This window comes from Chamaea fasciata, unplaced genomic scaffold (assembly GCF_029207755.1).
Source record: "Chamaea fasciata isolate MVZ Bird 193981 ecotype frontalis unplaced genomic scaffold, bChaFas1.0.hap1 SCAF_1, whole genome shotgun sequence".
In the NCBI taxonomy this organism is placed as follows: Eukaryota; Metazoa; Chordata; class Aves; order Passeriformes; family Sylviidae; genus Chamaea; species Chamaea fasciata.
The window spans coordinates 116,891,358-117,035,536 of NW_027094086.1; the positions used below are offsets into that span (position 1 = coordinate 116,891,358).

The 144,179-nt window shown below is 39.5% G+C and overlaps 1 protein-coding gene across 5 annotated transcripts; it reads left to right on the plus strand.

Annotated features, from left to right (window-relative positions):
• Nucleotides 1-8,962: 8,962 nt before the first annotated feature.
• SATB1 (SATB homeobox 1) lies at nt 8,963-101,436 on the plus strand. 5 transcript variants are annotated; one of them, XM_066194751.1, is made up of 13 exons: nt 26,852-28,110; nt 28,203-28,272; nt 30,968-31,203; nt 34,937-35,113; nt 35,911-36,037; nt 36,766-36,889; nt 54,731-54,842; nt 57,165-57,619; nt 65,926-66,138; nt 74,451-74,606; nt 96,408-96,611; nt 97,110-97,205; nt 99,718-101,436. In XM_066194751.1, exons 3-13 carry the CDS (start codon nt 30,993-30,995, stop codon nt 100,198-100,200), a joined length of 2,358 nt encoding a protein of 785 aa, XP_066050848.1. In that variant the 5' UTR covers nt 26,852-28,110; nt 28,203-28,272; nt 30,968-30,992; the 3' UTR covers nt 100,201-101,436. The 5 variants fall into 5 exon arrangements, with proteins under 5 accessions (XP_066050857.1, XP_066050848.1, XP_066050841.1 ...); XM_066194760.1 differs by lacking the exons at nt 26,852-28,110; nt 28,203-28,272 and adding an exon at nt 8,963-9,211; XM_066194744.1 differs by having other exon boundaries at nt 26,852-28,272.
• The last annotated feature ends 42,743 nt before the right edge of the window (nt 101,437-144,179 follow it).

The following is a 144,179-nucleotide window of genomic DNA, read 5'->3' on the forward strand; positions in this document are numbered from 1 at the left end:
AGGAAGCCATACACCTAATGCCAGTTAAGAAAACTATTTGTTTAGCAATGGCTACAGCACAATTATAGAACATGGAGTAAGAAAACCTGAATTTCAGCCACCTGAAGCAGTATTAGAAGATCATGTCTCCTTTTGCTGATTTCACATTCAGTACTTATGATAGGCTTTGCACAACACTGCTTTCCCTCGTATCAACCAAGACTTATGTTGATACTGGTGTAACACAAGATTTTATCCCTTCATATTCAACAAAGAAAATTATACTACATCACAAATGTAGTTTCCTAATTTGAAGTTTCTGAAAGAATATACAATACTGAGGGGTTTGTGGGTTTTTTTAAACATGCTGCGCAACGCAAGATGGCAAGTCCCTGACAGTGCAGTGAAGACTGACCACTATAATCACGGCAAACACAAGCCTTTGTTCTAGGACAGAAACTTCAAAGTATTAAAAGAAACACATCTACTGGATCTTCTTTTGTCTTACTGAGTCATCATAGTCAACCTAAAAAGGAGTAAGCAACCCTGCAATTCAGAAATGCTCTACATGGACTACATTTTTAGAGGGTGTAAATACTTTAGAATATATCAATGTATATGAACAAATTAGGGTAAAAAGGTGTGTTCCAGAGGCTTCTGAATGTGTGCACACTATTAAAATCTGTCTGAGATCTGTTTGGCGAAAGCAACAATTATATTTCTTATTAAAGAATATGCAATTACAGCCCTCTTAGCACTTCCTGCTTCCTTCAACAATGAAGACCTGTCTGCACTGCAGATTATAAAGTCCTCCACTGTTTCACTGGATCACCAGACTAAACAGGCCAAGCCACTTTCACAGCAATTTATTCCACATTTCCTCTTTTGGGACAACTTCTATTATAATAAAACTGGGCCTAGCTGGAGATTTACAGGACTGTCACCGCAGGAGAGTTAGCCCTGTAAAATGGCATAGAATGCTGTTTAAATTTAAACACCAAAAACTTTTGACAAGTCCTTGGGATATTTGATCTCATATCTATTATCTTTGAATTCTTCATCAGACATTGAAAAATATGATCTTCAGACTTCTCACGCTTCCACAAAAGTTACCATGGCCATAGAGCTGGTGCAAATGCTTTATATAGTAAACTATTATTTTAGTTCACAGTATTTGTCTGTCATCAGAAAAACCAGAAAGTCTACAGTTCAGATTTCTCAGGATCATAAATGGTTTGATTAAACTGCAGATGTTAATTAAGACCCAAATCTGTATCTTCATGCATAGCCAGAATAACCAGCTTGTTAGCTAGGGAAAGCCCAAGATATTTAGAATATTCCATATTGTAGGATGTAGATCATAAGTGGAAGGGTTCCAGGACAGCTTTGTAACCTACTCTTCAGTTGTATCAAGCAGGTTTGGGGAAGGAAACACAGATGGGGCAGACTGTCTGAACTGTGCCCATACATCCTATATGTGGCAAAAGCAGTCAGTTATGCCATGGCAGAGGAAATCCATGCAATGGACTGCTGACAAGTAGTTACCTTTTTTTTGGAGAAATATATTGTCCCCTGATTTTGGAAGTTTTCAAATAGGTAAAATGAAATTATTTTTAAAGAAGAAATAAGCATCTTTAAATATTATTACACTTTTCCTAGAAAAGGCAAAAATCTTAGTGTATTTCCATTTTAATTTAGATAAATTCCATAATAATTCCAATTCTAACCTTGCATCCCACAGGACTCAAAACAAATATGAGTGTCTAGCCATGTTAGCCATTAGAGCTTCTAATGGGAAACACTTACAGTGAGAATTTTCATTATAAGTAATATGCAATCCAACAGTTTCCTGTACTGTCCTCTGTGATGCAAAATAAAAATGGACCAGAAACTGTACCGAGAGAACACTTCCCAGCAGATACCAACTATTGCTGTTAATATGAAATAAACTGTTATGAATAATTAGATACAGATTTATTTAGTTTATGGCCTAATCCTATAAAGGATCCTGGTGCTCCAACACTGAATTTTTTGTCCCATGGTTCTCTAGCAGGTATCCAGAATCATGTTTTGAAAGCATGACTTTCCTGCAGCGTACCAGGAGAGACACCTCGGTGGCCTGGAAAACAGCCAGCACAGCGTGTCTTGACCTTAACATAAGACAACTGCAGTTAACTAGGGGAAAAATGAGGTTTGTCCCAAATCTACAGTCGTGCCTCCTTCTAAAGCCAAGGCTCTTACCTGAGGGTTATCTCTAAAGACAGGGCTCTACCCAGGGCTGTCTGAGAGATGCCTCCATCCACTCAATATCTACACCCTCATTCTTTTTATGAAAATAGGTTCCTGTGATGTTTCCTTCAAAACTTATGTTTTATTAAAACATAGCTGGAGGAGAAGCTGGCTTCCCATCTCCCTCTATGTAAGAGCTCTGTGATTAGAGCACTAATGCAATCATGGGATTCATCTCTGCTGCCCTGAAAGGCCCCAATTTACAACTTCGCTCACCCCAGGGAGGACTCTGACCACCAGGCTGATGGTTATTCTAGAAGAGGCAGTCTCGACCCTTCTGCTGAAACAGTGCCCTTGAGCACAAACGAATTCAGGATTCCTTAGATCATAATCTTATGTTTAGTTTATTCCCAGGGCTGGGGCACACACTGAGTTTTCTCGAGATTATTTTTGTCTTCACTATGTTAAACTGTTGTGAAATACATACAACATCCCCCTAAAAAAATTAAAAACAAAAACAAAAATAAGAATAATCATAAAAATAGTCCTGGGAATAAGTCCCATTACTACCACAGCGACCCTGCTGCATTTTGTCAAGAATGCAGTCATGTCAGGGAGTCTGGGCAAATTTCACGAGTAACCAGGGGGGCAAGATGACCAAGACTCTTGAGCAGAAGAATATTGCAGGTCTAGAGGACTTGAGTGGGCATGAACAGTCCTGAATGGCCACTTAGGGGTCCCAGGTGGAAAAGGAACTAACTCTAAGGCAAACCTAGTGTTTTGAGGTTTAGGCAACTTCTTAGAAGAGGTTTTGTGAATCACAGATGTTTGTTCACATGTTTAAATTCCACCCGATTCCCACATTTCAACCCATCCAGATCCTCTTATTGACCAAAACACAAGTATTGACAGAGACATCTTTGTGCTCACCAAAATATCTTTTTATTTAGGAAAAAACCAGCAGCAGTCACTGAAGATCATCAACATTGAAAGCATTGAGTGGTTACCTTCACAGCATAATGCCTGTCATAGCTCATCTGATGATTATTCAAAGTCTGGTGCACCTACGGGAATCATACTGCCAGGCTTAGGGCTTGACACTAAAACTGCCCTGTCTGTCCACAGGAAGAATTATGCTAAATCCTCTTTTTGCTTCACAATATTCCTGAGGTGAAAATATAATTTTGCAGAAGTAAAATGTTTATTTTGACATTGTGACTGATGTCTTCTACTCTGTGACAAGAAACATTCATAAAAGGCCTCACTAACTAGGACTGTAAACTCCAGACCAAAGACATGTTTCTCTGAAACTTTCTTATTCTGGGCACATTCTGTTTAGGTCCTTATAAAATCTCTACATTTCTAGAAAACAAGTGTACTTTTATCACTAAACTGCAGAGTAGTGAGGCGTTTACATTATCCCCTATAGCAGGAAAAGCCTTTTCACTGGACTTACCAAGAATACATGAAAAGAAGCTAAATTTCCGCTGTTTCTTCTGGGTTTGTAAACCTGTTTACTAAGATGTAGTGGCACACCTTGTAACTCCTAGTTAGCTATTCAAAATTGCAACATGACTACAAGTTAAATATAATTTGTGAAATATATGCCATATTTGATAAAAAATGCATGTAGTCAGAATCATATGATGATTCAATTTGCATAGATGTAAAACCGGAATTTATTATACACAACCTATATTCATAAAAGTAGACAGTCACCTGGTTTCTCTTCACTGGTTTAATCTGGCAGTCCCTCACTAGAGGCAACAGAAGTTCTAAAAGCAGCCAAGACAAACCAGACACCAAGTGGAAGGAGAAAAGGACAGACAATGTGCAGGAAAAGTGGTTCACACAAATATTAATATATCTCCTTCAATCCTTTTAAAAAATGATACTTTTAGACTGATGGAAGTTGGAGATGGCAGCCAGGCAAAACAGAAGTGAGTCTGACATCAGTGATGCACCTGCAAAAAGTTGATCTTCTTTTCCAAAAAGCGAAGTTTGACGAGGAAATCTACAGGACGCACTTAACTTTTTTAGTTAATCCAAAGATCTCCTGTAACAGAGATGTGGAGCAGAAAGTAGTTGCCATCTTGGAGAGAGGCCGAATGGACTGACGTACTGGGTAGCGTAAGGGCCTGGAATCATGGGCCTTCACTGTATGATTGGAGAGAACTTAAGCCAGTCTGGAGACAGATGAATATGTTATTATTGACATGATGCCCACTTCAGTATACAAATTTTCAGAACAGACATTCAAGTAGCAAGGTGATACAGGCCTGAGCTCGAGAGATTGGTGTCTAAACAATGAAGAGTAGAATAACCAAGAGACTGCAGAAATGCACTGAGGGTACATTCAGAAAAAGACATCTGACTATCTCCCACTAAGCCACTAGCAAGATGAAACATCAGAAAAGGTACAGCTGACAATGGCCACTTGCATTTAAAATATGCACAGAAGGCTACTTCAGCATGGTTGTATCTGTTGACTACCATTTTCATCTACAACAGACAACATTTATAACTGGTTGGAACACAGTTAGTCAAACCAAGTCTTAACATTTCATCAAGCTGCTGAGACATCTATGTGTGGACCATGCCAATATGCAGGTTTCTTTGCTATGTTTCACAAATAATAACATATAAATAGTTTTCAAAACGTAGGCTGGAATTTTTGTATGTTAAGACGGAAAAAAGACCCAAATGTTATTTTCAGTTTCTGATGTGCTCAGCTTAAGCAAACCATGATGAAAGCAAGCAACTAAAAAGAATGCTAGGTGGCATGTAGTGGTTTTCACTGATACAGCATTATCCACACACTAAAGGCTGGAAATAAACCATACTTGATAATGTACCTATTACTTGAGAATGATGTAAGTATCTGAGCACTACTGAGAGTTCTGTTGCTCATCTGTAATTTCAGGCAGAATATGGTCTTCTCTGTCAACCATGGGTCAACATAACTCTCAAGTAGGCACATGTTCCTGCAGCATAATGAACATTTCATTTCAAGCCCCAGGTAATACCAGATACAGAAAAAGACCCACAAATGTATGTACTTGGTTCCTGGATACATGTGGATGCTTTTAACCCCACTCTACTCCTCGCTGAACTTCACTTTCCACCCCTCTATATTCATGTCTAAACATAAAGGTATTTACATGTCTGAAAGGCACTGGAAAGCAACTGTGATATTTCCCAGAGGATTTTAAAGCTCTTCTCACACAAAAGAAACACATCATTATGTCACAGTAGCACTTCAATAAGGGGCACCTCAGGAAGGGCCTCTGACATGGTTATGATTAGCAGATTTATCACCTTCACTACTTCACTTGTAAAAGAAAGACTGGAACAGAAATATTTTCAGTCAGTGTCATCCTTCCCTGGAATCAGTTATGTCTGTAGGCCTTATAGAATGTGCCATCAATAAGATCATCTTTGGATAAATGTACTTTTATGCACTGTTAGAAGTACCTAAAACTGATGGGTCTTTGAAATCGTGTATCTGTTGTTCCTTGGCAGGTTCTAAATCCACAAATTCATGAGTGGCTTATTGTGATTCATATGCCACTTTCATTTTTGGCAGGTAATGCTAATGGTATTGGAGAATGACTATTTGAATGAGATCTGCACCCACTTCCCTCAAATCAGGACTCTAAAAATGCTCAGAAAGTAGCTGTCAGCATAAAAAAAAAAATTAAAAAGAATGCAAATACTTATTTTGTACAGGGTTTCAACTGCACAATTCCAGGCATCGGGGATGAGCAGGATGAACAGGACTTTCTATAGTTCCTGTAGAAGGCTGGGCAAGCAAACATCTAGGGTGGGACACTGAGGAAGAGGAAATATTTACGTGTCAGTAACAGGAAAGTTATATTGTACACCTGATTTTTAGGCATGCCATCTGTGCTCAGTCATACCATATAGCTTTGATGACATGCCACAGCTAAAGGGCAGGCAATATATGCCTTGCTTCGGTGACATGAATGACACAACTTGGTAAAACTCGCTGCTTAATGATATAAATCAACTCTCAAACACGGTATATGGTTGTCCCATATGTTTTTCAGTGTTTAGACACATACTAGGTTTTTTCATAGTGAAAGCACTAAAGGAGCATTATGGAGAAAACCAATGCGCACTAGGTAAGAAAGAGCACCTTATCTATACTAATGCTGGACTTCCCATCATATTTTGTTGGCTTGTAACAATACCATAACATTCAGCTAATATTGTTTACAGTAGCCTAATAACAAGCAATTCTACTCCCATTACTGCTCACAGTCTGATATTAAATATTTGTTTCCAAAGTAAACTGCCTGATGTAGTTGAAAAGTATTGCCACACTTTTATTTTTAAAGCTGGATAAACCGTATCTTTTAAAAACAAAATGTGACCTTAAAAAAAAAAAAGTGTGTGTATTTTGACTAATACACAAAGTTGATGAAAAATAAGGTTTACGTTACGTTTCTATTTTAAGGAAGGATTTTCCATAGTGCACTTGAGGATCTTTAAGAAGGAGCTTGGTCTGAATTCAGTTCCAGTTCTGGATCTGGTCTTAAATCCATGTGTACCCTCAGGCAAATGTGTTAATTCTCCTGTTTCAGTTTCCCTGCCTTTAAAGTGGGGATAACGTGACTAACCCAAATAGCTTAGCTGCAATTTGTAGCAATGAGTAACTTGATTATTAGATTTCTGAGACATGAAACATGATTATTATTAGGGCTTACTGACCAGCCAGTCAGAAATGTGATACAAATAAAGGATATTGTCTTTGACAATAGAAGGATGTAGGTTAGTCAGTCAGTCAGTCAGAATAGCTCTGCAAGGAGGCAATTCTAGGGAGTGGAGAGTTGGACCTATAAAAGTGAGAATGTCCCCTTTGTACTGATTTCCTATTTATTACCCCATGGTATGAAAAGACCATAAAAAGCTAAGTCCTCTCTGAGAAATGAATAGGTCCAAAGCACTACAACATATCAGTTGCAGGAAAATAAATTTTTATCTGTGTAAGTGAGCTCAATGTTATTTTCTAGTGGAAATGTCAGAATTGATTAAAGACCTAGCATTTCTATTTAAAATGAGAGAGTAGGGGATGATACATTTTAAACAGAGAAAAAGTCAGAGGACTGATAACATGGAGATAAAGGGGTGAATTAATTTCTGGTGTTGTTGCAGTAATTTAGTACTGAACATATTGAGTCCAAATTTGCACCACTGTACCTAGTATAAATAGTAGTGCCTTTTAATAACTGTGACAAAAATACTCTCCCCACTGGCAAGGTCAGTATTATTAATTGCTATTCCTATTATTAACCTTTGGGCTTGTGTATCCTCCATGGATTAATGATTATTCAATAACTGAGCTACAAGGTTAACTTACTAATAGCAATTAATAGAAGGACATACTGCTGGCTAACTAGGAAAAGCAATGACATATCAACTTCTTGGCCTTGCTCTGTTTCATGCAAAGGTGCCAATGGGAATTGTATCTGTCAGTTCCCAGAGCTGAAAGAGAAAATCTGCCACAAAGTTGAGACAAATAAAAAACGGAGACTGGGCTGACATCCGGGGTCCCCTCTCCCATCGGTCTCCTAGGGAATAAGACACAGCCTCAGCTTTCAGGGAAACCTGCGCTCGCTCATTGCCAGGGTCATTCTCCGGGAACTCCACTTCCAAATCCTGCATCAGCGAAGCGGGGAAAGAAAGAAGGTCTTAAAACAAAAAAGGAGACAAAAGTACTTCGCCTAGGAGAAGTTTCACGAATAAAGGCAATTCTCGAACAGCGTTACGGAGGAGCACGTGGTGCCAGGTGAAACATCAGGCAGAAGCCAACAGAGTGATGCGCGGCGGGACTCGGCCCCGCTCCCGGCCCGACGGGGCAGCGGAGATGCCGGCGGGCAGAGGCCTCCGGGGGCTGCCTGCCCGCACCCGGGCATCCCCAGCCCGCGGAGGCCGCCAGCGCGGTATCGGAGCTTCTCTCCCTCGGTCACCTCAAATCGCGGGTGGCCGTGAGGCGCTGCCTGCACGAAAGGGGCTGCCGCCGGGGCTCTGAGAGTAGCGGCGGCGGGCGGCCAGAGGACGCGGGGACAGCTGTGGAAATAAAGGAGCGAGGGAAGGATGGAGAGAAGGAGGAAGAGGGGGGCGGGGGCGCGGTGCCCGGGGAAGGCAATGCGGGGACGGTGGAAGGTTTCGACCCGAGTTGCGGGGGGAAGGGGGACACGGCAGGCATGGACACACGCACACCACCATCCCCCGGCACTTCCACCAAGTCAGCCCCGCCGCCCCGCGGGGCCGGGAGCCGCCGGAGGGAAGGAGCCGCCGCGCACACACACACACAGACACACGCCACCGCTGCGCTCCAGCCGCCGCTCGGTTCTCCCCCCTCCCACCGCCGCCGCGCAGGCAGGAGGCAGCGGGCGCGGAGCCGAGCGGGCGGCACAGGGCTCCGAGTCCCTCTGCCCCGGTCGGACCGGCCTTCTGCGGCCGTGCTGCCCCGACGGCACCGCCGCCCCCTCCCCGGGGGCAGCGCGTACCTCCCCGCCTGGAGGGGCCGTGCGAGGCAGCGGGCGGGGGGAGCGCGGGCACACACACGCACACACACTCACACACATATACACACACACACGCAGGCACACCCGCACAGACACACGCAGGCAGAGGCAGGGCTGCCCCACGCCGGTACCTTGCTGCCCTGGTGTTTTCCGTCCGGGCTCCTCCTTGCTGAGGCAGCTCGGGAGCGGAGCCGAGCGGGCGGGTGCGTGTGCGTGTGTGTGTGTGCGTGCGTGCATGCGTGTGCCTCTGTGTGTGTGTGTGTGTGTGTGTGTGCGAGAGCGACCGAGCGAGAGAGACTCTCCCCCCTCCCCCTCCTCCTCCTCGCTCTCCTTCCTTTAAACGCCCACTCCTGATGGGTGAAAAGACAACTTGAACTTCAGTGCAATTAACTTCGCCGGCGCCTCGGAAGCCGGAGGTGTCGCCGGCCTCGCCCGCCGCGCTCCCATGAGTGAGTCGGTCCCGCTCCTTCGGCGTCTCTCCTCGGGGACGTGGGGGACGGGGGGGAACAGAGCCGTGCCGGGGGCACCCGCCGCGGCGATTTACCGAGGCCGGCCGTGCCGGCCCGGGAGGGCGGGCGGGAGGGAGGCGCGAGGCGGGTGGCTGCGCTCGGCGCTGCCGCTGCCGGAGCCTCCCGGCCGGCACGGGCTCACACCTGCCGCCGCGCCGCTGCCGGTCGCCGGCCCCGCTCCGCTCCGCTCCCTTGCCCGTTGTCGCCTCACCCGCCGCCGGCACCGGGAGGAGCGGGGGGAGGTGGGGGTGGGGGCAGAGGGAAAAAACCCCAGAAGTTTGGCAAAGTTCTTAGGCAGCCCTGCGCGCCTCCCGGCAGCGGCGGGCGCGGGGCAGCGGCGCCCCCGACGGCGCGGGACGAAGCGGCGGGGCCGGGGGGTCGCGGGCCGCGGGTGGGGGGTCGCGGGGTGGCGCTTCCGCGGAGCGCGGGGGCTGCGCGGGCGGCCGGGCGGCGGCGGCTGGCCCAGCCGGGGGCGCGCCCGTGGCGATGGGTGGCACGTCCCCCCCGCCCGCCCGCCCGCGGCACGACCCGGCGCTGCCGCTGTCAGGGGGAGCGGTGCCAGGAGCTCGTCTGTGTGCTCCGGGATTTTATTTTTTGATTTTTCCGCTCCGTCTCCGAACCCGCCACCCGAGGTTTTGCTAAATCCTCGCCCCTTTGTCGCCGTCGCCGCCGGCTGCCGGGGGGAGCGCTCCTGGCAGGCACCTGCCCGACCCGGAGTTTCCCTCTGCCAGTCTCCAGCTTTTGCTGACTGCGGGAGAAACTTCGCTACAATCTAAGTTTTCTGAAACACTTTGCACTCCTGAGCTGAAATGAGTTTAAACTGAGGAAAGCTCTCCGCTGGTTTTAGTCCGTGCAAATAAGCGCAGCTCTTCTGCGAAAATAATTCACAAATTCAGATGCAGAGACTTCCAGGGCGTGTGATCTGGAGGTGCCCTTTCATTCTAGTCCGTGCTGCTTGGGTGGGAGTTAGCAGCGGCCCCTTATTTCTACTTTATATTATTTTGGTACAGTGCATTCATATATTTGTCTGCTGTAGTCTGCTGGCAAACATTAGCATTCAAGCTTACATTTTTGACAAATGTGCAGACAGGAATAGCATGAATAGGCATCTTAAATATTAACAACCTAAGCATCTGTTGTGAAACAAATTTAATATATTTACTCTGTTTTTCTCACATTGTTAGGAAAGGTTACAATAAGTGTAAAATTTCAGCTGTAGTTAGCACAAGGAATGCTTGGATATTTCACTATCTCTTCAAGCATTTAACACAATCACCAGATAGAAATGTGTCAAATCAGGCGCACTATTCAAAAACAACTTGAAACTGTTAAGCGTAGAGTGTATAGGCATGAATATAGCATGTTCTCTGCAATTTCTATATTCCAATTACTCTTCAGCACTATTTGTAGAATTTGAGAATGCTCTTTCCAGTCCCGTACTCGTGTATGCTCTTTAATATGTTTATACATACACACACTCAATTTCTAATTCACTTTCTATTTGAGATTGTTATTGGTATTACCTTGCTTTTCAACTCGAAGCAATGGTTTTGCAAGGAAATGTGAAATAACAGAGTAGGTAAAAGAATGAGCAGGCAGAAAATGCAACGTGTTCACATATAGGCATGTGTCGGAACAGATAGTGCACACATATAATAAGGCAACAGAAGAGAAATTAAAATCCTTGGCTAGTATGCTATGTATGCCCACTCTTCAGTACAGCTAGTGGAAAAGAAACAACGGACTCCAAGGAATTCCTCTGTCCCTGTAATAAAACTGTTCAGAGTAGAACAAGAGCACAGAAAAGCGAAGCCTCCAAAAAGGCTGTAGAGTTATTTCAGGAATCAGTGCATTCCTTCACTTTTTCCCACAAGTTCAAGTATGTAATAAATAAGTCCTTTGTATGCAAAATAGTTTACTGGAAAAAAAAATATTTAAATGAAATGCTTTTTGTGCATGAATTTTGAAAAACTGGCCATTTCCTTTTATATTCTTTGTTCTCGATACTTTAAATAGCAAAGTAACTCTCGCAGTTTCCCCTCTCATGCTATTTCAGCGGCTCATGTGAATCCTAACCTGCTGCTGTGCTCCCAAGAAAGCAGTGTGAAGCAGAGTCGATCTGCAACTCACTGATGGGACGCAGTGCTTGGGCAGTATCAGAAGCAGAGAGAGGCTGCCAGGCCAGTCCCAGGTTGCGCAGGAGCAGGTCACCTCTTTGGTTTGCAGTGTAGGCCCAGCAGGTCAGCGGATAAGCACCTGCCCTCTGTGGCTGCGCTTCCCAGCCCTGCCTGCAGCCCTGCCAGCATCCCACGAGCACCAACCACCACGTTCAGCCCTGCTGGGGACGTGGGCACATCCACTCCTGCAGCACTAAAACCTCTTTAGAGAGGTTTCTCCCGCATTACAGGTTTGGGATAGAGAGGGGTTTGCATGTGTGCAACTGCCATTTAGAAGATAATCAGTCTGGGGAAGTCTGGTGTTCTTCTTAAAAAAAAAAAAAAAAGACCAACAAAAAACCCCACCAAATCTTTTAAATGTATCAACTACTTGATCTTTCAAAGTACTGTCACCTTTTTATTGTCGCCTATTGTTTTAAATCTAAGTATTGTCAGAGGAATTTGAGGTAATTCCTTAGGTTTCCAGCTGTATTTGAAAAAAAATTAAGGAGATTACTTTATTAATAAAATAGTTTGTAATATATAGAAAAATACATTAAAGTACATTTCTGAATTAAAACTGGAGGAAATACGACTTCTGAAATGTTTTAGTCATATTTCTAGGAACTATGGTATTTTAACATAGACTCTAGTGAAGCATTTTATTGCCTTCTTGTATATAACTGCCATTTCTCTCTCTAGATATATTTAATATATATCCAGTGAAGCCACAAACTTTCCTTCTACAACAGTTTAAACACATCTGGAACATTTTACTTTCTTATAATTTATGTTAATAGATGTAGAGTGTATATACAATCTTCTCAGACATCATTGCTTTTTCCAAAGGGGAATTTTTTTACTTTCAGTAAGGGAATATATTTATAAGAACAAAATAACTCAAAGTATAGGCAATTCTATATATCATTTTATTTTCTGCTATATTAGGTTGATTATATAAAGCTTTCATTTAGAGCGATGGGATGATGAAATTACAGAGGAGTGATTGGCTTTTGTTTTTTCAAATGGTTCAAGTTGAGGGCTGCAAAAATGAATGTTTTTGGTAAAGTTCTTTTGAGTGCATAAGATTTTTCATAGAATTCTGACAAAATAATTTAATAGAAAAGCCACAAGTCTCTTAGCCAGGTAAAATGGAAGTTCTGTTTTTGCCGTTATAGGCATCAGGCTTCAGTAATCTGCTCCTCTTGTGGAATGAACACTTTCTACTTAAAGCTATCATGCACCTACTGTTTATTTACGCTGCATTAAACTGACAGCACGGCAATCAGAGGAAAAAATATGACTTACTTTCCTGAAGTAAACACCAGTTTATAGGTTAGTGCCTGTATTTATATTCCTGTCGCCACTAAATAATGGCTGTCTCCATTTTAATATCTACCTGTGGTGTTACCCAGGGCAGCTGGCTCTTCCTTGTTGAAAACAAGGGAAAAAGGAGGGGGGGGGGGGGGGGGGAGGAAGAGAAGAAAGTTTTGTTATCATTCCACTCTAAGACGAACTTAATAGAACAGTGATTCGGTATTCCTTTCTGTGGCAAGCCGAAGCCAGTTTTAAAGACATAGTATTCAGTTTTACTTGGTGTAATTGAATTGCATCTCAAACAGGGAAAACAGAATTCCTTAACAGTATTTGTCTATCCAAGACACTGAAATTGTATATTCAGGCAATGGCAGATTAAGGGCAGAAGCATTTTATTAATAACTGAAAGCACATATGTGTGTGTGATGAAAAATGTTCTGCAAATCTGTCACTATGCAATCAAGTGCATTTTTTAAACTTTAGTTGTCACAAAGTTGCTACTGATTCTAAAAAAAAAAAAAAAAAAAGAAGAAAAAGAAAGAAGTAAAACAGTTTGACGGTTAAAGAGTAACTTACAGTTCTTACTGCCTGTTATACGGAAATTTTGCAACTTTATAAAGTCGGTGTCAGAAAGCCCTGTTGATGTTACTTTTAATCTTGGAGTAACGAGTCCAAGTAGCCAGCATTTGAACTGAAGATAACTGCAGTCAGAATAACCCGCAGTTTGCAAAAAAGCTTCTCTAAATTTTCTGTTGAAGGATTCCATTAATAACTTCTACCTGAGAGGTTCATTTCTTCCTCAGATTCTGAAATATTATACTTAACACTAAGTTGACTTGTTGGTCAGTTCCCTTAGCTGTGGTATCATGACCTCTCATCAGCCCTGACCACAACTTGTAACTGTTACTTCCAAGAGGATATACTATGATGTTCCTTTCAAAAATGCTGGTGGTTTCCAACATTTGCCATTCTGTGGCATCTAAGTTTACCACAGTTATCACCAACGCTTCATTACATAATAGGTATCCATTCTATTGCTTTGCAAATGTCAGCTTTAATGGTTTCTGCATAGCATTGCTCTCAGTTATTCTCATTGCTCTCATTGTTTTAAGTCTTGGTAGAGATTAATTTTAAGGAGACGTGCCAGCACTGATCTTGTGCATATGTTCTGATCTGGTCCTTGTGCCCTCTACCAATTGTAATCTACTCTTAATCTGTTTTATCTGGTGCAGTGTACTAGGAATGGCGTAGTAATAGTAGAGTACAGTAGTAGAGTGTAGTAACATACCTCAGGCACCATCTGAATTCTAAATATTTCCTTTTAAACTTGCTGAGCCTGACTTTGCTCCCATGCACACTAGTGTGTCACTGCAGAGCTTAGTTTTCACTGTTCCTGTAGAGGATCAGCGTTAGGTGTTCAGATTGGCTAAGGGACGCACTAACACTTAGTATTTGTGCCAAGGTCCACCTTTAGCTATTTATTTAAAACACCCAGGCACAGCAATCTCTTTGGAGATTGATTCCCCTGTGAAACACTGTGCATTTATGTTTGCTGGGATTTGGACTGTAAGGCTTGTTTTCACCAGAGTGCAGGCTAGCTGCTGTCCCTGAGCTGCTGTAAAGCATTGCTGGTGACACCTCTGCACAGCTGTAGGTTCACAAGAGTTAGCTCTCGCTACCTTGTGCTGCGTTGTTGTGAACTGCAGGTTAGAGAGGCAGAGGAGCCTGCTGGCCTGCAGACGGGCCTCGGTCACCCCAGCTGCACCTCGGTGCAGAACATCAGGATGGGCCACGTCTGTCAGCTGCGTTGGCCTTACATAACTTCCAGTGACTATCTGCTCTATCTCTTTCCCGTGGCGCATTATGACATGATATGACCTGAGGAGATGAGGGAGGTGCTTTAAACCTCAAGTGCATCTCGTCTTCCCAGGATCCTGCTCTGACAGGATTTATTTGGCCAGCAGCAATCATTTGTGGGTCGTTACACTTGCTGCTCACTAGACGAATTGGTGATGCACTCAGACCACCTATGCTTGGAGGACTGTCTTGTAATCTTTTCTGGTGTCTGGACTCCTGGTTCTGGTTTCAGCCCTGAAAAAAAAGTGTGTACTTTTGGGTTAACAACTGTCCATGCCATGTTTGCCATCGTTGATGCTGTAACCCTGATTTTGAAAATGCTCTGCACATAACTTCATATGAAGGAAAAGGAAGCTGCAGCACACTATCCTTTTATAAATGCAGCCTTAATATGCTCCTGGTTTATTTACCCAGCTATAAAATTAGTAATATACGTGTTTCATAGAACACTGAAGGATTAAGTAATTCTTTATATTTGTAAATCAGTCCTAAAGTGGAAAACACTTTCAGCAGAAGTGCCGAGAATTGCTGCTCTGAACTCAAACCCACATGCAAAGGTATGAGAAAGGTATTTCCTTTTCAGTAAATGCACTTAGAATATGTGTCTGGTCATAATAGCCAGGTAATTAAAAACATTTTCAATGAAAAGGAGTAAAGTTCTAAATATCATACACACCCTATATTCCTACTTCTATAACATAAAATAAAAGACAGAAAAGAGAGGAGGGAAAAGAGAGTGGGAGAGAGCATGTGTGCATGCAGGCTCTCAGAAGGACCAAAGACAAAAAATGGAGAGGAATTCCAGACTGAGTTCTAAAATGTTTATAATCAAAGATTAAATTAATATGTTTGTGGAGAGCAGTATTAGAAAGATTTTAAATCATTAGTGCTTTTCATCATAGGTGGGCTTCCTTGATAAATGTAAGAAGTCTCAAGAATAATTAAAGGCATCTTAAAACTTAAAAATGACAGTTTTAGCTTCTAAGGATTCATTGTAATGTAATAATACTGTATGCTTTTTAGTGTTACTTCTGCACTAGACATTTAATTACAGTCTTTGTGAGACATGTTATCTGTATAGTAACCAGTGCATAAAAAAGAATGATATTTACTTTTAATACAAGCTCTTGCTTGCCAGCTTTCTTTTTAAGATTATAGATTAAGATCTCCAATCCAGAATGTTCATGACTTCAATGAAAACAACTTAATTTGACACAACTTTGGGGAGGAATGGAGCATTTATTGCAATAGTACTGCTTCTCTTGTCACACTTTTTGCAATAATACTTGAACTGCTGTTTAGCAGTGGGGGTTTTTTTTTTTGGTGCAAAGGTCTAAACTCAGCGTCTCTTTTCTTGTTCAAAGGGTAGATTTTAGAATATCAAATGAAAAAGCATGTTTAATTTTTATATTGAGAAGTAGGATGAAAAAAAACTTCTAGGAACAATGTGGTAGGTTTTTCACCTAGGCAGGTGCAGTTTGGAACTTGCTTTTGCTATGTCAGATACTGACTATTGTCTAAAACATATACTGGATAATATCAATTTATGAGGTTCATAACTAAGTCCACCCATTGCTGTCGAAAAGTGAGTACATTTGCAAAAAGGTGCATAAAATTGGCTTTTCTTTTGATACGATTCCAGATTCCCCTAATTGTGAAAAGTGCTTCTCGACATAGTGAACTTCCCACAGTTCCCAGATTCCACGCTGCCGTCATTGCAGATTGAGGCACAAGGGAAACCGCATCCAACTGTTTTGAAGCAGAGCTTTTCAGTCAATAATATGTATCATACATCTTCTTTCAGGTCTTGTTCCTTATTTCTTATCTCACAGTCCTGTGCAGGAACGCTATGATACATGTTTTGGCCCCCTAGTTTCAGTATGCTTTGTAAGAAAATCTCACAGTAAAGTCAATCAGTCAAAATCAATCTCTGTCCCACTGACTGTGTTTTATTGACTCTCTTTTTTGTTTTTTCTTCACTTGACTCATTGAATACTACAATAATCTTTGCCATTCCTGATGAATTTTGTTATGATCTTTTCAACACAATTTTATAGCATGCTTGCATTTGAAACTTGTGGTTCCACTACTTTGGGCTGTGAGCTCTACAAGTTAACCGACTTCTGCATTGCCGCTTAAAACGACAATTAGGATACTCATAGGTGTAGTTACTGTTTTCTAAGCATTCCAGAAGAATTTTATGGATACCATGCAAGAGAATTGAACCAGCAGAATTTCTTTATATGTTTGGCAGGATGACAGATATGCCGTAAGAAGCATTATACTGTCTGATAAATTGCATTACCAAGCACTATTTCATATAGGTTCTGTCTCTTTAAAAATGCAGTCTCCTCTATTTGCCCTATTAATTGTTGATATGTTGCCATCCACGAGACAAAAATTAGAGCTGTAATTAAATAATCATGTGATGCTCCTTAGTGCCAGTGAGAGCAAACTCATTTTTCCAGGCCCTGATGGTCACTGATTATTGTATTACTACTGGCTTGCTTTATTTTTTTTTAATGGCTCTATATTGCTGGGTTACCTAACCACTGCCCTTCTTTTCAAAATTAAAGGAATTGAAGAACATTAAGTCACTTAATTGGCCAGTAGTCTATGGGGATACAAAGTAGTCATACCTTCTCTGCTTTTTGGTCACTCAATTGGTTCTACTGGGAGAACTACATCAGTGGTGTGGTTGCGTGCCATTTAATTTACACTGGTGTTTTGGCTGGGATGGATGCATATAGGGAATGCCAGGAGAATTACAAAAGGAGCAGGGTATTAAAATTCAGAAATGATTAAAATTGAAATAAAAGGATGCTGCTGCTTTGCCAGTACTCTGGCAGTCATAATGACACATAGAGATTAGTTTCCACCTTCATCTTTTCCTTCTTTCTCATTTCCTCTTGTTTATTGTTGACACATTTTCCTTATGTCTCTGCTTCTCAGTGCTTTTTTTAACTGTTATATATTCCTACTTTTTCTCTTTCCTTAAGCATGGAGAAGCTTACTTAACCTTATTATAACAATAACAGAATAGGTTATTAATATTTAATATGCACATGATTAAAATTTCTCTCTTAAACATAGGTCAGCTCTATTATTAACTGACATGTTATTTTTCATTAAAAAATTTTTATTCTGCCCTTACGGTTTCTCAAACACCCTTTACTTTGGTGGTGATTTAACACATAATGTTTAGAAAACTGTGTTAGGCTAGTGAAAAAAAAGAACTTACCAGTCATGGATAATCAATTATGCATGAATTCAGATATAACAGATGGAAACTGGTGAGTTAAAGTTTCTCTTTAGCTTCGTGATTTTTTTTGTTTTGTTTTTGTGACACCTGTCTCTTATGTATAGATAAACATCTAACATAGCATACTGCTTTTCATGCATCTTTGTGTTTTTTGCTTTTTGGGTTTGGGGTTTTTTGTTTCTTTTTGGTTTTGTTGGTGTGGCATAAACTTATTTTCCCCTGTTTATAACTTACTATTTTTAATTCGTTTGTCTGTGAGCATTTCTATATTGCTGGCCTTTTCTAGGACTGAAGTGTCCTCCGATGAAGCAAGCATTTAATCTTCTAATAAACTACACAATGTAATTTGACCTTAAAATTGTGTCAGCACGATATTTTAAATTATAGGATTTCATTTTTGCCTTCAGCTGCCCATGGACTACAGTGTTATGACATTAAAGCAACAGGGTAGACTGCGGCTGGGCATATGCATTCATATATGCATATACGCACATTCTTGTGATTGTGATACTTGTACAGGCGTTCCCTGCAAAGGCATTAATTAAATTTCTTTCAGTCATTTGACAATGAAGTAGATTGCTTTACTGCTTTTTATTAAAAAGTTCAGTATAGACTGTGCACAATGCTTCTTTTGGTCATGGAAAGATTTTTACAGAACTAAATCAAGCAAAAAAGACAGTAACTCTTTGCGATATGCCCACAGCAATGACCACTTGGTATTAAGTAAATGAAGATCTAAAAATGTTTTCTTTTTCTTTTTTATACAAAAGTATCTAAAAGAGTTTTAAGCATGGGCTTAGATGTTTTCTAAGATGTGTTTCTGTGTAGTTCATTCATGGCAGCGTATTGAGCGATTCTTGTATTTCAAGGTGTCCTGTGTTTGAAAAATATAGGGGTAAGTTGATTTGGACATTATTTTTCTATGTCTACAATAATATAGAGCACTTCTTCACCTCCCCGCCCCCCCCCCCCCCCCCCCGCTTTGGAAGTGGCACGCTTGCAGATGTGGTGCACAGAGGCTTTCCATCTATATACCTATAAAGGAAAAATTAGTTGAGAGAATGCATTGCATCTTTCACGAGCAGATTATTCCAATACTTCTCATGAGCATTTTACTAATATTTGGGAGGGAAATATCTAATGCAGGAAGGGGTTTATAGTGCAACCTGTCAGAAGCAAATTACAAAGAAGAGATCTTTCCCCTCAAATTTTTGTATTTAATGAGGGAACTAACTTTTACATACCTGTTAAGGCATTTCCTTCAAGTGCTTTTATGAGTATAAACTACTATCATGAATTTTAACTTAATTTTGCCCTAAAAATACTGTATTCTAGTGGATTTCCAACTACTGCGCTCCATCTCAGTTTGTCTTCCTTGTAGTGACTTAGTAGGAAATCTAGAAACATAGTTGCTTTAAGCAAATAAATACATCAAATAGTTCAATACATTTTTTAAAATTTCTTTCTTTTTTTTTTTTCCTGAAATCAGAACAAGTGTTTTTAACATTATGGGGTGCTTGGAGTAACATTTTGAAGTTATTTGGGTTTGCTTTATGTTGTTTGTATTAAACTTAGCATACTCTGGCACGTGTATAAATGACCTTTATCTTAGTGATACTGCATAGCCTAAACCTTTTTTAGTTAGCGCCTCGTAATATTGACAGGTATCTTGTTCCTTAAAAGAGCTGTCAATATTAACAGTTAATTGCTCCTGAAAAGAACTGAAAAACTCACTCATTTCATCTTTGTTACAGTGGAATCAACGGAGTTTGAGTTTGGAAAGAGCCCTAGAAGAAAATGCTAATTTGGCCAAAACCACCAACTTTCAATTTGTTTTACACCAAAACCACATATTTTGCATGTATTTTATGTACAATGAATATTGACTCCTGTCAAGTTTGGCCATAATTAGATGCACAGTTTTACTTAAAAGGTTTTGAACTTTAGAAAAAGTGTAGCAGAACCTGTGCAGAGTTCTGAGTTAATAATGAAACTGGAAACAGGACATTTCATGTGGTTTTGTGTTTCATAATGAAAGTTTGACATAGTTCAATTTATCAATCAGTTCTAACCATTTCCTTCAATTTAAAACTCTTCCATATTTTCAATTTGTGTCAGTAGATTTTTATTTGTACTATCAGGTCTATGACAGAGATAATTCTCCTGTTGATGAAGAAGTCTTATGTAAGAATTCACTGCGGTTTGAGCTCAACAACACGAACATCTAAGCGCTAGATAATAACACTTGAATAATCCTCTGTAGGGCTAAGTGCAATGGTTCAGATGTTTACTACCGTAATGCACAGCTTTACTTGGGCTGTGTGAAACTCATCCTTACCCAGAATTGTTGGATCAAATTTCTGTATTTGTAAGAACATACAAACTGGGGTAGAAGCACAGTGGTTGGAAGTGAGGGAAAATGAGTCACAAAGTGGAAAAAAATGCAGAACCAGTCAAAAAATTGCAAACAACATTGAAAACCACTTTGGAGATAACTTGGTGTAACTTTCCTTTTAACAAGTAAAAATAACAGCAACTATGGTTTTCTATGTCCAGGGATCACGATTTACATACTGTTAAATTAATAGAGCTTCTATTCAGACACATCCCTAAAATAACCACTTATCAACTGACTCTTTTAGGTAACAAATATATGCTCATCTCATGCCTAGGAGTTACCTAGCGCTGTGATGACAAGGACTTTAACAGGAACCACTCTTTTTTCATCTCTCAGTGTCCCACATTAGGCATCTTCACATGAAAGACCTAAAAATTATACCTCTGGAGAGAAAGATGTGAAATTAATGACCTGCTGAACATATATTTATGACATGGGAAACTTGGCTGATCCTAAGATGCCAACTTTCCTCCTTTCTTCCAGCTGCCTAATTGCATAAAATATTATTATATAAAGCTCCATTGCATTTTTTTTATTTGCTCTTTTTTGTGGAAGTAGTTGGCTGTAGTTGCCACATGGAAATTACAAGCATGACTCATCAAGGTCCTAGTCTAGTGTTAAGGATAGAAGAGAATATGGTCTTCAAAATGCTTTTTTTTTAAGTTGAAGCTTTTTATTTGTAGTGGTTCTGAAGTCCACGGTCATAAAACACACTGGCTCATATTAAATAGCATATAGATAGTGTTTGTGGGAGTTGATGTCCTACTGTAGATAGCAAAAAGTGAACTCAAGTTTGTCAACATAGCAGGCAAGAGATTGTGCAACTACAGAGTAAGATTTATGTGATTAATCATTAATATTGATTGCTGTGATCTTTTATGGGAAAGTGGGCACCTCTCTATTACGATTTTAAGCAGCTAAGATTTCTTGTGGCAACCAGGGGTGAAAGACTCACTGTTCTCATTAGCACTCTAGTTCACCCTTCTCTACATCATGCCAAACAGATTTGTTGGATTTTGCTCCACAATTTTCTTCCAGTATTTTGCCTCTCCATGACTCACCAAGGGGTAAACTGAAATAACTGTTGGGGCCACATCTGCAGAAGTATGTATTTACTTCAGTTCTTCACAAGCATCTTCGTCAAAATAGACATATAGCTATGAAATGACTTGCACAAAATGGTGCAGTAGTTTGATTAAAAGTAACTTGTTTTATCCAAAATCACATTTTGCATATTCTTATTCAACTCCATTTTAAAAAAAAGATTCCGTGATTGAAGTACATTGCAGATAATATTTGCAGGAGTAAACGAGCCTCGTCACAGAGGCAATCAATAGGGAGATGTCTGTTTGTATATGATTTTACATATCTGCAAGCTAGCTGAGACATCCAGCTAAAAAATGCTGCACCATGGGACACTGTGTAGATATCTGATACTTCCCAGGGGCCTTGGGGTCTGTAAACTAATGAATGCACTACATGTAGCCATATATGTAGGTTTTTCACCTCTGACGAATATGGTAGGGATAATTTACTTTACTTAATAACGAATTAAGTGCAGTTCAATACAGCTGACTATCGTAAGTTAAATATTCATTTTACGTAACTGTTTCAGGACATGGTGTGTGAGAGAACACAAACGAGCAGAAATTGCTCATGCAAAATGTGAGAGGGGACGACAGCTTGTGTGCGATGCCTTTCAGTGCTATGAATTTCATTTCATAGCACTTTTGCTTTTTGACAGGCATCCTATCCAGGCTGGGGCAGGTTGCAGTCAAAAAAATCTAGGTTGGTATGTAACTTTTGAGTTCAGCGTGGGGGATGTCGCAGAATGCTGTGATTCACATTGGTGTGCATTGGATTCTTGGGTCGTATGTAAATTGCGATTGCTGCAGTCAGGTTGGTTGAAGCATTTGAGCGGTGTCAGGCAACTACTGTTGTTCAGGGCAAAGCAAAGGGGAAGTTAGTCTGAGGAGACTGAAAAACAACTTCAGTCCGAGGCGCAAAACTTGTAGGGCTGTGGGACTGCATTGGCACAACAGCAGTGATGTGTTGAGGTTCGCACAGGTAGACGTGGGAAAGGACTGGGGGTGCATCCTTCCCCTTCACCCACACTTCTGTCTAACCCACATGGCAAGTAGGCACAAGCCCTCAGGGCGTCACCCACCTTCCGGCCACAGATGTTTACCTTCAGGAAGCCATGGAATGGTACTGCCATTGCCTTGCTGTCCAGCAGTCACCACTACCCATAGATGTGCACCCATCACACCTTGCAGTGAGGGAAATGCATTTAAGTCCCCACTGAAGAGAATTTCCCAGCAGTCCTACTGCAGCTGCACAGCTCTGCATCACCTCCAGCATGGGATGAGCTTACAGGTTGCCCAAGGGGCGGCAGCATTGTCAGAAGTACATATGTGTAAAAGCCAATCAGCCTGATCTCCCCAAAGAAATCTGATAAAAGAGAATACACAGCCATGCTGGTTTTGCTCTGCTGCCAGGTCATTTCTGTTTGCATTGCACAAGAGCCAAGCCTCAGGATTTGGGCCCGTATTTCCTAATTTATTTTGAACAAGAAAATACTGGAATAGAGACCTTAGGAGGCACTGAGGCAGCATGCCACACTGGAGAATTTGTTTTGCTTTGCAGCTACTGAGACTGCTGCTCGAGAGTTAATTCACCATGGGGTTGAAAATATGCAGCCCAACTTTTTAAATATTTGTGTTATTTCAACATAAGCTAGGGCAAAATGCATTTATATATAATAAAAACAGTGCAACAACTTTATTAAGGATTAATCACCTTTATTAAGCATATATATGCCTGCTGTATGTTGACTAGAAGCTATGAAAAATGTGATGTTACTATTGCCGCATGTTTAAATGATTGCCTGCATATGTATCCATGACAATATCTATTCATCTTCTGCTCTTTATATATGTTTTTATTATAAATATCTTTATTCTAGCTGAACATTTTAATATCAAAGTTGACACAGTGAAGTGCAAATTGGAATAGGTCAAATGAAAATCAGATATCTGTAGCTAGAATTATTTCCAAGTAGTTGGGTATTGATAAGAGATATCTGATTGTTGTCTATCTGTCAAGACATAGCAGCCTTCAGTAATTCGTGCTTTCTAGTCAAAGCAAGGGTTCCACGCTCAGCTTTCCAAGTCTGTAGTAAATACTTTACCAGGCGTAAGTGCTGTATGGGAATTAGATTAATCCATGTGGTAGGGAGTTTATAAGGTTTAGCACATATATGCAATTTCAAGAAGGGAGTTCTTTTCCATAATCATTTGTCTCAAGCATAGAAAGCATATGCATAATTATATAATTAACAGAATATTTTTTTGTCTGAGTTTGGTTAGTGTGCGTAATAATATCATTATTAGGCCTTCTGTGCTCCTGTATTATCAGATTGTTATCTCCCTGCTCCTGTAATTCACCATCTCTGCTTTTTAGATTAATCACTTTGTTTTAATCCAAACATTTTGTTTTGGTGGTTTTGTTTGGGTTTTTTTTTTGTTTTGTTTGTTTTGGGGAGGGGTGTTGGGGTTTTTTGGGGGTTTTGGGGGGGTTTCTTTGGGTTTTTTTTTTCTTGGGTTTTTTTTTTTTTTTTTTACCATGAACAGAATGATTTGTGAACACCAAAGCAAAAGTTATTTTAGAAGATGTTAATCTTTTGTTATTTTTATTTGTTTTAGTTACTGTCATATTTGGTAATCATTTCTATAAGGTGGTATTTTAGTCCCCAATCTTGTTCCATATCATATTTGCTCTATTCTAATCAGCTCTGCATCTCTTAAATTATCTTCAATGTCCTTTTTCTCCATCATGCTGCAGGCAGCATACTGCCAGCTGAAACTCTCACATCCTTTATGATTTTTTTCTTTAGTGGCCAGTCTTGCTTACTGCTGAAGTTTAAGCTTATAGTATCAGGCTTTTCTGAAAAGGTTGAAAAAATAATACATTGATATTTTCCATTCTGCCCACAAAGTTTGAATTCAACTTGTCAACACAGTTTTCCTCCAAGTATTCAAACATATTGAGGGAAAAAAATCTTTTTAAGAGGGACTGATTGATACTCTGTATTGTTGAAAAAAGATTGGTTTCTAAACAAACAACCCACTAGCCAGTTACCCCTTGATCATATGTTACGGAAGATGTCATCAACATTTTCCCTTGTTTTTCTTAGTGAAACATGTTTCTTCGGTTTGGGGTTTTGGTTTTTATTTTTCCTTTTCAGCAGTCTCAGTAATGATCTTAGTAACCCTTTTCAAGACACACAACACAGGTACAACTTTTCATGTTTCATATATATGCCACCTCCACTTGCTCTGCTTTGAATAATAGTATTATGTAACAGTGTATTCATTTTCCAGCCTTGCCTTTCTTTGCTTCTGAGATTATAATCTATTTTATGCACTGCAGAATATGATAAATATTTCATGCATTTCGCCCTATTACCATTTTCTTTTTCCTGCGTGTCCTATATGCTCTTTGTGCTTATTTTAGTAAACATCAATGTGATTCTTTACCTTGTCTTAATGTATTCCTCTTCTTTAATAATAAGTAATATATGCCTACTGCAAGATTTTCTCTTTATAGATTTAATGATTTGCCCTGTGTTCAGAAGCCATGCTATTTTGTGGATTACAGGACTGGTTTTAGCCTTCTCACTCACCTACTTTTGCTGCTGCCTCATGTTTGTATTGTTTTTGTTGTTGTTCTGTCATCGGTTGTTTTAAAGTTGCTGCCCTAAACATTTTGGTTATATACCAGTCTATGCAACTAAAATATACCTGTCTATGCAGTAATTCATGTTTTCTTTGGTCGATGATGCAACTTTCCCTTTAGACACAGTCTATTCAAACACTGTGCATTTTATCAATAAAGAAGTTTAATTTTTCTCTTATCTCGCAGCTTGTACAAACTTGTTGCTTTCAAGTTTGGCTAGTTGGGTTACTTTCTTCCAAGGGCATGATGGGAAAAAGCCACGTCTGTCTCGCAGTTACTTATTTTGTCAATACTTTACCACCTTTTAGCTTTCACCTTTCAGGGGTGGATTTCGGTCCCGCGCTGCGGACTCGACACAGGGACAGTTCTGTGGCGTGGGCATGTGGCATCTCGCCGTCCCGAGCCCGGAGCGATGTATCGCTCTCAGCCACGGTGTGTTGCAGCTTGCTCTGGCCGCGGAGCCCACCGGAGCCGCGGTGGATGATGCCCTCCGCGGAACGGGGCCGGTTTCACCCAGCCTCGGCTGCCTTTCAGAACCGTGGCCGGTGCTTTTCTTTCACCCCTGTCGGTATCGACGGCGAGGAGAGGGAAGGAGAAACTTCTTTCCCCCACGTGGGCCGCTGGCTCCCCGGCGCGGCCCCCCGGCGCGCCCCCACCTGCGGGGCCGCCGCCGCCGCCGCCGCCGTGCACCTGCCCGGCACGGCCCGAGCAGGCTCCGCGCCGAGGGGCGGGGGCTGCGCTAGCGCGGCGCACCCGGCAGCGCCGGCAGGATATTGTTCAGCCTTCATCCCCGCCCCTCTTCCTCCTCCTTCTCCTCCTGCTGCTGGTGCCGCTGCTGTGCCCCCGTGCTCGTCCCCCCCCGGCTCGCCCCCTCCGCCGCAGGCCCCATCTGCCGGGGAGGGCGCGCCGTGGCGCGGAGCGGGGCGGCGCGGAGCGGGCATTGTGCGCGGCGCAGGCAGGGCCGCCTCACCCGCACCCAGCGAGCTGCAAATTCGTGCGCGCCCGGAAGCCGCACGCCCTCTTCCCCCGGCCCCCCCGCTCACCTACCGCCGGCGGCGGCCGCCCTCCCCCCCGGCCCGGCCCGGCCCGGCCCGGCTCGGCGCCCCCCCTCCCCGCTCCTCGCTGCGGTCCCACTTTGCCACCGCACTTCTGCCGACCCCCCTCCCCCTTCCCCGGCCTCCCCTCCCCCACGCCTCTCTCCTTCACCACCACCACCACCACCACCTCCTCCTCCTCATCCTCCTCCTCCTCTGCCACTTTCTCTCTCTCTCCCAGGACGCGTCGGATGATCCGGGGCCGCTGGGGAAGGGCTCCGGGCAGCAGCAGGGAGGCTGCGTCCTCCTCCCGTCTCTGGCTGTAAAAAAAAAAAAAAAAAAAAAAAAAAAAAAAAAAAAAAAGCCGGTGGCCTCGGTGTTATTTTGTATTAAAATGAGGAGGAGGAAGAAGAAGCAGCGGCAGCAGCGGCAGCGAGCGGTAGCGGAGAGGAGGCTGTGAGCAGGGGACGGCGGCGGCAGCAGCAGGAGGAGGAGGAGTAGTGATGAGTCAACTAATAATTTAATGGGGACAGAAACAGAGAGGGAGAGAGAGAGAGGAGGGGGGGGGGAAGAGCAGAGCGAGGCAGCTCCGTCCGGGGACACACACACATATCCATGTAACATCCAGCAACAACCACCAAACCGGCCTAAATAACAACCATACCCAGCCAGCCAGGGGAAACGAGAATTAAAAAAAAAAAAAAAAAAAAAAAAAAAAAAGAAAGAAAGAAAGAAAAAAAGACAAAATACAAAGCCTACCATTATTATTCTTTTTCAATTGGTACTGGGGGTTTTTTTTGCTGGCTTGGTTTTTGTTGTTGTTGGCTTTTTGCAACCTTTCTATTTTATATTTTTTACCCCTTCGTGCGTGTAACTCTTCTCGGAGTTCCCAGATTTTCTTCTTTTTTCTTTGCAGAAGCAGAACCAGTTTTTTGTTGTTGGTTTTCTTTTTTTTTTTTTTCCTTTTTTTTTTTTTTTTTTCCTAAGAGGATCGGGGTTTTTTAAATTATAATTTCTCCCGGTGTTGGACTCGGAGGGAGTGAAACCTCGTCACTTTTTTGTAGTGGTGGTGGTGTGCCTTGTTGTGTGTTTCCTTCCTCCCCTCTGTTCTTTTTCTCTTTCCCCTCCTCTCGCTCCCTTTCTCCCCCCCCTCACTCGCACAACAGCCCCCGGTAAATGAGAGGAGACAGGTCCTCTCTGCCTTTTTTTTTTCTCTCTTTTTTTTTTTTTTTTTCCTCTCCCCGGACCGCAAAGGCGAGATTAAAAGTGGCATTTTAGTGCCTTTTCCTGCAATTTTCTCTCCGCTTTTTTTTTTTTTTTTTTTCTTTTTATCTCCAGTAGCGATCTCTGGGGCTGAGGTTTCCGCAGAAAGTTTGGGGGCTGTTACGGTGTATATTTTTGCGGAGGGGGAGGGGAGCGGGCTCCTTCTGTGTGTGCTGCTCCTCTGGGTGCCTATTGGAGAATAATAGTGTAAGTGACAACCTAGAAGTAGACTTTCTGCTCTTCACACTGGATAGCAAAGCTGCCTTTTTTTTTTTCTTTGCTTTTTTTTTTTTTTAATAACCCCTTTCTCACTTGATCCTTCATGCATTGGTTTTATTTTTGAAAGGATAGCTAGACTTAAATCACCCTCCACCTTAATTTAAACCTGCTACTTTAAAAAAAATGTTATTATATTATTTCCTCGTTTTGAGCGTTACACTTGTCTGATCAATTTGATCTGCAGCTCTGTCTTGCGTTGCTAAACCTCGAAAACTGGCTCTCTCAAAAGATATTTAATCTGTATTTTTTTGTCCATTGCCATTTTTGCTCATGGCTACTCTGTTTCTCGGTATCTGTTTTTGCCCCTCCCCGCCTAGAGGAAAATAGCAACAAGAAAAAAAAAGAAAAAAAGAGAATATTAGGGGAAGTAGTCCTCAGGTCTGCTGCCCCCCCCCCCCCCCTCCGCCCCCCCCCCCCCCTTCAGAAACGGGGGGACCTAAAAACATCAGTCTTGAACTTCTTCCTCTTCAAGAGCTCGGGCTGCAAAGGAAACCTCCTTTGTTTTTGTTATTTATATGCTGTCAAGTTTTGAAGTGGTGAGTTTCGGGTCGGTTTTGCTAATTTCACTCAGAAAACTGCAGTGTTTCTGTTTCTAGATAAGTACTTTGCTTCTTTGTCTCTTTAAAAGGTCACAGGGAAAGCTTGGCCTGGATTGTGAGAGCCATATGGAACGGATAAGTGCGGAGCCTCTCTCAAATGTGATTATGGGTTTTTATGGGGGAGGGAGGGAAGAGGAGGGGAAAGGCATGGGGAGGGGGCTGATTCAGGAGGAGAGAAAGAAATAATATAATACCGGCAGCGTTACATCGCGACAAAAGGAGATACGGCACCGACTCTCATTCAGAAATTGCGCGGTGTGCCTGTACGTGTACGCTGGCTCCGGGAAACTGTGCCTTGAAATTGTGCTCTTCTCTCACTGATCTGTGATGAAAACTTGTAGTTGTGAAAGATGCCTAAATGCGAAACCCGGGGAAACTCCTGGCCTGGAACCGGCGGAGATGATAGGTCTTTCCTGCCACCCTCTCCCAGGGCAGGCCATGCTGGTTGTTGCTCATCACTATTCCAAACTGAGGTTTCAGTGAACTTTAGCCTTGGGCATGGAGTTTAAATGAGTAAATTAGGTGTTTTATGTGCATGTAATTTTGCTTTGTGACATAAAGCTTTTTACAAGATGACTAAGCGGTGAAAGGATGCCGATGGGTGGGTATTCTCAGGCCAAGCGAAAATGACCCATTTGGTGTTTTGGTTGCAGTCAGTGTATTAACTAAGTGGCGATCTATCACTTTTATTCACTGTACATGATGTAGTGCGATTCTGACTCATGATGACTAGATACTTTTCGTAGCAAAGAACCTTCGTGCCTTAGAGTACTTCTGAAGTTGCCAAAAGTGAGGAGGAATTTCTTGTTCGAAGCTTTTTTGTGTGTGTTTTCTTTTTCTCTTCCTCCCCCCACACCCCTTTTTTTTTCTTTTTTTTTCTTTTTTTTTGTTAATCCTCTTTTTCTTGAGATAGACCCGTATTAGAATAGCAACCCTATGTATGATATGTTGGAATTGTTAGAAACATCAGAAGATGTTAACAGTTTGAGTCTGTAATTCTTTGCTTAGGTTACACCTAGCACAGTTTAAAAAATTCTTTTTGAAAAGTGGCTAAAATAGGGATGCTTTCTGTTAATGAGACGCATGACCTAAAACAGATGGGATAAAGATCAATGGTGATCCTTAGCCTGTCACCTAACAGCATACCAAAAAAAAAAAAAAAAAAGATTGTCTGAACTTCATCTATTTGGTTGCATTCTTGAGGTTGCTTGTAAAGGTTAGAATTAATACATTGCCTCTTTCTTCACCATATCGGAAAAAAAACCAGGGTGATGTTCAAACAGGAAAAAAATTGTCCACAAAATTATCATTGGCATGTGTACTAGTGACATAGAAGTGTATATATATAAAGATTCCAAGATATTTAGGCTCTAATAACTTTGTTATGAAATGTGCAGAAAATGTATTGAATTACTAGGCAACTGAAAGAAAGTAGCAATTATCCGATTCACACCAGTCTTTCTAAATATGACTTCCCCAGTATTAGTATTTGTACTTGCTAATGTAAATACTAGTTCAAAGATTAATGTCTGTTGACCTGTCCTTAGTGATTACAATATTTATATATCTATATATAACGTAATTGTCTGTGTAGTTATACCTTTCCCTGTCAGGGAAGGGTAGGTAAAATACCTAACAATCACAACAGTATTGATTAGTGAAATCATAACCAGAAAGATGCCTTTGCTCTCAGCAGTGTTTTTTAATATAGTTGGCAAAACAGGTTCTGATGAGTGGCAAAAATCCTTAAAACTTACTCTGTTATGTTGTAGGCTTGGGAGATTTTTAGTGATTTAACTGTAATTGTTATTCATGGACAGAGGTTTCAAAAGTTTATAAAAAGAGAAGTACAAGCATGCTAATATATACCTTTTCTTAATTTGCTATTGAAATTCTGGTTTTTTGGTTTCAAATAGCTGTGTCAGCATCACCCAGGTTTTGGAGTTTTTTATATTTAAGGGCATCAAAAGTACTGTAGAAATTGTGGAGGATTTTTCCCCAGCTTTATATTTGGTGAGAAACTATTCAATTATTTATCTTAATTGAATAAACTACTCTGTTTAACACCTGAAGCTTAATATCTGAAAAATTGCATATTTTGAACCTTGCAAAAGTTGATAAACTCTGTATAATATTGGAAAGAAACTCAAAAGCAACCATCTCCTGCCACTGCTTTCTGAAGTTAAATGTCAAATTCTTTTCTAACTTTTATTTTTAAGGGGGAGAGGAATTGTAAGTGGTCAATAGTCTACATCTTTAATAAATCTGTTGCTCCTTCAACTAAAGTTTTAACAATCTCTGTATTGTTGCTCATCCATTTTATAATCAAATAGATCAAGAAATTTTTCATTAGAATCTCTCTCTCTCCACAATAAAAACATCCGCGATTAATATTAAACCTTTCTGTGACATTTGTAACAATAGCTGTATTGGAGCACACACCTTGACATCATCATCACTTATATGAGTTTTAGACTCCCTCAGTTTTAGTAGAATATCTCCAAAGATTGTTTTTTTATATTTTTTTTTCTAAGAGGTACTCTGGTTGGCTTTTAAAAAACCATTCCACTAGGTTATGATACAATCTGCTGTAAACTGGGGCATGAGGTAGTTTTTGAAGAATAAGTTTGTTTCTTTTAAAAAGGCATTTATTTCTAGTTAAAATAGTTATCTATTCTTCTTTATGAGTTTATGATACATATGTATCTGTCTCTGTACATGTGCAGGCTGTGTACGTATACATATGCGCACACGTGTACAACATATATTTTTTTTTTTTTTTGAATCATGGCAGGTGATCTTTAGAGGCGGGACTGAGTATGGATCATTTGAACGAGGCAACTCAGGGGAAAGAACATTCAGAAATGTCTAACAATGTAAGCGATCCGAAGGGTCCACCAGCCAAAATTGCGCGCTTGGAACAGAATGGGAGCCCATTAGGAAGAGGAAGACTTGGAAGTACAGGAACTAAAATGCAAGGAGTGCCTTTAAAACACTCTGGACACCTGATGAAAACTAATATTAGAAAAGGTAATACTTTTGATAATTCTGCATTAGAGAAATATGATTTATAATATTCGGGGGGAAGCATACTTTTGCAGACTACTTCATTTATATTTCAGGATTAAAATCTCCATTCTAAAATACTATATATTCCCAATTCTGATATAAATCACATTTGGGAAATCTAAGGTTCATTCTTGGGTGGAGCATCTTGGTATTCAGGGTGGAGTCTGATTTTTGTTAAGGTAAAGGCTAGCTGCTCTTATTAAAGCAAATTTTTACATTGAAATTGAAGTAATTTGTTGCATTAATTCTTTGCGTAAGCGCTGGGCTAAGAAACGCAAAAATATGTAAGAGTAAATACTGAACCCCCAAAACAAATTCTTGCCTTTCCTCCTAATGATGGTCCTAAGATTGGAAGGGCAGCAGTATTTCCATAGCAGTTGCAAGTTGGTTTAAAGGAGAGAGTGTAAATCTTTAGGTATCACATTGGAAAAGTCATTTATGATGTCAATCTTCGCAGTTTATTTTCTTAAGTACAATTCATTATTGAACAATGAACAACTTGGGTGTCATATTTTTCAGTGGCTGGTTTGCTGTAATTAGACATTTACACAAGGAAAAGGCACATTTAGAATCATTGATGTTTGTATATGGATGGCTTTTGTTTGCATAGAAAATACTTTTAATGGACAATAATAGACAAATTTTACTTACCAAAATTTGTAAGTCTTTTTGACCATGTCCTGCAGGCTTGCTAATTTAAATCAAAATATGCAGCCTCTGCTTTTCCTGGTATAATCAGTTATGTTTATAATCTAGATTTTTCTTGTATTTGCTAAGCAAAGTGCAAAATGCAACCAAGACTATTAAACGCACAAAGTTAGAAGGCAGAGGAATTTCATTGTGTCTGATGCATAACATTTATCGTACAATCATTTATTTTTTCCTCGGTTTGGCGAAAACAAAGAATATATTGATCCTGAAATGAACAGACACAGCAGTCCGTATTGTTAGATCTTTATCTATTAAAAATGGAAAAACAGCACTTCAGCAAATTCTTTGGCCTCTGCTCATGATTACCCTATTTATTGATTGTTTGCCAAGAATGTATGCATCTTAAGAAAGCCAGGGTAAGAGCATTAAAAATATAATTTATTACGGCTTTTCAAGCAGAGTGCATTAACATTGTACAGTGAAGCAGTGGGGCTGTATAAAAAGGACTTTCTGACGCCTGCAAACATATAAGTTCCATAAATTCCTAAATAGGAGATTTCAGCTGTCTCTGGTATTATGTGATATTTGCACAGCAAACTTTAATGCCAGGACAGTTTTAGACAAGGATTCTACAGACTTCACTGCTCCTTATGGCAGACGTGCTGTTTACACAGACTCGTAAACCTTCAGCAAAAGCTCTAACACTGCCTTCAGGTTTAAATCATGCTGTATTTTTAGCAGGGAGCACTGACCAATGCTCTCCCCTTTAATACTAGAAGGTTATGAAGTTGCTGCACTTGGAGGTCTTGCCAAGTTCTAGCAGGAGTGATCAGCCAGCTGAGGTTGCGCTCTCCTGTATAACATTTTTCACGTTAACAGAAGGACACTAGTGACAGTTTGCTAAAAGATTTAGTGGCTTGATTTGTAGTCAGATGATACCTGTGTCGCACTACCGGGATCTACCTCTGTTAATCTATGCTCTGCCTCAAAATTTGGCCAGGAGGCTCTCCTGTGTTGTTTAAAGTACCACATTTCCCAAAATGCTGCTACTGAGGAAACCATGTACCTGGTAAAAATGGGTGCTGATAAGCAGCAAAGTACCTGTGTATTGTGTCTGATCATAGCTTAATTTGTAGGAGCTGATAAGGGGAAAAACAAATATGCTTCAGCTGCTTTTGGATGTATCTTCACTGTTTGTTAGACTGATGCTTTGCTTACACTTTATCTTCAGGAATTGCTGGTGAAACTACTTAAGAATTTTGAGCCCTTGCTCTGAGTCAGATGGTAGTAGGTGAAACATCAATTGTGAGAGCCTGGAAGGGAGAAAAAACCCCAAAAACCAAACCACCACCTTTTTGCAGATGAATTGTGTGTTTCCACAGCTTATTTAAAACCAGTGAAGTAAAATACTGCTTTGCATGTACTGCTTTTGCTTTGGTCTTCTCTCCCTTTCTGGCCAGTCTCACTCAGATAGCAAAAAAAAAAAAAAAAAAAGCTCCTTCCTGCACTACATAAATATTGGCAAGCTTTTGCTCTTGTCTTTCAGTCTTTCATGCTGAGCCCATTGGGCAAACTGGAGTGAGTTTGTGAGCTATTCCTTGCAAGCCTGAAGGGGTTTGTTTGCCAGAGATTGGCTCTCCAGTGAACAGATGTAGTTTAAATATACGTGCTTAAGAGGTATCTTTTTTATCATGATTTCTTACTATACGTTAGAGCACAAATCAACAGACGTGGTCTTACTCTGTTGTCAAGAATAAAGCTTCCTTTTAGACTACAGCATGTCTGGTGCACTCTAGCAGGTTAGGAGGTTTCCGTAAGTCTAGAGGGCAGTGGTTATAGAGGCATTAACATTGTAGGACTAATTGGAGTTCCTGGGTGCCCTGTTAAAATAACCCTTGTCATCATTTATGCTAAAGATGATACCCCTCTGGCAGGCTGCCATAAGACAGTTCTGTACATCTCCTTTTAACCCTTCTGCTTTCTGTCATTAAGAGATCCTAACCTGTGCTGTTGGAGACAGCACAACAGGATTGGAGCTTAAAACAACGGGTCATTGTGTCATGCTTGTCCATCTGGGAGGCTGGGAGGAATTTTTATAAAATCCTGGAATCTGATTGCTGGGAGAGACTTTATCCCTAAAACAGCTTGGGTCATTTGTTACTTCTCTCTCTGTCATCAAAAGGAAGGAAAAAAAATAAAATCAAATAATTTTTTTAATAAAAGGCAAAAGCAAAGAAAAAGGGTTATTTGCTTATATTCTGTGCAGTGTATGGAAGAGTTTGCCATATGATGCTACAAAACTGGAAATTAGTAATTAACTTTCAGGCATGCCAAAATAGTGTTGTGGGATATAAAGTGTGGGAGACAACAACAACAGCAAGAACAACAAAAATAAGCCTGAACTGCAGGTACACTTCTTAAAGCGGCATTGAAATCATGATTTGTTCCTTAAAGATGCAAGTGAAAGTAGTGCTCAAGTGCACTCAGTGAATGAAGTACGAATTAGTGTTAACTTTTGCCTTGTTTCCTTGTGTACTCTTTTCAGAGTGAATATATAACACACAAGGTGATTTGTTGTTGATGTTGAAAGCAATTAGATATTTTTGGCAGGACTAAGAAAGTTTTAATGTTAACAAAAAATTATGTGGCTGGTACTAAAATGGCTTACAGTGAAGACATCTGCAGTATGTATTTAGGTTCTCATGCTGCCTGCTACTCACAACAAATCAGGCAGGACAGAGAGAATCAACTTCTCTTCAGTCAACCTTGTTATTTCTATAGAAGGTAATTCTTTAAATCTGTGTCTGATCAAGGGAGATAAATTTGCATTTCTGCCTTTCAGGGAGATGTATGTTTTGTAGAACTTTCTCTTTTTTGGGGAGGGTGAGGGGAAAGGACTCGGGGAATATGTTGATCAAATATTTGTGATGATTCTTGATGCCTCCTCTGCCTGTTCGTACAGGTTTTATTTACATAACTCTGTATAGACCCACCTACTCTACTATAACTCAAGTTTAATATGTTAAATTTATTTTTTTAATAGGAAGTATGCTTCCAGTTTTCTGTGTAGTGGAACATTATGAAAATGCGATTGAGTACGATTCTAAGGAGGAGCATGCAGAATTTGTGTTGGTGAGGAAGGATATGCTTTTCAACCAGCTGATTGAAATGGCATTGCTATCTCTTGGATATTCTCACAGCTCTGCTGCTCAAGCAAAAGGTAAATAAGATTATGAAATTGTACAATGAATTGTGTTTGTTTGTGGGGTCTTGGGGGAGGGGCAGGATTTCTTTCAGGAATGTAATGCAGGTTTTACTTCTTAAACTTCTTGCAGATTCTGCGTCCGTATTTTTTTTCCTTGTGTTTTTATTTAGTTAGTGCACATTGTGCTTGTGGGGAATGTGGAGGTAAATTCTTTTTTTTCTTTTTTTTTTTTTAAGAAGAAAAAAGACTTCAACTGAATCATTAGTATGCTTATTGACCTTAATAATCTGCTCCACTGAGGATCCACAAGGAAGTGTAAAGCATATTTGAGCAGATGGACTGTTGAGAGTCAACTTGCATTTATGACTGAATATCCAGCTCTGATTCTTTTATTTTGTTCCTGATGGTTTTATAGACTGCAAAGTAATTTTTTTTTGTATTCAATTCTTGCACTGAAAAATCCTTTCTAATTTATTAAGAGGAATGCTAACTATTATATCATGTCCTATTGAATTCAGGGGAACTTAGGAAAATATACTTCTATACATATTTAAAAAATCTCTACTGTAATGCATTTGTGTAATTTCATAATATAGATAAGGCCTATCCTTGGTGGTGTGTGGGTGGGGGGTTTTGGAAAGGGGGGATGTTCTTTTGTTTTGCTGGATTTAAGAGGTTAGAAACAAATGTGGTGATCTTGTTAAAATCAGGCATTTCTTTTGCTCCTAGGAATTAGGTAAATCACTTTTTTTCAATTTTTTTCTACCCTTCTTGCCCACTGCCCCTCCCCTCTGAAAATTACAATCCTGCAGGGCTTATCCAGGTCGGGAAGTGGAATCCAGTTCCACTCTCCTATGTGACAGATGCCCCTGATGCTACAGTAGCAGACATGCTGCAAGATGTGTATCATGTGGTCACACTGAAAATCCAGTTACACAGGTAAGTCATATACCAGTTCTGGGAGGTGAACTGTTACTTGTCTGCCCTTAACTGTTAATATTGCTTGCACTTAATTCCCACTACTGCTTTGTGCTCAAAGTACCAAAGCTTGCCTAAATTCCTTTTTAGTTACTCTAATTCGCCTTTAACTTACAGTATGCTATTGCAGAAAACTTTTATAGCTTTGATACATAGATTTTCTTTGGATATCTCATTAAAACTATATTGCATTTTAGTCAATTAAATGATGCATTACAAGAAGGCATTTTACATAAAGTTTACTTAAGAGAAAAATATTTTTGCATATCATGAACAGTACCATCTGTGTGCATTTTGTAAAAGAATGACTTGCTCACACTTATTGTTTCTGTCTAGGTTCTTAAATTTCATGGCAACAAAAAAGAAAAAATGGTTTATATATTAATGCTTTTCATGATCAGTCGTGAGAAAGCATTACACCTTAAATTGTTTTACCAAGCGCATCAGAGCAGGAAGGTAGAAGTAACATGAAAAAATAGTCGCCACATGCAGCTGATGTATAATTCATGCATCAATACAGCAGATGTGTTGTATAAAGTAATTAACTAATCGGAACAATCAGGAGACCGAGAGCAATCTCCAGATGCATCTGCTTGATGCGCAAAATGAAATCTGTCTGTCTTAAAGGAATGTTCTGCAGCAGGATGCAATCTTGTAATAATCCCTTTTCTAATCTGTGTTTCAAATAGTTGCCCTAAACTAGAAGACTTGCCTCCTGAACAATGGTCTCACACAACAGTAAGAAATGCTCTGAAGGACTTACTGAAGGATATGAACCAGAGTTCATTGGCCAAGGAATGTCCCCTTTCGCAGGTACTTAGCATAACATGTAATAAATAATAAAGCACTATAGGCAACACTGATGTGAGATTTGAGATTTCTACAGACTGCAGCAAGTAGTACCGGTGGAGAGGATCTGCCAAAAATGCAAATGCATTTGACCACTTCATGATCTTTATAAATATGCCTGATTCATTTTGAACATAGTCTTAGAGCGTTTCCCATGGGGAGTTGTGAAAGGTTGTTTACACCACACTAAAATCATCTCACAGCAAACTGGATTTTAACTGGTTTTTGTCTGCAGTCTTTGAACTGCTTTGATGCAACTACTTTTTTCAAGCACATGTGTTCAAGATGTTAAAAGGCTCTTTACTTACTGCTGTCAAAAGTACTATTGAATCTGAATGCTTGTTAGATAACCTACAGTAGTTTTAAATGCTAATTCATAAACTGAGACAGTCTTTGGCATGCTATATGAGAAGGAAATAAAGAATAAAGCTCTTTGGGTGATATGTTGTTGTTGCAAAGAACCAAAGGAAAATCAGTCATTTATTAATTCTAATCAAAATATACCTAAACAAAAATGAAACCTCAATTTATGCATCGCTAAATATTGAACCGATGCATTCCTCAAGCCTTAGTCGTATTGTTCTATTTTTGCCATTCTTTTTGTTCTTCTCTTGTCAAATTACTGCAAAAGCACAACTCATTTTTCTGTGCAGTATGGTGTCCAATGATGCTGTAGTGGGAACACAGTATTTTTTTTACCTTTTAAATTTTAAAATGTATTTCATTGTGGCGCAGTGGAGACGAATTCAGTATACAAATAAATGATACTAGTTGTGGCAGGGAGGTAAAAAGAGAAATTAAGGAAGTGAAGCTATTTTTATGGGGATTTTATTTCTCTTGCTTAGAATACTGGAGTCTTTGTCTCTGAAAGACTTCAGTTAATCTACAGGAGACTACTCTCCCCCTCTGTCTAATTTTCGTGAAGAGATTAGCAGACTTGTTTCCCATCACTTTTTTTTCCCCTACGGTTAGATTGTTTTCAGTGATGTGGCTCCAATATAGGAAGTTTTGAAGTGGAAATAATCAAAATTATCTTCACTGGTTGCAAACCATTCCAGTAATATGTCTACAAAGTTATCTTGTATGTACCTACTGTAAAAGCATGTGAGCTTTTGCATTGCTGGCTTATGGAGGCTGCAGATAACTCAGGATTTTTCTCCATTTTAATCTAATAGTACTACTTTTTACTTGATACTGATGGAAAGCAAATAATTTCTATTGAGATGGAATATCTCATTTCTATTTGGACATTGTGTTTCATAAAGGAGTTTCTGTCTATATGTATATATAAGGCAGAAAAAAGCTTTTAGAAGGAATGCTTTACTAAAGAAAATATAGTGGTACTAGAGACAATTCAATAATTCCATTCTTCTGAAAAACATTCTTTCAAACTATACTGAATTTTTATGTAATAACTTTAATGGATAAAAAACCATCTTGCTTAACAGCAGCACTTCAAGTTAATGCTTGAGATGACTAAAACTCCAAACTACAGAGCTCTGATTTGGGACTGTTTGTTTACTGGTTTTTATTCCTTTATTTGTAAAAGAATATACTTAAAGCCATGAGCTTCCTTCTGTTGTTAAAAGTGTGCTTATTACTTTTGCCATCTCTATCAGTGCTGCCATAGTTGGTTTGCAAGAATTTAAACAGCTTCTGCTTATCTTTTTCCTTTAAAAACTAAATTGTATTAAGCTTAAAGTACATTTATTTATTCTTAACTTTTGGAAAAACAAGCTTTTACAGTAGTTGATCTAGAACCCATCAGTCAAAGTCTTCCTTTTTCCCTCTGTGAGCTTGAGGGAAGATGAGTTGATCTGACAGTGTCCTTTTCACATGAGTAAATTGATCTGAATACTTCCTGAATTTGCCTTACTTCTAACTCCTGGTACATCATTCGTATGGAAAGGGCCCTGATTTAAGAGTTCCAGTGTTTTATTTAAGGTATTAAAGTTTTTGAATTGCCCTGCCATGGCATGGTCCTGCAGCAGAGGTGAAAAGAGCAAGGCAGAGGTCAGGAGACAGTGTTTCCTCAGGGGATCCGTCAAAGTGCCAGCATAGGAGATTCTTCTGAGAGCAGAGAAGGGCTCTCTCCTGGTATGTTCTTCCATGGGTATAGGTAGTGCCATGTAAAGTGCTTCATCATAAATGCAAACTAATGCGGTGACACTGTACCATAACTTATTAACACTGTTATGGATATAATTTATTAACCACAGAAAAATGACTCAAAGTGGAAATGAGAGTAGTTATTGTTTTCTGTCACTGTCATTAGCAATACTCTGTTTTGTGTCGGTATGGAAGGACTTGCTTTAAAGTAATTAAGCCGCTGTGCTCCATGCGTGGCATCTCTGAAGCCCCATTTTCGCTTAGAGTTTACTGTATTTTCTGAAGCAATCTTGCATTTTGTATATTAAAAAATTGCTCATATTCATTCAGAGTACTGACATTCTATGTCCTGAAAAAACCTGAAAACAAGCAAGGCAACTATTTTATAGTGCAGATATACTTAATAACTTGAAAATATGTGAACAAAACTTTGAAAACCAGACTGTTTCAATTACGGAGTCTTGAAAACTTAACGGCATTATTTGCGTAAAGGTACAAACTCTTCATGCCTTTCTTGATAAAATCCCACTGTGACTCTTGCTCTTATTAGGAGAGCTGAATACATGGTCCTTTTTGAAGCCGCTGTAATTGTCACTCTGTGACTGTGTAGCCACCCCTGAAGGTCAGTTTTATTGCTCAGTATATGAGCCCCCATCATGGGGAATCCCTGTCAACATGACTTGGAGTGCTTAGGACAGACCAGAGCAAACGCACGCCTCTGAATTGCTGTGGAATTGCAAACAGCCGTTCAGACATTTAGCCTCAAATTTTTGGTATCAGGCAGTCAAGGTAAAAGGACACTTCAAATTTTGCATGGAAAACCCAAACCTGTTCTGAATTAGGCGCTAAAGTGCGTATTTTTATGCTTTACATCAGGTTTGCAGATTTTATTGCTAGAGACTGGCAGCATGTGCAGATGCCGACTGAAAGACTTTTTGCGTTTGATACGCACAGCTTGCTTCATTTCTATTTCCTCTCCAGACCTCTTTTGATGGGGAAGGTAACTTGGAATTTAATCTAGGACTCAATTTTGGGCCATCTTGTGCATTCCATTAAATTGGTCTATCTCACGAGTGGCCTAGATCTCATTTCCCTCCTGTTTTGGCTCTTCAGTCTCCAAAGGGTTGTAAAGAAATTGTTCTACCATCAATTCTTATTTCCAAACCTTTGCACAGAAGCTCTACTCTGCTTCAGTCTTCTGGGATCTGCTCTAAAGTGATCAGGCAGGCAGGCAGCTCTGTTGCATTTACTTATTTAATGTTAGTCCTTCAATGTTTCGCCTTAGTCTTAGCATTTTCATACTTCAGTTTCACAGTTTTACTCTGTTTTGATTTTTGCAGAAGTTTCTTGTTACTTCTACAGTTAATAACTGAAATATTTCAGGCTGTATTTATTCTGATATCAATAAGGTGTTTTTTCCTCTTTTGCTCCTATTGAATTACTGCATCTTTCTCTGTTTCTCTGTGTATTTATATATATATATATAAGTATGATATATCTATATCTATAGTTCAATCAACTTTTGTGAGGAAGAGGAGGAGAGCAACATGGGGTATTGGTCTAAGGAAAGGACAGGAAATCCTTTTGATAATTCTGGAACAAACTCACTGTGTGCTTTTGAACATTTAGATGTATCCCTTATCTTGAGTTCCTGTAACCTTTTCCATGAAAAGACGATAACAAGTCACCTACCAAATGAAGAGATTGTAGAGATTAATTCGTATCTGGGCACTGCTTTAAAAATATGGCAGTGATCAAATGACATTGACTTTTCTGCTGGTATTATCTTGCCTGTTTTTTTTCTAAAAAAAATAGTCTAAATGATTGTTCTTAGTATTCACTAACAGGCACTATCAAAGCACTGCCAAAGCACTTCTGAAGCAAGGTATTCTTTTTCTTACCCTATAGTATCCTGAAATGTGAAGGTATTTGGTTGGGGGTGTTTTCCCCTCCATTTTGCTTATCCATTGAGACTGTTTATATCTAGTCTGACTCTCAGGACAACCACCAGTCAGTGCATTATAGATGAGAAATTCCAGGGCTGATATATAGTAGAATCTCAATGGCCTTTTGTTCAATATTTTGTAGGGGACATGCAGTATTTCAAAAAATATATCCAGAGGCTGTGATACTTGGGGACATAGTAATTTATGGACTATTTTAAAATTTTTGAAAGATATTTGTGTGTTCCCCCCTTCCCCCGCCTATAATATCATTTACATAATTTTGCTCTTGGTGATGAGGGAATAGCGTTATTTCAGTCAGAGGGATGGATATGTGCTTGCATTCCATGGAACGTATGCATACACAGTACAAGTGCTGGTACGATACCCAAGTCTGCATAGTTTTACACTTGTGATAAATATAACTATCCTGACAGTGTTCTTAACAAGCTTTCACGCTATAGTGAAGGATTCTCTTCATCTGACATGGGCATGGTATAGATCATATACTTTCCTTTCTGTTCAGATATCCTGCCCTGAATTTCATGCTGTTTTGTTCAGACTTTATATGATCTGGTGGAGACAACAGACAGAAAGCTTTCTTGGAACATCAGTGTTTCTCAATTCACCTGATGTGAAGGCACTTGGCCATCATAGCAAATAGGCAGCTCAATAGAAATCTTCTCACATTTCCACACCGCTGTTCTGATCCACCCTTCCAAAATCCTAACCAAAATGTTGTGTTTGTTAAAATTAAAATTTCTGTACCTGTAGATAATCAAGGAATGAGCTATTAAGGGTTGCCAAAATACATACTTTTTATGAGCAGTTTTTGATTTATGCTTTACTAAACCAAAAGGTGCTTTTTGCCCCCTCCCCTTTCAATTTTACCTGCCTAGACCTGAGATCAAGTCCTTGGATTTCTCTGTTGCTTGTAAGTCTCTTCTGTCTTCCTCCCCTCCCCCAATAATTAATAACCTGAGTAAGGAATGCAACTCTTTTTTCTGCTTTAGAAGTTACTGTACTTTAGATTTTAAAGATGTCATTAATTATTTCGGGGAAGTAAATCCTTGAGGGCCTGGGCTCAGCTTTTGGCAGGCAGGGCTTTTCAACCCACCCCCCCAGTTGCTCAAGAGTGTTCACTATGATGTCTCTTCAAGCTGACACGGTATCTGGATTTTTAAAACATTTCCAATTAACTATTAAAATTTGTGCCTATAATTTTTAGTCATCCAGATAGAATGGGTAGTGCAGAGCCTGTTGCTGACGGGATGAGCAAGATGTATGTAATAGGTGTTTCAGTAGAGCTGCGTGAGGACATTCACAGGGTACTCAACCTTTCAATCGATTTGTTTGATCATTGATTTATGTTCTTTAGATGCACCTAAACATTTTGTGTTAAAGGTACACCAGTCTATCTGCAACTCTTTTATCTGCATAACACCCTATTGAAGGTGAAAATATATAGCTATTTTTTTCTGCCTCTTCATTAGAATTAAGTATTATAAGGATGTAAAATCACTTACCAAAACAGTTACAAGGCCTGAAGTAATTGTAGGAGGAGGGGGGAAACATGCTTTATTCTTCAAATAAATGCAGTATCTGACTTCAGGGGTGTCTCTAAGGTGTCAGCATGTCCCTTGGTATCTGTGCTGTAATGCAGTCTTCTGTTTCTGCTTCTGAAAAGTGGAGGAGCCCAAGAGAGAAATGATGCTACTGTTGAGGGTTTTTTTGTTTTAGTTTGGTTTTTTGGTGGGGGGGGGGGGGTATTTTTGTTTTTCTTTGGTTGGTTTGTTTGTTTGTTTCTTGTTGTTTGATTTTTTAATTTTGTTTTTACGTTCCTGAAGTCAGGAGTTATAAGCAACTGTCCTCCAGCAGGCTCTCTCATGAAAAATACAAAATTAATGCATTTTTGGGCCTGTCATCCCACTTTGAGTACTGACCATTTTTGATTGTATCTCAGCAATTTTGAGAACTGTGTCATGTGAATGATTATCTGCATCATATGGACTTCAAGTTTTAGGGAAGTTACAGAATGAAAAAGGAACACAGCATGTTTTCATTTAATACTTTTTCCTCCTAAAGCACGCATGTGTTGTAGAGCTGAGCCCTACTTGACTTCTGTTTTCACTCATTGCTCCTGAGAATGGTATGTAGAATAACTTGCATTTAAAGTATTTGTAGTGATGTTCTTCTTTTTGTAGATACATATATACACATAACCATGCTTTTTTTTTTTCTTCTGGGTACATTTAGTGGGTTAAGAGGCAGTCAAGTAATGCACTTCTACAGAATTTTGTTTTCATTTGTATTCGTTCATGTTTCTTGCATACCTCTTAACACAGTCACGTCCAAGTGTAAACCCTGATTCATTTCTTTTCTCCATAACTTTATTGGAGAGTTAACAAACCACTTCTCCAGTGTTCTTTAAAGCAAGATAGCAAATAAATCTTCTTTTTTAAATTTTTTTTTCTTCTTATTGGCAAATTCTTGGCTATGGAGTACTGCACAAGTATCAACAACATGAGAGATCCTTTAACATAACATGAGAGAGCCTTTAGTCGCTTTGCTCCCTAGCTTTGGAACTCATTGCCAATTGAAGTAAGGAAAGCTTGGCTGTTGGGACTTTTAAATCTAGACTTAAAAGTTATTTGTTCTGTTTAGCATTTTTAAAATGATTCTATTAGGAATTGTATGTGCTTCAGTTTTAATTTTAACTCATAATGATTGTAAAGCACCCTGGGATGCTTGCATGAAGGGCGCTACAGAAACCCAAGATTGTATTGTACTGTGTTGTAATGTATTGTATTATTACATGGTACTGGAGTTGGACCACAGACAATTCATATAGAAAGCATTTGAATACTTAGCTAAAGATAAGGAGTGTGTGTGTGGGGGTACTGTCTTTTCTTGCTTCTTTCCCCCCTTTTCTGTCAGTTATTTTATTAAACTAAATTAACATGGCAGTTATTCCCTAAGAAATGCCAGCATAATTTACTGCTGCAAAGGGGCTCAAAATGTAAACCAGATGATAAACTAAAAATAAAAAAGTCCACATTAAGATTTAATTGCACTTCCCTTTCTATATTACGTTCTTATGTAAAATACATTACAAAACACTACATTCTTTATCACTTCCTTCACTTTTAACTGAATTTCATTAACAATAAAGAAAAATATTGTCTCTATTTTCAGTAATGTCACTTGACAGTTAATCCCTTAACTTGATGTACATGTCTTTAAGATTTTTTTTTTTTTTTTTTTTTTTTTTAATAAAGAACACGATAGCGCTGACTGGAGCCAAGTATTGCACAATCATGTGATTTGCAAGTTTCCCAGCTCACAGCTTTGCCAGTGCAGGTCAATTCACACCTGCCACACTTATGCCATTCTGGTCCTCATGTTGCTTTTCCTCAGTGATTGTCAGAGGTAGAGAGAGTTGTGCATGCGGCTCTTTCCTTCCCCCCTCCCTCCCCACTCCAAATGTGTGGTAAACCTTGTGCATTGGAAGTGCCTCCTCAGGAATTAAATGGAGTTTAATTTCTGTCCATTAGAAAGCTGCTATCCACATCGCCAATTAAGCCTTCTATTTAAAGGGTGAGGAGATACGTATGTCTACATCTTAATCACTGCTGTGACTGGTTTGCAGAGACCTTCTCTGACTGGTGCAGTTATTACTAGCAGTGGTGGGAGGCGCAGGGATCAGCGTGGTTATAAAACCTACCCAAAAGCTGAGCAAATTCTGTAGGTGCTGCAGCGTCACTGTCAGCAGATTTGAAGCTGAGGTACATCTGTGTTAGGGGACGCAGGGGTGTAGGCATAAAGATGCACCAGGGGAAAATTCCTTGAATTGGTAATAATTTTTACCTGGCAGGAGCAAAAGCAAACACAACCCACTTGTTAAAAGGCAATGCTCAGAGACATGCAACTCTCACCTTGTCAGACCGGACTCATTGCATGTCTTCACTATAATCATAACTTAGAAGAAGAGATGAGTTTCTCAGACTGAGCAAAACTCTGAAAGCTTGCTCCTCCACCATCACCACTTTTTTTTTTTAATTAGTAATTACTAACTTCTTCCTTTTTTATATCCAAGAACCATAGTAGGAGAACCCTAAGGCGAGGGTGAGCTTTGTCTCTCTTTCCTTGGACACTTCCTTAAGAGCAGTGCAAATGATAGCAGATTCTGCTGGTCCTTTGCAGCAGTGATCAGAGGACAGGTTTTTCAGGACAGTAGCAACCTCAGATGTGTCTCAGTCGAAGCTGTGGAATAAATTGCTCAAAAGGAAAAAGTTCTGCTCCCCAGAGGTGGGGAAGGATGAAATGTTCTCCTCGTATACACCTGTCTCATTTATTTTTAATTTGTTTGTTAAGTACGAAGATTTCCTACACTCAGAACTGCAGTTCTTCTCTAAGCTTGCACCAGAAGAGGGGAAAGTGTGCCTGGCTGTGCTTCTGTTCCAAGGGATTTGATAATTTACAGTAAACTGTCAGGGAGAAGGATGGGTTTTGTGATGATGAAAAACTGAGATACACGCGAAGAGCATTGGTATCAATGGCATTTCTAGAGCCAGAGAGAAGATTTCAGCTCCATAAGTTTACCTAGGGTGTTTGTATTTGAATCAGTGTATTGGCACTTTCTCAGAATTTTAAGGGTTGTATGTGTATTCGTATATTTACATATATTTATTACAGTAGAATTCCAGCAAAATATATGTGGCAGCTTGCACATCCCTGAGCACCTAAAGGTGTGTTCCTTACTCTGCACTTCTTGTGAGGATCTTTGTGTGCTAAGTGTAATTCAGCTGATTTTTTTTTTAAATTTATATATTTTAATGCAATGACTACTCAAGAAAAATTTAGTAAATAGAACACTAAAGTGCACATACATATATTCCTCATGGAAAGCTAGCTAGAACATTTCTCTTTTGAGATACCTTCATCAAATCTTGGATCTTTTTATGAATTCTTCAGAGCATTTATACTTTTCACAAATTCTTACTAATGAAAGATAGCGACATAGAGGCAACACTAGTACCTTGGCTAACACAGCTGGTTACAATGTCATCTTTACAATATTATAGCAAAATTTTTTGTATCAAAATTTTTTGTATCAAGTTTTTTGTAGCAAAAGTTAAGAACCCATAGCGAGTTTCATACTATAAATTACTTTTCTCTGGACAAATTTTTTATGTTTTTCTCAGTACAGAAAGAAGTGTGTTCATGTGCTTTTAGCAGCACGTCCATCGTAGAATTTGGGTCTATATGATTAAGAACTATCGTGTGTACATGTGGTTCATAAAGAGGCATGTGACCTGAAACAGTAAAACTGAGACTTAACCATTTAAACAAAAGATAGATAAGGGATGTTACATTTGGCACTAGAGGGGGATTTAAGAAAGCAATCGGAGGCATGAGAAATGCACTCACTAGGAGCAGAAATCAATAAAGTTCAAAAAGCTAGTCATACATTTAAAAACAGAAAGAAAAGAGGTACATAAAAGGTACATTTAGAGGTTACTGAAAGAGATTACAATGGATGTGGTGAGAGATCCAGCACAAGAAGTCTTTGGATAAATACTTGATGATTTCTCTAGCTCAGCCATTGGTAACTTGGCTGAACTCAGAAATTGCTAGATGAAATTCTAGGGTCTCATTTTCTGTAGGTTCCAGAATGAGTGCTAAAAATGGTCTCTCTTGACTTTAAAAATCTGCAAAAACTTATGTAGAAAATGGAAAAAAGATCAAAGGAAAGGCTTATCCTTAACACCAAAAGAAATTCAGCAAGACAACTGTTAGTGCTACTGAGTCTGATGACTTCTTGTCTGGACATTGTGCCTTAGGGCTCAACTTCATGCCAGACATCTGATGCTTTGCTTAGCAGAACAGTGGAATCCGAGAAAAGACTTGCTGAAAATCATGTCCTATTTCCCAGCAAGGAAATCTTCCTTAACGTGGTGGGTAATATTAAGTAAAAACTGAAATGAAAATGAACATTGTGGCTGGGTGAAAATAGAGCAATTATCAACATCTCTATCAGGAGAATGTATATACACTGCAGTTTTGTAGAATATTTTGCCGTACACAAAGCTGACTTTAACACATTAATAGGTCTTAAATATCTTGTATTACATAAAATGTTTGCATTAGGTTAGTGTTTGAAAGCACGTTCATTAGGACAAGCATCCCAGATAGGAAACAAGGCAGAAGCACTCTGACCTGGCTGGAGAAGTGTGATTGGAAAGAAAAGCAATCCACCAGAGAGGAATGCTGAAGGTGTCATATTTTCACCAAACCAGTCTGTGAGATCTCCAAGACCCCACCTACCTCTTTATTCCCGTACAAGAAATGCTGGTTTATATCTTGGACTATTCAGATTGTCCTCTTGGTTTCTAGTTTCCCCTAGTCCCATTCATTATGTCCTAAGAGGAGGTGACTGCAGGTGCACAGACTTCATAGCCTAGTGTAGGAACAGCAGCCTTCTAGTGAGAGGCTGAGGTTGTCGCCACATGGAACTGGTTAGGAGGGATGGATCTTACCCTGGTGTAGCTTAATTCTGGTTCTGTGGACCTAAAGTCCAGCCCAGCTGGGAGCATGGCTTCTGGGTTTGTCTTCATCCAGCAGAAATTCTGCCTGTACACCCCAAAGTAATGTTGTGGTGGGCACCAGTGGGGAGAGCAGAAAACATGCATCCCCAGCTCAAGCTGAAAGAGAAGTTTAAAGCAATCTATTCATTTTGTAACAGTTCTTTTAAATGGATTCCTGGCTGAAATGGATAGCACATTTCTTACCCATGGAACTCTCAAATTTCAGAACTCTGCTGGCAAAGGCACTTGCATAATCAAAACCTTAGGGTGTAATAACTCATCCCTCAATTTCATTTTCATTCTGTGAAGTAAACCAAGAATTAACTTATTAAATACTGGCTATTTTGCATTCTATATTTTATCTGAGTTGTTTTTGGAAAGGGTTTAGCCAGGACTTTTACTACTAAGTATCTGCCATTTACAAATCATGTGCAGTAAAATCAGGATTCTTTAAAAGATTTGTGTTGGACATCTGACAATGAAGACAAAAATGCGTTATGTCTCCTTATCTTTTATAGGTTGAGGTTGTGACTTCATTTTCTTTCTTTTTTTTTTATTTTTTTTTTAGTCTAAGGCACTGTGCCATGAAGCTTGTAAAGCAGTTATGAAGTTCTTCAAATTTGAATTAACATTTCCCACCTACCTATCTTTCTCTCTTTTAAGCTTTTAACCTTTGTAGATATAAGAGTAGTATCTTGGGAAACAGCTTTTTATTTGAGCTTTATTTATATCCCATCAGTGGGAGATGCTCGGAAAACATTGGGAGAATGCTGCTCTGTCATGCAGCAACTGGGAATTTACATTACAGAATGGTAAAAATAGTGCAAGGATCAGTTCCTTCAGATGCTGAATCCTCATTTCTGATTTTCAAAATCTTCCCATGTGTGGGTATATTTCTATCCATATATAAATATATGTGTATATATGTATATATAATTTGGGTTCTTTTGATTTTATATCTTCCCTCATTATACCAATGTAGCTCTATGTTTACATTAATGCATACATTTATAATACTTAAAGACAACATAAGACAGAAAAGGGGGAGGAGATAATTTCAGTTTTTCAAGGATAGGAGAAAGGAGGAAAGGCATACTAATGTATTGGAAAAAAAAGCTTGTGCCATCAGTGTATATCTGCCTTTTATTCAGTTTTAACTTATATGACCAGCATTTGTCATGCAGATCCTTATTCTCCTGATCCTGGCAACTGTATGGAGGTCAGATAGCCATCCAAGTGCAATGCCAAAGGCACAAACAAAAGTTTTTTTTCTTCTCTGTCCATCTGTGGGTTTTTCCCTGATCCTACATGTTTATAGGGCATATGACAACAAATTCCGTTGCATTATTTGCTATAGTTCAAGATAACGGACTGAGGAATTTAACATAATTCTTTGTACACAGTTAAACTGTCAGTGTCAGGACTTCTTGCCCTAAAAACAACTAGTGGCTGGATATATTTGGTCTACTTTTATTCAGAATGGCCGATGATATTTCTCTGCCATGCCAGAACACTAGGAACGGCATTTTGCCCTGGTTGGGTTTTTGCAGTACATGGGCTGGCACAGGCTCAGGCAGGCTAAAATCTTTTGATTTGGGGATAATCTTGTGTTATCTGGTTGGGGCTTGAATGTTCCCTTCTCATTTGAAAAATGTTAACGTGGAGCTTCCTGAGAAATAAGCACTCGTAAGAATTCGGCTTCTGTTAGAACTGAAGCTTGCTATTTCCACGCAAACAAAAGCCACTGATAGTGGCTAGAATAGGGGAAACAAAGTTCCTCTGTCCTTTATGAAAAGATCCCCCCCCTCCATCTGCCCCCAAATCTTTAAGTTCTGTTCTGCAACTTTATCACTTATTCAAACTCGGTCTAGGGACAAAGGCTTATAGCTTTTCTCTTTTACTTTTTTTTAAAAAGCCACGTTAAGTTTGCAGCATTGGAACATGCTTCCCTGCTGGTGTCTAGGGATGTAAAGCAGAGGATTTATGGGAGACAAAATAGAATAAAGCCTTAAAAGTTTGGCTTTAAAAAATGGAGCCAGTGGTTTGACAGATTGTTCAGTAAATGTTCATTTTATTGAGAATTATAAAAAAGGTGCTTAACGCCTCTGTACCATTAATATAATACATTAAAAGGGTACTGTCAAGATTAGTGTTTCAGCTCTGAAAATTGACTGTGGGCTTTATGGGCAGCACTGTTCATACTCTGCTTGTAAGATGAGGTATCTTCTACTTATCACTTCACAAAACCATTATGTTGTTACAAGGCTTTATACTGAAAAACTTGATAAATAGTAAAACGTAAATAAAATCTCATTTGAAAAGTGAGAGGATAGTTGCTGCCTGTCTTATAGCCAGATTTAGCAGATGCGGGTTTGAATGTAAAACAGTTGTGAAAATAGCCGGTGTCAAAGTAGTGCAAAATTAAACTTGTGGGGTGTTCTGTTTTCAGTGTCTGTCATTGTTGAAGTACTCCATTTCAAAAGCATGCATTCCTTTCTACAGAAAAAAATCAGATTCCTTAGTTGAAATTAATTAGCATTCAGAAACCAGATAGCATGTTTTTGGGTATTCATGAGATCTCTGTTTGAAAAAATGTTTTTAACTTGTAGAAATGTGTTGCAACACACAGATGGGAAGAAAAGAAAAAAAAAAATCTCTTTAGCAAGCACTGTGTGTAAAAGGAATATTACATTTTGCACGCTCCTGATTACCCTGTGTAAACAGTTTTTGACATCTGTCTTTATAGTTTTCGAGGAGAGGAAGACTTTGTTAAAAGAACCATTTTTATACAGCAGTCACCATTTCAGTCTTGCTTTACCTGTATTATGAAAGCAGATGGTCTGCATGTCTTTTGAATATTTATAACTATCAAAAACAATCTCTTGCTATTCACCCTTAGGCTTATGAGATGTCAGGACTGTTCTGGTTGAAAAAAAATCATCTTGGGTGTTTACAGAAAGGGGATTACATTAAGCTGAAATGACTATACATTTTCCAGTTTAATATTTGTCCATCAGCTGTTTAATCGTATTTAGATAATTGTGTAAATAAGTTGTTGCAGCCCTTGCCCCTTCCACTGAGCAGGCTTGAAGCTTTAAGCACCAATGAATGAGTTGCAAAAAAGCTCAGAGGTTTTTTTTTTTTCTAGTTAAACAACCTGGAAGGCCTAAATAAGTTTTGGTTACAGTGCTTCTTTTGAGAAAAATGTTTAATTTACAAAGGAATCCCTGATATCTAATTCAGCCGAGTTGTTCTAGGAAGCTGCTCTGTCTGTTACTCTCTGCTAAGTCTGTTAGCATGTATTTGCTCTGTGTAAATACTGCAGCCCAAGTACTCCTTCATGAGGCATGAAAACAACCTTATTCTGCCCATATAAAAATAATTTTAAGGTTATTTAGGGGAAGTTTTGGGACTGTGGGGGTTAAAAGCTTTTTTGACTGGAAGCTGAGCAATCACTGATAACAGATTTTGCTGTGGTTGGTTGATTTGGCAGAAAAGCATGAACAGTTTTGGTTTAGATGATTGAATTAACCTGATTAACATTGTTTTTGTTGTTTTGCAAAAAGGACAACAGTATACTTTTAGCGATGATCGAGCAACACTTCACCTGGTTGAAGAGCAGTGTTAGAGGCAGTGACTCAGAAATGCCTCCCTTGAAGCACCTGCAGCAGTGGCTGCAGCAACGAGCCGGCATGAAAGGCTCGGGTCCTTCCCATATCTTGCAGGATGCACCTTGCGTTAGATTCTGGCACAAAACAAAAGGTGTCTGATGCTACCATTTTATTGGGTTTTGTTTGATGGGCATATGAAACGATTCCTGCTTGAGATTTATGATATTTCCCCAGGGAGTTCCCCAACTTCTTTGAGAATAAGATGGTGTCTGGTATTTAATCTCTGGTATTTAATCTTCCAGAGAAAATGGGATTTGGTTCAATCTACGCTGGGTGAACCTCAGCTGAACCTCAGAACAAATTCTACCCCTACCTTCACACAGTTGTTGGATGCCTAATTATAATTAACTTATTTGGCTAAAAAAAGAGCACTTGGGCTGCAGCAGATGGTATCATTCCAGAATAGTGGGATTTCTGTGAAGGTGGCACCATTTCAGATGAGATCTCCCGATTCTCAGATGACTGCAAGTGATGTGGTTGGGGGGAGGGAGATATGGGAGAGGGGAAAGAGGGAAATTCGAGATCTTGAAGGCTCACAACTTACTTTCATGGATAAACTGCAAGTTAAGATTGCATATCTGTGACCAGTTTTTGCGTTCTCTCAATTTTCTTTGCAACATGTGAAAAAGAAATCGAATCAGAGTGATGTATGTGATGCATTTGAATATTTGTATGATATATTTATATTTGTCATCCTTGTATGTGGAAGGCATCTGCCTCTGTGCCTCACAGATAAGGATATGTACAGTAGTACCAGGATATGATATGCTTCAAATACAATAATAATTTTGATTTTGATTATTGATAATTCAAGGCATGGGAAACTCCTCAAGTGTAATGACCCAGGTAATATGAAAAGCATCAATATGCCTTCAGTCTAGATGGTGAATCTCTGAAGGCCACTAACTCATGGGATTAATCTTACGTTTTAGGCCATAAGCATACCAGATATTTATATATGTAAATTGGCATTAAAGTGTACAGGAATTCTATAGCAATAGGAAATTTCTACAACCAAGTACATCTTTCTGCACTGATGTGACTGCACGTTTGATGACAATAAATAAAGCATAGAACAATGAAATTCAGTGTTGTCAAGATATTTTCTGAGTTAACAAGGTAATAATATTTTATCTGGCTTGTAAAATTTTGCCTTCAGTGAATTAGTAAATAAATCATTGATTCCTCCTGATGAGGATTCTTAGCGTAGGTAATATCACTTGAATGTTTGCATGAAGTGTTCTCAAAGAAAATGCAGGATAATTTTCATTTTTAAATGTGTTTATAATGTCTGTCTTTTTTTTTTTTTTTTAATCTACTTTGAAGAGCAGGAGTAACATCACAGTGTTAGCCATCAAAGCTTGAAATTCACATTGTGTCAGAGAAACTAAAATTCCCAGTAATGTTTCTCAAACAGACCAGTCCCCTGTTTGGTTGTAAAGTAACTGCATTGAATTTATTCCTGAAGAAGCAGGGGATATGTTGCAAGCTGCCATGTCATTTGTGTATCATTTTTGTAAAATGACATGGAAGGGAGCACTAGGAAATCTTAGACAAAATCTTCAATAATAGGTAATTTACAAAAATTAATATACGTGTTTTCATATTTAAAGTTAGTTGGGCAGGAGAACAAATCTGAAAGGGGCAAAGTAAAATAAGAGAGACAGACTCACCTTGAAGTCTAAATGACATCTGCAAAATACACATGAGCTGGTGTGGGATGATGGCCTCTAACAGGTGCAGTTCCCCATTTTGCACATACAGATCTGCAGTTTCTGCAAGTTACTAGTCTGTGCAGTCATATAATTTGCCCGTTCAGATCCACAGGACTTTGAAAATCCTGCCTTTTGTATTATGTGCCCATGTTTAAAATGATTTAATCTATAAAAGAGCTTAAAAGATAATTTTGCGCATATTAGACATTAAGTATACTGCTGTTGTACTGGAAGTTGAAATTGGGTTCAGCTGAGCTTGGTTTTAGTTGTTCAGGCTAGGCTTGTGGTAGTCTATTAAAATTTTGCTCTCCTTTTATACCACTGACAAAAGGCTTCTAGGTAGTTTCAGAAATGCCAGATTAATATCGAGAAATGGCAATAATTTTGGTGATTCGGAGAAATATTAAAATACCTGCCTGGTGAGTAGGAGATATTCACATTTGGTATAAATAATGCTGCCTCACTCTAGCAGTTCTGAGCCTCCATGAACAGCTTGCTACTAAGCAATACCTTAGAAAATGATTATAATGAACTTCACTAAGATCAATAAGGAAGGTACTTTTAGTCAGAAACTGAACTAGCCTTTTAAAAGAAGACTTACAGTAGCATGTATTGCGTTTTTACTCCAAACTCTTCCTTCCAGTGGCTGTTGTAGTTGGTGTAACAAAGGGTTGATGCTCTAAATGATTTTTAGGACAGCACAAATATATCTAAATGTTACATGCTGGATAGTAAAGAAACATAATAAGCAAGGCTTTATCTTCTTGACTGTCATTGCTGTTTTGATACACTGGACAATTCTTGTAGTTAAGCCAAAAGTAACTACTTTCCGCATAGAAATTTAAAGGGTGGCAAAGTTCAGTCTATTGAAATTATATTTGCTAATTTTTTTGTCTATACATTGTATACTGAGTATAATTTTCAAGTTGGAGCATTATCCCATTTTCCAAGGTTTAGTCTTAATTAATTTGTAAAAGAATGTACTGGAACTGAGTTTTATGCATTGTAAATTCCACTATTTTAAAATTGGTCAAAACTGAGCAGAAGGTAAATTTCTCACTGTAGCTATCTGATATCTCGAGAACCTTTGAGAAAAAAATCATCTTGATCTTCCTTTGGTCTATTTTACAGCTAATATTCAGTTACAGAATTAGACATGACAATAAGCTTTTCATAAGCCTGTTTTTGCAAATCACTTAAAATACCCTGTTGAGGAAAAACAAGGCTGGGTTCATATTGGGTTATTGGATGCACATTTTATACAGCTATAAACCCCATATTTTATCCTATTCATGGGTCATTCAGCATTCAGATAAGGTTTTATCCTATGATTTTCTGGGGTCTAATCTGTGATAAGTGGCACAGAGGAACTGGACATGGGTAACTTGGGTCACTGCTTGCACTTGTAAAGGCAATGTAGAATTGTGTGCCTGTGTGGGTATGTGAAGGGTCAATCAAATTTAAAAGCAGAAATGGGATGTACAAAATTCACTTTCAAGATTAGCATCTTCTGTCCAGAGCCCATCCCATTGCATGATGTTTCTTGGTCGATAACTTTGTTCTTAGTACATCTGCTATTTTTGCTCCCATTTACAATATACCTTGGTTTGTTTTCATGCTCAATTAATGAGTTTTTTAAAAGGCTTTGGATGATAGGATTTAAAATGCAATATGGTTCTCAAACTTTAAAAATATAATGGTTCAACAATTGAAATAATTTGTGCTTTGACTTGTATTGCTCTGTATTACAGATTTTTTTTCTTCTCCCCTTTTCACACAGAGTATGATTTCTTCCATTGTGAACAGCACTTACTATGCAAATGTCTCAGCAGCAAAATGTCAGGAATTTGGAAGGTGGTATAAACATTTCAAGAAGGCAAAAGATATGATGGGTAAGCAAAAAAAAAAAATTGCCTTGATGGTGGTTACATACCATTATGTGTCACATTGAGGTCTGTCACAGTCATATAAGAAGCCAGTTCCCTTCACTATAAGTTTAGGATGCTTTTGATGAGTAGATGTAGAAAGTACATATATAGTGAAAGAATTCATTTAAATAAATATTTGCTATTGAAACAGCCAAGCTGACTTGGGTTGCCAGAGATGTAAAGCTGTCATTCTGTAAATCTAGAGATCTTCTACCACCCAGAATAATTGTTTAGAAAACCTGTTCCTGGAACTGTGACGAACTGATTTTTTAATGTGTGTATTTTTTTCTTGCTCTGGCTAATGTATATTTAAAGAAACAGGCTTCTACAGCTATCACTGCCTTCCAGCAAGAATGCTGTAATTTTATAAATTCCTATCTTTCTCTAACCTTGGGACTCTAATTTCAATTAATTTTAACAAATAGTTGTTGTGACAATTGTTTGCTTGTTGTAGTAGGCACAAGTAAATTACTGGAGAAAAAAAATCTATCAGTTCTGGGATACCTTTTATCTTTCTTAAACCCGTTCACATAATTTTGAACACTTTATGTCAGAAAACTTCTATGTAGATTTCAATAGAATGGAGAAATAGGACCTCAATTTGGATTGAATTTTGAGCTTGACTTAGCTTTCAGTATTTGAAGCAAAATCATTCATCTACCAAAACGGGTTCCTTGCCTTTTATAGCTTAAGGCTGTAATGAAGACAATGCATCACTTTTGTGATAATTGCTTGAATTACTGTTCCGAGTGAATGGCCCACTTGGGTTGATCTCTACTTTCCCTGAGTGAAAAAAGGCAGCTTCTTTCCTTAATCTTCTTTGTACGTTCTGTGCAACACGGAACCCTTCTTCTGAGACCACCAAATTTAGTGGTAAGACTTCACTTGGTTTCAGGTGGTTCATTTGTGAGGCAGCAGGGTGGCCATATGGGGAGAGTGACCTTTCCACAGCAGCCTCTCCCATGTCCTTTGCAGCAATGTTCCTGCATGGGGCAACCCCTGCAAAATTTTACTTATACAGCCTGCCAAGACAGGTTCATATTCCATTCACTTGGAGTCAGTGAAGCCAGCGAATAGAAAATGTGTGTTTGTATATTCTTGTGTAAACTAATGCTGGCAGAAGAAGCAGCGTTGCCCTCAAAGCCACCTGTGTGAGGAGTAGCAGGGCCTCTGCTTGGGTACTGATCCAGGCTATGGACACCAGAACTCTCTGGCTTTTTATTTATCAGATTTCTGCCCGTGATGAGACAGGGGAGGAAGATGGGGATGCAGATGGGAATCCTAGTGCCGATTTCTTCATCCGGCTCCAATCCTTGTGGGGGAAAGGGTGGTCTTGCACTGATGACTGTTGGTGAATATCATAATTACTGTGACAAGCTCAGACACTGCCTAAAAAAAAAGCCTTATTAGTATAAGAAAAAAAAACCTGCTACAACACTTCGGGAAAATACCGGGCTTCTGATTTTTAAATAAAGCCTATTTTCTTAAGGTTATTTCCAGACCAGAGCTGCTAAAGCTCTAGAATAAAAAAGGTTACAAATGCTGATAAAAAGGAGACTCCTTTATATCAACCTGGAGTTATTTTATGTTGTTTAATCATGCACAAGTGGGCAACTGGAGGAACTCTTGTAGTTTAAAAAACTGTGCTGTTATTTAAAAAGGAGGGTGTGTCAAAGGCAGATGAGATATATATTTTTCTTAATATAAGAAAAAAAATCAACCATGTTGCAAGTCACTGAAAAAAACCATGCATACATGGTTGCAAGATAAAGCAGCCCATCTGTGTAATTTACATAAATTATACTAGTTCCTAGCAGTCCCATACAATTGATGCAGCATCTAGAAATTAGCAGAGCATGGGGAGGTCTGCACCTCACCCTGCTTGTTACAAATTTCCAATGGCTGGGAACTCCAGATGTCATGGCAGGGACCTCATGGGAAGAGCAAAACCAGTCACTGGAGGCTTCTTCTCTCTCTCTGTCTGGGACATGTTTTCCCACAAACAGCCCTCCTTACCCTTTGCACAGATGCACTTGCTGTTTCACTTGCATCATCTGCAGCACAGAGTGGGTTTTTGTCTCTTGCCTTTACCCCATCTCTAGTTGGTTACTGCTTTGCCTGAAGTCCCCTGTGTCTGTCACTGTGGGATGCAGCAACCCGCTCATGGCTGGGTTGCATCGCACCATTTTACATTTGTTTATTTTTATTAGCATGTCTTGTGAGGACAGTCAAGTTTGTGATTTTCAGTCTGATGTTGGCCTCTTCAATGTTTCTTTTCTGCTGTAGTTGAGATGGATAGCCTTTCTGAACTATCCCAGCAAGGTGCCAACCATGTCAACTTCGGTCAGCAGCCAGTCCCAGGGAACACAGCCGAACAGCCTCCATCTCCTGTTCAGCTTTCTCATGGTAGTCAACCATCAGTTCGGACCCCGCTTCCAAACCTGCACCCTGGACTTGTATCTACTCCCATTAGCCCTCAGCTGGTAAATCAGCAGCTGGTAATGGCCCAGTTGCTGAACCAGCAGTATGCAGTGAACAGACTTCTAGCCCAGCAGTCCTTAAACCAACAGTACTTGAACCACCCTCCTCCTGTCAGTAGATCCATGAACAAACCGTTGGAGCAGCAGGTCTCAACGAACACAGAGGTGTCTTCCGAAATCTACCAGTGGGTCCGTGATGAATTGAAACGAGCAGGAATCTCACAGGCAGTATTTGCACGTGTGGCTTTTAACAGAACTCAGGTCAGTCGTCTTTTTTCTTATTGTTTTTTAAAGTCTAGGAGTCCCTTCTTTCTCTCTCTAATTAGTAATTGCCATCTTCTGTCTTCTCATTTCTACCTTGTCACTTAGCTCTTCTGAAGGAACCATGCTTCCTTGCAGGAGTGCTGTCCATGTTGATACAATACTGAAATCCTCAGGGATTGGTCTGTGGAAATATCCGCTGTTCTTTTGGGAAGCGTGGTTCCTCTCCAGTTATGATGGTTTATGAACTGGATTTCCCAGTAAAGGAAATGAACACCTCTATGCAGAACCATTCACAAAGTCACCCAACAGATTGCCTTTTGTGTTGTAGAGTTGTGACCACCCGCTCTGACCACCTGCACACACTGAACAACCTGTCTTCTTTCACAGGTGTACTGGAGATGGTCTTGTATCCATACATGCATTTATTTTCATTATTTTCCAGTGAAAGTCCTAATAACATCTTTTCAGACTTCTGAAAAATTGAAAATTAAAAGTTTTATCTCTAGATCATCTACTCTCTTCATGTATTTTTGTAGTTTGTTGCAAAAACTGTAGTTACTGAGCTTGCCGGTGTCCACGTCAGAACATACTTCAGCTCTTCAATGCAGAAAAAGCCAGCCTTAGCAAAGCTGATAAGTAACACTAAAATGTGTTATTTTTTACACCTGTTTTAGAAGCTAACCCTGTTATAATTTATTCTGCTCTATGAATTTAACTTAATGCCATGTTGCATGGAATTTAATCAAGCAGAAATTATGGAAGAAATGTCAGTGTATTGGATGCAAATAATAAGATAATAATCTCCAAATTTTAGAAGTATGTTATAACATAAAATAAAATACTTTTAATAGGACTTTGTAAAATGGGAAATACTTAAAAAGACATAGGTAAATTTGCTTTGGGTTCCACATTTTTAAATGAAAGCACATACTTAGGGAACAATTTGCCCATTGTAGATTAGAGTATAACAAAAAAGATCATAATTTGAGCTTCTCTTGAAACGTTTTTGTTTCTCCGTTCATAGCTTAGAGAATAAAAATTCTATTTCAAATGCTTAGGTAGCAGGCTTGAATCAGCATGTCATTTATAATTAGTCTGAATTACTATTGCCTTACAATATTTTACATCCTCCTTTAGCTAAAAGAAAGTAGAGTCATTGTGTGAATTCTCTGTAGGGCACTGTGTGTGTGTGTCTTTCCTCTTTGCAGAAGATGAGATTTTCAAGAACTGGGCCTTTCATACTAAATTTTATGGGTTTACACGAACTCATGTAGGGATTATTTACATTAAGTTAGGTCAAGGCAGTGTCAGTTGTTCTATTTACAAATAAGTGAGTCTTGTTTAATACACTGTTTAAAATTTTCATTATTAATACTCTAAAGTATTAAAGCAATAGTTGTAGCTTGATGTTGCAGTGATTTGCAGCTGCCATCTTACCTGGATCAAAAGCCAAATAATTCAGAAAATAAAATTTTATATTTACTTCTTACTCAAGTTTACCTAAAAGCACATTGTTTTATCTAAACTCTCTCCCCTCTGAAGTGGTCAGTTTTTGTCAGCTAGTTTTACATACAGCTTTTGGCATGTCCTTTGTGCTTGAGCAGTATTTGTTACCCGAAATACAAAGATGATTCGTTCTAACTGGACATTGAATTTATATGCTAGAGTAGGAGAAAATGCTCTTTTGATTTGATGAATGCAACTGCAGAACAAGATTTATAGTGCAAATATCTATTTTTTACTTTAATATTAGTATTATTACACTAAATATATATTAAAATATGTATTGCTATATATTTTTCTTACAAAAAAATGTTATTAAATATTTGTTTAAAGTTCAATTCTTCCCCAGAGTTATTGGTTAACCAGTTTGGTAAAATGTGTTGAGAGAGACACAGAACTGGGAGGATACCCCAAAATGAACATATAAAACAATTCCCCTAAAGAGATACGAAATACGCCTATATATTTTGACAATTTTCAACCAAATCTATTGGAAAAACCATAGAGTAGTATCCCTACATCCTACAAATTGTTTTTGCTAATCAAGTTTGTAGTGCAGTTAGCTAGGTAAGATTTTGCAGTATTTGTTATGTTTTGTAGCAGAGGAATTTGTTGGTGGGTGAATTTCATCTTACAAACCTGGAAATGGTTAGTTTTACCCACAGTGACAGCTAATGTGCAAGGGTAAACACAGGTACCAGCAATTCTTATATGAAAACTTTTGAAATTTGTTCTGCTTGCTGTATTTCCGAATTCCTCACATCTTATTCAAGGATACAACACATTGAGCTAAAATTAGGATAGTACTTTAATAACTGATGCTGTTGAGGAGTTATTTTCTAATAGTGATGTAATATCCTAAGTTTGTTTGTTTGTTTGTTTTGGTTTTGTTGGGGTTTTTTTTGCTAGAAAAGTGAAAATGCTTGTTTAAATTCATGTTCTCTTTTCTGAGATAGAAAGTTAACTCAGGCTTACCACTGACATTTTTGAAACTGTCATAAGCATATTTGAGCTGCGTCCAGGGACCATATCGTACCATCAGTTTCTAAAGGCATAAGAACTAGCTGAAATTGGTTAGGAGTTCTATGCAAAAAAACCCTGGTGTCAAGATACAGTCTCAGATGAGGGGAGAGATTTGCTTTCAATGTAAAAGTTAAGGAAGGAAGCGATCTACAAATTAAGAGTGATTCAGCTGAATGTTCAGCCGATAAAATGGACTTCAAAATTGGCTGAAAATGCTCTTGTTTTTCAGACTTATGCTCTACAATATGAATACAGAATTTGATAGTGGTGTTTGGGTGGGAAGTTTCTACCAGTATAGTGTGGTAATTCAACACTTGATCCTAATTTTCAAGATTTTTTAATTTAGCTGCAAAAATGTTGACTAAAAGTATTTCTATCTTTCCACAATCTAAGGATTTGGGAAGAATATTTCTGCAAACTAGAGTGTCTTTTTTTACTAATTATCTATAAAGCAGGAAAAAACCCCTTAGCTACACCTTAGAAGTGTGTCCTTAAGAAAGACAGAGTGTGACTTCAATGTGTTCTTGAACAATTTTCCCTCTACCCTTAAGTTCCAAATGGTAATTCAAAGCTGAATTCTTGGGAATGTGCCTTGTAAAATTTAATCAAGGTCCAGATGCCTATAACTTGAATGAAACTTCACATCTATACCGGCACAATGGGAGAGCTGTTGCAGGGAGAGAAGCAGTTTTAGTGGGAGGAGTTTCTCTATGGTCCTACTAGGAAGTCTTCAGAGTACAGTAGGATCTGAAGTTTTGCTTTTCCTTCAGCGGTTGTCATTCCAGCTCACTGGATGCAAAGAAACAGGTTGAATCCTGTTAGCACCTCCTTTACGTGCACCGTGGAAAACTTTGTTGGGTTAGTACTTGTGCTGGCAGATCTGAGTTTCACCTCAAGCAAGGTGTCCAAAGGTGACTACCAGTCTGCCAGAATAATTTTGGTAAATTGAGATGCTTATGTTTCAGTTGCCAGTTCATCAAATTAATAAACATAATATTTTGTTTTAGCTGATGTCAGTGCACTGTGCGATACTTCTACTGCCTTGAAAGGGCCAGTTAAGTATTTTCTTGTGCTTTGCAGGCTAGCAAATGGTATTTGTGGTCAGTTTGCTGCCTTGGGTAGCCCCAAGCAGCCATGGGATGACAGTGATGATGCATTGGGGTAGCCCCCCAAAGCATGGTGCCACGGCCCCTCATCGGCAGAGAGGTTCTGCCTGCTGTTAAAAATGTTAAGTTAAACTGGGAGTTCCTCTACTCTGTTTTGTTCTTCGAGCTGGAGTGCAGCATCAACATTTGTTGGGCTGAGCTACCCTCAGAGCCCTAAACAAATAAATAAACTCCTCTCCCATTTCTGTTGTGTGTTTTCAGATGTTGCATGAGTCAGGAAGCGAAAGGCTTGGGTTCCCACAGCCGGTCTGACATTTGACTCGAAGGTGTAGCTTAGCCTGGTGCACGGCAGGGTGACACGAGCCCGCGCTGTGTGAGCAAGGAATTGTGTTAGTCATGGTTGTGGTTGGAACTGGAACTGGGGACTGTCTGTCTCTGTTTGTGTACACTTTCAGCTGTAAGGTTTGCTGCAGGGACTCAGGTGCTGTTATTCAGAGGTGACTTCGTGGCTCTGTCTTCATGGGAGGAGAAGAGTGCTTTTTGCTGCTTTTCCATGTCTGAATTTTTATACTTTTCTTTTTCCCACAAGTGACAACATTTGCTCTGAAGGCTTTTGAATATTTCTCAGCATTTCTCACTTTTCTCTTTCGCTCCATTCTACTTGAACCCCATGCTTGTTTAAAATATTAGCTGCCAGGACATACTGCCTTTCGTTCATGTATAATGCTTTTTCTCAAATGTGAAAACTTCTGTGTATTTAGGACTGTGCTCATGCTTATTCTGGGCAATTGCTATTTCGAAGGAGAATGTTTGGATGCACTAAATGGCTCTGTGTAATTGTAAAACAAAATCTAAGTTTACACAAACCACCTTCTCAGGCACTACTTTTTTTTTTCCTTCCACTTTGTAGTTGGCACACTTTATTTTCCAGTAAAATGAAAAATGAAGATGGATTATTCAAAATTGATAACAGTAATGGACCATCATGTAATGTTTTATTGAATTTGAGTTCTGTAAATTATGTGGTAGAGAGAAATTTGCCTGCTTAAGTATAACAGAAATTGCCACTGTATTCATATAATTCTTCATAGTGTAATTTAAGAAAAAGTACACTATCCATATCACTATTGAGTAAAAGGTAAAAAGGTGCTATTACACTATCATGACAGCTCTCCTCTTGCTACTAAGCGACATAGATAAATGTGTCTGCTTATAACTTACTTGGCTAGGATCCAGGTTTGGGGGTGGAGTTTGGGAATAATCTTCCACCTGGACATGGGATAGAAGCACCCTGCAACCAAGAGGGATAGTGCTCAGGGATGTTCTGCATGTTTTGGGAAGGTTTGGGCAAATTGCATGTTTCTTCTGGAAGCTTTGAAGTTCTGTCACACTGATAAAAATCTATTTGAATCAGTGATTATGTTCAAGGAGGAGACAAACTGGGGGCCAGACAGGCAGTGTTTTTGTTCATATTGGCAGACACTTTAATTTATCTCCATTTTTAAAGAATTTGTAATGAGCTTTTGAAAGCCTTGATAATATTTATTGAACATTTTTGTGCCATTAGTAATGAATTATACTTGTGATGACATGTAAACTTTCTCTCTTTTTTTTTTTTTTTTTCCAATGGAACCTGGGAATATTTAAAAAAAATACATTTCCAGTGTGAAAAGAATGCAAGGGAGGAACAGTGAGGAGGGCTTTCAGCCTAACAGTGTTTATAATCTCTTTGCAAAATAAGCTTAGTTTTTATGCAACTTGAGGTACGATATCAGGAAATCACACCAAGACTAGTATCCTGGAAAACCAGTTCAAGCCTGCTAAAATAAATAATCTGTGCATCAGCACAGGCCAGAATGCAAGAGCCAGTATTTTCTTTCTAGGATTTTTCCCATTGTACATCTCGTCTAACAACATTTAGCTGAAGTTTTGTGCTCAAAAATTGAAGTAGTAGCAATGAAGTAATATATGAAGCAGGAAAACTGTGTTCTTAGACTGCCTGCACCTGGTACTACATCTTCATGTAGTACCATGAAGATGTACTATACGTTTTTCCTCACATATTCTGACCTTTGGGTTTAAAGCCTAGAAGCAAATTCCTCCTTGCCTTCTCTGTGCTCTGTCATCTCCCCTCTTCTCTCTGCATCGCTGTTCTCTGCTTTGCTCTACTCCCAGCTCAAAGAGTCATGGCAGTTATTGGGGAAAGAGAGGAAAATGAATATTTAGTGGCATTTCTAATCACCAAGAGGTGTCCCACAGCAGTGGAAACGCAGGCAAAAGTTAAAAAAAAAGGCAAACCAAAACCAGCATTTTCTTTATTTACTTATTTCACTGAAGAGGGGAAAGTTATACAAGAAAAAGAGCCTTTTCTACCTTTTTTAGCTGCCCACTATGTGGCTAAGGCTTATACAAGTGAATATTTTCTGTTATGGGCACTTCCCGTGGCTGACGGTGGCTGGTTGTAAGGAGTCTTCTCTCCTGACAATGATTAGTTCACTTGAGTTTAGTTTTTCTTGCTCATTTTTTCATGGAGAGGTGTCTCCAGCAGAGAAACAGTCAGAAATCACATGTTTATGACTACCAATAAGGAGATGAACGATGTGGGCGTTGGTCTCTTCGGCCCAGTAACAAGCAACAGACTGAGAGAGAATGTGCTCAGGTTATGTCAGGGGACATTTAGATTGGATATTAGGAAAAAAGTTTCTTCTTCAAAAATGTTTTTCAGCACTGGAACAGGCAGACAGGGAGGTGATGGAATCACCATCCCTGGAGCTATTTAAAAGACATATAAATGTGGCATTTGGAGACATGATTTAGTGGTGGGCTTGGCAGGGCACAGTTAATGAATGGACACGATCTTAAAGGTCCCTTCCAACCTAAATTTTTCTATTCTGTTCTCTACATCCTGTGCTTCGCAGACAGCTTTCTCTTGTCTCCAGTAGAAGAAAATCATTTTGTACCTCCTCTTGAGGTGGCTTGTGTAACCCTACCACTAATAAACATTGGTAACTGTGGGTTTGAGTACTTAAAAGTAGAAAAAAAAATTATGGACACAAATTTATTTTTCATGTTTGTTAATAAGTAAATTTATTATTAGACTAACCATTAATAAAAAAAAATTAAAACATCACCCAAATGCCACTTTTGTCAGTAACTTGTTTATTTACCTTCTGAGTAATTTCTGCCTGGATACCAAAAAACAGGAGGGATCAAGAAAAGTGGTAAGAAACTTTTCCCCAAGATTACTTTTTTATCTTCCCCCTCTGAAATATTTTTCATGCTTAATGCTGGAATGTTTGGTTTTTTCCATCCCATTTCTCTATTACACGTGCAGGCACAGACAGGGCCATGAGGACCACTCTGGCAGAGGTGTAATGGTTGGTACACTCTGTCCTCATCACCCAAGAGGGAACTGCAGAGCTCACACCCACACTGGGTGGGCCCTGGTCCTGCCTAAGCACAGCTGCTTGAGCGCAGTGGCTTTGCAGCAGCACCTCCCTACGGGTCTTTTGCCTGCTAGGAAAAGACCCTTGAGAGAGGTCTGACAACTTCCACAGGTGCTGTGAGCATCAGAGTTCCCAGAAAGATTTCCTTGGTCGTATCATTCTCTTTTACCCTCTTAGGAATAGATATATTCAGTCAGTATTACCTGTCTTGGTTTTGGCTTTTTTATTGTCGGCTTCCCTCTCTCTATTTACCTCTCCGTTATCCTGAATAACTTACAACAGTTCTTTAGGAAAAGAAACACTGGGTTATGTTATTTCTTGAAATTCACATGTGTGTTCACTTGTTATACTATAAGTAAGAGCCTCCCATGCCAATCCTCTCTCTTTCCCGGCACAGCAACAGCATTTATTCTAAGTTGTAGTTCACACCTGCTTTTCCAAAAGTTACCTTTCTTATCACCATCTTCTTATTCTAAGACAGTAGACAATTTTGAATGCCCAACATACTTAATAGGTGAGTCTGTTGAAGAGAGGAGATGTCAAGAACCTGTTGACATTAAATATAAATATCCCGGGAGATGGACTGTTTGAGGATTGAGGTTGTCCTGATGAAGAGAGAGGAAAGTGCAAGGAGGAGGAACATGAAGGCATCCAGCGAGTTTTCTCACTTGTTGTTAAACTCTGATATGCAATACTTAGAAAGTAATATTGACTTATAAAAAATGTCTCTGAGTCAGTGGAGCAGTATTTTAAGAACATTGCAAGTTTATAGTCTCAGATTAGTGGTGAAATATCACTTCTTTTCAAAGATCTAAGTTGCTAGAAATGTGGAAAGTCTTTTTTTAAGGTTGGGTATGCATTTTGCCTGAGAACCCCCCAGTGTATTCACATATCCTTAACATCGCATGATTGTCTGTGAACTGTGAAAGGTTCACTGGCAAATTAAGCCAGTAAAAGGAGGAAGACCTATTAGGAAGATTCAGTTTATGTTGTATTTAAAATAGATGCTTGATAAAATTAAGGGTACAATTGAGGTTCTCTTCTCTGCTACCTAAAATGCCATTAATATAATCCTACGTGGAGCGAAGAGTGCATTTGCTGTTCTCATTCCCAGCCCAGTGGTAAGAAGAATGAGGACTGATAAGCAGTGACTTTGCAGAGCACAGTTTTACAGACACTCACCTAGGCTAACTCTCGAGCCTGTTTTTTTCTTCCTTCCCTACAGGGCTTGCTCTCAGAAATCCTCCGAAAAGAAGAGGATCCCAAGACTGCCTCGCAGTCCTTGCTGGTAAACCTTCGGGCTATGCAGAACTTCTTGCAGCTGCCAGAAGCAGAACGAGATCGAATTTACCAGGATGAGAGGGAAAGGAGCTTGAACGCGGCCTCTGCGATGGGCCCGGCGCCTCTCATAAGCACACCGCCCAGCCGGCCTCCACAAGTAAACTGCTCTCTCTGCCTTTGGGGTTTGCTTCTTGTGTTCTCTCACTGCCCCGCTGGGTGAGACCTTTCTGAAACAGAAGAAACTTTTTGCTGTCGCACACTTTTTAAACACTCGTAGAATCATTAATTGCAGTGCGTTTTGCAAATTAAATTTAAGAAATATAATGGATGATAGTAGCGGTTTATTACTCTCTGTTTTCTAACTTTAAGATAAATTCTATCCATTATGGTTCGTACAGAATTTTTTGCTCATTTTATTGAGGTACAAGCTTTACTGGGCATGGAAGATGATGGCTTTTAGCTGTCATCTTTTCTTAAAATTCTTAGGTTCCTAATGTTATAGCTTCAGATAGGGATTTTGGAGGATTTGAACCATTAAACTGAGAGGAAATGAATGCAAAAGTGTAAGTACCTTAGAGTGCCTTAAAAATTATTTTTTCAGAAAGAAAACAGGTAAAACTAAAGTGATGGGAGAAAGAAGATCCCATCCCAAACTGCTGGGCATGCTTTCACCAGCTTGAGCTGCTGACAACTGTGTAAAATAATAGGCTTGTTATATCCATTGCTCTGAATGATTTGGATATGATCATTAAAGCTTCATGTAGTATTTGTTAAAATGAAACTCCTATTGATTTCTCTCAAATTTATTTGATTTAATTCTTAAAAAATTACAAAGTTTGATAGAGTGGGATCGAGAGATTCAATGGTGCAGTCCTTGTGTTGATCAAGGAAACCCTGATGCTTGTTTTAGGTACATGAGAAATGCCTGAGCCGTAGGAATGCACAGGATTTCCACAAAGAAACATGGTTCACTCCAAAACCTGTGTATTTTCAGAAATCCTCTGCGTTGCTGTGGCTCAAGGTTGTACCTATGCAAGGAAAAACCAAACTGATCTACAGATATGTGGGAATCATGCTGTATACGCAGTCCAGTTTTGCTAAACAAAGCAAGGCTTTGGGATTGTGGGAATTTTGTGATGGGTGAGTTTTTGGCAAAAACAGCAGGTTTTTGTTAACCAGTCATAGGCTTGTGACTGTGACTGTGTTCTATACCCATTCGGAATGCTATAAATTCCTCTCGAGATTATTTTTCTAATTTTCCTTCAGCTAATGGACACTAAGGACCACACTAGAGTAATGAATAACAAAATTGTAAGAGAGAGGATGGAAGATCACCTTGACCTGCTGCAGTACTTTTTACAAGAGAAGAAATTTTTAGCAGAAAAAAACAGACTGTACTAATGGTGTAGTTTTGTTATCATTAACTGAGTTTAGTCTGTAAAATCCACTATAGATATTCTTCAAGATAAGGGACAAGAATCTATTTACATAGTAATGCTTTAGTGGGAAATAGTTAAATAGAGATAACTGTGTTTAAAACAACGTTTGAGTTTGTTTTAATATCTGTACCTGCTCCCACAGCCCAGGTAATTCAGAGCCAAGGCTAACCCTCCTTCTTAACTTATCTCTTTCTGCCAAGGTAATGTCTCACTGTGTCTCAAGTGGTCTTGGGCAATTTCACAGCTAAAGAACAGAGTTAATTACAGGACCTTCCTGAAGGATGTCAAGTCAGAGGTAGTCTTTGTACTGGTTTTAATTCACACTTTAAACTGTATAAATCCCTTGCAGCCAGAAAGAAAGCGCGACTTAGGGGTTTTCTTAACTGACAAAACATACTGTAAGTCCAAATTCTGATGGAAAGGCGGGGGGGCTAAATCTATCTGTCTCTACTGTGCTCTTGTTCATAATTACATTTCATTTTTCTAGTGTGAGTCAGGAGCATAGTTAACCTAATTGTGACAGTTCAAAGTGGAAACAGCATATGTTTTTGTTTGAATCCTTTTCAAAAGGAAAGCAAGTTTACAAGGAAACCTTATGGACTAACACTTGAGGTCTACAGAGCAAAGCACTTATTTTTCCAGTTGTTGTGCTGTTCTCTGTCATTCAGCAAAACATACACATTTTCCCTAGTGAATAGATTGAGAATGTAGAAACCTCTGAGTTGTGATTCTTTGTGACCTTCTTACATGTTTCCAGAATTACCCACTATGAACATCTGAAGCACTTTTCACCTGCTGCTAAGTGTTCAGAGTCCTAAGTTTGAAAATTGAAATATCTGTATTGGTAAGATAACTACAGTGCTTGATGTTTGAAATAATAGTGAAATTATCCTAGTTGTAACACTGGCAAGTATAACTTTACAAATCACAGCAGAAATAAATTACAGTCAGGATACTACAAAATTTTTCATGCAACCTGCTACTGTGATACCTCCCCCAAAATGTCCACAGTTTATTGAATATTTGATACTAAGGAAAGAAAACTACTATCATCCTTACTACTAAATTTATTATAAGCAATTATTTAAAGATCACTTTACAGGAATACAGCATAATATTTTTCCAGCTTGGCTGTGAGCTTCTCGGATAACCATTGAAAGAGAAAACAGACCGTTTATCCTGACAACAGAATTTACACAAGAGCCAACATATTTAATATTAAATCTTTCGACCAGTGTAATGTTTGAAACAATTAAACTACGAAACCATGAAAAATGGGAGCTAATATGCCACACATGAAGGTTTATTTTGCAATTGCAAGTTATCAGTTTCGGAAGGATGTGAAAATAAACATCCTGGAAAGGATCTATTTTGCATTTTTGTGTTGCCAACTGGTGGCCAGACAGTAGAGCAGACTTAACCATTTAGCAGCTGAGCTTGTTCTATGTAAATTTTGCATTCTGTTGTATGCAAAAACAGAAAGTGTGACCTTGGAGGTCTGATTGGATAGTAGGAACTCACCAAGCATAAACCCTTGTGCCTGAGTTAGAAGGAACAGTGTTGAATTTATCTCATTTTTACAGCATCCTTACTAGTTGCTACTTGAGCTAATGTATCTGGATTGTTTCCAATTCCTGTTTGAAATCCTTTAAGAAGCTCTTTGTCCCCCTTACTTCTCCCTTTCTCTCTGACTTAAACAAAATGCAAAATCTTACTTTTTTTTTTTAAATTGAAATCATTAGCCTATAATGCATGAGCTTTTGGGATGCCTGTATAGCCCTCTAAGCTGGTCAAGTTGTAAAAGTCTGCTACTATCTTCCAAACTGGTGGACTGAGCACAAGGAGACGGCATACACAAGGATTTTTCCCTTGGATATTGTTCAAGTTGCCACCCCTGGGGCAGAAGCCTGTCTGTCAGGCTATTTCCTGGGGCACTGGAGTTTATAAGTATTAGCATCTCCGTCAGGTAGGTACTGCATGGAGATATCATTTAACCTCTGCAATCTAGAAGGAAGGGAAAAGGTCCTTTCACATTCTATTTCTTTTCATAATTCCCCCACACACACACTCTCTACACCTTCATCTTGCAGATCACCCCACAGAGGCCCTTTTGGGGTATTCCTAGCTCAAGTTGAGACGAGTCTATTGCATGTTATGTGGAAATGAGAGAATCTGGGGATACTTTAGAGGATGTTGAGGTGCTAGGGATGGCCTTTATGTTTCATCAGGGCAGTTTGGGATGACTCCTCCCTCCTCTGTACAGTTTGTGGTGGAGGATGAATACAGGTGGCCATGTTACAGATTTTCTTTTCCATAATATTCTGCTTAAAGGTTTTTAGCCATCCTGCAGTTATAGACACTTCTTTCTCAGGACAAGTAATCTCCATTTCAGCAGAGCAGAGGAAGAAATCTTTCTTGCCACCCATATTCCCCCAAGAAAATTTGTGTTAACCCTTGGGGCCCATCATTCTTTGTAAAAACTGACATTACGTGTAATGTCAAGAGCAGAGTATTATTTTAACAAGGCAAGGTTTTAAGAAGTAGCCACAAATCTTGCATGAGTCATGGTTCTAGGTACTCATTGACCAAAACCTTCATCTCAGAAGTACAATCCTGGCCTCCCTCTGACGACAGATAAATTACAGTTCCTTCACCTTAAAGCAATCGTAGGTTGAGTCTCAGAGATAGTATGTTACTCTTTCTTGAAAGACGGGTATCTTGGAGGGCACTGCTTTGATGGTGTTTTAGGATCAGTGAATCTTCATTGTAAGGAGTTCTGGATAACACCAACTTCCATAAAACTTTGTGATGGAGTCCTAGAGTTTAAATGCATGCATGTGCCATGTATCACCACCAGCAAAATTTTTATTTTTAAGTTGGCAAAATTTGAGACGTAGGTTGATAATCTTTGTGCCAAGTTGCATTTTAACAAAAGTAAAACTGAACAAAATAATAAATGCAATCCTCTCCTCCCACCCCCACAAAAACCACCATGGAGGAGAGTTAATGGAAACCCTGACACTTAAGTATAACTGCACTTCCAGGCGCCACTGTAATAATGGAGTAGTAAACCTTGTCCTGATAAAAGCTGTTCTGAAAGCAACAGCATTTATTGTACCTCCTCTGCTATTTGCAGAGCAGAACTGAAAAGTAGTTTGTTTTGCCTGGAATGAACTACTTTATGAATTTTAATGTACAATGTAATATTAAAAGCTAAACCAGGATTAAAGAAGATTTTTGTTCCCAAGCTAAAACAGTACTTATGAGAATGTGTTATATAAGATTTTTTTTGTTTCAGTTTTGATGGGAAAGGAATGAGCTTCCATGTTTGTGAAAGCCTCTTCATGCTGGTTATTCCTTGTATGACAACTTACCCTTTTTTTAGGAAAATTGAATTAATCCAGAACTTCTTGCTGCTGTAATCAGTCTTATTTGATGAGAAGATATATCTGGGTAGGCCAGGAGGAGATGGATGTGTTATTTTTTTTCAAGTATTCTTAGAAGATTAGATTGATTGGTGATAGGAAGATGGCCAAGTGAATTCCTGATTCTCAGTGTGTTACATTTGTAAAATAATGCTCCCCTCTTCAGTTAGTATTTGCAAAATTTGCTTACTGTCAAAAAAAAAAAAAAAAATTAGCTGATCTGTGGTTTCTTTCCTAAACAGCAAATGTGGCTGTAGGTGTGGGTGGGGTGGGAGGTTGTTCTTAAGTGTAGATGAGATTGGAGATTATGTTTTGTTTTGTTTTTCTCTCCAAAATGAATACTTTTTCCACCTCCTCCCAAGTCCTGAAGTTGCATCATTGAGAGCTTTCTTGTTTTCTGTTGGGTTTTTTTGAGGAGGAGGGTGTTTTTTCAACCCAGCTTCAAACAGCCTCTGTCTTGAACTCAGTTCTGAATTCAACACGACAGCTTAGATGTTTGCTTATGTATAAATTATGAAACAGTTTTATGTATGGATATTCTCCAAGAGGTTAATTGGCATTACTGCATGGAATTCATCAGACGAGAGCAGACCGATAGTCCATCAAGACCAGCCAGAGTCTACACCTGGTCTTTGAAGAGAAATTATTAAGAGACAGAAGAAGAATTTTTATACTTGGCCAAAGAAGTGAATTGGAGAGGGAGAGGGTATGACTGCAAACCACAGTACTCTTGGTAATCCCCAAACCCATCATTTTATAACTTTAAGATTTTATTCCCCTGATGATCTTTGGGTTAATACTGCTTTTTGATGCAGATATTAGTGTTTTCTGAATTCAGTTAGTGTTCCCTAATTAAATATCAATAGAACGCAATAGGAGTTTGTGTGTTTGTTTTAACTTTGGTGACATATTAGATGCTATTGAATTTATTGTGCCTGTATAAAGATAGATGTGATTTGCAAACCAGAATGAGGATTTTCAGTAATTCCCTTGGGTTAAATGCATATCCGTATTAAATTGGACATTGAAAAGTGTGGATTGAGTAACATAGTTTAAATAATGTCTACAACATGGTGTGTGATGGTTTTTGATGATCTGGGTGTTCACAGCTCAGTTAAGTGATCTGTAAAGTACTGCTACAACATGAAGCTGTCTTTTGAAGCTCAGTAGCAATCAAAAAGGCAGTGTGCTTACAGAAGAGACACATTTTGATCAAGATCACAAGAGCAAAGTGTTTCCTTCTCAAAAGACTTGTGTATGCTAGCTGAGTATCTTCATCTTCTCATCTTCCCCTTGGGTCCTTCAAAGATTAGTTACAAGTTAAAATTATTTTTGGGAAGAAGGACTGAAATTTGTTTCCCAAAATTTAAACCCAAGGTTCAAGAAGGCATATTGACAAAGCCATCACATTTTCATTCTCTAATTTAGCTTAGGCTGATTTTTACATGCGCACAGATAAGTCTCTCTTCAGATGTATGTTTAACATCCCCACCAGTTGTCAGTTATCTTCTGTCAAGTTCTTCTTATTTAAAGGTTATAAAATTTCCACTGATTTTGTATTTTTAAGTGATTTCACTGAATGATATTCAGGAGATGCACCTGCTCTTGCAGCCCTGTATGGATTTTTCTAGTGTGAGGCATACCTTTTCCTGCTCTGCTGTGGGAAGGAGAGAATTTTGTGGTGCTGCTCCTCACTGCCTGCTGCCAGGTGCCTCAAATGTTTCTGAGGAACCTTTGGTCCAGGCTTGGCCATCCTCTGCTGCAATGTTGCTGGTAAGATATCACACTGCAGAAAAGGGCATGGTTGCAAAGTACTAATTGTTTTCAGATGAAAAAAAAATTATATGATTAACTGTATGCCACGTTGTGGGATTTTTCTTCATTTCCATTTTTACTTAGGACTCTTGTTTTCAGACACCAGAAAGTGCTAATGCCGACCAGAATGGGGAAAAGGGGAAGTACTTGTGGACACCTTGTTTTTGCTGGAGTTTTGACTCTTGTAGTTAATTGGGTGTGTGTTGGCACAGTTCCTCAAAAGCCGGATGGACAAATCAGGCTCAGCAAAAGTGGCATGCACTCCCAGTTTCTGGGCTAGATTATTTTATATTAAAAGCACTATAGATGATAGGTAACACAAACTGAGCATGGCATTTCTAGGAAAAAATGGGCTGCTGATTTGCCTAAGTACATCTCTCATCCAAAGCCTTCAACTCCCATATCGTGAGACCTGTGACATATGCAAGCTCATAAAGAGTGAGATTAGAAGATGAATTATTATGTTTTCATGATTTCCTTTTGAACCTCAAGGGGCTTCAGAGCACAAGAAGATGCTGATTTGCACTGGATCAAACTGATAGTGAAAGTATGGGTTTAGACATGTACTTAAGAGTAGGCTGAATCACCTTCTGAAGTTGCAGGCTCTATCCATTAGATTTAGAATTAGGCTGAATGACTGTTTTAAACTAGATGTGTAACTTCAGAATAACTAAATTAATTCAGCTTTCAATAAACTCAGTATGAATCAGTATGTTTGAATTGAAATCTTAAGGTTTGATTTTCTTTGCATCATCACCTTGTGGGTTCTTGGCAGAAATCCAGTTTTCCTTTCCTCTGATCCACTTTAGGATTAGTGGCCCATTAGGTCCACTAATCTTGAGCAAGCCTTGCTAGAGTAACTGCTAAAGACAGACGTTATCCTTAACTACTGAGAATATTGTAGGATAAGCTGCTGATTTTCTGTGCCTCTCAACTGATATTGCAGAAATTGCAGTCTAACCTTGGTGGGATGATGCTTGGTGTTGAAACATCACTTCCATCATTTCCAGAGGATGAAGGAAAGGATAGTCTCCTGCACATCATGTCACTACTGATGTATTTTTTTGTTGTTTTCCTTAATGCTGCAGATGCAGCATAAAGGTGGTACTGTAATCATTCTGTCTTGTTTACATGTTTGGTGTTTATTTAATCTGGACTGCAAGAAGAATAAATATTTGATGTATGTAAGTGAAATACAACTCAAATCAGTAGCTTTAAGAAAATCCTATCTTGGTTTCATGAAGGAGTGGTTAAAGTAAGCATTATTCTAAACTGTCTCTTAAAAACAATTTAAGAACTCAACTGATAAGATAAATTCTTAGAAATTCAATCTAATGCTACAACTTTTCAACATTATCATGCATTTGAGTGTACTGGGCATAAGACATGAATCAAAATACATCTGCCAGATTTCTAGTTCATTAGAGATTCTTTTATGTTGCATTTACAATTTTTATTTAATTTGTGTAGGGCAAAGAAATCATGTAGGGATTCACAAGTTTCTACAAGACTGTTTGACAAGTTTCTACCCAATTTATGACATTGAAATTTGCAGTGGTCTGTTAATGGTAACTCATATTTCAGATGCACCCACCTGTTACAATGCACTGAATTTTCCTGTTTCCCAGTTGCTTGAACCATAGATAACTTATAATGTTTACTCTGCAAAAAGCTGAAAGAATATCATAGAAAGATTGGATAAAAGGAATAAAATACAGAGGGGAACTACTTAGGGAGGGAAAGAGAGGAAAATAACTTTTTCATAATAAAAAATGTCTCATATTTTCTAGGTCAAAACTGCTACTATTGCTACAGAGAGGAATGGAAAACCAGAAAACAATTCCATGAACATTAATGCTTCCATTTATGATGAGATTCAGCAGGAAATGAAGAGAGCTAAGGTGTCCCAAGCACTGTTCGCGAAGGTTGCGGCAACCAAAAGCCAGGTAAAACTCCTAGGGCTCAAAGAGCTCCATGTCCTGTGCAATTATTTCCCCAGATCAGTTTCTGTGTGAGTTAAAATGGGTAGCTGGGTCAATGTATCAGCCCAGTACAACTCAGAGCTCCTTGCTGAGTCTGGAGATATAACCTCTGGTTTCCCTGGACCTGGCAGGACAGAGAAGCAGCTTCCTAGGATCTCTCACTCACTTTTCCCCACCAGCCAGACACCTTCCCTGTGTGCCCATGGGTCTTGGCGTGGCTCAGAAGGGATCAGGTTCATCAGTTTTTAGCTGGTGTGGACGTGGCAAAAGCTGTGGTCAAGATCTGGGTATTGCTGCCAAATTCATCTCGAGGCTTTGGTGTTTTGCAATTACATGTGCTACAATGAGGAATGCTGGGGTGCTGTTTTTTTGCAAAAAAATGTTTAGTCAGACACAGTGGTAAGACTGTGCATGAGAGGTGGACTGTCAAAAAAAAAAAAAAAAAAGACCCAAAAAAATTACAGTAGTACAAGTTACAGCTGAGAAAAATGCTTACTTCTGTGGAACACAGTGTCTGCTTGGTTACCTGCTTGTTTGCGTACATATATGTTGCCTATTCAGTTTTAAGCCTTTGTTTTGTGGTTTCCTATTCTGTTTTCTTTAACTGAAGATTTTCTGTCACGTTTAGTGGCAAGAGGGAAATCAGCAGGCACTTGTTGGGTGCGATTATCATAAATGACATGTCTTCTGAGAAAGATCACTGGAGTATGCGAAAGCATTGATTTAAGTTAGAATGTGCTCAAGAGGTAAAGCAAAAACAGATAGAAAAATGGGAAAGACTATGGTTATACAAATGCTTGGAAGAAATCGCAATGGTTGCAATGTAGAATTTTCATATTAGATTAAATCCACTAAATCACTGCTTTTTTACTTTTCTAAAATTACTTCATAGAAAAATTCAGCATCTTCCAAGGAAAGCTAGTGAATCTCAGATCAGTGTTTCTTGAGCTGTCAGCATTTTAGTGCTGGTTTTCTTTTTAACGGGCTTTAACTTTTGACTTCTCTGCTATTCACATTGTGGAGTTCACTTCATTGTACAGAAAGGATGTTGTCTCTTAAGTTATATGGTGTAAGGAGCATTTAAAGGGATATTTTGGAAATGTTGTATCAAAATGATTAAACTCAAGCTGTGGACTGTAAAAATTATAGCTTTATAGGCCACATGCCTGCCTACCCTTCAATCACTGTCAAAGTGATAATTTCAACAATAATATGTTCCTTTTATTGTGGGATTCTAAACACCAAGTGCTGTTTAAACATTAAACTGAATTGTTTATGTTAGTGCTGTACTCAGTGTGTCATACATCAGGCCACTATAATCTCCCGTGGAATGTAAAAATTCTGTCATGAATCATGGCTTGTATATCGGAAATTACTGTAATTTTGATTGGAAATTACAGAGCTCTTGAAATGTTTCTAATTATGATAGAATGTTATAGCAGCTTCCAACCTGTGTGCTCCTCAGATGTCTTTATTTACATGTCAAAACTTGGGGTTAGAGAACTGTCCGTTTTTCTGCACCTTCCCCTTTCCACTGCAGTCTTCTGTAAAGCTAAGGTATGAAGCCAGTCTATCAGCCCGCATAATTTTGTTCTGATCTGATTTATGCAATAGTATATTTATTTCAGTGTAAAGTCTTAAAATTTCTAGGTGGGTCAGCTCTTCCAGTGCTCACTTTGAAAGGGACAGGTAATCAAAATGAAGCCTGAAAGCTTCCAGAGGATGTAGTGTGGGTTTTATTTGAGTATTGGTATAAAATTTAGCTTCTTGTACAAATTTTGCTACTAAGTACAGAAAACAAAACCAAACACATAGTTCTCTTCCATTTTAATCTGGTGATTATACCTGTGCTCTCAGGGGTTATTTTTCTCCCCAGTTTCAGCAATGCAATGTTAATTTATGTGTCTAGCAAGCTTTCGGGTGTCTAGCAAGCTTTCGGGTGTGTAGTTCAATGAAGTGTCATTTGTACTAGAAAGCTGCTTTGCAGAAGTAACCTCCTAGGTAGACTAGGATGTGTTGAGTCTTCTCAAACTAGCTGACTGCTAGTAACCCAATTAATAATCTTTAAACATGTAGCACTGCCAGATATATTAAAGGAGGTACATGTGTTATAAAAGATTCTTCATAAAAGTTGCTTCATTGGAGCTCTTCAGTGGTACAAGTAAACATTTCTTAGGGCAAAAAAGTCTCCCTTGCACAAAAAAGAGGCTTGTTCAAACGCATTCTCTAAGAGAACCTCTCTTGAGAGATCTCTTACTGATATTTCTTTAATTTGGAGATGTTGGTTACATACTGGAAATCCTGAGATAACCCAAGTTATAGTGAAAAGTCTGAAGGGCACATATTAGAAAATGATGTGTTAACAGGTTTTTTTAAAAAATCACCAAAAATCAACATTGCTGGTTCTATCTTAATTTGGATATAAAAACTTGATCAATTTCTGAGTGCAGTCTGGAGTTGTGACCTAACCCAGCTCTGCGAGGGGACAAAGGTAGTTGTTTTCTGGAAGGCCTTGCCATTTTTTTTTCTCTTAATAAACTGATTTGGGGCCACATTATATTGGATGTCTAAGCAGCCAGCATCTGCAAGGTGGCTGGGCTTCCCTGAGCCAGGAGACTGCAGATAATGTTTTGCTGACTAGAGCACTTTGCACAGAATTACTATTAAAGGATGCGCTACAGGAGTTTCTATTTGGGCAGAGCCAAGGTAAAAAACAAGTGTCTTCCCTTGCGCTGTGTTAGTGCCTCTGGCAAGAGTGGAACTGGAAATCCTGGGATAATCACTTCATTACAGTGAAAAGTCTGGAGGAAACATATTAGAAAATAATGTGTTGATTAACAGTTTTATTTTTAAATCCTACTGAGTGATGGAGGACCAACCACATGTGGACCTGATGTTCAACAAAGCAGGGGGGTGCTGGGGCATGATGTGGCAGATGCTGGGGCGTGGTGTGGCAGAGGTGGTGGGATCAGGCAGAGGTTGCAGGGCTGTTAGAGAGATCATGTGTTGACTCAGGTGAGGGATGATTTGCCTGCTTGAAGTTTCACGGTGCACTTTGCTGGCAGCTGGTTGGCTTTCCTGAAGGAAAGGGCCTATCTGGTACGTGGGTTTCAATGGGTTTGGGGACACAGCTAGGACATTCCTTCAAATGTTGAGTTTTTTTTGCCATACAGGAATGCATACATTCTGTGTACTTTTTAACATTTTGCTTTTAAGGATCGATATATTACCTACAGAATAAATTAAAAATCTGTTAAATTCAAAATATATATACTTAAAAAGTTAACATGATTATACTGAGCAGCTAAGGAAGATAATATAATTCAAATTCCTGGAATACATCATATCCTTGGGGAGTTCTAGAAATTTAATTGGCAAAGCACCTAATGTCCGTGTTTAAAATCTTGTGGTTTTATTATAGGCTGTCTGTCTAATGGGCCTGCATGGATTTTTTGTTAGATTATGATGAAAAGAGAACTTTGCAAAAATTCACACAAAAGGAAGACAGAAAGGTTTACCAAGTGTTTGTCTCTTCTCGCAGGTTGTTGGTTCTTAATGGTAGAGTGGCAATGCCAATAGTATTATTTGCTAAAATTTAATGGGCACACCTGAATAACTCTAAATTAAAAGAATCCACACATAAAATTGTGTGGCATACGTTACTTTTACAATCTCATCATATTGGGGTTTTTATTAAATTTATAATCTGAAAGTGTGATTTGAGTAATTATGGAAGCACATTCTTAATTCTGTTATTTAAAAAAATTAAAAAAAAAAAAAGTTGATTTGTGTAATGATCATTAAGGTGTCATGGTTCAGTAACTCTGCAGTGGTTACGATGTTCTCATGTGGGAGCCAGGGATGAGTTTTTCTTGATGGTGACAGATGCTGAAATCTAATTTTATTCCATAAAAACAGATAAACAAGCAAACAAAACCCTCAGACCTAAGAGCCCTGAGAGATAAGGCAGGTAGAGACTTGTAGCATTTCTGTATGTTTGCTATGTTTTGAGAAGTTAGATTTATGTTATGGATTATCCTGAAAAGCTGTGACTTGCACGTGCTAGTATGAAGCAGGGAAGAAAATCAGGTTAAATTGCTAAAACTTTCTTAAATTTAGGACATTACAGTTTGCAAAAACTGAAGTAATATCAAGCTCCCTACCTCTGAGAGTCCCATGCATTACAGTTTAAGGCTGCTAGCCTGCATTATTTACCTAAAGAAATTTAATTTGTAATAAAATAAATGGGTGAAATCAATACTCTTCTGCAGCGTCAATCCTGCCAATAGCACGTTATGGCCCCATAGGTGCCGAATGCCCTCCCTTCTCACCAAATGAGAATGCCTGTATGTGGAAGGTGAGACACTTGGTTCTCACAGAATCATGCTTTGATTTTAAAATAAATCTAATGCAGTACTACCCATACCTCCAGAAACCTCATCTAATGACGTAGAGTTCTGACCTGGTACTTCTGAGCTTTTGTGTTGTGTTGCCCAGTTGCCCAGTTTCCTGTCCTTCCATCACTGTCTTTCACTTTGGTTAGTAGTAGTTTCATGTACAAAGTGTGAAGGTAAAATCAGGGGTTTCAGACCATGCTAGAGACTCCATCCTGAGCCATCAGGCAAGTATTTTATGCAGTGCTATTTAATTAGAAGTGTTTGACTTTTTGCCTTTGTATGCACCCGGAGTGTTCTCCTCCAGGAGGCTCTGTGAGGAGAGCCGATGGGCAGGCACTAGGCAGAGCATCTAGCATTCGTGAGTAGATGGGAAGGAGTTAAATGGGAAGGGAATGCTAAACATTGGCACTAAAAATGCTTTTGGCATGCAAATACCATGCTTTTCCTGACATAAATATTTTCAGAATAGGCCATTAGAGTTCAGGTATATAAAACCCTGCTTTTACTGGAAATTTTAATGTTGTAGTAAACCTAGAGATTTATAGTGAAAAATTGATGTCTGTTATCTCACTTTTATCTTTTTAACCAGCAGTTTTATAAATGCTATATCTTTGATCTGGCTTTTTCCATCTCGAGACTAAGCTATATACTCTAATAGGAAAGTCATTTTTAAACAGCTTCCCACACTGAACAAGCACGGTATTGTGGATCTGGCACAGAGATGTAACATGCCATTACCACAGATATAGAACAATCTATTCAACTATTTTCCAGCTGGAGGAAAAGAAACCTTTTTATCACCAAGAGTAACCCTCTGGTAACAACGTGGTTTTAGGAGGGGATCTTGAAATTAATACCCAAAGCCGTTTCCTCGGGGCACTGCACCTCAGGCTGCCCAGAGGGGTGCAACCTGCAGGGCAGGAAGGGGTTCGGTCCTTTGCCCATCACCCTGCTCTCTCCTGCCTTTGTCTCCCTCAGAGCAGCTGAGTCACTTCCTGGGTTTAAATCTTGGCTTAAAAACCTTCTTCCCCCCCATCCCCCCCGAACCTCAGTGTACAATGGATTCTCTGTGATACTGCACAGAGAGACGCGAGGTGGAAACACAATGTACTCTGCGGTCTGCTGTTTCCCAGGTCCACCTGGAAATAAACCCCTCGCCCTGGTGTGAAGGCTAGATACAGTAGTTAGAAAACATTAGCTGCAAAAACACACAACAGCATCTATTTTTTATTATTTTTTAATGTTATTTTCCTCCTCCCTCATTGCCTGGGGGTGATTGCTCTGGCAGTTGAAGAGGTGCCATGAGCAGCAGGAGTCGGGGTGGGATCGAGTGTCAGAAGGGATGCAAGAGGAAGAGTGTGAACTGAGAAAGCAAGATGGGCTTTTGCATGCAATCAAGAATTGCCCCATAAAGCGGCATGTCATTCAGTGAAACTGTGAAACTTGGCAGATAGAGCTGATTTGTTTCTTTCACAAAATATCAAGTTACAGAGTCATAGTGTGTTCTGTCTTGCCCAGGTCGGAAGAAAAAAGATTGTCAGGTTTCTGGTGGGGAAAAAATGAATGTTCCATGTTCTTCCTCTTCCCCATATCCTAGCCTCTTTTACAACATCTCCTCTCAGAAATAAAGGTTATTATATAAGGAAATATTATAGAGGTTATATTATAAGGAAATTTTCTTAGTTTTTTTTAAAAAAATTACTACTCAGAAAGAGGGTAGAAAAATTGAGTTTAGTTCATTCTCTTATGTCTTGATAGCGGTAGACCCAAGAAAGGGCTGGCATTAATCCTGACTGTATCCCACATTATTGATATGGCTTTGGTGGAGTGGCTTGACTTCAGTGAGCCTTGGGTTCCCCCCTAATAAAGAATAGACAGCAGCTTCATGAATCAACAAAGATGCACTGAAGAAAAACTGCCTGAAAATCTTCAAGGTGGTTCTCATCAGCATGCCATTGCCCATGTAAATCTACGTAGAGGAGGGAGAAAAAGGCACTAAAACCTGAAATAGGAAAACAGACATTAAAAAAAAAAAGAAGCAGGCACAGAATGGAGAAAATATTTAATCGGTAAGAGATCGGTATTGACCTCTTCAAACAGCTCCTTGGAGCCAGGTAGCCCTTTCAACACTTAAGGCAGAGGCTAGATTTGTTGACACAGTGATGAAAAAGTGTGTTTCCTGAGCATGCTTTACACGTGGGGCCACATCGGCTGAGGCTGGATGTTCCCAGCCAGGCGGGTGGCAGCAGGAGCTGTTCAAATGCTGCCGTTTAAAGGACTGGTAGCAGCTTCGGGAGACTGAGTGTATTTGAGACCCGAGGAGAGCTTCCCTGGAGGGATACGGTACACACCTGCCCTGCTCTGGTTGGGAGTTAATGCTTAACGCTCTTGTGGCCGCAGCCTGTGGCATGTCCCTGGGAGGCGCTGGGAACACTGAGTGCCTGGCAGGATGCGGCCCGCAGGTGTCCAGGAACAGCAGAGTGGGGGGTTTTGGTTGGATGGTTTTTGTCTGGTGGAAAGAGCATAAATGAGTGAGAGAAGCTTGGAGAAGTACAAGTTTAAGTCATTAAATGTACAAATGAAAAAAGAGAGCCAAGAAGAGAAAGCTCTTTACAAAATATAAAATTATGTTAAAGCAGCAAGACGGCACAACATAAGGAATGTTTGGTACATGTTATTGAAACTGAAAAATCAGAGTATGGAATGAATTATAATTTAGCATAATCCATAATTTTACAGTTTTCATTTTGAATTATTTATCTTATATAATTTGATTAAGGAAAAAACTGGCTGACAAGATCTCTAGCATCTCTGCATGTCTTAATGTCAAATGAAAAAACTCCATATTATAACTTCACCATTTTAACTTTTTTATTTGTATTGTTTCTATATAGCTCCCTTTTATTTTTAAAGCATATTTTAACTACACTTTGTGTATACGCGATTCCATAACCCATCAGGCTTCAGTGTTGCCTCAGTACCTCTGATTCAGTAAATCAGATCATAGGCAGCATGCTGTCATATAATAAGGTGTCTGATCCTTATTACCAGTTTGTTGATGCACAGACTCCTTCAAATTGACCATTGCAACACATGGTTTCCCCTGAAACTAGCTGTGATAATTAGCGTGGCTCTAATGAGACAGAATGTCACTGATCTTGTGCTGAACTGTCGAGTATCGACGCTACGGATGGGAACTGTCAAAGCTTGCCATCTGTGACAGAGCTTGGCATATTCCATTTGCAAGGTAGAGCATGCTCAATAGACTGTTTTTAAACAAATGGTCCATTTCTTGATTAGGGCTCTGTGTTCTGTTACTGTGGAAGACTTTATATCATAGTTAAACTTTTTGCTTTTTTTCCCCCCTTTTTCTTCTGCTGGGGGAAGCTCTTTAGGAAATGAAAACATTACTGGTTCTCATCCAGTCCTTCAGTCTCCTGTTAGACTTTTGGGGAGAAGTGGGGAGGAGCTGATCACATATTTATTCTTCTTCCTTCCCCCAGTTATCTTAACGTAGTTCTTCTAGGGCTTGCACTCCCACGAGCCTTTTATCTGATTTTTTTTAAGCATTGAGGGGTAGGGATGGCATAGTTTTGCAGTATAGAGGAACAAAAATTAAAGTCTCAGGTGACGTGCAGCAGGAGCATGTGCACCTGGGATGAAAGATTGAACTGGTCAGGAGAGTCAGGCACCTAGGCTCCCGGGGCTGGCCCTGCAAAATGCCGTGCAAAAAGTCCAGCGCTGCTTATCATTCCAAAATATGCTTTGTTGCTTTTTATTTCCTCCTTCTCTGGCAGACCACACAGGGCTTGTTCTGAAGAACATTTTCACTAATCTGATCAGGCAGCCAAATACGCCGGGAAAACTGCTTTAATGATCCCACTAATTACCTCAAGTCAATATGAACTGTATTATTAGACTGAGGGAAAATATTCCATTAGGTCTCCCCCTTGGGAGTTTCTCCGCTTTGTGATGTCACCGAAGCCTTCGCCCTCTCGCTTGTAATTAATTTTATTTACACACGCAGGCACGCACAAGGTCACACCTGCACAACCGGAGCTGGCCAGGGAGCTAGTGGCACTCAGGCTTAATCAGATCTGTCATAATTACCATTCTGCATGTTTCTGACACACGCTGTGAAATATTTCAATTTAACTGCCGCTACCAGCACAACCAGATGTAGTGTGAGTGTGGCTGCATTGGAAATATTATTCCTCAGGATAAACTCTCTCCTCCTCCTTTTTCCTCCCACCCCCTCTCCCTTTTACAGCTAATGTGGCACAGAAGCTGATGTATCCTGTAAATCTTGAATGCAGTGCTAGATTGATAACAGCAGATTAGACAGTTTAACCACAAACAGCTTGTTCATTTTTCACAAATGAAAACCACATGTGGTGTAACTAAAATTTCAGGCTTTTTTTTTTTCCCCTCCTCTTTAGTTGTTGTTTCCTTTTGTGTGTGCATGTGTGTGTGTTAAGGTCTGCCTTTAGCTGTAGAGGGGTGAAATAAAAGTGTAAACATACAGGGGGAAGAGACACTGCTGTCTTTGGAGATTATTTCTCCATGACCTTTATTAAAAACCTTCTCTGTTTTGGCAAAGAAATCAGATACTGCACAGGGGTTTGTCACTCACTCTGAGACTTTCTAATCTCTGGGGTTTATGCCCATTTATTTAAAAAGTCATCTTACTGTGCTGGTTTTCAAAATAACATGCCAGCAAACACCTCGCTTTAAGAAGAGCTTCTAAGCAAAAAAAAAATGTAGTTTTCACTGCTACCTAAATGTAGCAGAAATAAAATTTTCTGCCAAAGTTTTTTACCATGGATTTTGTCTCCTTGCTTACCCTTCCCTGTACCTCTGACTTTGGGGAAAAGATTCTTTATAAAAAAGAATCCTCAAAGTGTTTAAAAATTCTGGCAAATGGAGAATTGATTGGGTTTTTTTATTAAAATATTCCAATATTTCTTTTGAAAAAAAGCATGAAAAATTAAATATTTTCTTATGAAAACACTTTTTAGGAAACCAGAAATTTCTGTAAATTGTTTTGCTTTTTTTTCATAAATCCACTTTTTCAGGTAAATTTTCCAGCTTTCCATAATTAAACAACCATCAGTACTTGGTAAGGTGTTTTTTTTTTTATGCCATCCACTCTTTAGTAGATCACAGTTGGCTAGTTTTCCTACACAGAGAAAAAAATTATGCTATTTTGATAGAAAGTTTTAAATTTTAAGACTCTAAAACAATTTTTACAGCAGGAAAAAAATGCAAGCGTGCAGAATGGAACTAAGCAGATTCTCCGAAAGCAGTTCCAGGTATCGTCAGGCGGGAGGAGTGGTGCAGTGCATTGGGTAGAAATTCATCAAATCCAATCTGTAATAAGGCTTCCAGGGGAGGTTTAAAAAATAGAAGTAGCTTTAGTAAGAGGCTGTTTTATCCACTGGCAGTGATTTGTGATGCAGTGGCAATACTGAATGTGCAAGAGTCAGGGATCCAAGACTCAGTGTTCAAAGTCAGTCACAAGAAGGTGAATATGACAGGTTTTGAAAGCCACTGAAGGTGCAGTTTGTAGCAGGAAATTTGGCTGTGCAGATGGCCCCCCAGGCTGCTGCAGACAAGGTTAAAGACCCGTGCTCGTACCGGTTGGCCAGCAGCTACTGACTGCATTACTGACGGCATTACTAGTTCCCCTGAGCTGAGTTGGTTGGTGCAGGTGTGCCATCAGTGTCCCTCACTGCATGGCAGTGCCATATCCGTTAGTGACTCCCCCAGGATCCATGCAGGCCCCAAAGAAGTGAAAATCTTATTCTGGAGGTGCAGCCAAAGCCCTGAAAGTGCTGTGGCTGCAGATATTGCAGAAATAAGTCTGAAGTAAGATGAAGAGGAGGACAGGAAGGGCTCATATCGGATGAAGCAATGCTGAAATGAACTGTCAAGATGCTTGCAAAGATCTGGAAATACAGCACTCATTTCTCTAGAAAGCTATTCAAAAAATGTCATGCAGTTGGGAAGCACTGGATTGCCAAAAGAAGGAAGTATGGCACCCTCTCCCACCTCCTCTGAGTCTTTTATTTTTAGTTTTTCTTTCTTAGGTAGAGGTGTTCTGGTTCCTACACTCCAGATGTGTGAATCAGCTCTTCCCCAGGCAGCACCTGCTGTCTGCCTGACAAGAGGTGCTGTTTCTGGCAGGATGGATTTTCTTAATCTCTCTTCCTGCTTTCTATACCCTCACCTTCTGTTTTGTTTTAATCTCACCACCTTCTCTTATTCTTCTCAGTATGGCTTTTCTCTGAGTTCTCCTTGGACTTTCCCACCCCTTCCTGTCCTTTAAACACCCTCACCACCCACTCTTGCTCCATCAGCCTCTTAATCCTGTCCAACCCCTGTCCCCTGCCTGCTGGAATCCCGCGCCAGGCACATTCCCACACACCATGATTTTGTACACGTATTCCTTTGTGTGTGGGGCACAGTGTGGGCACTCCATGTCCTTGGCCTTTGCCGGATTGGCCACCAGCACTGCTGGCTTTGAGGGTGTAGCATCATTCCTTTCTCTGCGTGGTGACAGGGATTTAGGCAGGAAAAAAAAAGACCCATACTCTTGATTTCTCAGATTGCTTGTGCCTTCTGTGAGCAGATCACTGATTCAGGAGGCTTTTGAAAGATGAGTATATCAGTGTTTTAACTATTAATAAAAAGGAGAAAAGTTTAAGTGAGCTGCATGAGAGTTAACTAGAGGCATACATGAAAACAAAGCTGTGGTGGCAGAGGCGAGGAGGAGGCTGAGGAGTTAGCGAGCAGCCTGTGGTTCCCGGCTGTGGGGGAAGCAGGGTACCAAGTAAACAGCACAGAAAACAAAAGCGAGCTCAACCCGTAACTAAACAGGAAATGACAGGGTAGAATTCCTGCTGAAAAACTGAGAGCTGCTAAATATATAGCTGCAGAGAATAAAAAGGCATCTTGTGCAAACACAAATATACACTAACGGTCCGAGAAGCAACAAACTCCAATTTGTTAAAGGAGAGACCAATTACAAATCAGGTGAAGGGCTGCTGGGCAAAGGCAGGAGTAAGAAATAACAGATGTGTGTTTTCTCCCTTGATTTTAAACTGTGTAATTCAAAACACATTACACCCTGAAAGAATGTTGCAGGATTTCTAAGTGCAAGGTGAGAAAGGAGATGTTATTTTGTTCCAGATAAATTTTTATTTTGCTGTTCCTAATGATTTCTCATTGCATCCATTTGTTTTATTTTCTTCAAATTTAATGTCTAAGTCAAACTTCAGACTTTTGGTTACACATTAGCCCGAACTGTTGGCATCTATTGAATAGGCTAGAGCAGGCATGGAGCTAGCTAAGTGGGGAAAATTCCAATTTGCAAATATTTATCTAATTTTAAATCTGCCAGATTCTATCTGAAAGCACATTGTTATTCGGGGGGCATCTCATTTTTATTCCTGTGCCGTGTTATGTTCCCTTACTTCCGGATGGAATTTTAGAAGCATATAAATACAATTTTCAGAATCTTTGTGAAGCAAAGATGTTTGGACTGAGAAGTCCATAGCAAAATTCCCTGAAATTTTGGACCCTAATTTAGCAAGATTTACACACATATCAGTTAACATTTGTTTTTACTCAGGTGACTGGTTATTTTGCTGAGCCTGGTGCTTAGCATCTTTAGTACCTACAGGATGCAAGAGAAAGCTCTACTGATACAGGAACTTTCCACTTTTTATGTAAGACCAGTTATTAAAAAAAATTAATAAGCTATGAAAAGTTTTTTTTAGTTTCTTGATATTTTTTGCTTTAAGGGAGCCAGTTTGCCTCACCTCCAATAAATCATTTGCTACTCCTCTTTTAAATAAGGAGAGAGTCATAAAGGGTTGATCTTTTTCACCTTAGGAACAGGATGGGAGGGATCAGGGCACGAAGACTCGTGCTGCTCCATGCAGCCCCTGACTTAAGGGCAGGAGGTACTGCCGAAGCTGCTGTCTGGAAATACAGCTGGGACTGGGACTCAGCTGGGTTGGCACTCTCTTTGGCCAGTGAGGAAAATTGTAACACTAAGAGCTGCTCTCTCTAAGAACTTTTCCCCTGTGGCTGTTCTTGACCTCATCCTCACGGCAAACTACCTGGAAGCACTCTTGTGTTGGTTCCCACCCAGGAGAGAGAAACCTGATCTCTCCAGCTTCCCTTTTGATCCAGCTTTCCTATTGTTTTAGGTTTCTGCCGCAAGCAATTGTGCTCCAAGTAAGGGTATTTTAGCTTTCTGAGGATTTCATTGCCTTTCTTTTTCCATGGGTGAGATACATGCTTCTGGCTGCTCCCTTCTCATTTGCTGGGAGGCATCAAACTCTCACAGGTGTGAATTTTAAAGATTTTTTTTTTTAATCTGCTTTGAGATAATGAACATTATTAATTTTCTGACTGTTTCTGTGGTTAACAAAATCTGGAGGAAAGTCAGAGGAACGTTTCTTTTCAATTTCCTTAAGACTCCCCTCACCCTTGGCATTATCAGGGCATTAAGCGTTCTTCACAGTGAAACTGAGTGCCACAGAATCCAGCTTAACTGCAAGAGACAAGACATTTTCTCAGAAATATTTAAATGTCTAATTCAAGTCTATATGAAAGCTTTTAGTTAGGTTGTGAAAATTTGAAGGGATGTCTGAGAATGGATTTGAGCTGTGTATGTTTTGGAATGATGTCACTTGTTGGAATATCTTGTCAGCTGAACTGCATTTACAACGAAGTCCAAATATCTGAGCCTGTGATTCCTCAATGTGTGGTAGATCTTCCCCTGATCCAAAATGAATTCTGGAAGGAAAAAAATATGTGACAAGAAGCCATGAAATTAAATTGCTCCATCTGGGAAATTATAATTTATTTTTTTTTTTAATATATAACAACATGACGGGTAAACATGTAAGTAATTACAAAAGTGACACTTTGGCCCAATGGCTCTTTTACTGGAGGTCTTTTCCCCCAAAGCAAATGTTAAATCTCTTTAAGCAATATAATAATAAACATTTGCTGTTCACTGTAAATTGGTAGTAGTAAAAAAGATTTTTAAAATTGCCAGGCTCTTTCTATTAAAGACTCTAACTAAACTGCAGATATAGCTGCCATACAAAATTGATTGCATGTTTAAGAATAAATAAATGTGGGCTGTTAAGGGTCGTGGTTGAATTTAGGGTTGTATTTACTTTCAAGGGACGCATTGATATTGCAGTGAAATCAGTACTTCTTTCTGCTTAAATAAAAGATAAAGGGTTATATACTATCAGTCACCCTTTGTGAAACCCACTGACCCATTTTATATGACGGTACTATAAAAAGTAATGTACCAGACTAAGACTGGCTTATTTAATAATTAGCAGGTGGTTTTTCTTTTTTTTTTTTTTTTTAGGTTTTTTTTTTTTTTTTTTAGTTTTTTTTAGTTTTTTTTAGTTTTTTTTTATTATTGTCAAGTCCTTTTTTTTCAGATGTTCTCTCATGGTTACAGTGCCAATTGAATCAAGTGTGAAAGACTAAGGATCTGGGGTAGAGGAAGGCAGGGTAAAGCTTCACCCATTATTTTTTGCATCTATGACGTTTTTCTCTTTTTTGCATGTGAATGTAGTGGCATTTTATATAAGATTTTCAACGGTATATACGTTGTGGTTTTGATGAGGGCTTGTGCCTATCTATCATTGCTAGGTAGTTGAAAGCAATGATACATTTGAACAGGGGAAAGAAAAGGTGAAGGAAGCTCACAGCAGGGAAACCAAGCTTGGGAGAAGCCCTTCATTTAGATTATTGAATTTCCTCTGTACTCAACTAAAAAGTAATGACACTTATGTTTTCAGTCAGGCTTAGAGTTACAGGTTAGGTTTTTTCTGTCCATGAGCTGGTGGTGCCTGCAGTGCTCATACACAGGGGACACACAAACCAGTTTTGATACAGCCTCAGACCTTAATCTAGGTAGTTTTTTGCAAGCACTGGCTTTTTGCCACTCACCATGGCTCTGTGTGGAAACACAGGACAAGGCTGTGGGAGCAGCACAACAGCTCTCCACGTCATTTTGCTTCTGTACTTGGATGCTTGTCATTGAATTTTAGCGGTTGCTTTAGCATGTTTCCCCTTTCCTATTTGTTTGTTTGGATGTTTACAAGAATAGAAATATATATATAACTTTGAAATGCTGCAGCTAGGGAGAGGAAAAGGTAGAGGGATGAAGAGACATTAGGAATCCTTTTCCCCTAAAATATCGCTAAATATTTGTGTGTCACTGCTCAGTATTTGGTCATTTGTTTTTCACCACAGACGAAAGGTGGAGGTACCATGCAGGCAGATGGTGTAGCTGAATAATAGGTTGGATAAGAAAGTTAAGTAATGGCATAATCTGTCTGAGCATTCTTCAAAGGAAGCTTTTTTTCTGCCAGTGAAGTTTACCTTTCTTCTGAAAAGCCCTGTGAGGTTGTGGGGTTTTCAGTTTCAAATCTCATCTATGATGATGGTAGATACAGATTTACTTAAAATCCACATCTGGCATTCCTTTTCAACGTTCTAATAATGGAAGCCAGTAAAATAGATGAACCAGGAATATCTGGAGATAAAGGCCACAGATTCAGGTTTCAAACTTTCTCTGATTTAGGACAATGCTCAAAGACAAAGCCTGGAACTTAAGGCTGATTAGTGTAAATAAAATACTCATGCAACCATTGTTCTGGGGACATTTATTATTACTTTAGGCCACATATCCAATAGAGAATTCATGTTCTGGTATCTCTACTCATCTTCTGGAACCAGCTGAAAATGAGCTTTTGCTTCCTAAGTTCAAGATGCACAATTTTCTTACAACAGTAGGGAAATCCCAAAGTATTGAACATTCACTGCAGTTTTTAAAATTAGTCAAAACTATATGCCTCACAGAAGGAAGTCAATGCTTAATATTTCCTGAAAAAATAAGCTAAAATGAACTCTAACAAATGTTTTGGTCAGTATCAAAAATTGCTAATTCTGGTAGATTATTAGTTTTCCCAGATTTTTTATAAAAATACCCTAAGACCTTTCTTTTAATAGACTTCAGTTCTTCTGTGAAGCTCTTAGGTCTATTCAGCTTTCATAGGAGCTAGCCAGGACACTTTATGTATTTTAGGAAAGATAAACCTGCAGTCAGAACAAATTTTCCTGCAGCAGGAAATTCTAGAATAACATCTAAGGGTAAAAAGGACTGCTCTTGTCATCTAGGCTTGTTCCCACATCTGAACCCACAGGTATTTCACACAGAAAGAAGTCAGATTTAAGGGATCTTAGTATGAAAAGGGATTTTGAATTAAATGCTCTGTTCTTAGCCTGCAGTGGATGTTCCCTGTTTTCCCTGTTCTGTTTTTTCAGATAATGTAAATGTAACACAAACAACATTTCCCAGAGAAATTAAAGCAGTGTCCATTGTTACCTATTGGTCATATTTGTTTGTGCTGAAGTGACATTTGTTTATTTTTGCTTCTCAATGCCATATGCATGAGTTTACTGATTCAGAACTCCCTGAATTTTTGATCCTGTTCAACACTGTGAGAAATCTCAGATGAAGGGTTTAATGCATTTTCCAATCAATGTGTAGGGGAAATTTGGCCTTATCAATTTAAATGCTGGAGATCCTTTCATTGCATTATGGAAGAATCTTCTCTAAGCAGAGATTATTCTTAAGAACTTCATAACATTTAAAGGTTAATATGTTAGGTAAAGAACAATATCTTAAGACAAACATTTTTATTACACGACATGAAGGGATAGTTCTGATTAAATTACACGATTATTTGAATGGGAAAGAAGACAAAGTGCATCATTTCTTGCCCTCAACTTTAATGCCTTTAATCAAATAATGACCTTCTGGAAATAGTTAATTTTAAGCATTTGGAAAGATCAATACCACTTTGCCACCAAAAAATGGCCCAGATGATGAAATTTGATGTATTTAAAGTACCATTTCACCCTTTTAACCTAGTAAATAATTTAAAATGCTTTCAGTACTCCTTTGCTACCATTATGTATCTCACTCAAAGTATTATGACTTTTCCAAAAGCAACCTTTGTGTGCATTGTGCAGCTCACAAGTTTAATACTAAAGACTAATACTATATGCATATATGGTAGTGGTTGTGTTGGCCCTTTTTCTTCTCTTGTATATGTGGAATCTGTTGTGTAAAAAAATAGTAGTGTCTGAGTGCAGCCCATTGGAACAATAATGAGATTGTAAAGCAAGTTGGATGGCTTTTGAAGGGGAAGAAGTCAATATTTAAAGTTTAGTCCATGAGTTCTTTTCCTTTGTTTTGTCTATAAGCTTTCCTGTTAAAGGTGAAGGATTTGGATTGCTCAGACAATTAAGAGTCCATTTTACCAAGTGTAATTTCATATCTGCGTTCTATAAACTGGAGTGCCTTCAGCATTGTAAATAATAAAAAATTGCCCTCTATTAGCATGTTTGTGGGCAGATTAAAAACAGTCTTCATTAGCATAAGTAACACTTACAGATTCTTTTAAAAGTAGAAAATTATTTGTTGAATGATAAATTGCTACCTTTCTAGTTAGTTGCTGAAAATGTGCTCATTCAAAATGCCTACTTTAGTTTAGTCTACAATACTCAGATTTTTTTAGTTAGAAGTACTGTTTAATGGATTATGTACTTAGTCTTTGTTCAGAGTCGATGCTGAAATGCAATTCACACTTTCTGCTAAAATGTTTGTATCAAATACCTCCCTATTTAGATTGATTTCTTTTAACACCATATATTTTTATTCTGCTATATGTCCCAGAGAATGATACCAAATAATCTTAAATATACTATAACCAAAAAAACCTGAGCATGTCTTAGCATTGATACTCTAAAATGTTTTCCCTTCTTAGATTTAAGCTGCAACCTTTCTAAAAAATGCTGAAGTCGTTGTTATTCTGTAAGAAATATTCATCATTTGGCAAATTATTATCACTGTAACAAACTGACCAAGCAAGTTCAATTGCTTTACCTTGTAGCCCTTCCTTCTCAGACTAGATGTGTATGTTTCTGATTTGGAAAGCTTTGGCCAGAGAAGAATTTTCCTGATTGTTATGTTATCCTCTTTGATGTAATTAGGTAGGTATTTACACCTTAGGTGTAGATTTTTTTTTTTTTCCTTTCAATAAAAAAGGATGGAAGAATATTTTATTAAAAACTCTATGTGAAAGAGCAGAAGATTGTATTTAAGCACAGCAGAGGTCTAACTGTAAAGAATAGAATTTGGATATATAGATAAAATGCATAGATGCTTTCTTGAAAATAAGCGTGCTCATGGGTATTGCAGAGCCTAAGTTTTGGCAGTTATCCTCTTTGCGCTTTTCCTGCAATAGTTTGGCAGTTCAGCTTTCACAGGTTTTTTTCTCTAATGTCTTGTGTTTCTTTACTAAATCCCTATCAGAAAACCAGACAGAAGACTCTTATTTATTTTAAATATCTTAGGTTTAGCATCTTTTTTTTTTTCACCATTTTCTTGCTTACTGTAGCAAGACCTTTGCAGATGGTACTTGGTTACTTGAAAGTGCATAACAGTATTTTCTTTGTAGCAGATGGATTTAAGACTTTTAGTTCCCAATAAATGTAGGTTTACAATACATAACTTTACAGGATTTGTGTTGTATATAACAGGTTTGAACATATTATCTCAGAATTCATCTGCATGGCATTTTCAGCTTATCCAGGGCCCATGCCAGTATTTTAAGTAATAGGGAGAGCATAGTGATTGATAGCAGCTAAAGGCGTGATTTTGAATAGAAACAAAGGTTTTAGAACAGAAGGTGTCAAATTAAACTTTGTCAGTTTGAAAAGTAGTAACATCCTGAAAGTTCTCCAAACATATTTACATGTGGCTAATGTTTATATTTTGCTTTGTACTCTCTTTATATTCAGTGTAATGTTGCCTGGCAAATTTACTCTGTTTTAAAATCAAGGTTGTTCCCAATGTCATTTCTGAGTTTTGGGGGGTTTGCCTTTCTGCATAAACGTATCAACTTCATTATTTTAATGCTGTTTTCTTAACAATGCACTCTATATGCTGTATAAACCAGTTGTGATCTAATCTGATTTATAAATATTTCCTTATTATTCTGTGGTAGTTTCCACTTCCTGTAAAACTAAAAAGACAAGAAAAAAAGGAAACTAGGCAGAAATTGCTCTAGGCTTAAAAAAGCATGAAAGGAGGAAAACCAGCCATGTTACATTCACTTGTAAATTCAACTGCATCATCTGCAGCACTTCATACTTTTTTAGATCAAATGGAAACAAAACTTATAAATTTTACAGAACTTAAAATTAACCATTAGAAAAGTCCATGGGTGATTGATTACTTTTTCTAAATTTTGTAAAAACATTTCATACTTTCTCATGTAGGTGACTTTTATGAAGGAGATTTGTTTCATATGCAGAATTCTGAACTGTAAACTAAATTAAATACTTCTATTTTTTTGTTTGTCTTGAACCAAAAGAAAGCATATTGGTATAAAGTTCTCATTCTCTTAACAAAGTAAGCCCCTACAGCCTCTCTTGCCGTCCATCCAATATCTCTTCTGAGAACATTGGTGAGATCAACTTTCATAAATATGTACAGAAATAAACCATGAAGACCAAAATACGATTTCTATCCTTGTAATTGTAAAATAATTCAGTTGTTTGTTTCCATGTTTTCCATCAAATGTTTCATCAGAGTGTGTCTACTTCTTTAAAAATGTGCCAAGTGGAATGGAGACGTTTTGGTAGAACAGTAATCTTTTCTATGTACCCTAGCAGAAGTATCTGTCTTCATTATCTCAAAATCCCTGAAAGGCTAGCAGAGACATGTTTCAGGTTACAATTCACCAAATAATTTTGAGTAAGGAATTAGACGTATTGTTTCAGTGCAAAAATTGAGAGAAAAATACTGGAAATACGTTAGTTATCAGTAGTTAATAAAATAAAGTCTGACCTAGTAAATACAGAAACAGAAAGGACAGTAAGGGCAGAAGGTATTTCTTAGCAAAAGCTGTGGTGAAATATATATTTAATCAACAGAAAATGTCCTTGCCTAGGAATTATTTTTTCTACTGGATTTTTTTTTGGTTATAAAGTGTTTCTACTGCATTTTTAAGAAAAAACAAACCCTGTGATTTCCATGGTCAGCAGACAAAACGTGCAGCTTCTAAATGCATGGTGCAACTTCTTTTCCAGCTGTGTGTATGCCTTGGAGAGATGTCATGGGTGGAGACAGGTTGTCTTGTCTTTTTTTTTTTCTACTTCCACCAAACTGTCATGATAGACAGCTCTGTTCTTTGTTTCACCACTATTAGAAAAAGAGCCAATGGTTTCAGTGTGAAGCAGTGCAGATTCCAGGCAACCAAAGGATAATTTTTACAATTTGGCATGGGATGGTTTGTGGCCTTGGGGTTCTTTAATAAAGAATTTTGTAACTGCTTTTCAGTTAAAAGATCTCTTCATCATCTTCTCTCCTCCATCCCCAACAAGCTACCTCTGCTTTCTGAGTGCACCACTTTTAACTTACTGCAATAAACGAATACTACTGTTGAGTATAATCCAGCACTCATTTTTCCCGTGGATGCAAGGTGAGCAGAGAGCCATGAGTTACATGTTGTTTTTGTTAGGGGCAGGGAGATCTCGCCCTGCTAATACATTCCAGTGAGATTCCAGAGACCCTTGCTACTGTTTTGAAAACATGCCATACAATTCCAGCCAGGACAGGCTGAGTGTGGTGTGTTGTGTGCGAAGGCATTTGGCCGTGTTTCCAAGTCATCTTGCTAAACCCTGGGGCAATACTCAGCATCCCCACTCAAGTGCATGGTCAAGGAATGGAGAGTGCTCCATCCCTAGGGTGTAGGGGAGCCCTTCTGCTGCCCCTGCTCTCCCCTGTCTCTGCTCCCTCCCTAGTACACCTCATGAGCACCTGGCAGATTTTGGCCCCATTTACATTTTTGCTTTTTCAGCTCTGCTACCACTGTCTCTATAACATTTGTCATTTTGATAGTTTCTTGGGGGCTTTTTCTTCTGTGTAATTTGTTCAGTTTTCCACTTATATCCAAAAAAATATACTTCTAATTTTTATACACACTCACTAAATATTTTCATATACAATATGAATGCACTAACATTATTTGTTTACTTTTACTCTTCCTGTTGTGGCAATATTTTTACACTGCATTTATTAACTATTTATATTAGCATATGTATATATGTATAAGCATTTATATTTATTAACTGTTAGCTAAAGATATGAGTATCTTCAAAAAATACATATCTATATCATATCTATGTGTCTATTGTATCTGTTAGTAAACCAGTCTGGATAAACCATTAATCCACTACCGGTACATATAAAAAGGATCTAAAAGCTTCTGTACATTTATATTATTTGTTGATTCAATAAAATGTCACATTATCTTTCCTACAGCATTAAGAAATAAAACTGCATGGACCTATTTTTGAAAACAGATCCTTGAAGCTAAAATAAAGGAAAAATGCATGTTTTATACATGTAATATTTTGTTCCTAAATTTTAATATATTAGAAAATTCCTTCTGATGCACTCTGTCCTAGCTAGAGGGTTTACATTCCTCTTTTAGAACTACCAGTGCACAGTTAAGAAAAAAATCCTCAATTAAATTTTAAGAAGATGTAAGGAAACATTAAATTTTCGTGATGAACTCATATATCTCTTTCGGAAGCAAATTAGCAACTGCTTCAGTTCTTGCAGGGGATTCTGTTGCTGACTTCATAATATGTGTCCCGAAGACTCTTAGGCACCTTGCTGTCCTTGATGTGGAAATGTATAAATGGTGTATCAGAAGCTAGAGCACATCTTCCTTCCCCCCCAGCCCCTGATAATCCTGTATGTAAAACTGAGAGACTAGTTTTTTTCTGGGTCTATGAGGACATTCTGGAAACAGGTATGTATCACTTGAAATAAGCTCACCTGCAGAGAAACCTCTTCTTGTAGCAGAAATTAAGAAGTTATTGCTTGACTGCATCTAGTCATAGGACTTCTGTCTTTTGAAAGGATATTAGGGAGTTCCTCTACTGCTGTGATTTACGTTAGGGAGCCCTACAGTCAAGCAAACAAACAGCAGTGCTGTGGTGTGAGACCAAGTGGAAGGTGCTTTCCAAAATACCTATGCTTGGTAGGTGTCTGTGAAATGGCTGGGCAGCCTCTCAGTGTATTGGTGTTTGCTTTAAACTCAGCCTGAGCAGTTGAAAGCCCTTTTGATCAGGTGAGAGCATGAGAGAATGCAGCACCTCTAAAGTACTCCTTTCACCCTCATTTTGCCCCTTGCAGTGTGACAGAAAAAAACCCTAATGTTCTGCTGATTTTATCTTCAAGGGATGGCTCTGTGAGCTGTTACGTTGGAAAGAAGATCCATCACCAGAGAACAGGACCCTCTGGGAGAATCTCTCCATGATCCGAAGGTTCCTCAGTCTTCCTCAGCCTGAACGCGATGCCATTTATGAACAAGAAAGCAATGCAGTTCATCACCATGGTGACAGGCCTTCCCACATTATCCATGTGCCAGCAGAACAGATTCAGGTTAGTTTACCTTGGCCAATCCCGCAGAGCACTAAGTAAATAAAGCTTTAAACGGAGCAAAGGAAATTAGTGTTTCTTCCCTCCTGGTCAGGCTAAATGCAGGTCTCCCGGTGCAAGATAAGAGTGTGCTGCCCTCCACCACCGCAGTTCAAAGGAGGCCGTGCGACCACCCACCGTTCTTGTTTCGGTTCGCTGGGCGTTTGCAAATGTGTGGTGGTAGCACAGAGGCAGCTGTGTGTGCAGGGCAGGGTGAGCCCCATGCTGGCTGTGCCTGGCTGGACAGGCACCAAGGCCAAAAGGCACGGGCATGTGGCACCGGTGTCAAAGGTCTTCCCAACAGAGCAGGACAACCTTGTTGTGCTACTGTTTGAAAACTAAGCAAGAACCCTCAGCAGTGGCTGCTCATCCTGGGTAGGAGTGAAGGGAAGGGAATTCCTTATCCCACTTTAACCCCAGCTGAGACTGGGGTGAGTCAATATTTGTTTGTTTTTCCTTCAGAGCCCCTCTCCCACCACCCTTGGGAAAGGAGAGCATAGAGGCGCTTTCCTACCAGGCCTGCTGACCACTGGACCTTGGCTGGGTGCTGCTCCGCAGGTGAGCCGGCACAAGGGCACCATGTCAGGGACCAAGAGGAGGGGATGCCAGACCCACACCATGAGGCTTGGAAAAGCTGCCCTCTGCTTCAGGGCAGCTCCAGCAGAGCCTACTCCAAGAGCTGCACGCACCCTTTTTGCTGGCACAGGCGCTGCCAGCCGGGAGCAGAGCTGGCAGTTGTGCTAAGCTGTGTAGCCCAGGTTGTCAGTGGGGACTGCTGTCTCTCTGAGCTGGGGACTCTTTAATCGCTTCTCACAAAAGGCCTGAGGTTAGCCTTGTAACTGCTCCTTCTTAAAGGGCACATATTACCCCATGCTTTCCCAACCTCAGCTGAGACCCTGTGTATCACTTGTATTACCTATACAGAAAAACATTTACAAAGCTAGGAAGGATAGAGTTATCTCGCAGCCAGAAACAACATGAGTGTATATTAAAGATAAAGCAAACTGAATAAGACAATCCCTTAGGATATCAAGTACTAAAATAATTGTGAAAGCCTGGAAACTTGCTGTTTGATTTAGCAAAAAGAGAGAGAAAGATCTATATTAAGTAATAAAACAGCACTTGTTTGAAAATGTACATTGTTTTTAATAAAATCGCTTCTTAAGGGGATAAAAGGAGAAGCTTATGCACAGTATAAACATTCAACCACTATGCCACTTACTTAGATTTTCTTGCCTTGTTGATAAAAGTTGTGTGTTTGATCTCATAAATATTATTCACATAAGCAATTGCATTGTAATCTCTTAATATGACTTGTAAGAGTAAGGATTGGGAGATTGGGCCTGTGTTTTGTCTCGGCTCTTCTACATGGCAATTGTTGTAGATGCATAAATATGTAGCTCAGACACAAGTTTTCAAACTGTGTATACAAAGCCTCCAGTCTTGTAAGAATTTAATGTGCTGGGAATAGTCTTGAATCTCTTCAGGACTGGAGCCTTGAATGGGACTTCTCACAGACCATAAAACATGAAAGGATCTGAACAGGGATGAGGAAGGAGCCCTAATTCCAGAGTGTTTGTGTCAGATCTTAAAATATGAGATCGCTTGAAGCAGTGGCTTCTGAACTGTTTGTGGAGGTCTCTGCAAAGTCTCCACAACCTCAAGAGTCCCTATGAAGTGGACAGAATTTTAATCCCTCCAGTATTTATACCATTTGTGCATTTTGTGCCTTTTTGGGTCTCAAAGAACTGCCACTAGAAGCCTGGAAACCACTACCAAAACACAAAAAATTGTTGAAGGGAGACTCTCAAAGGGAAATAAAATGCAGTGATAGCAACTGCTTGTTTTGCTGTGGTTGTTTTTTAATAAGTACTGGTGGTTTGTACCATATGACAAGAAATTTGCTGATCCAAAATATCTTACTAACCAGTGCTTCCTGTGCTGTGCAGCAAAAGAATTGTCAACACAAACAGTAGCTGATAACTTTACTTTTGATTTTAAGCATGATCTTATAGTGTACTGTACTCTGGTGGTAGATGAGAAAAACATTTCTGTCCCTAGGGCTCAGTGCCTCACCTTTTAAGAATGTTTCTGAATCCATGCTTGCAAAACTTCATTTTAAGCTCTTGTTAATTATTTACATCATGATTTGCTTTATCTTATTCTTCTGATGTGCATATTGGCTCATTTTTTATTGCCTGAATTTTTGGAATGCAGCATGTTCCCTTCTAATAATAATAGTGCAACTTATTTAGAGCTTTGCATCTTAGTACTTTATAAATATTAACTAAATAATCCCCAGCACAAACACAGAGGCAGGTAAATAGGTCTGTTCCCTGTTTATTTGTTGGGTTATGGGCAGCACAGGCCTGCTCAGCGACCACAGGCAAAAGAGGTCAGATCCAGTAGGGAAAATACAGATTTCCTACCTCCAGATCCCTTTGTCCTTGCTGAGGCCGGGTTTGGCAGCGTCATGTTAGGCGCTTCCAGCCAGCACATTCTGTCATAATGTTTGCAAGTTTGACGAGACTTCGGTGCATGCCGAGGTCAGATCAGCAGTGAGGTGCTTCTGTACTTTAAGAGCTAAAATTCTCTCCTTCCCCCTGACTCCTCAGTCCCTTCATCTAGCTATTGCTAGAGATTTGCAGCCCTTGTATTTGGGCAGCAGCTGCCGTTGCTGGCAGAGCTCCGACACGTTTGCCCTCATCTGGCACTTTTCTCACTTTGCCCTTGCTACAGTTCTGGCTAAGCTGGTCAAGTTAATCCTAAATCCTATACTATGTCACCTACTTCGCATTTTGTCTTGTCTGCGCTTGACTCGTGGGGCGTGTTCATTAAAATTTGTCAGCTAAACCACACCAACGTTGTATCCTCGGTGCTTTTGGTCCGGCAAACCTACGGTGTTCTTTTTGTTCTTCCTTTTTTCCCCTTCCTTTTTGTTCTTTAAACTTACTAAGCCTTTGTTTGTAGCTCTGCAATTTCTTGCCCCCACTCCCTCCCCAGGATTTTCTCACTAACAAGATATGAGCAAGAATACATGTACAAAAAAATGCTGTTCTTTGTCTTGCAGCAGCAGCAGCAGCAACAGCAACAACAGCAGCAGCAACAGCAACAACAGCCAGGTCCCAGACTACCCCCAAGGCAACCGACAGTAGCATCACCAGCTGAATCTGAGGATGAAAATCGTCAGAAACCCCGACCGCGAACAAAGATTTCTGTTGAGGCCCTAGGGATCCTACAGAGTTTCATACAAGATGTAGGCCTGTATCCAGATGAAGAAGCAATCCAGACTCTCTCCGCTCAGCTTGACCTGCCCAAGTACACCATTATCAAGTTCTTTCAGAACCAGCGGTATTATCTCAAGCACCATGGGAAGCTGAAGGACAATTCTGGTTTGGAGGTGGATGTTGCAGAATACAAGGAAGAAGAGCTGCTCAAGGATTTAGAAGACAGCATCCAAGACAAAAATGCAAACACGCTTTTTTCAGTTAAACTAGAAGAAGAGTTGTCAGTAGAAGGGAACACAGAGATTAATGCTGAATTGAAAGACTGATCTAAAAGTATTATTTTCTTTCAACAGTGCCGCTGGTATTTACTAATGAAATGAAAATTCCATCTTGCGTTCTGTCAAAAACCCTTATTATTCATTGTTTGGCCAATGAATCTTCCAAACCTTGCACAAAAGTTGAAAAAAAGGATAATGCAGACTGCACTAGATGTTTTACTCTGTTTTACAAACTGCTTCGCAGCAACAGATGAAGCGTTGAGGATTGTTTGATATTAATTTGTGTTCACTGGATACACTGTGAGTGTACCCAATAAGCATGATACCAGTGATTTTGATTCTGGAGCCTTCAGACAAGCATTACAACTTTTGTGATTTACTGTTTTTTCGTTTTTGTTTTGTTCTTGTTTTTTAATTATTACTGTAGCACTCCACACTTGATCTTTGAAAAATCACATTTATTTAAAAAAATAAAATAAAAAGAGTTTGTTACTCTTGTTCTATTGTATGTTACAAAAGAACTATAGACTGTGGAATGCAGTTTAAAGATAACATATGCCAACAAATGCCTTGTATTATATGGCACTGCCGTAATTCAGATTTGTTTTCTTTTGGAAATAAAGGTCACTGTATTTTTTTTTCCATTCTCATTGTTACATGGTTTTAGAGAAAATGAAAAAGAAAATGTGAAACACAATTTAGTCCTCATTATTTATTTGTAGATCCTGCAGCATCATGTTGTAATTAATTTTTTTGGAAGTTTCCGTTAAATGTAATATTGCTTCTCTTGTTACCATACTGATTTTTTTTTTCTATTTATAAATGTATTTTGATGGGCAGTAAAACAAAGTGTCTTAAAAGTTTTAAATAGAGAAAATGTGCTTTACACAGTTGCCTATAAAAAGTGCTCTATGTTATCCAAGCAATTCATACTATAAGCTTCACTCTTATTGTTGTATGCAATTTTTACTATCATGCAAATAAGCTTAGGTAAATAAAACTAATAGATCACCTTAGAAACTTATGCAATTAATGTGAAAATAATTGATGTTTGCAATGTGTCTTCCTTTGGTTTACAATCAATTTTAAAGCTACAGCTGTATAAATTTTCTGTATAAAGGTGTATTTCTTTTTTATGAGTTTATTGCTATGAAAACACCAGTTATTTTGTTACAGCTGGCTGTTTTTATAAGTGTATCACAATTTTCTTTATGCAGAAATGTTCTGACTAGGAGTGGTTATTGACTGTAACTACACAATTAAAATTGTTTGTATGGTATGATATGGCAGGGTTTGTCTGCGTATGTGTGTATCTGGGAGGAATAACTTGTTCTTAGTGCACATCATACCTTCTTGCCACCACTCTGTTCTCCTTTAAAATCACAGGCAGATTTTTTTAATGACCTTCTTAAAATTTGAATTTAGATAACATACTTCAAAAAGAAACACAGTTTGGTTATGAAAATCATAACCTGTCTTTTCTTGGTTTAAAAACTTGCCTGCCCAACAGAGATAGCAGGATATTATTGAGTCAGAAGGCTATCAGGCATAAACATATTTACAGTTCCTGGCAGTAATGCACTTATAATGGATACAGCTGGTTTTATTTTACACTAGAATTATGCTAACACTGTTCCTTGCACTAATGTATAAACATTAAAAAAACACATTAATAGTCATAAAATAAATAGGAAAGATGGGCTTTGCCCATAGCAATCTCTTTCTAAGCAAGATTATTTTTAATGATCACTAATAAGGTTCTTGATAAAGCCATAACAATTGGTGACCTCTGAATTTATGCAAGGCTCATGTCTAGGCTAAAGAGCAGTCTGCAGCTAAAAGTTATGGAGTACACACTGTTGGTCTCCTAGGACAGAAATAGCTCACACACATTCAGGATGGGGATTCAGCTCAGTTCTTCCCAAAATGACTAAAAGTTTGCAAAATTCAACGTGAACTTCAAAGGCACAAATGACTCTTAGCAAATGTCTTAGTTTAGTTCCATTAAGCTCATAAGGAAATTTAAAAGTGCTGCAGGTTTTCCTTTGTCTCAATGTCTTTGTGGGTCCACTGAGCAGCTCTCAGCTGCGGCACCTCTTGGCTTCTCCCAGGACTGTGTTGGGGCTGCACCATGGTTTGAGCTTGGGATCCAGTCCAGTGAAAAGAAAAAGCCTTAGTACCACTCCGGGAGGGAAATAAGCCTTAGGAGGGACACATATGTAATTTGGCATAGCATTGCAATAAAAAGGCAGTAAAACTATGTTCTCACTTAAGGGACTTGTAGTAGCTATAAAACTATTGATAGCCCAAAGCTATGCTGGTCACTAAAAGGCAAAATTAAGGGAAGTGACTGTGATCATGATTGGATTTCTTCCCTTACTTCAAATGGCACTGTTGCTTTGTACAGCCATGCAGCTGGTGCTAGGACTGACCCCTGTACACAGCCAAGGGGCAGAGCATGTAGTCCAGGCAATGCAAGCTGATTTGGTGGGCAGGACAATGCTGCTGACACCCTTGGGTACACTCTATAGCTAACAATGTGTGCATATAAAAGGCAGAAGGGGAAGTGAAGTGTTGCCTGGAATATACCTGTCTCCACACTCAATGCTAATGCACACAGCACTCCGAATACCAGAAAGAGGGTAACCCTACAAGAGCATAAGAAGAAATGTTTATAAAGTAGTCTTTGCTATTTTGCAAGCAATTTCCTTTTCTTTTATCATTTTTAAGTTTTATGGGTGCTGAAGTAGAGGCCATGTGTGCTTGCAGATGGTTATTATAGCTGTTACTTTTCCATTATCTTTGTTGTTCTTTCTCCTGCTGTAGCTGAGGTTATCTTCCAAATAGTTCAGCCTCTGTAGTCACACATTACCTGCACAGGAGTTCAGATCATTGCCTTTTTGTGTCCCAGTGGGTGGGCTACAAGTACAAACTTTTAACTTGGCCTATGTGACCAAAAGCATTTTTGTTAAATCTTTGGCAGTGTTTTCAAATGTGATACGAGTATTAAGGATTCCAGCTCTCTGTGAATGCAAGATTTGTACTGTTAGAAGTTCAGCTACAACAATTATATGCCACCTTGACTCATGGACCAGTTAGACTACCTAGAAAATTACCTTATGTCCTTTTCTGTTCCTTAAGTTCCTTTTTCTCACCATGTGGTAGAAACAAACATACAAACAACCCCAAATGATCAAACACACCTTTCCACAGCAAAGATTAAGAAATCAGACTGGAATTCTGTAATGAAGCACAAAAATTGAGACACAGAGCCACTATTAGTTGGGAAGTTGTTAGTAAAACTCACTGAGTAGAACTTCTCTGAGTGTATGAAATGAGTATTTCATATATACTTAGGGAAGAATGGGAAAGGAACATTACTAGGGATAGAATTTAATCTGCAAAGAAAGCCAAATGCCTAGAGAAGAGGGAACTGAGTGCTGGGAGGGGATGGCAGGACTTAGGTTTTACTACAAAACTGAAGTTAAGTATTTACCATGTTTTATGGTGTTTACCATAAAAACTGGATTATTTTTACTCCCTGATGATTCCCATTATTCTATATTTAACTGACAAGATTTAGGTGTATATGCTAGAATCCCTGGTGTATGCTAGAATCAGGTGTTTTTCCACCCTGAAAGAAACCCAAATAGGCCCCAGATTCCAAGAGGTCTGTGGCCTGGGGACAGTCTCAAGCCCACAAGTTGCTTATAAAGACTCACTACCCTAAAATGGAGGGGGTTAGGTTTGTGTTTTGTATAACTACTTAAATTGGTAAGATGACTCAGCAAAAGCTGTCTGTGTATAAAAGTAAATTATTGCACTTAATTTTTTTCTTTTAGTTGGGAAGGTGCAGCAAATTGAGAAAGGAGAAGGTTCCTTCAAACCAGTGATTTTATTGCAATGATTTACAAAGTCAGTGCTTTGTGTGCTGGGAAAGCACCAAATATTACTAAGTTCATTTGCCAAAGCAAATGCTCCATATGTTAAGAGCAGTATAAATTAGATATTAAAGAGGCTCTACTAGAACATCAAGCATTACCAATTCTGCTTAACTTATTGAACTTGTGCTTTGAAGTCAGGTACATTGCAGAGACCAAAGGTATTTTGATTTTTACATAATGATTTATATTGTGCTTTGAGTAACAGTCCCATAGCAAAGCAGGGATATAAATATACTCTCAGGCCTTTTTTTGCACACAGAGGTAATTTAGGTTGGTCTCCTCACAGTGCCTTGCGTCCACACACTCTTTTACTACAACAAATGAGCTAATAATTCAAACTGCAATAAGTGATCCTCCTTGGAGCAGGAGTAGTGCTACTTGGCAGTGAGTTTGTTTGCTTTCAGGTTCATACGGGAGCCTTCCCGCCCGCTCAGCTGCTGGCAGCCCTCCCACTATCTCACGCTGTATTGTTTCATTTTGGCCTGACCCAGGCACTCTTCCTGCTCCAGGTCATCTTGGCCAAATATCATCTCTCCTGGCTATGTACACCATTACTCAGGTATATGTGCCACAGTTTAATATAAAGCAGCAAGGACTACATGTGTCTGATGTCACCCATCCTTTGTCATCGCCATTCATGCTGTGAGCTCTGCAGAGCTGCTTGAATAAGCCACTTGCATTGGAAAGAGACACCTGTAGCAAACCCACCAGGAGACAGGTTGCTTCTGAGCTGATGGACTAGAGGGGGCAAGGGGACGTGCATTCCAGAGGGGAGAAAGAATAAAGGTGCCAAAGATGAAAGAATCAGCAAGGTCACAATACCTACCCTTGCATAGGGGGATCAAGATTTTTTGCAAGGCATGCTGTGGCAATCCTCAAAATACAACAGACTACTGCCAAGACTCCAAGGAAAATGCACAGTTGTCTCCAATTTGGGGATTTTTCCCTGTTAGGCAATATCTAGTTTAGCACAAAAACCTCCTCAGATGTCCATGGCTAAAGAAGTCCCCTATCAGTTTGTCCTCTGGTACCATCCCTGTGTGTAAGATACACGGGATCCTTTTCCCAGCTGCTGACATCTTACCATGTCAGATGCAGCTGGGACTCTCTTTGTAGGTTACTTGCTTACCCATACAATGTGCTAAAGTAGTATCCAGGCTGTAAGCCCTCTCATTTTCTTCCAGCATCACATCCAAACAGAAGCAGTGTGCTTGCAGGTTCAAAGCTCCTTTTTGGAGCTGTCTGCTACAGTGCTCCTTCTCCTCGGACCAGATGTGCCACAGCAAATGTACTGTATAGTTCAGATGTTTATCATAGTGCAAGAAAACAGAAGAAACATGACTTTTGTGGGTGCAGAGATGTATAAAACACTCACAGTTCAGAAGTTTTGGATCAAGTAAACTGCCCCAAGATGCTTCGGAGAGAGATTTCACACTGCTGTAGTTGTCTCAAAACATCAGTTGCAATGATTGGAAATTGTTGGGTCCAGAAAAGTTCGTGTACAATCCTACTATATTTGCAGAGCACCTTCTGCCAGAACAGAATTTGCAACAAAGGGCAGTCTGCTTTTTTATTTGTATTATAGAAGAAACATTCTTTGCAGTACAAACCTTGTTGCTTTTCCACATCTACGCTAAAGCAGGACCCTGTCCTGATAATGAGCAGCACTACCTCAGCTATTTGTCCCTCATATGTGCCTCATCTTCAGGGGGGTTCCCCTCAATGTGTCATGCCCCAAAACAGCTTAACTCTTCTTCACTCTCCCATCATCAACCATGGCCTTTCATCTGTGGTCAACACTTTCACCTGGGGAAAGTAATCCAGAAAACATCTTACCTCAGAGCTAAACCAGGGTGGGGAAAGGTAAACCAGACTGTCTTTTCACAAGGAAAGGAAAAGCGATTCTTTATCTTTAACAGCATGGCAGCTTCCACTGTGAAGTAAGTAGAGGTGGTGTTGTTGGTTTGTCTTAGTAGGAAAAAATGCTATATACCCAATTTAATTAGGATTGAATATCAGCAGGAAGATGAGTAAAGGAGACAGCAAAGGCGGAAAAGGGAGTGAGAAGAAATATCTCAATAAAATCTTATTGGAGGCAGTCATGCCTAAAGGTGGCTGGAGAACTACAACACTAGTTTAAATTAAAGGAAATCTAAGTTAGCCACAAATAAAAACTAAGTGAGGACCACTTTGTGGTTCACATTCTGGATGTCCTGTGAAAATGGAGAAAGAGGGAACACAGTAACAGAGTTGTTTCAGAGGAAAGATTAAGTGAAAAGGCTTATAAAATGGTAGCTCAACTTGCTGCACAACCATAAGGGATGCATGGAAAGTAAATACAGAAAGAACGTTCAAAACTTCTTGTAACGCAACTAGAGGCAATGTTTGAAATTAACTACTAGGATTAAAAATCAGTTAAAGGGAGCAGTTTTCTGCACATCCAGCCCCTGAACTCACTGCTGTTTGTGCCCCTTCATACCAAAAAGCACAAATGGCTTTAAAAAGGTGCAAAGAAATTGTGAAAACAAAGGGTTGATCTGACCTTCTTTTGAAGAGGCCAAGAACTGTTTTCCACTCTTGTACTGGACAACTGGCAACCCAGTGATGGCATCCATACAGACAGTGCCTAGCATCCAACCAGTTGCTTTGAGTCCTCCACAGTCAGAAGTGTGACAAATTTCAGTGGGCTGAAATTTGCTGTCTTCTTGGTCAGGTATGCTAAATGCAGTTTGTGTACTTTATTCACTGTATTCTTCATAACCAGATTTTTTAAAAACTGATTTGAATAATTTCATTGAGGAGTAGGTCACCTCATATTTACAAAACATTCTCTCCCACGCATGCCAGCATGAAAATTTATACCCAAATCATTTTGGTCATTGCCATGGTACCAGTAAAGTTGCTGTTCACAACTGTACTCCAACTGCAGCAAGAGTAAAGTAGGGCTCTTTTGACCCCATTTGTCTACAAAACTGGGCCATTTTTTATCCACTTGTTACCACAGTTCTTTCATCCTTCCCTCTGTACATCCCACTTCCATTCAGGTTTAGCTGACCTGTTCCTTTCTCTTCTTCAAAAGCTTTAAGGAAAGGTTCACACAGGATTAAAAAAAAAAAAAAAAGAAAAAGAAAAAGAAAAAGAAAAATGTATATATTTACATCTTCACCTCATAAGCCATCACTCCCAAGCATTTTAAAGATGCACTACAGGATAGCCAGGAGAACCACAGGAGTGTACTGATTTGGTTCCAGGTCTCCTCCAGTTCTCACTGGGCTTTCTGGAGCAGACTCTGGGTGATGGGATGGTCACTGCTGGGGGCACCTCCCCAGGGCAGCACGCAGCCCATGAGCCTGACACCGCTTGCAAACACCGTTAGACAAAAAGAGCTCCATGGGAAAGCAGATCAAAGCAATGTGATTGCATTTCACGTTTGATGCAGCTCATTCCTGAAGCCAGAGTGAATTGCCTAATCCAATGTATCATTTCTGTGCAGGCAGACCCTTGGGCTGGCATTGTGTCCCATGGAGCGCTGCTCCAGTGTGCAGCATCTGCCACCATCTGCCCTAGGGCTTGGCTTCGGATTGCCCTCCTCCTTTCCACCTCCTTTTGGGAGATGCTTTGCACAAAGTTTGAAGGCCAGAACTCAGGCTGTTTCAGGCCCTTCAGGGCATTTATTACCCTCCCACTTCCTCAATTACTTGATCTTTGATCCACACTCCTAACCTTTAAAGATTCAAAGGGGCATATTTCCAGTGATTTAGCTTCAATTTCGATTGCTATTATTTTTGGAAATAAAAGTCTATCTGCTTACCCTTTGTCTCTCCTCTTTAATCAATATGACAGCTGTTGATCACAACCTCTGCCAGCCAGTCAGTAGATGGGACAATTACTCTCACAAGGACTTTCAAGTCCAGACTTTTAACCCACAGGATCTAACATGGAGCAGCTGCAAGAGCTCTGAGTAGCAGCTGCCCCTTTTCTACTGCAGCTGCTGAGCTGCTCTCCTAGTGGTCTCTGGCTTCTTTGCTAGGGCAAGGGGAAAGCTACTTTGTTTTCTGGGCACCCTAGTATAAAAGGTTAGTTCACTGCTGCTGTAACAAAGGAGGTGAAATGCCACGGTCAGCTCCCATCCATGGTCGTGATGCAGATTAGGGTATCTGGGGTAGTTCTTTCTACCTTGCACCCAGCCAGCAAATGAGTGAGAGGCACAAGACACAACAGAAAAGCTTTTCCTGGCCTTATAGTCACAGAGCACTGAGACTGGGGATAAAAATATTTCATTTAAGGCCATATTATCCCACATCTCCTTGGTTTTACTGTAAGCATTGGTCATCAGTATCAAACCATCTGTACTGCCAGAGTTGAGGGATATAAAGCTATAGCTGCAAAGTGTTACTGCTGATAGTAAGAAGTTATGTGCCACATGCAAGTCAAGCAGCTATAACTGCAGTTTTCTGCCTGGACATGTGGTCTTTTATCTACTCCTTCAGCACTGGCGTCTGGCAGAGTAAGCAGGAGGGCATTCCTGACTTCAAGGAAATTCCCTCCTTCTGCTGATTTCTCCATCCTGGGTTCTTCCAGAGCCTGGTTCATTCATTAAAGGAAAGCAAAACACAAAGTGAATTCATAGTCACTTGCCTAGTCCGTCCACAATACCTCAAAGTGAGTTACAGGGCTGGCCATAGGGTCAGGAAATTATTTCAGAGGATTTGTGCTGACTTTTTTCAAATGCTCTATCCAGCTGTGCAATCAGCTGTTACACCAAGGCACCTTGATGCCCCACAGAGGTGTCCCTTCCAGCAGGCAGGTGAGAGGGTCCTTCAGCACAGGGCAATGAGTCTGCTGGGTCTGTGTAACAGTGTGTTAATGGCCCATCACTGAAAGTGCCCTAAGAGAACAGCATCAGAGGCAAGTGAGGAACAGCACAGGGAAAAAAGCATGTGAGTGGGAAGGGTTTCCTTGATGCTGAAAAAGTGGAAGAAACAGTAAAAAGAGGTGGGGGAAAAAAGAAATAAAAGACAGGTGGACAACAGAAGTACACACTAATATCAGCAAAATATCTTACCCCTCACCGATACTAATGTTATTCCAGTGTTTCCTCTCATGTCTTGGACAGACTTGCCAGTTTTACACTCAGACAGAAAAAAAAGAAACCAATAGAAGCTATTTCTTCCCCAGTGAAGGAAGTGTTTTAAACTTTGACAGACTTCGATTCTTTTAAATTCTTCTTCATTATTATTCTTTCTTTTGGGTTCATACACATGATGTTTATCTCATCCACGTATGGGAAGAGGGGGAGGAATGGATAGGCTTGACTTTGTGCTAGCTGTTGACAACAGTTGTTTAATTTTTTGCAGCATGCACCCAAGTATCATGAGACTGAGTAAAATATAAATAAATATGGTCTTTGGAAACCCCATACATCTTTATGGCCTACAATACCTTCAAATCATGGAAAAACACATGTTTATTTGTTTGTTTGTTTTAAAAAAAGATTTTGGCGGCAATGCTACCTCCCATCGCTGTAAACAAGGTCAGAAGGCCAAAATTAGTCTGTCCTATTTTGCACAAAATAGTCAACAACTTAAGATGTTTTTGCAATAATCAGAAAATTATTGACCGGTGTCAACACCCCCTTTCTGATAAACTGTTGAAATGTTAATATTCTTGGCAAAATTGTTTTTGCTCTAATTACTGTATCCATCTGGTCTATAAGATTGATTATACTGTGAGAATGTTTGTTCTCTTGTCTCCTGCAATGATGGGCCTCTCCTTGGCGCAGAAATAGTCCTGCCTCATCTTTACACAGGGACAAATATGCAGCAGAAATCAAACCAACACTCAGCTCCTATGGAGTGGAATAAAAATTCCTTGAAGGAGTTAATACAGTAGACATCAACTGCCTCTTGGATGGAGCAACCCTTGGAAAACTATTGCCCTGGCCCAGATGAAAATAGCTGGCTTTCACCCAGCGCAGGTATTGGTGACCAGGAAAGCCACCAAAAACCTGGGAGCCCACAAGTGCTGGCATTTCTGCAGAGTTACTGATTCAGCTGGGGAGAAGTTTGGCTACTTGGCAATGCCAGGCCCCCTCTGCAATAGCTCCTTGGCAATGAGCAGCTGAGCTGTCTGAGGAGCAAAGTCTTTCCTGTCTGATCTTTCATCAGCACCTGCAAAGACTAATGTTACCTGGATTGGATTGGTTATTTCTGGAGCCAATGTGTAATATTTGTGCTAACTGTGGCACGTGCCAATAAAGACCCAGTAAAAGTAATGTCAAGTATTAATCATTATTAAATCTGATTAAAACGAAACAAACCACAACAAAACCCCCATATGTTTTCTTCTGAAAAAAAACCTGAAAACAAACCAACAACAAAAAAAACACAAATACAAAGCCAGTGGAAAAATGATTGCTTTATTGGAAAAATCTCCTTTCTCATGGCAAGTATGAGAGAAATTAAAAATTTCATTTGATTTTGTACTAGTATTTTAAAATGCATGCACAAAAAGTCATACTAACTCAAAAAAAATATTTTCTTTGGGCATTCTTGCACACCACCTGAACATTCTTATTGGAAGGTGATGCTTTCTCACACACACAAAATGAATTTCAGCAAATACATTTCTTATAGAAATACAATTTTCAGTTAAAAAAATTAAAAAGCAGCTATTATTTTCCAGATAGTGAACTGTGTAATCATGTCTAAAGCACTTAAAAACCTGATACTTGGACTGAGAGTTTTTCTAGGTTTTTCATTTTAAAAGAGATTTAGGGTCTTTGCAAAAATATTCCAAGTTCTTGATTCCATAGGGTGTACTCAATGCATATGATTATCCTTGCAGAAAGAAGCTTAAGGGCTAGAAACTTCCCAAAAGGAAGGAGGACTTTCTAGATATTGGAGGGATGGCTTTTTCACAGTTTTAAATTCATGATATATGAGTACATGTAACTTTTCAGGAACTGGAACTGCAATACAACGTAAAAGAGCATCTGCATTCATTTGCACCTTTGTGTTAACCCTTCGTTTGTGCCAGTAGGGTGTATCAAGTTGTACTCAACTAATACAGGCTGCTTCCAGTGTCCCAGTTACTGTGCCATGCAAGAACACTTTCAGAAGAGTTTAAGGGAGAAGGGGGAGAAAACTCACAGAAAAATTGCTATTAGATTTATTGGAGATGGTATGGGACAATTAGGTATTTAGGTTAAATTCCCCCTTTAGGAAAAGATGTTGTATGCCCACTTCCTTAATGTGCTGTTACACTGCTTAGCATTTTTTTCTTTTCTTATACCTGAGAAATATTTCCGTGGGAAGAGGGGGACTGTAGTTCAGCCTTTACATAACTTCTCTCCTGCCTTCTTCTGGTCTGACCTTCTCTTCCCATTTCTCACAGCAGTTTCCAGCTTTAAGCATAGTGTCTTATCATTCCTTCCATTGCATTAGCAGGAGATTTGCAGGACGACAACCTATAGGAGAAATGTAGTAGAAGTTTCTGCAGACTTCTTGCTTCAAATAAGGTTTCTCAGGCTTGACATCATGCAGCAGAGACTTCTACTCTGCCAGTACTACCTCCTGTCTTTGTGTCTGGTGATCACCATTCAAAGGACTTCCCACCCAGAAAAGACAGATTTTGGCTATTGCAAAAGCTGGGGAGTAAGAAGATTCCTTTCAAAATTAGCAAAGTCCTAGTTAGGTACCTGGCAGATATAAATCTGGGATATCTTAGACTGTAATCAGAAGGCATTTCTGATCAAAATTTGAGCTGACAGCTATTTTTAAATTCATTTTTTTAAAAAGACTTTTTCAAGGTGTATGATTGTAGCAAACACCATGGCAAACATATCCCAGAAAGTTTTGACACAAGAATCTCTAAATCTCAGTAAGGAGGAGGACTGAAACTTATGAGCCTTACCTAGAACAGATGCAAATAACTTAGAAAAGGACACCAGCAACAGTCAAGACCCCACATTCCATGAAGCGCAACTGGGCAACCCAGAAGTTCAGAGATAAATTAGGGATTTTCTAATTATTAACCACGATGGTTACTCTTTGTACAGGGACCCTGAGCACTTTCTCATCATTCCCTTTGCAAAATACACGGAGAATTGCAGCGACTGAATTAGGCTCAATAATTTCCTGTCTGCCTGCAGACTCAGACTGACATCCTGACGCTGTACTACACTGGAGGACTATTTTAAAAGCTGCCTTTACAGGCATGCTAGATGTAATGCACTCTTATTTTTAAATGAAATCTTTGATTATGGAGAACAAGCCCATGGCTAGGGAAGTGAGCTGCAGAACCACAGTCTGTGGGGGACCATGCTTATCGCAGCAAAATCGCCTTCTCAGTGTTCAGCATTGCTGCTGTGTCATGTTACAGTAATAACTGCAGATGAAGAGCTTTTAATTCATTGATAAAAGCAGAAGGCTGGAGTAACTGGCTAGCTGTAATGAGGCTTATTATTCTGCAGCTAATTTGCCGATTATGTTAGAGTTTTATTTCTGAGCACTTGTACCAGAAGACAGCATTATCAACATAGCATCTGAGCATAGAAGGTCCTGGGAAGAATGTTAATGAGCTGTCACCTATCTCAGCAAAGGTCCCCATTATTAATAGTGAGTATCCTAAGTATAGATCAGAAACTCTCCCTGAAGAGTGTGCAACCTGTGTGAAATATGATTGCTCATTTGGAACATAACCAGAAAGTAATGGCAAAGTCATGTCTCATTTAAAAGATTGTGGTTTCTTTAATGTAGGTAAGTGGATAAGGGCTCAGATGAAGCACCCTGGTGTGGCAGCGGGATTCCCACACACCCCAGCAGCCCCAGCTGGAGACTTATCCTGGGAAAAAAAGGCTGCTCATAAAGGAGAACTCTGCTGTTCACTACTTCTACCTTCTTTAACATTTCTGTTTCCTTTTTCTTCGTCTCTGGAGGCCAGGAGACTTTGAAGACTACTGAAACATAGGAACTCAACCTTTCTCTTACTTCTATCATTGAGATCCTCAAAGAGGATAATAACACATCTATTTTTTTTTGTCATGGAATAAAAGCAACATCATGATAGATGCACAGGTAAAAGATATAACATCTGGGGACCCACCCATCACCTGGATCCAAGCAGACCTTTAGTCAATCACATACAATCATGGCATCTTCCCAGGAATACTGAGACAGGTTTTGGTTATCCTAAAATTTCCTCAAAATCTCACTGGGAAAAGGAATTCTTTAATATACTCTTGCTTTGCTATAGCTGGTCTCACACCATTCCCAGACACACACAAGTCCAGCTCCTTCTGTGTGCTTAGCAGAACATAATATCATATTAAAACAGAGTTTCCTTGAACCACCCCCTTTCAGGAAAAAGCATCACAAGCTTCCTTGTGCCTCAGGAGTGAGGAAGAGCAAGAAGTGCTTTAGTTGTTTGAAAATTTTGTATATATGTCCACTTGTCACTAAGCTGATGAGAAAGTCATGTATTGAGTTAGACTTTAGCAGGTACAAAGTAGACAAAAGCACAGCAGATATTGCTGTAGGATATACTTTGAGTTGGGATGTAACAACACTGTAGTTCAGAGAGGTAATTTATCCTAATCCACAGAAGCCCATAATTGCTTTGCAAGCTCACTGCCTGTTCAAGGGAATCACAGGCCTGAGAGTTTCTTGCCTGCATTGTGTACAGCCCAAAAAATTGAACTTCTACCTCTAAGGAAAAAAAAATTAAAAATAAAATGCAAAACCCCTCTCATTTTCTTAAAAACACAGTAGTCAGCAACAGGTATAGTCTCTTTCCTGTTCATTTAAATATTGCTGTCTAAAAACTTGCTGCCATTTCCTAGTGGTAGTGTGCTCTGGTTGTTAAAACCAGTTTAAAATTGTACTTCATGACTGATTTGTAAAAGCATCAGTTGCTGTAAATATTAACATCTAACTGGGATAGCTGACATCAGATAATCATTGTCTGTCCCCACAGATGAAGCTGTGGCAAGCCAAGGGCTGAACATGGTTGATCCCATGGGCTTGCCAGCCCACAGGCTGTCCCAGAGGAGCTGTGCACAGGCCTGACATGGCCATAGGGACTGGATGACAGCGGCATCCCCACCAGGTCTTGCCCTTCCTTTTGGGCAGCTTGCCTTTGCCATGCTAGGGGCCACCTGGAGCCAGGAGGAAGACTAAAGAGAGCTACCTCAGTTATGAGATTTACTTAAATCTGACCCTTGCTTTTTTCCAGAAAGGGACATTTAGGGGTCAATTCCACTCTAAACTGTGCTGCCTGTGCTCCAGCACATGCTGATTAGCCACGAAACTCCAGGCTGCCAAGCAGAGCAGGCACACTGCATGCCAAGCAGCTTTCCAGGCCAATGCCTGAGCTGCGTGACCCCAATCCCATGCCCCGGTGCAGAGTTCCTGCATCCCACAGCAGGACAGTGACCACACACCTACAGAGAGGAGAGACTTACCACTGTGTGTGGTGGGCATCTGACACACAAGATCCACAGCCTTTGCAGAAGGGAGAGAAATTATTTGCAAAACAATTGAGGAGGTGGACAGTGATGGCAAAATCCCCTTTCCGAGAAAATGTCAATGAACTGGCACAGCCTCCTGTGCATATAAGATATTTTCTCTATTAGAGACCAATCCACGTAGCTACAGGCAATCTAGACTCCTTAGGGAAACAGAAGGTTGCCTACTTAGACTTATTAGGAAGGGAAATGGCTGAGCAGCTGGATGAACAGGCAAAAATAAACTACCTGATATTCTTCCAAGTGCTACACAGTTATCATCCCCATTTCTCTTCAGTCTTCTTGGCTTTGCAAAGCCAAAGGGACTTAGATGGTTAACATTCAGGACTTAGAAACCCAAATCATCGAAATGTAAACAGGCAGCTTGGAAAATCTGTCTTAAGAGACAGCACCACTGATTTTTAGACTTTCAAAAACAGATGTGCTTAGATCTGCAAGGGCAAGTGTAATCGCCAAGGCACTTTGAAGATGTTTACATTCACTATGGCCTGACATGTGGACAGCAATGTAGAATATAGGACTCACTCCCAAAACCTGGTAAGATCCAGGTAGATCATAAAACCCTTCCTAATAAGATCTAATTCAGTAAGGAAAATATCTCTACTGCTTACACCACAGAAATCTACAGAGAACATCAGACATTAAACTCAGCTAACAGAAGAGTCATCATTGTGTCATGGGCCTTTCAACCACGACAAAATTTTAAGGAAATATAGGACCAGCTCACATCACTGTCTAGTTAATTTTTTATGTGGTTTTACTTCATCAAAACATTTTCTCAACAAACCACTCTGGTATTGATGGCTTTGTGTAGAGTTTTTTCACCTAGAACAGTTACAAATGTTTTGTAACAAATGAGTATGTATGAATAGTTCAAATAGTTGTAACTCAAATTCTTGTAACTGCATTACCTTGAACTGATGTCCCACAAACTCATTGCAACCAGTGCATTGATTTCCTTTTCAGTCTTTTCAATGATTCCTTTTTTTTTTTCCTTGAAAGAAAGATATACACTGTAGCTTACTGTGCATCTTTATATTGGTGGGAGGGTGAGAAAAACTATTTAATTGTCTTTCCATCTCGAAAGCCTCTTATTCTGTGGTCCTTGAGCATGGAGGCCAAAATTTTCCAACACACTGTGTAATGCTAGGCATTTGAATCCATATCTATACACATAAATAAAGTTAGGCCTGCTTTTCAGAGGACTCTCAGATCCCATCAGTGGGAGTTTTTATGGACAGAAGACTGAATAAGCATTGCAGGATTTAATTAGTACTATTACCCAAAGGAGTGCTTTAAAGATGGCTATATCAGAGGACGCTGATACAGTTCAGCAGATAACTGTTCTTTTTTTCTCCGTGTATAAGCTTTCAGTGATGTTTAAGAGAGGAGAATGTTTTTCCTTAAAAATTAAGCTCAGCTAGGTACCGCTTGAAGTAGTGTTTATTCAATTAACCTGTCATGCATTAAAGATGTCAATAGTCAGAAAAAAGGAAGCATAGAAAACTAGAGTCAGAGTAAGAAAACTGTCTCTTCAGAGCTGTTCTTAACTGCTGACTTAGTAGAAGAACTATCAAGGACAGTTAAAAACACCTTTAGGAGTAACACATAACACAAACCCACACAGCTTCTGAAAAGAAGTAGCACTCATCACATATATCCTTGAAAAAGGAGGAAGTCCGAAGTCAAAATCCACCATAAAATTTACGACCATCTTCAGCTGGTGCCTCAGATGCTGTAAATCAGCGCAGGTCTGCTTGCTTGGAGAGAATGACACTGATTTACACCGGCTGTATTGGACTGCTGTGCAAATGTGCTTCTCACATACCTAAAGAAAGAAAAATATTTGAAAAATAAGGAGGAGTGGAAGGTTTTTAAATCCACAGTAGAAAATGAGCCAGGAAATCTGTACCTGTTTGCTATATGAACACAGGTATTTTACTGCTTAACAGCCCCATAATAGAAGTAAAGTTTCAATTTAGAAGGCATCACAATGGCAATTTAAAATATTTGTGTAACAGAATTAAATTGCATGCTTGTATATTGCTGTGATGGTTTGGCATATCTGCCTTTTTGGAACCAGTGAGTTCAGTTGGACAATATGAACTCAGCTTACAATCTTGATTTTGCTACATTCTCAGTTTTTACGATATTATATATTTATTTATAGTGAGGCTATGAAGCCTGAGCCTGGATGTCTGTATGTGAATAGGTCAGGCATTACTTTGCTCATAAACTGAATAAAATAAATATACTGAACAGATCAACCCCAACAAATATTAGGATGCCTTCAACCCAGCTTTATGCAGAATAAGAATAATATGCAGTGGGTTTTGTTGTCTCAGGAAAAAAAAAGACAAAGATAAGATATGTAGACTAGACACTTTAAAAAAATTTGTGTAAAAGTAAATAACAAAAAAGAAATTACTATGTGTAATTTCACGCTCAAGAAAAGAAAACTGAGCTTAAAAAAATCAAGAAAATGGTACAAAAAAAGAATTTTCTAGTGTCCCAAAAGGACATCACTCAAAATCCAAAGGCCTGTCAGGAGAAATGAAGGAAGAACAGCTGAATTAATTTTGCAATTAATTCAGTCATTTTTGTCCTGATCATAATAAAGAGAGCTATACTTGGGAAACATTCTGCGAAGTGTACAGCTTATTTATTTAGACAAGTATTTCTTCATGAAAGGCTACACTGGGAAAAAAGAGTGCAACAAAAGCCTTTGGAGGGGGCACTGGAGATCTTTGTGATGATTGCATTGGGGTGGGCTCTTGCAGGGGCAGTGGCAGAGTTAGGCAATGAGACTCTCTGCTGGGGTGAGGCAGGAGAAGAGGAGGGGGAAGGTAGGGGGCTGCCCACAGAGGACCTGCTTGTCCTACAGTCCAAAGTGTCTGTCCAGCACCAAAATCTCTGCAGTGACCTTCAAAGACCACGTATGGTCTGAGGACCCCCAGAGCTGCTTCTCTATGAGACCTCCAGCCATACTCAGAGAGGGCTTGGGCTAGTCTAAAGGCAATACTTCTCTAGTTCTGCTAAATCTTACACCTTGCAGATAGCTGAGCCAGTAGGATCATTTCTCAGTTCCTACAGATTTAGTCATTTAGTCATATTCATTTCACCCACCTCTCACATTACAGCCCTACTTCTCACCAGGTCTGAATTTGTCTGGATGCACAAGCCCCTCCCCATGCACTGAGTTCATAATACAAAAGTAAAGCAAAGAAAAACAGCCAACAGAACAGTACATAGAGGTTTATGCTGAAAATTCTTTCAGTTCTACTTACATTTTCAGCTTTTTCTAAGGTTTTCAGAGTCAGACTAGACTGAAATGCCTCCCATGTGATAAAGTATGGAAGGCAAGGAGAGTCTGGTTAAGAAGGAGGTAAAAATTTGAGTAGAAAGTGGTTGAATGGGAACTAAGATGAAAAAGATCTTCCTGACTGTCATAAACATCCCTTTGGCACGGTGGGGAAACCTGAAAAAGTGAGTAAGTATTGCAGCCAGAAGTAGTGACTGCAGAGGGTGTTCACATGTGTTAGAGACAGATGAATGATTTAGGAGATAAATGGCGAAACAGGTGACACGACTTATGATTCTGACTTATGGAAATTGATACCTCTGCTGAAGTACAACCTGTTCTCCAAATCCTGACATTAAGACGAATAGCAGCCAAAAGGCAACCCCAGCATTTGATATTTGCGGGAGCTCAGATATTGATTGCACTACTTATTAATGAGTTTCATTCATAATAAATACATGGTATGTTTGCACAGAGGAGGTGTTTTCTAGGGGAGGCATTACATGCTGTATTAAACAATGAATAATTTCTTAATCTTAAATGTGAGTAAACAGCAGGATAGTAAGTGTCATGGTTATAGGCAATTTCAGAAAGGTGCAAGTGTAGCAAGTACTCCAGCACACCTGATGAGGCATCTCTCACTCCAAATGAAGAGTTCTTTGATATCAATCACTATGTGAGGTGCTATGTGCTAGAAACCACTGTCTTGAGTTATAACAGATAAAGGGTTGCCTTTTTACGCGCTAAATTCCATGTTGTTTTGTTACTGTATTTATTATGGCAATTTTCTGTGTTGCCCTTTTAGAGCTTCTCCTACCTTAATTATAATTACTTCTACAATATCTGGTCTTGGCCAAACTCCCATTTCTTTTTTATTCTCTATGTAGATCTATTTCAAAGAAAGTGTTTCCTTTGTAGGACATATGACACATTTGAAATCCAGAGAAAATAACATATCACAAAACCTACACAGAATGGACACTTTAGGAATGGATGCTCAACATTGCTTTTCATAATGGCTGTATTCCCCAAGTTGCTGGTCAAATTGCCATTTACTGTAATGAAACAGAAAATGAGGTCTTGTATTTAGTAACTGAAACTCCAGAGCCCTCAGCAGTCACTCTCCCTTTTTCCCTATGTATTTTTCATTACAGTTCCTGGGTGTTAAATTTCTGTGATTAGCTTTTGATATAAGAGGAAAAATAGGTGAGTATGGATAAGGAGAACATCCAACCAACAGAAAAAATGATCATGTTTTATACTAAATCTGCAGTTTGTCTTGCACAAATATTCTCTCAGAACACAAATCATTACAACCAGGCTACTTGAAAAATTTAATGTAAAACTACTGTGGAAAGTTTCCTTTCCTTCACAGCTAATACTCACAAGCCTCTGTTTGCATAAGTTTCCAGGAGTTCAATCCAAGATTCCCTGAAGGAAAAGCAAACTCAGTAAACATGGACATACCTACACTGTCCTGCCAGGTCAGTGCTCCAGCTCAGACTCTCCAGAGGCCCAGGCTGCCTAAATCTGTGGTCGAAACAATCCATCCTTGTACCTGGGGAAATCCCCCCCCCCCTGAAGAGGACAGAATATTGGCCTTAGCTGCCACACAAGCCACGGTCATGCCATGGGACAGGTACAGCTCTTTCAGACCACAGGGAGAAGCAACTCCTGCCTGCAGACAAGCACAGTTAAGAGTACAGAGCTCAGCAGAGCTGACCCACTCCATGCTGCTGCAGGAGGAAGAGTTATATATATATATATATATATATGAACATTTGTGTGTAAGGGAACAAGCAGATAAAACTCTTCCAAGGTTTGATATGATTCACAGAAAAACCAGCAGACTGGTTTAAAAAATAAAGTATTTGCAGAATTCCTGTAATAAAGTTTCAGCATTTTACCATCACCATAGGCACCAAATTTCCCATCTAATACTAGCAAGCAAGATTGTTCTCAAGAGGAGCAGACAGCAACCCTCACTTGTGCCTGGAGCACTGTCTAGGTCTCAGGCACATATTGGACTTCGTCTACGAGGTGGCATCTTCAAAGTTACATCATTGGCTCCAGGGTCGATCCACTGAGACCCCAAACTCTTTTATTAGCTTCTTGACAGAGGTGGCAGCCTCTTGGATAGGAGAAACATCACTTATTTTTGAGAAACAACATATGGTACTTAGAAACCAGTGGTTGCCAGCTTGTGATGTAATTAGCCATGATCTCTGAACATCTGCACTCATCAGTTAGCCTCTAAGTTGGTGATCTATTGTTGTACATTGGAATTGAGATTACTCTTTCTTTGGGCATGCTTCCTTCAAGAATGCTTAATACCTTTAGTTAAAGTTCTTAGCTTCAAAACCCTGTGAGGACTCTGTAGGCAGAAATCCTCTTACAGATTATCACCTCGTCACACTTGAAAAGTTCTCCTGAGACTGGAAAAAGGGGACTGCTTAAAAGGCACTGTAGGACAATGAAGGACCACAATACATGACGGTATTGTCAAAACAGAAATGCTGTCCTCAGAATAACAATGTTTACTAAATCATATTTGTAGCCTGATACTGTCAGACTTCCTGTCATGCATATGCATGAGGTAAGTCCAGTAGATTTGTAATAGGAAAACTGGAGTTTAAAGATACTATTCAGAAGAGCCAAGAAGATGAAAACATTTCTAAATTTTGCTGGAGCTTTTCATTAGAATAAGAATTTTCATTAAACTTTTTGAAGTCAAAGATTGACAGCCTCACAAGGTGGGCAAGGAAGAACCATTTGTGCAATGTTTCTTTTTTCTTTTCGAATTGCAAAAGCAAATTAACCTAGTATTTGTGAACAGTTATAACCTTGGATTACCAGATGGATTGAAAGAGACAGTAAGGCAAAAGAGAGAAACTATTAGTTAAACAAGTAATCTCATTGAAGCCATATGGGCTGTTTAGACAATTAGGATTACTCACAGAAGAAGGGACTTAAGGACTCTTTCAGAAAGTCCATTATCTTTGATAGCAAGGTTACACTGGGCAATGTGAACTATCTGGAAGAGAAATTATGATGGAAGAAAATTGAAAAGAAAGAAAAATGTTGAAAAGAAAGGTGAAACCCTGGGAATAAAAATTACATCTAAAATAGCAAAATCAAACAATAAATGAATACACATATAGTTTCCCAAGATGTCTAGAAAATACTGTTAATTAGTCCTGTGGCATCAGAAGGAGAAAGGAAACAGTTACTGTCATGAATGCTGGGCATTCAGCAATAAATCGCTTTTTTTTCTAGCTCTGTATTAGTACTATTCATATATTTAACTGTGGGACTTCTAACACAGGTCAAGGACATTGTCAATATTTGAGATTGTCAAGTTTAGTGCAAATAATAGTCCAGCTTCTCAGTAAATAGAAGAAGGCTACCGTGTGGCCTATATTGAGTTTTCTTAATGCAAGTTGAAGAGTTCCTGTCAAGCTACATTTCCTGACAGATTTTCTCTGCAGCTCCTGCAAGGTAAATAACTCACTGAGTTTTGCATTGAAGCTTTATTCCCAGGCTAAACACACCACTTAAGCATTTCCCAAAAGTTAAGCGCTGGACAACGCACCTGGAAGATAAACAGATATGTTCAAAACAGCCCTAACACAGACTGGTGCAGACTGAGCTGGCTGAACTTTCAGCACAGTCAATCCTGCTGGTTTGCCCAACAGTCATTAAATCTTTCTAGGGAATTCCAAGCAAGATTATCTTCCATCACCACATTACACCACCCCTAACAGGTTTAAGGTCTCATCCTGATTCACAGTGGAAGCTCATTATGAAGCATGAATCCTGCATGCTGTCTAGTATCAAGATTAAGTCCTTCCATATGTGAGGAATGAAGAATTCTTCCTTTCTGAGAAGTTTTTCCTGGAGTAAGCAAGTTCCTTCAGGTGAAGAAATGGTTGAGCCATGTAATAGGGCCCTGCAAAGTGTCATCTAGCTGAAATCAGATAAAGATAACCTCAAATCACAAGCAAGAAAAGAATGTTTATTTTCCCTGTTTTGCAGTGGCTTTGCTATGCTTGGCTGCGACACAAAGAATTGAGCACTGATGAGCATTGCAAGAAGAGAGGATGATTGTTTTACCAGCTTGAAAGAGAAGGGAATCTGGGGAATTCATTCTTATTTATATTATTGCAAATATCTTTTGTTTTTTGGCCTGAGGAAAAAATAAAAAAGACCAAAGGACATTTAAAGCCTGCACTTTTTTTCTGTAGCATTCTCATCAGCTGACACAACGCTGGCCAATTTATTGCTCTGACTGACAGCAGCTGATCAAGTGTTCCCACAGCCGCTATCACAGTGTGAAACATTGGGTTCAAAATGGTGATGGGTTCATTTGCTGTAATTCTAAATGGGACAGAGCCCAAAACCAGGATCCCAGCTCCCTTGAACTCGAGCTGTTCAAAATTCAGATCCATATCAAAATCTTACTGCTCAGGCCCATCACTACTTAATTTACCAAGGCTGTTCCTGGCACAGCACTTCATTCTTGCTGTCTTCACTATTCCTCACGTGGCAGCCACAATAAATTATGCAGCTGAGAATGCAGTAGCACGCGAAGCAATTGACCTGTGCAAGGATAGTGATCTCTCTCACGTGGCCTTGCTGCAGCCCCATGCTGGGCAGAGCAGCGCTGCCCTCTGCCAAGGGGACCAGGGGTGGATCCCCTACTCTCATGCATGCGAGTAAATCTGGGCCTATTCAGCAAATGCTGCTTCCCTCCTGTTAGGTAGCACTAGCATTGGATAACATTGAAGAGAAAAGGTTTCCCTTAAGCAGGACTGCTTCCATCTTTTTAAAGAACCCTGTTAATGAGCAATGCTATAACTCATAGGAGGCCTTCTCGTGTAGGGACTTAGGTGCCTTTAATGAAGCCTTTGCTTTAGTCAGCTTGTATACTTGCTGGAGCTCTGGATGCAGGTTCAATAGCTAATGGGATCAGTATTCCTACCTCTAAAGCCAGCAGCGTGATGAAATGCGACTTGTGACTACCTGAATGTAAAGCCCAGAGGATAGCTCATTTGGCTGAGACTCAGGAGATGCATGACAAATACAGCAAAAGTGGGTTAGAAATGGGAGCCAAAGGAGCCAGCAAAGTGCACCTTGTGGCTCTTAGTAAAGAGTGTGCAGCAGTAAAGGCTTTTCCCTAAGCGCCAAGCAGCCCCAAACTGTTTCTTTATCCTGGCTTTTATGAGAGAGGGCCCCACTGCAATGATCCAGATGCCACTCTGTGCTCCATGAACTGCAGACTAAGGTCTTCTTCAGGAGATGAAGCCAGTGCAAGATCTCCCTACTCTGGAGCTAACCTGAGTTTTCCTCCGAGGGTGGCACTGCACAACTTCAGCAACAGCAGTCACACACAGTTCCTGGTAGTGTTTCCAGCTGACAAAGCCCTCTATAGATGGAGACTCCTCTCTCCTCCTCACCATGGCCCTGCTCTCAAGCCACTGTTCCTACATCCTCAAGCATAAAAACTCCCCAAAGGAGCAGAGAGGGACAAACTACAAGTCTCTGGCTTAGCTCCAGAGCCTACTAGAGCTGCTGGCTTACAGATCACAGAATGACCTTCCCTCTTCAAAGAGAGAATGGGAGCAGCTATGTTCCCTATGAGATTGGGAGCTTTCCCTCCTTCAGAAAAAAGGAACTTCACAGCCTGCCCTTATGTCCAAGCAGAGATTCCCAAGGGACAGACACTGAGCAGCATGGCCTGTGGTAATGCTCGTAGCTAGTTTGCACCTTGCTTTCTGTCTGAAGCATCAAGTATTCACCACGAGTGCTGAGCTACATATGGCGCAAGGTATACATTATTCCACTGGCAGCAGTTATATGACACTGTAAGTAAAATAAAGTAACAGGTAGATATATTTTTCTTGTTAATCACAAACCTAATTTTCTATTAAAATGTATGAGATGACAAAATCTCAACAAACTCTTTAAAGCTATTACTAGAGGATAAAGTATTCCACCAAAGTATTAATATTAACATCATTAAAAGAGTTTTATCAAGTGTGCCTTTATCTCCAGATTGCAAACAATAGCAGCCTGAAGGAGAGCTATGCCCTTGAGTATTGTGGTATGAAAACCAACAGCAGTTTTAGAGCCACATAAAGTCTTCTTGTGGCTTCAAAATTAGGGGAAAAAATTATTGGAGCCACAATTATAAGAAGTAATAGAGTAAATGAATCTATTTTTCATCACCTTGGGCTCTGAAAAGAAAACATTTGAGAATTATATTGATAAGAGAAAGAGCTGAGATATTCAAATGCATTTAATGTTGTTTTAATTGATTAAACTAAATCAGGAGCATTTGAAAATGCATAAAGGAGCTGTTTCTGCATAAATATTCAAAATATATCTGGTTCAGAAGATAGGTGATGCTTTGCACATGCAGGTGATACAAGATATCTATCTTCCATAAATCCAATAATCTGTTAGAGTGCAGAAGATTAAGAGTCTTACATTCTTAGGGTGCCTTTCTCCCCCCAGTCATTTGTTCATATCACAGAACTCTTTCTCCCTCCTTGTGGGGAGGGAGTTCCAGAACTTTAGTAAAGGGATTTTAGGGACAGGGAGAGAAGGAAAGATTTTGGCTCTACTGTGAACACCAATGTTAGGTTTCTCAAGAAGTCTGATGGTATCAGTGAGTTACAGACCAAAGCATGTGAAAGCCTGGGCAAACGCCCCAGTTGCTATTTTGAAAACTCTATCTGCTTCTTAGCATCTGATTTCCAAGAGAGATTAACAGCATTTCACCTCTGAGGATAAAGGCTCAGTTTTTGAAAGCACTAAAGCACTGACTCATGGATATCAAGAGCATCCCATTCAGTATCCCCAGCTCTCAGATCACACAACACAAGTTTAGTAGAACCTGCAATGTCCACTGCTCCTGCCCAGGTCCTGGCAGTCCAGTGCAAACAGCCCAGAAGCAATTCTTCTTCCTTTTGCTAAGATCAGGGTGTTTTATAAATCCCAATATTGAATTACTTCAACAGATTTACCAAATGGGTCTTCTGGGCATGAAGGGATGGTCTAGGAGAGAGGACAGAGGTAACCAAAAGCCAGTCCACTGGAGGGCCTGTACCAATATCAAAATTCCCAGTCTTGACAAGGTCCCTTTAAAATGTTTCTTTGTTTCATGATCATAAACTCAAAATAGTCCCTTTTGCCACATCACTATAACACTGCTCTGAGATGAGAAAAATAGAAGAATATTGTACTGTAGATGTCTGTCTCCCAGCTGCATTGAGTGATGAGGCTCTCTCTTCCCTGTATGTTCATAAGAGGTAATTTCTTCTAGAGTCTCTCCATAAAAAACTCCTTACAGGGAGCCCACCATTAATCTTGAGCACAGTAAGTATTAGCCAACATGGTAAAAAGAACATAAAAAAAAATCTTGTCCCTAAGCTGTAGAAGCCTAAATAATGACAGTAATAGCATAATCTCACTCTCACACACAAAGTTGTTAACTGACAAAAACAGAGTTCATGCAAAGCAGAGTACACAAACAGAGCAGAAAAGCACAACTTTCTTCACTAATTCCCAAATAAATAATACCAAATATGTTGCTTTTAAGTGCTTCATTTGTTTTAAAGAAATACTTCTAAAAGAAGTGTTCCAATGGCAGGCCAAGAAGGGCACTTTATAAAAGATTAATTATATCCTGAAAGTTACAAGTGTCACAGAGTAAGAGGACTGCTGTATTAAACACCAATATACCATCCTACTAAGCCACCCATTCGAGCTAGGCCTGATCCTGAATTTCCAGCTGAGAAATGGAATTATTTAGCAATTATTTAGCTGAACATAAATATTTAGAGACAGATTTTGCTAACAAATCTTGCCTCTAGGAGCCAGGCCCATAACAATATTCTTGGCACTAGTTTTCCACACATAAATCACCCCCCTAACTTCACACCTTCCTTATTTCATTTTTACAATTTTGTAGAATACCCAGTCCAGTTTATTTATGTGATGCTGCAACTGGAAGTCTCTATCTGAACACTGTTATTAGATCTAATTCTGGCTACATTGTCACTATTAAAAGCAGCCCTATGGTATTAAAACAAGAGACAAGGGAAATAGGATTCTTAGAAGCAGTTGTTGAAAAAAAAAATAAAATGGTTTTCTAGCTGAGGAAAGCACAGACAAACAAAATACCCTCATTCTCCCTAAGTTCTGCCACAAATCTCTGTATTGCTCCCATCTACTATTTAGATAGAAACCAGACAATCAACTGGTTCCCCTTGGGGTACCAGCAAAGTGTATGGAGGACTAAATCTGGTAATTTAGGTGTTTATCAAGCATGTGGCCAGGGAAGGCCTGACTCCGGCTGGAGCAAGCACAAAGCAGCTGGTGCCCAGTGGCTACTCCTGCCCTGGGAGATTTGCCTTTTCCAAAAGAAAGCCCAGAGAAAACAGCTCAACATTTGCAGCTTCATAGGAATCATGTTGCAAGGAAACCCCAGTAACCAAAGAGGTCTCTTAAGCCAGGACAAATATTTACTGCATTAAGTGGCCCAAGAGGATTTGCTGGAGGTGGGGTTGAAGAGTCAGCAATGGTCTGCCATGGACCTATAACCACCCTCCCTCCCTGCCTTCCTTTCTTCCTCCCTCCATCACTGAGAAGGGTGTAATGGAGCAAAATTATAGTAGTTCAGCAAAGATGTGACGTGAAAGTATTCTCCACTACTACAGCTCATTTTAAATGCATCAGTCCTGGCACAACTCTCTTTCTACTAAGCCACACAGAATTCAGGGCATCTTGCAAGTTATTCCTTGCATCTGTTGCAACCTGGCCATTTTGGTCTGCTGTGCAAAAGCACCTTTTTTGACAGCAAGCCCATAGTGCTCAAAAAAAATTGGCTACTAGCCTTGCTTTTTTTGTTTTACACTCTCTAGACACAAATGGAGCATGTCACAAGTTCACTGCTTCAGCTTTCTAGGGCGGAGCTTGAAGACTTAGAAGAGGAAACAAGCTTTGAGGATGAGCTGTTTAACTGCAAGTGGGGAAGTATGGAGCAGGCAGGGAGAGTGGTGGCCACAAGCAACAGTCCTTGGATACAGGTGATCTAGCTGTTCCTGATGTGGTAAAGCTCCACCTTCCTTACCACGAAAGCAAGTCACAGTTAAAAATGTGACTCTTCAGGCCTTCCCAAGGCTCCACAATCTGTTAGGGAGGGAAAGAATCAAAAAGCTCCCAAGCCAACCTCTGCTGCATGTGTTTGTTCAAACAATTGTTTCACACTGCTTCAGCTTGAACCTTGCAGTTCCAGCACACTTTAATTCATGGAAATGTGCCCCAACAAAGAGCTTACCAGTTTTCAACTCTAAATGCAGAGGGAAAACTAGCAATAGCAGCAGCACCACAGCTGAGTTCTCCATAGATGGTAAATAAATCATGGGAACGACAATCCCCAATTTTGCATTAATTGTTTGGAAATCTCTACAACATCAAACATTTTGTTAAAAATCTAGGAAAAAATCAGCACAGCTCTTTTGTTGTTTTTGTTGTTGTTTTGCTTTAAAATGATTTGTTCTAAATACAGCTTAACATGCAGATGACTGGTTTGAGACTACTGTATTTCTTCATGTCAGAAAAAAGCCTACAGTAATGGTTTGATAGGGGGATATCAGCAAAAAGGCTATTTAATAACATATTTAATAGATACCTGGAAGTACACTCAACTCTTGCACAAGGATGGGGACAGCCAGGCCTTGGGTTGGTCCAATGAACTTCATTCTCCTTGGGTTGGTCCAATGAACTTAGTTCTATTTGACTTAATCTGGGCAAGAGCACTTTTCAAATCAGAATGAATAGTCCCTCATTGATTATGAGTTATTGGAGGACAACAGACAAAACGAACCTGAAGTTCGTCAGAAAAGAATGAAAGAAGTTTACGACTTATTAGGTTTGGTGGTTTGTTTGCTTGGTGGGGTTTTTTTTTTTGCTGTTTTGTTTGTTTGTTTGTTTCTTTGCCAGTGTGACATTCAGAAAGGAAGAGCCAACCCAGTTTTTTAAGAACCACTGTAACTGCTCATGTTGCACTTTGACATATACAGCCTGATCTTGCCCTTGTCCTTTTTTTCATTTGTTTATTTGTTTGGCTGATTTATTTGCAATTCAAACCCATATCTAATTACTGCCCAGTAACAACATTTCCTTTTTTCCAAAGCAATTGCTTTCCATATTTTGGCTTTCCATTGAATTTCAGTGTTCTGGATCACTTGCCTCTATTGTTCTATCTGAGCTACTGTTTTTCCCCACACTGAATCTCTTTATGATGTTTTTGCCAATGATTCAAGCCTCTCTATAGCCTATTGTAATTTTTCTATCTTCACTCAGATTTGCAACTTCTTTTGACTTTGCATCGTCTGACCATGAATTGCATTAGCATAACTATTTCTTTCCTCTTCCAAATTTGATGCCTAACAACCAGCTCCTTTGTGTTGAAAACAAAGAAGTAGTTAAAATATAACTCTCCAACATGTTGATAAAAGCTGTCACAGGGTTTCCCTAATTTATTCCCAGCAACTACCTAGCCTATATTAATTGATTCACCTAAAAGGTAGGCATTTCTACCTGCTACCTGCTAACCATTTCTCAGTGGTTAGCAAAATTAAAACCCCAGCAATATAAGGAAACAAACAAACAAAAAAAATTTCTTTATAATCTTCACTTTGCCCTCATTCATGTCATATTCTTCATTTTAACCTTTCTGGCTAAGTTCTTAATGGTGAAGTGAAAATAAAAAAGAAAGCAAATCGAACTAAAGTCTGTACTGCTGAATCACTGCTCTCCTCCCACTCCTTTCAGCTGTGTCTGTTTCAGATAGATGGCTTCAAAATCAGCCTCTGGGGGTTGGTAATTATGGGAGATGTGGCAATGGGACTTAGGGACAGGATAGTTAGTAAAGTCTTTTTTGGGGTGGTGGGGGAGGTTTTCTCTAGTTATTAAAGATTCTAAAATAACTGGAATATTCCTTTAAAGTGAAGAATTCTGGCCAAATTTTCTTGCACTATGTAGCATTTTATGTATATAGTAAGATGAGAAGGGATTGTGGGTTACTTAAATTCAAAAAGAAAAATGCTAAGAATGAAGTGGCTACATCTAGGAAAGACTTTTCAGAGGAACTGAGCATAAAACAAATTATTTACTGGTGATCCTTAGCATAAGTTGCTTTTAGTGCAAGTAGACATATTGTATTAAGGGAGCTTTTGGTATGACTGTAAGATGTGGGTTCATAACCGTGCTGAAATTGAACTACATTTTAAATCTTTATGAGATAGTATTAAAGATTCACTGATATCAGAATATCTACCATCTGGGCTATTCTCTAGTAGTTGGGAAATGGCCATTTCTTGGAACCTCCAGGTCTATTTTAACCTGCCATCGTCTGTAACACCTGTTCCCCAGACCGTTTTGTGGGCACTTATGTCTTTTCCTATTCTCATGGTGTTGCACAGGCAGAAATGAATGAAATTCAGACATCATGTTCACCTAGAGGTTTCACATGGTCCTCAAAGTTCCTTCTACTCTAGTGGCAAATCCTCAAGTCAGTGCAGCCAACACTGCAATACCAACCTTTGTTTCAGAACATGTCCCAACAAAAAGTGTTTAGGAAAAATACTTCTGATTAATAAAGTATTTTCCTTCACTACCCATCAGTCTGCAAACCAGTTGGTGACATGAGCCAACTGTGTCTTGGCTGCCCGTTGCATCCAGTAATGTATGGCCCCAGTGTGGATAGGGGGCCGTAATTCACTTGCAGGACTCTGCTGATGTCAGACAGCGCCTGAGCAGTTTATGAACAGCCACAGAGCCTTGAGAATGAATTACGACCCTGCATTCACTCCTAGGACATCTGTTGTTGTTCAATATAGAGTATACTTCCTGTAAATTAAAAAAAAAAAAAAAAGAAAAAAAAAAAAGAAAAGAAAAAAAAAACCAACACCAACAAACAGCAACAACTGTACTACTTCTTCGCCCATTCTTCAGTTTCCCAGGTATCTTTTTTTCTGCTTTATTTGAAACCAAACAGATTCACTAGAAAAACTGAGGTTTGCCATGCCATTTTCTTGCTAGAGTTGCAGGGCCATCATTCAAGACTATAGTAGCTTTGTAGCACAGGTAAAAGGATGATTTCCCTTTCATGCTTGTGTATGCATAACCATTGACTGTACAAAGCCAAATTCCAACTAAATCAGTCTAATGCCACTGTTATTTGAGAATTATCTATTCCTTTTGTCTGACCTGAATGTAAAAACCTCTTGCCACCCCACTTCAATTCTATTTCCATTGTAGGTTCAGTTGCACTGGGGCAAATCTGAAGTAATCTGGTGCATTTTGTTTTTTTACAAGTACAAGTGACTCAAACCTTGGAGTTATTCCAGTTTTTCAGGTTTTGGCCCAGAGAAGCTAGTTACAGCATGTGACATCAAAGAGGCGTTTGTGAAAAACTTTGTTAAATGGTCTATTTATGAACATTTCTGGCCATGTGTCATGTTTTCTGTAGGTTTCCCCCCTCCTCCTATTTTATTACTAGGGACATTTGCCTGAAAACAGACTATTTGTTACTTAGCAAGTTCATTTGCTCCTGCTGCTTATTCCTCACTTGAAGTCACTCTTGTGATTGTGGCATCATAATTAGTTGCTCTGGAGATGATTATGATGTCACAGAGGACTGTGTGTTATCTGGCTGCAAGTGATGAATAAGCAGCAGGAGCAGATGATCTCTCAAGCAATAAAGACCATGTCTTTATGAAAATATCCCTGGAAACAGAAAGGCTGAAATTCTATATTAAAGCAATGGCATAGTTTCTAGTAAGTCAACTCTTTCTACAAAATAGCAGTGTTTCTTTTAAGCGGGAAATGGTGTTGGAGGGGAGGGTGGCCTTATGCCCTTTTTATCAGCTATGTGCATCACGTTGAAACTACTTTTGAAATATTTGGCCTTCACTTGTCCCTAGTGAATTACAGAGAGATTGAACAAGTTATACCTATCAATAAGGAGATGATGTATCCTACATAAAACAGCACATTCATTTCTGACTGTCAGTGACCCCCTTTACTACCTCTCAGTCATCACAGGAAATAGTAAATTATGTGGACACTGACGCACAACCTAAATCCCACCACTGTCCTGCTCCAGCCAAAGGGGTCTGTGCCAAAAGGGTGTCCTGCAGGATCTACACACACCCTGCCCTGCACCTGCAGCAGAGGCTCCTCACACAGGACACTTCCTCACACAGAAAACTGTCTCCCAACCAGAGACCTCTTGGCACATCAATTTTCTCCTGAAATCTTTCTGCTGGCACGGTGCCCTCAACTTTGGAACTCTTCTTGAGTCTTCTCTGGGTCAAGGAAATAGTTCATCTCACCCCTTCCCTTTTTCACACTTTTTTATTCTCACCTCTACCTTCTTCCCAGCTGCCTACAATGGACAGGAGGCAGGAAGACTGACTGCAGGTCACTTACATAACAATAACTTACATAATACCTAAAAAAGAGACATCTCTCCCAGACAGAGTTGAAGGTAGCATGTCACCTTGTTTGCTTTCTGTTCCCTTGGTTTTGACCCACCTGCATACTAGAGTTGCCCTCTCTAATCCTCTAAACCCCATAGGTGTAATTTCCAGATAAGACCTTATCTCCATCACAGCATTTCAGTCTTTCCAAGTGTCAAAGCTAATGAATTAGGCATTCCTAAAAAAGAAGGCTTTAATTTATTGTTTAATACATTTTGGTGTTGCTTATTTTATCTGATTGGTTAATCTAACTTAATCTAGTGGGACAAAAAAATTCTGCTTGGCGCCACAAATACAAGGGAATGCTTTTCCTACTCTGACTACAAAGCCTGCTGTTTAATTGTACAAATATTTGTGGGTTTGGCTAAGGTGAGCACTAATTTGTTATTTTAGCAAAAAGCTTCAAATAATTTAGAACATGCTAAGAAAACATTCACTCGCTTTTTGCAAACAGCGACGTATTAAATGTTTAAGAGAAACTACCATGCTACTGAAAGGACTTTGCAAGTAGACACTTGCAAAAAAAAAAGCAAAATTTTCAGTGGTTATTCTCTGGAATGTTGAAAAATACAGCTTGCAAGAACCTGCCTTGTGGGCAGACAGTCTCATTGTGTCCCTAGTTATTTATTTTAATTAGTGTTTTGGGCTTTTTTAACCTCTGACATAGGTTTTTGTTTCAGAGGGCTTTACCCTTCTAGTCTTCAAGAAGAAAAGTGTCTGCTGCTGCAAAAATAAGAAAGGCAGTGATTGAGCATCTGCACAGCCCTGACGCCAGGCAAATGGGGACCCGCTGAATTCAGATAAATACCCCTGGCTCTTGAGGAGGGGAACTTCAATAAATCTCAGCTTCATCCTGATTACAGACCATGCTGTAAGTGATCATTTACAGCAACATTTGGTGAGATCAATAGCCACATGCCAGGAGAGTTTCTCTGGGAGCTCTTCCCTTGCCGGGCAGGGTGAGCCAGCAGTGCAGTGGCTGCTGCTGAAGGACAGTGCCAGTGCTGGGAGGCGTTGGGGCCGTGACATGCCATGCAGGCTTCTCCTCCCACTCCTTGCATCAAGTCATGGAGTTGCAACCCATCTGCCAGGATGCTTTTTGGCAGCCATGAGGGGCCTCTAGGGAATTCTTCCTGGTATAAACTCCAAGCTCAGAAATCTCAGAAAACCCATGGCTTTGGGTGCACATGGAGCACTCTTTATTTCCCCCCTCACATGCCATGAGCTAAGTGCATGGATTTAAAAGGCAGAGTATCTATTGAAAAAAGGAGAAAGGAACAAAAAAACCAAAGAAACCAAACAGCCAAACAAACCAAACAACCAAACAAAAAATTTAAAAAATAACATATTAGTAATGGCTAGCTACCAGCCTCCAGAACATGCTGGCCACAATCCAAGCCTTCTCTTGGCAAGGATGAGTGACAGCATTGGTGACAAGTTGCTGCTTTCCTCCCCCAGCCATTACCCTTATGGAGGTGCAGCAATTCCACACCTATTGCCTTTCTGGGCGTCAGGCTGCACCACCTTAGCCAAGGTGTAGCACCACTACTCCCAACCCCAACGCTCCCCTCCACTGCTGCTGCTCACCTTCCTTGATACCTGTTACTCTCACTGCCAGGTCTGCCTCACAACTCTCTGGGAGCCCTGGGCTGCCAGCATGTCCTCCACCAGGCCCTTGTCATGCTGAAGTGATTCTTCACAATGCTACTTTAACACTCTCCAGCTGGACTTCAGGGCTTCCTTTGTTTCCCCGCTCCCCAAAGCTTCCAACCTGCGCCATCAGGCTGTGGTGATGAAACTCCTCTAGGAGTCTCAGGGGGAGTGAAGGTGTCCAAACTTTTCATAAAGTCCCCCCTTGCTCTACTGTGTGCTTTAATAGAATTAACCTGTCTGGAGATTAAACCCATTTTCCTTTCATTTTCAAGTCTCCAAGAAACAGTGAAAGAGCTCTCCCACCCCTGGGGCCTTGTGGCTTTTTCTGAAGCTCTTCACCAGAAACTTGCTGCTGTGCTGTGGCCTTGGGCCCACCTTTCCACTGTAGCTGTTTGTTTGTTTGCTCTTTTTTTCTGCCAAAAGCAGATAAAACACACACCAATTTCTTTCTTGAGGGGAAAAAAGCAAAAAAGTTATCAGAAATTCACCACGGCTCATGTCAGCCATATTCAGAAGGAGACATGAGGTTGAGTCTTTAGCTGGCTAGAAGAAGGTGCTGAAAACCTGAACACGGAGACATTTCTACTGTCTCTCTCTGCAGTGCTGGAAGGAAAAACAGAGTCTGTGCACTGCTTTTTCTGGGCTCTCTGCTCAGATCAGCAGCAAGGTTTTAGGTGAAGCAATGACTGGTTGATTGAATATGCTTAAAGCATATAAACTTCACCCAGCTAGAAAGGATACGGAGAGAAAGAGCTGGTAGCTAAAGGAAGGAGGGAAAACTTAGGAATGACAACCTTCATCAAGAGGGGGGCAAAATCACAGGTCAAACCATCTCAGGCATTCAAACATCCCCTGGACCAAATGCCTACCTCTAAACTGGGTTATCTGCTACCCAGAAGTAAAAGAACAGGGCCACACCTAGAGGAGCTTTGCCTTTGCTCGGCTATGGGTCATACGTATGTGCCTTGTGACTTGCTTTCCTCTGCAGACATGTGGGTGTGCCTGGAAACCCTTCAAAGCCATCCCTGACCTGGGACCACAGCAGAAACAATTGCGGTCCTTCATGCACTTACCTGCATAGATGCCCAGACAGTTTTGAAAACTGTCTATACACTAACTACTGTTTGTCTCAGAGCACGGCAAGATGTAGAACCTTAAACAAATGCCCTCTCTTCAAGAAAAGTTGGAGCACTTTGTTGCTCCAAGTTAAACAGCGTTAAACAAGGAGGATGTAGGTCCTGTTGATCCCCCCAGCTGATTCTTTTTACCTCCTGGAGGACACAGTAACTGCTGAGACTGCGGAAGTATTATCTTGCTTTCAGAGAGCTCTCTGATGAGGAATTCAGTGCTGTAGCTGTGGCACGGCACGAGACACGTGGTTAGGATGTAAAAAAGTGAAAAATAGGGCCCAAAGAGCTAGAATGTCTGTGATGAAGCTCCTCCTTCAGCAAAATGGGAAGTGTTAAAGCTCTGAATATCAATCAGCACTTCCCACAGGCAGTGGGATTCACTGGCAGGATCTGCCAGTGTCTCTGAGACACTGAATCCTTTCCTTAAATGAAAATTGTGACCAACTAGAGGCAAAGCAAATTACTAAAGTAATCAAAAATGAGTGACATTACTCTTGTAAAAGAAATCTACAAAGTAAAATTCACTGTAGGATTCATGAAAATTCCATCAGTTCTTTGTTTTATGTAAATGAACCCCCAAACACTTGCAAATCACAGAAAATTGTAAAAATGCACCACAGAGTTCAAGTTTACAATTCAATAATAATAGTGTAGAGTATAATAATAATAATGTAATAGCAATAATAATAAACATCCACTGTTTTATTATAACTACAGATTGTGTCTGATTGAAAGTCATTAAAAACGTATGTAAAAATATGGAATTAAGAAAAGCAAGTAGTTTTTGCTCTGCTGTTTATGTATAATACACTTAGTTTCTCTAAAACAAATCAGTGGAGAGAGGGGAGGAACAACAGGAAAACCCAAAATAATAAACAAACCATTTTTAAGACACGTTATAAAACTCCTGAGATTCAATTGTAAGGGCACTTTCTCCTGGAATGATGACAGCAATTATCTTCCTGCAAAGAAGGAGAGAAGAAGAGGGACACTCTCCTGCAGTTCAAAATACAAGCTGTGATTTTCAATCTTCCTTCTTCTCTGTCCTCAAGAAACTCAGTTAAAGGAAGTGGCATGAACTACCACGTAGCACCAGAGGAAAAGGTACACAAATTATCTAGCCTTAGTCAATACTAGTGGCACAGAACAAAGCCCCATGGCCACTAAAAGGACGTTTCACATAATGGTTTTGCCCATGCTTCACCTGTTCACACGCAGGGGCAGATTAGAGCCTGCAAGCTCCTGAATACTTTTCAGGGATGATTGCAGAAAGGATCCATAGCAAAGCAAATGATTCTGGATTTCAGGCACATGAACAACTCTTAAACTTCAATCCCATTATCTCATATTTCTGATTTAAACAAGACACAAGTGAAAACCAGAGGATACCAACAGATGTGATTCATCTGGAAGTTAAAATGAGAAGCATGTTTTGAAAGCTAAGAAATTTAAAAGGTATATTTCCCAATTTAGAGTCCATCACTTTTTTTAGATATGCAAAACAATAAACATTTCTCTTGGGCAACAATTCTACAGATCAGTATAGACAGAAAAAAAAAATTCTAATATTCAGCCTTGGTTTTCCATTTCCTATAATTATCCTACAATTCTAAACCATACCCTCATTATACCCTAGGTATATAATTAATACCCTAGGTACTAGCCTAAAATAATCCTCTCTATCCTTGCTGTCTGCACCCATCGAATTCTCCTGGGAAGAAAAGATGTTAATAAAATAGATGAACTATTGTCATTTTTTCCCCCAAAGCTTTAATAGAAAATGGAGGACAGCTGAAGGGCAAATGGAGAGTCTTACTAATTCTAGCATCTTTTTACACAACTCTTACCTTTTTCTCCAAGATTTCATAAGCTGTAGGCCTTTTTCTCCCAGCTCTCACTGCCCTCAATATGCATGCTACTGAACTTAGTCTGGTGTTGATACTTTACTATCATCATGAAAAATAACATTTACCCTGTGGACAACATCACAGCAGAGATTCTGCTCAGTAGCTAGAGAGATCCCATGTGAACCATTTGTTTCTGTCCTCTGGATCTCAAGGGAGTGTGAATGGATAGTTTCTTTCTGAAATGTGCTGTGGTCCAATACATGGAGTAAGTTTTCTACAAGAAAAAGACTTTTGTACCTCTCTAGTCAGCCAGGTGTTTTCTGCAGCTGTAAACAGGGAGAAGTGAGGAGGAGAATGGACTGGTGCCCTACTAAAGCAGACAGATGAAAACCTTCCTTGTTCTTCTTTTTTTTTTTTTCATTTGGTCAATCAGCTCTGTAAGATATGACATTTAAATGTTGATCATTTTTCAGAACAGCTTGTGAAACAATTGTTTATTTTTGACCAGTCTCAATTATATCTTATCTACACTCGGTCACATAAGTCTATCAAATATATAACTTAAAATAATGGTGATGGTAATTTAGAACTGGCAAACGGAATGTTACAAAAGGTTAAATTTAAATTTCCCTGGGGTCAAAGGTATTTAAGGATAATCTAAGCTCTGGTTTGAAATACAGCATAGTTAGCTACCAGATGAAAATGATTTTTCTTGCAGCAATTACCATGGTAGTCCCAGAAGGGGTTTGTTATGTTAAAACAGCACTGAGACTCCAGAACTGTTCACAGGCAGGTTTTTAGGCTTCTTTAGAGGGCCTGCTGTTTGCTTTTGTTGGCAAGCATGACCTGTATGTTTATTTAATTCCTTCTTTACTTCACATGGTGAATTTTGTTCTCTGTGTGTATGAGAGGATTACAAGCAATAGATGTTAAAGTTTCTGTTTACCTACAAGGCATGTACAAACAGAGGGCCTGATCCAAACCCCGTTATCACCAGCAGAGTCATCATCTCTGAAAGTCTAGTTGCCTTTTCAAGGTACCAAATACAAATACGTGTTCTTCAAGCACCGTATTTGAAAATTTAAAATACATCCTTTAGGGTGCAGAAAAAGAGGAAACTATCTTTTTCTTTAATTTCTCCCTAGTTGGTGGGTACAGTTTTTTTAACAGCAACATTTTATTTGACTGAACTTGAATTTTAAACTTATATGTCATCAAAGATTATACTACAGCTGTGGCTGTAGACCAGTTTTCCCTGGAAGGATTCATGAAGCTGTTCTTTCACTGCCTCCTAGCAATGTGAAAGACAATTCTCTGACCCACTCACCCTTGTGGTGTGTGTACTGCTCATAATGTGTATTTTTTGGTGAACATAAAGAATGCAAATCAATGTCAGCATCTCATTTGCCAAGAAAAGAAGTAAGAGAAAACCGTACAAGAAGAGGGCTAGCCCAACAGCAAGGGTGGAAAAGAAGCACACTATATCATACATGCTGTACAGAATGGAAATAAGTCTTCACATGGTGCATTGGAGACCTCATCACATTCCTCTCAAGGGAATTCAGCAGGAGGTAAAGAGAGAAACAGTCTTTGTGTAACACGTGAGCACATCCTGTAAAGAGCATATATGGATGGTGTATCTCTCTAAAAACTGATACTTAGCATGCTAAGCAAACAAACAAGCAGCTGAATACATGTAAATGAGATGAATGACTTGGGTATAGGAGACAGGAACCTCATAAGTCAAATGATTCCCAGCTTCCAGAAGGATTTGCATATAGCATAAGGAGGGACCTTCTGCAGATGCAGGTTTGCTAGCAGGGTGTGTGCCTGGGGATCTGTGCCTTTGTGGAACTGGCTGATTGGTACAACAAATTAATAGACTGGAGAAAAAAAATCCACTTTCAAAACTTCAAAATGCAAGTGCCTAGATGCAGTGTGCTCATTTTCTTGCCCTGTGTGTTAGTAGGTTGCAGTTTTCTGGTTGACGCACCTTGCTTTCCTGCTCAGATACTTTAAGTCAGCAATCAAACAGTATTTCCTACCAGTGGGAGCTATGAGAAAGAGACAATTCCTATGGCTGGACACTGGAATGGGATGCAGTCTCCCAATCATTGCTTGCCTCTGTTGCTCTTTTATTAAACAAGAAAAAGAAATCCAAGTTGTTTGTAAGGTCATTCGAATAATAATAGCCCCTAATGTTTGCCAGCACAAGGCCTAACATTCTAGATGGCATGCCTGCTATGTGACTCTGCAGACAGAAATAATAACCTTCAGGAGGAGGGCTCTTTCACTGTACTTTTCACAGAGTACTGAGTTGTACTCTGTTGATGCTGAGTCAAAAACATGCACTTTTCTTCCATATTCATTACTGTGCTATTTGGAAGGCTCAAGGATGTGAAGCGAACTTTAAGCTGAGAAGATGTTAACAGAATGTAGACATGAAAATCAGTGTTTCTGCCTCCATCTGTTTTTTGGGTCTCAAAAAACACAAGTGCCTCTGTAGCACAGTCAGTACAGTGACAACTTCTGGGCCCAGTGGGCAGACATTTTTCACGTCCTTTTTTTTTCAGAAAGACTGCCAATACTGAAACCTTGTCACTCCCATTTGTAGCGCACTTCTAATTTAACACATCGAGATAAAATTGCTTCAGCCTACTGCCCAGCACTTGCCACCTTGACTCCTGATCTGAAGCAATGCTCTCAAGCATACAGAAAACTATGACCCTAGTCTTTAGGTCTTGCACAGGCTCATTTGACAACCAGGATAGAAAATACAGCTCCAGCGCGGAGCGAAGAAGAGGGAGGCAAGATTGAGAAGGTGAAGGTACAGCTGTTAGGGCACCATGGTGTCACGTCAATCACCTCGCAACCTCAAATCTCCATCCTTGCATAGATCAATGCCTGTTACAAAGAAATGCTCATATCTGAAAACTAATGTACTGCTGTCCAGCTTATTTGCAGGATGTTCTCTGGAGGCTTGGAAGCAATCCTGCCAAACTGAGGGACTTCCTCTTTACTCCTCTACCTGACCTGGCTTGCACTGCTGAGAAGTCCTTCAGATCCTTGAGTATATAGTCCCATCGTCACGTTGAGATGTTACTCATTTGGGCTGTCTTCTGGCACTGTGCCACCTCCACCATGCAGAAGGCCTGATAAAAGTGAGAAATTGTATCTGGTTTAGAAAAGTCTCTAGGTTTGGTGTTTTTTTTTGTTTTTTTTTTTTTTTTTTTTTTGTTTTTTTTTTTTTTTTTTTGCCAGACCTGCCACCATCACAGTTTAGGTCAGCCTGAAATTTGCTCTAAATTGTCATAAAAAACATCTGGGACTGAAGCTGCAGCATCAAGTTAGCAGTGATTTCACTACTATTCACCTCTATTCTATTGAGGTGTCATCACAGGGTGGACAGAGGAACCAGAGTGGACATGTAATTTATTACCAGATAAGACAGATGAAGAAAAGTTTATAACTTACTAGTGGGTTCTGTGCAATCCTTTGGTCTGTGTTACCCATTCTATTGTTAACACCTGTGCAATGCTCAATAAAACACTCCCACAAGCCCTTTTTGGTATCTCCAATGTGCAGTCTGTTATATTTCTCGTCGATGATGCAGTGCATAACTCATTTAGAGGGGCATGTGAAGTGTTCATGAATGACAAATTAAGATTTAGTTCAAACATCCCTGATGGGGTCTTGGTGCATTTACCAGGTTTATAGATCTGTTTCCTGGGAATGTACCTTATAAAGTTGCATTTGTGGGTTGTTTATTCAATGAACAAAGTGATCCATTATGTTTTTGTCACTTTTAGACATGAATGGAAGGTAGGGAAATGAGTGCTGTAAACACCTCTTCTTTCCAATTTTCGCAAGAGTGAAAGTTGAAGTACAGAAAATGGAATAATCTGTTCAGGATTGCAGACTGAAGCAGAAGAACATGTAGTCAACTGCATTTAATTGTGTCCTACTTCTTCCATCCTGGGCATTTAGAGAAACAAAATTTTTCTAAAAATCTTTGGTTGATAAAATGTGGTGTGAGAAAATGGAACACCTAATTTTGAATAGAGAGAAATTTGTTTTAGTTTCAGTTATTCCAGGGGTTGGGAACGGTGATTGGAAGAAAAGATTATCCCTCCACCCCTTTCTCTGAGAAATTCTCTGAAATTTCTGTTGCTGTCCAGTAGGGAAAGTGGTTAAATAATTCCAGACCAGAGGGCAAAAAGAACTGTCCATCCCATAAAAGCATCCCATTCTTGATAAACTTCTATTTCCATTTTGAAGACCATGTAGGTTTTGATAATGTGCTTCTGGCTTCTATAAGCATCGAAATGATCTGATTTTTCTCTACTGCTAGCTAGATTTTTGTGAATACTAAACATCAGTTACTAAATAGTACAGTGGGAAACTAGATTTAGTTTGCAATGTCACTGTGAATGGTTGACTTTTTTTTAAACCAGAATGTTGTGCATCTCTGTTAGAGACCACCACCAACCACAACTCCTATGATCTCGCTCACAGGCTAGCTATCAAATAATTCTTTAAACTAGAACAAAGAAAAGATTTATTGAAAGTTCTCAGCTCCTGAGAGGCCAATGAACACAAGCAGGATGAAAAATGAATTAGTGGCTTCAATTCTGTGTGGACAAGCAAGGCACTTTGTGGAAGTCCAGAAGAAGCTGAGGACAGATCCATGTTCTTTCACCATTGCTATGTAGCATGTTTCTAAAGAAAGACTCTGTATGTGGACCAATTTTCCAGGGATGGACTTTGAAAATCCTTTACTAAGTCATTTCCATTGGAAAAACAGAGAAAGACAAAACTTTCCAGGCTCCTTCTTGCCCCACTGAAGGGTGAGCACTTACTCTTGAGTGCTGTGGGAATAAATATACCTATTTATGTACGCAGCACAGGCTGCAATAGCACTGGGACTGCTCTGAAGGTTGTGTATTTCACATACACTCTGCATTTCAGGCTTGGCAAGATCCAATCATTTTCCCTACTTCCCTTTCCAGCACAGACACAAAATATTCATTGATGTGGGTAAAGATGTGTCAGGAGGCAATGTGTTCATTCCCTCTGCCACAGGGAGTTGTTCTGCAAAGTTGTTAGTCTCTGGTAGCTTAGCTGATTCCTTTCCCCGTGTGTTGCAGGAGCATCCAGAAAAGCTTACAAGATACTTAGGGTAAAACCCTTTCCATTTGCAGCATAATCATGTCTGGCTTGGGCAAATTCACTGGATTTAATGTGGTAAAAAAGAAACTTCCTTTTCTGAGCTCTCACTCTCTCAAAACAGATTGATCAATAGAGCAACAGAGTAAGAGCGAAGACCTGTTTTCAAAGAGGAAAATATCTTGTGAATAAGCCACTGGCCTGAAACTCAAGAAAATGTCTTTGCTTATCACATGTTTGCTGACAGAGAATCCTTGCAAAATGCTGGATTTCCAAGAACAGATTGCTGAACTCCTACTTTCATCTCAGGAAAACTGCAGCCAATAAATCATAAAACCAGAATTACAGAGACTTTGTTTTGGGGTAAAATCAAAACTAGAATTAAACATTCCACTTTCAGAAGATAAACCTCTAATCCTGGACTATAGAGCCAGTGAGCCACAGCCAATAAATAAATTTCACCACTAAAAATAAAGGGCAAATTATTTGGCCCTATTGAGCTGTCAGATTTCTTCCCTTTTATGCACTGTTCCTGTAGAGCCCCAGTTCCAGAGTGGGCTGTGGTCAGATTGCTCTCATATTCTGTTTATTCTCCTCCAAGCTCCTGAAAGTTTAGAGCATCCTCAGGGTGAATGCCTAAGAGCAAAACTTTTCTCTTTGCTATCTATCAATTTCAAGGGTCAGGTAGCACTAGTCTTATTCCAGACAATATCAGAATAAAGCATTTTGAAATACCATGTGCTTCAAATCCTTTCTGCTTCTTGTTAAAAGAAAGGTAAAGGATAATAACACTAAAAAGACAAAGGACATAGAAGCTTGTATTTACATAATTTACTCTTTATATAACTTGGAATCTGAATTTGGTCTGCAGTCAGGAAGGATTTTTTTTTTTTTTTCATGTGTAAGATTGTTGCAGAATTGGGAGGAATTTTGATTTCCTGGTAGTAAGATACAGCTTTTTCCAGAAGTATATCTTTTAAGAAATGCCCTCACAGCTGGCTAGCGTACTGGTGATATTCCTGTCCTCTCCTGATCTCCCTTTGTGACACATTACAGTTTTGTGGATGTTGCCTTTAAACAAGTGTAGAGATTATAGTGAAAGACTTTGTAGGTTGTGAAACACAAAATGGGTGTTCTGTGACCACTCGCCAGACAAAATGTCTCCCAGAGGCTCCTGTGACTATGGGGAAATTATGTCCAACATTCCTATGCAGCCCTTAAAAAGAAATTTTGAAATTTAAATATTACTTTGTTTTCCATAATTGCAGCAAACAGCTGTGATCAACATTCAAGTAGACCAAAGAAAAAGATCTTTCAGTCTTAACATTTTTCCGAACAAGTTAACTATCTGTGACAAATTTCAGATATGTGCTACTCCAGTACTCTCTACTAGGATTCATTCCATGCTGTGGACTTTAAACTTATGCTGTCAAATTTAGTCATACTGTATTTTGCAAGAGATTTGGTGCTTGTTTGCTTCATTCTTAAGTTAGGCTCATTCATTCTTGGAGATAGCTTCTTCCATCAAAAAAGGAAAGGAGTGTAAACTTTTTGTACTAAGGGTCTCTTAGGCATCACTTTGAAGATAGATGCAGCAAGAAATTTAAAACTACGTACGGGAAAAAAAAAGAGTCTTTGATGGTTCTTCTTAATAAACCAAAATGGCTTGGCTCCAAGTCTGCAGGTTTGCATTTTGAGCTTTCTGTGTTCCAATCCCTCACAAACATGGAGCCCAGAGTGATGATCCACTGCAAAATACTCATTTCTGGGGACATGAAAGATAGGTGTCTCTGATGAGAGTTGTATGAAACCCAAAAACCATTCCTCCAGTGGAGTGATTGCTTAATATCCTACTAAATTACACTCCTGCCTCTGAGTACGACTATTAGAAGTGATCCTTGAAGATATTTGGAGACTATGGTTTACGTGTAAAGCAAACAGATTGCATTTGTAACATTTAACACACAATAACGATAATAAAACACACTGACGTGGGTTTTCTCTGTAAACAGTCTCTTCTGAAGATAGAGCCAGTGAAATGTTTTGAGAACTTTGACATTTATAGCTGTATTTATAATCTCTTTTGGATCATTTCCTCATGGAATCACATGTTTGTGTATTTTAAATTCTCTGGAGAAATAAAAATGTTTAAACAAAATAATGATGTGATAGGCACTTTATGAGGGCTTGTTCAACACGCACACATGTACAAGCAAGGCTGGGTTTGTTCTGAAGTCAGTGAGTGGGAGTTTTGGAAGTGGATATCAAGGAGAGAGCCCCTTCATTGGAATGATTAGAAAGAGAGGAAAAAAGCAAGTATACCCAGCCCTGCCACAGAAGATGGGACTTGCTGTCTGAGAAGTAACATGGCAGTTGTTACGCTTCCTGTACCAATATGAAAAAGAGGTAAAGAGAAAGGAGATACACTTATGTTCATATGCATACATATGCCTCGACATGTGTAAATGAATTCACACTGGCACACATCACATAGGCACTTGTATTAGTGCGTAATTCACAGTAGATAATTTATTTGCCAGTTTTTCTACTAATGGCACATACGTGAGCAGACTGCTTTTTTCTAAATGTGACTCTCATATCGCAGAATAAGAGGAGGCTTTTACTGTATAGTGAGAGCACAGATATTTAATGTGAATATTTGACACTGGATGTTCAAATTCTGGTTGTGTGTGTTTCTACACAAATCACATGGTTTTCTCCTGCTTCTACGTCAGTGCCATGATAGTAAAAAGTAAAAATATTTGTTTCATAGAAAAAAGAAAAAAATGGAGAATTATTTCCAAAGGGAAAGTACAGAGGAATAGGATTTGACTTGTATCAGTTAGGTGTATTTTTTCTGGGTACCCTGACCTTACTTAAGGCATCATTCAGCTACATGGTCAGATTG

What these genes read in the sequence shown, in the direction of transcription:
- SATB1 (XM_066194760.1), top strand. Translation starts at nt 30,993, where the DNA reads ATGGATCATTTGAACGAGGCAACTCAGGGGAAAGAACATTCAGAAATG. An exon ending in CGCCCAGCCGGCCTCCACAA is followed by an intron (nt 66,139 to 74,450) that starts GTAAACTGCTCT and finishes CATATTTTCTAG; the next exon opens with GTCAAAACTGCTACTATTGC. An exon ending in TGCCAGCAGAACAGATTCAG is followed by an intron (nt 96,612 to 97,109) that starts GTTAGTTTACCT and finishes TTTTTCCTTCAG; the next exon opens with AGCCCCTCTCCCACCACCCT.